Here is a 133,781-nt window from a genome sequence, read left to right as displayed (position 1 = left end):
TAGGCTATATAACATCACGCTACGGTCATTAGGAGCGGAGTAGCAACGAAAAATGTTACAAAAACGGGGAAAATTTTGACCCATTCTCTTAGGTGACGCAAGCGAAGTTGCGCGTGTCAGCTAGTTTAATATAGGTACGAAAGAAAAAGAAATGTGTAATAAAAAACTAAATATATTTTGTACTAAACATAGTTACATAGAAGCTTTTTTTTATAAACTGTGTTAGTATAAATATCAATTTTCATAATTTAAATAATCTTGAAATATCCAATTATAATGTTTGTTACATGGTTCTTCGTCTCGTGGCCTTATTTCTGGAAACAAAACGATTTACAGTGTGGTTATATAAGAGAGCCCCTTAAGATGCGTGAGGGTAGCAAGACGGTTTAAAAATTGTAAGAACAAATTTTGCCTAATACATATGGTAAGGTTACACGGAATATCTGAAGAAATTAATAATTTCCAAGTGGTATTACGTTTTCAACGCCCACTATAGGTATGTGTAATTTCTGTGGAAATCTTTGCTGTTCGTACCCGATGCGACTTATATCTTAATCGAGTGAAAAAAACAGCATTTGCTTGTTATAAATCGATATCTCTTGATAAAGAAATAATCATATACAAAAGTAATCTAGGTATGTAGGTACTGTAATAAAACGAATACCCACTGGTTTAGGTTCAATGATCTCAATGATAGGCCCAGTGTACTGACACGACAGGCACGAGGGAGGGCAGGGAGGCTTGCGCTTGCACCCGGCTGCGCTGAGGACCAGGAACAAGAGCTGCAGCGTCACGACGAGGAGCTCGTACAGCATCACACTCATCACCGCGTCTATAAACATATATCAGAGGTTCTAGAGCGCTCTCAGATTTGTGGTCAAAACTGGCATACGCACTATAAAAAGATTAATTGTTTAGTTAGTTTGAAATTGCCCTTAAAGTTTTTGGTATTACTGCGTCTTTATAGAATTAATTAATTTATAGTAGCTTGTACGGAGACCCGAAGAAATGAGAAACCAGCCTCGACAATAATGTTCGGACAGCAATTCGTCGAAGGACCGTGTTGCAAAAAACATACATACCTTAGGCCTCGGAGAGATAACTTCAATGTAAGGTCCCCTGTAGGTGCAAGGCAGGCAGTAGGTAGGCAGCCGGCGTCGCCTGCACCCCGCAGCACTCACGACCGGCGACAACAGCTGCAGCAGCAGCAGCGCTGCTGTCTCCACCCACATCAACACTTCTTCTTGTAACTTTTGCTGCTATGGTTGGAACATACGATTGATATAATTCTGTCGCGATCATTAGATATCGTGTTTCAGAGGAAGAATTTACTCATACCACCTTCACAGCTTAACAAACACAAGTTATTGAGCTTTAGTTAAATGTCAGAAACTGAAATAAGCGACTGGTTTTATAACTTAAATCATACAATTTATAAGTGGCACAGCAATGAGACTGTTGAACAGGCTAAGCTAAAACAATTTAAGTGTAATGGGTACACGTGTCATGATAGATATCAAAGAAGTGATGTGTAATCAAAACTAGGACAAAAGAGTATCTTACATTTCAATAACAAAGCTTTGTTCGACGCCAATCCGACACCCGCGGCCAGGACATGTGTTACTAGTGTTGGTGACGCTGCAGCAGTCCATCATGGCCACCAGCGCCAGCGTCAGCCAGAACAGCTGCATGAGCAGCAAGAACAACTTCTTCGACATTGTTCCTGTACCTACTGGTCAACAATATAACATTTTATTATATTTTTTAATAATGTTACTTAACTTTAGACGCTTGGTAAAACAGCTAGCTAATTTCTTCGTTCTTTAAAAAGGAACCACAACCATAAACTATAAATTGAAACTAGCTATTTGGGCACATAGATATGTTTAGTTACGTTCTAAACTCCGAAAATTGTTTAATTTTAAATGCAGTTTAGATACACGTAAAAAACACATTACTTTCTTCTTAATTTACAGATGCTCACCTGTTTAGAACAGATAGTTCAAATCATAGGTGTTTTGTGTCGACACGCCAGACGCGGGCTTGTGCCGTGAGACTTGCGCTTGCACGCTGAAGCAGCCAGCACCAGGAGCAACAACTGCAGCAGTACGAGGAGCATGTGATATACCACCACACGCCTCACCTTCTCTACAAATATACGACAACTTTAATGTACGTACTTATTTATAAAAAAATGGTGGTATTCGTAGGTATTCTGAAAAGTACAATTTTGCACTTGTACGAAGACAATTTCGGAGAATTGATTAGTGTTCTGTCTAGTCGTAAAGGATATCTTCAAAAGAACATTATAGCCGGACAAATTATTTATCATCTCCGATTTCTTAGTATACATTGATAAACAGCTGCTTTTGAAAATACCATTATCAGCAAAAATAGAAGCATTTTCATTTTCGGCCTACGAGAAGTGTAAACGAAAAAAAGTTGTTGTTGTGTGTTAAAAGCGTACCCGAGGCTTTGGAGAAATAACTTCAATGTAAGGTCCCCTGTAGGTACAAGGCAGGCAGTATCTAGGCAGCCGGCGTCGCCTGCACCCCGCAGCATTTACGATGAGTGACAATAGCTGCAGCAGCAGCAGCGCTAGTGTCTCCCACCACATGGTCGCTTGTTGATGACTAACAGGGTCTACTGTAATAGTCGAAACATACAAACGCTGTAGTACAGAAAACTACGTGTAATTCTATTAATGTGTAAGTACCTAGTAATGGGTAATATTTGAGTACCCAAACTTATACAGTTTACATTTATTTTGGTCGTAAGCATCAGAAGCTGGCACTAGCTTTGCACAGCATGGCACAAGAAGTGACCAAATACAAAATTGGGCACTTTAGAAACTTTTTACAGTCCACCTAATTATATTAAAAATTGTTTTACAAGAGGGATTTGTTCGCCTCGTAACTTGTTATTTTAAAGGATTTAGTAATTAAACCACATAAAGTCTTATTCGGACTCTGAATATAGTTAACCATAAAACATGTTTCTTACTAATCGATATGAAACTGGTGTTCCACAGTAAACTTCCGCGACTGATGCTTGGGGCCGCCGTTCAGCGGACAGCACTTGTTCAAGCAGCCAACTAATAGCAGCGTCAACCACGCCAGCTGCATGAGCAATGACAACAGTTTCCTCGACATGGTGCGTGTAGGCAAGCGCTGATCAACAACCAAATATTATTTTAGTCATTTAATTTCAAAAAATAGTCTAGGAAATACAGCTGCTTTCAAAACAAATAGAATCGTGTATTTTTATGCAAAAGTATTCTTCCACGTGGATATCACCATCACGTATGATCATGACCGAACAAAACACTCTAGAATTGTTAATTATTGCCACAAATAAAAATATACGTGTAATAATTATTAAAGTGTGATAAAAGCTGTACTTACCTTCGAATAAAAATAATCAGAAATAAGTAATATTTTAAGGGTGTTGTCGCTGGCGCGTCCTGTGCGAGAGTCCGAACAGCCACACGCCCAGTATGAACACGTGCACCAGGATGTAGAACAACACGTCGTCTAGCATTAGCGATACACTGAAACATAATATCTACCTACAGCTTTAATAAGTATTTAACTACTTTTGTTTTGACATGCTGTAGGTTCAGTTTAGATATAGAATGTCGTTAACTTGTTACCACCAAAACAAAACTGTGTGAACACGGGGAAGGTAATAATTACATCAAAATACTTCCTTTGCACAGTAGGAAGCAAGGTCGAACTTAAGAACACAAGGCAATACCCTGGCCAAGCGAAACAGATAGTAGACTTTCTAAACTGTAGACACTAGGTACCCATCGACTACAGGTAGATCTCTTTAAACAAAATATTTTATTTATTGTTTCAATTAATCTGTATGTACCTAGTCATTCAAGGAGGATCGGCTGAAGCTTGTGCGCGCGGGTTCGTAGCAGTCAACGTCTGAGGGGCTCAGCGTCAGGGGCACGTGGAAGTCGCGGCACGAGCCCACCGTGATGCGCACTCCGAACAGCACGGCGTGCAGGATGAACGCGAACAGGATCTGATACCACATGCCTCAATTACCATCGCAGGGAACTGAACAAAGAATATTATAAATAAGTGGTTATTTCGTTATCTCTAAACTTTTCTTCAAGAGACCATAATTTAAGCTATTGGTGAATGAAAGTTCTTCATTTATAAAATTTCATTTAAGAATGTTCAAAGAAACCTCATACAGGAATTTGTCGATACACTGATGTAGCTGAACGAAACTGACACCCTTATTGTTCCTCGCTTTTTACTTAGATAGTATTGTAGATCAACTCTTACCTTTTTGTAAATTAAAATGGACAAGCCTACAAGGGTCCTAGGATTTCATTGAATCGAATAGAAGATGAAGAGAAGGCAGAGTGAATTGAAAGAAGATAAAGAAATTAGAAAGTGAACTATACATAGGTCATACATAAGTCAGTCGTAGTGATGAACGCGACAGAAGTAGGAGGTGCAATCAGGCTTCCTCTTCCGCGAGCAGCCGAGCACTGTTCGTGCGAGAAGAAGAATCTGATCACATTGATCGTGAACTTGGCGAAGTTCACGATCAATGTGATCAGATACTCGTACCACATCGAGCCTCACTGGGACATACAAACATTATAAAATTATGCGATAATAATTGTAGCAACATGGAAAAACATAACTAAGATAGAGTCAATATGTATGACTGATCAAGTAATGTTTGATAAAGCTAGGTTTAAAGATCGCTTTTGATATTAAAAAATTTAAGACATCCAGATTTGAAAAAAAAACATTGTCGTGAGGATCATCAATTAATTTCGATAATAATGTCTCACCGATAGAGTTTAACTGACTTACAAAATTTTGCTAAGTAATAATTTAAAGTAGAAACAATAATAGAATCCACACAAATTAGGTATTAAATAATACATACATAAACTTAATCGCAGTTTTGTCCTCGCGCGCGGCAGTAGTCCGAAGTGCAGGGTTCGTCGTACTCGCGTGTCTGTCGCGCGCCACAACCCAGCACCGACTGTACTCCAAGCAGAGCCACGTGCACTAACAGTACTATCAGGTACCGGTACCACATTGAAGTTCACTGCAGTATTCAGAGGAAAGTTAGCAATACAGGAATATCTTGATAAAAATTGAGGAACAAATAGTTTTTTAATAGATACTTACATAAGAGCAGCGTTGAATAACGCACTTGCGTTGAGAGTCCAGCACTTTGACGGCGAGAAGAACAGTGTGAATTACTGCAACATTCACAATAACATACTTTTTTACAATTTAACGACGGTCTTCTTCTTCTTCTTCGTGTCAATGGTTTACAATGGTACAAACTCGCTCAAGTACTAGGCAAAACACCCAGCTTCTACTTTCATACCAACAACGGTATACTTTATACAAGAGAACACTTGAAAAATGCGAGTTTTAAAGAGAAAATGGTTATTTTTAAACTATCTTGTTACCCGTGTTGCCCGCTGACGTTTCGATCAAATAATGACAAAGACAAACATACTCGGGAATGATGTTTTAAAAGCTGACTTGTCTATTGATATGTTCCCTCACCTTCTTATTCATAAAAACTTTAACTTTGGACACTTCATCCTTGACGATGGGGCAGGTGGGTCTCTCGCACACGTTGCGTCGCTTGCAGGCGTCCGAGAAGTGCAGGATCGAGACTGCGATGTGGAGGAACACCAGCACGAACTCGTTCAGCCACAACATTGTACTGATAGCACACAACACCTATGGAGATTGTAATTCGATTAGGAAATGACATTGGCATTCGTGTTGTATAAAATCGAGTTTTGTTCTTTTTGTAGAGAGTTCTTTTTTGCGAAGAGTTTCTATCTCTTAAAGCACGACTAACTTAATGTTTTTCAAACAGATAGTAGAAATTTTAGGAATGCTTCCTAGTTACAACGTAATAGCATTGCGTAACATGGCTCATTTTCAGTGTCGAAGAATTCAGCAAATCGACTAGTTTTTATTTTATCGTAAACATTTCGTTATTAACCTAAAGTGAATCAGTTCGGGAGCACGTAGTCAGCAGTTACTTGGAAGTCTTTCCCCTGTCAGCACAGGTGTTGGCGTCGACACAGTCGATGTAGCGCGTGCGCGAGCAGCCCAGGCACGTCTCCAGGTACGACAGCAGCAGCGTCACCAGCAGCACCACCACCTCCTGGACGAAGGCCTTGTCCATCGGGGAACTAGCACTAAACAACAACAACAATAGAAACTCAAATGTAGATAAATAAATCTAGAAGATTCTAGATGAGTATTAGTACTAGTTTAGATATAAACCGTTATAGCGTTACATGGTGTGATCAGGCAACTATTTCAGATTTGAACATAAGTTTAAGGCGAGATGAACACCTCCACACTGCAACACAAGTTCAGTTTTGAAAATAAAGGAACGAAGGAGCAATTTCTAAAAAAAATATGGAAGCTATTGCAAAATTGTACTAACGTAGAGAGGTTAACGTCTGCAGGGCGGATCGCCGGGGTTGCAAATGACCTTCTTCTTCCCGCAGCAGGCGACCTCCACGAACCACGTGGCCACGAAGCACAGCGCCAGCAACAGCCGAGCCCAACTCCGGTGCATCATATACTCTGAAATATTACATACATCATACACACGGAAAAACACCATCATTGAAACTGATTAAGGGATGGTTAAACATAGAGCGCTAAAATGTCTCGGAGCTATAAATGAAAAACAAATATTGTGAAATATTCAAGCCTTCAAACTAATGACAGAGATTTATGGGAGGCGAAATGATAAAATTACTATGTAAGACAGTTACTTACTCGAGAAAGCTTCTAATTGACGTGCATCGCCATTTCACTCACATTGCCATCTTCCTTCTGCAAACAGAAAAGAATCGATTTGAGTCGTTCCACCAACAAACAGACAAACTTAACTAAACAACTACTACCAACTAATGTATACAAGTAAATAAAAACTAAAGGTGGAATTTGACCCAAATCAATACTTTATGTTTGCAAGAGGAACATACAATAACATTTAACATAAAATAAACACAATATTCCTAGTTCTGTTTTATTTTAAATAGTAACATGTTGGATTAGAAAAGTATATTATGTCGGAACATTGATGACGTCTGGTAAAGTAGCGATGAATTCGTACGATAAACATTGAAGGTGGAAGACTGGGTCAAAGTGGAACCATTCATCTAATGTCAAGTGCTCACGACATTTTGATGATGTTGGCTCCATAATTCTTCAGTTCTGAACAGTGTTATATCATTCCATCGTCCTGTTTCTCACTCCTTGCTCGGTTACGCTTTGTAAGGTCCTCGCCTACAGGGAGGCGCGCCGGGCGCGGGCCCGCACGGGATCTTGCGTCTGCAGCAGCACACGATGATCGTGAGGAGAGCATACAGGAATGTGTATAGAGTTCGGGAGGTGATCTTTGCCATATCGGGGGAACTGGAACAAAAAGAAGCCAAAGTTTAGCAACAACATAGAGGAAGGAGCCTTTTACGATTCATTTGATTGGTAATCGATTTTGGCGTTGTAAGATGCTCCTCTTATATAAACAAAACCTTTGATTAATCTAGGTCGATCACTGGTCCCAAGAAAAATAGGAAAAATACTGAAAAAATAAACAAACTCCTCTTTTTGAATGTTTTTGTCTGTATGTAAAGCAAAACATGTGTATTAAATCATTGCGGCTAACAAAAACCGCACAGTAACGATTGATCCCGGCGAAGAATGAAGAGCTTGATGTAACGATCGAAGGCGTATAAAAATAACTAGAGCAATAAAGAAGCCCTTTACAATCGCGTCGAGTAGCACGGAGTTACACAGCGCACGCGCACGCGCAAATATCCGCGCGCATCGGCCGCGCTGATGGAGTAAATCATGCGGAGATTGTGGGCTAATCACAATGTGCAATGGCAGAGGTATTTTTAACTCTGCGGTGTAGTGCAGGTGTGTGTTTATATCTTTGTATAAGCCGGGACAAATCGGTGACTAAATTGCCGGGTCGACTGCAGTTGACCACTATATAAACTAGAACTTAAACAATGAGAATTCAGGGTATACCTAAGTGTTTAAGCTACTTCAGATTGCTTCCTCTGCATTATTTTGATCGAAGCAACTTTCGAAAGAGTCAGTGATTGCTATCTGTTTTATCATATAGTTTAGAAAAACACTCTGTATTAATTTATATAAGTATATAGACTAAAATTGAAGGTTATCAACACTGTCGCTATGATAAAAAAAAACCAATGATTATGCGGTGAGCATTGTTATAAATGTAGGGTAGTTCTGCAAAGTAAACTCACCGTGAATCACTTGCTACACGGCGCCGGTTGTCTGCAGGCGACGTAAACCTTCCTAGTGCACGCGTCGACGAGTCCGAGCAGCGACAGTATTCCAGAGAGGGCCAGTACCAACACTCTTTGCAACAAACCCATCTTCTCTAGCGCCTCACCATGGTGCTCCGACCAACGGTACCCTGCGAACGTTACCCTACCTCGATACACAACACCGCCGACAGATGGCGCACATAGTTAACGTAACACAAACATAGATGGCGTTGATTTCAAGTTATTAATTTGAATAATTTATGCCCAATGTTTTTATTATAGTTTGACTGTTGCGTCGACACGTAAATGAAACATTTTAAAAGTTTATAAAAGTTAAATATACAGTGCTATTTACAGCTAAAACTGTGGGTATTTAGAGATATCAGGTGTAAATGATGTTCAAGAAACAAGGTCGTGTCGCGCTCCTGTTTCGCTTGTATCGTATTTCAAGGATAACAACATCCAACTACCATGTAATTATAACGAGGTGTGTAGGGCGCGGGTAGTATACAGCGGGGAACTTTACATATCTTCAACGTTTATTGTTCAGACAACGATCATAAATGCCTTACACGACTTGGTTGTACTTTTTCCCAATAAGAGTATCCAAGAAACCACGTCAATTTCCCTATCTCTACTGATTTGGGTCAAATTCCTATTATTTCTACATAAACTATATCACATCTATATTGTACATACTAATTGGCTTACCTGTAAATTATTGCGTTTTGTTGAAATATAATAACTGTGAATTTTGTATAGTTTTTTTTTGTAAATGTTTGACGTAATGAGTGAAGGATGAGTGATGTGCCAAATGGAACTGCTTTTGAAATGTTGACAGAACTTGCTGGCTAGCTGCTCGGGAAAAAGAGGATTTATTAAATTTACTTTTTTAAGTTTTCAACTATGCCACTATAGCGGATTATGATACAATCGTATATACTATGACGGAACATAAAAAAATGGTAAAATCTAGTGCAGTTTTACTCCTAGATTCGTACCTAAGTTTACAATACGGAATTTTAAAAACTGATTTGTAGTTTTTTATTTTCTTCTATGTCAAAGCAGGGGGTGGTATTTTGTTCTTCGTTTCCCTTTAGGACAATGATTTATCTAAGAATGTGAGATGATGTTTCGTAGGCTAACGAAGATGCGAAACAAAAAATCTTATAAAACTTTACAATTTAAATAACATAACTACGGGATCCTTGTTTGTATTTTGTTGAAGTAAGAAGATAATATAATCCATTATTTAGAGTTCATCTGTCGGCTTGTGCACACTTTACGCGATGGTTTACGAGCGCGGCCGGGGCGTGCGCTTGTTTTATTGTTACAGTTAAACGCAGCAGTTAACTGAAATATCTAAATTTAGCACCTTACTTTGACTTGGCGTGTTCTTACTAATAAGATGGTAGAATTCATTCTGGTGCTTTTGGACGCCTTAAATCATGAGGCTAATTTTGTAATCAGTCTGTTTTCGCAGTGTGACCTTTATGTACTTCTAAAAAACACGGGTTTATATTTAGGTCCGCCTGTAAAGAAGATGAAGGTGCGATAGTAAAATCTACTGTGCTTCGATCAACTGATTGGTAACTTAGTCAGCTGAGTGCCCTTTGCACTGCGGCCACATTCTGCTTACTTTCTACTACAATAATTTGTGTTCAAGTTGTTTGGCGGCACCTATTTCCCCAACAATGTATCATACTGTGAAAGTTCTGTTAAAATAGGGTGAAACGTTAAGACGTACAAGCAAAAAAGAGACAAACACACTTAAAACCTGCCTAATGTCTGGTGCTTGTATAAATAAAAAATCTCAGGCCTTCCGAGGTTTATCCTTACAACTGAATAATTAGCAGTAATTAATTACACAAGGAATGACAGAAGGTTTCGCCTCCATTTACACTGAGCCTAACAAAACAAGGAAAAGATTTGAAATCTCTAACCTTTTGAACAAATTCAAGCGTGATTTTTAAATGCACTGATTTAATGTAATTACCTTTCTGACCTCTTATTCAGGAATTCGACACTTTAATTAGATATTTCTCATGGAAAAATAATTCTCGCCATTATAATAATCGTGTTACCACAAACGATACGATTATTATCGGAACCAAGGCAATAGCAAGAGTAGTATTCAGTGGATCTCATATTTTTTCATTTGTATTTAACATTTAATAGTATTAATTAATGTCCTCCTAGCCGATACGGCTACGGCGGTCAGTTTCATTGAAACTTTTTGGCCCGACCCAGGATTCGAACCCGAGACCTCTCGCACGGCAGCCGCATATACTACCGACCGCGCCACAGAGTATAATATATCTAACGAACTGGACGTCCACAACTTCGAGTTGGATGCAGACCTCCGGAAATTAACTACATTAGAAAGCTGTTGGAAAGACCTTTGCCCAGTAGGACGATATTATATACCATAAGCATAAATTATGATAATAGTTCTTCTTTGTAAAATGATTAATATACATAAATCGCACACCATAATTGAACCTCATCGTCGAAGCTCCGTGAACCAGCATTATTCCACTGAACCACGTTATACACATAACTCATCCAAGACCAACAGTCATCACATAAACTGAACATTTTCACGCTGAACACCAAACAATAAAAATTCCCGCACACATTAACTATAAATTATCGCGAACCATTAATTATTCTCTCTCCTTATGTAAGTGCCACGTTGTGTAGAGATTGCGAAATGTACATATTTTAATTTACGAACACACTCGCATCCGCTAAGATCCGTTTTACATCAAATCTGTTTTTTACCGAAATTAAGGACACTTTTGGAGTAGTTTAAATATTTACTCATGCTGGAAATTAAACCCTTGACTTATTTCTTATGTAATAGATAGTACTTATCACTTAATTGTGCGTTGCTAATTAACTAACGTACTGGCACCGGAAAAACACTTTTCCTGATCATATGATTAAATCTAAGTTTGTGAACGGCAGACGTATGTCTAATTGTCTATTGCAGTGAGTCAATGATTGTAACAGTAAAGTAAGGTTTATATCAATAAATCATATGCTACTATTTGTTATAAAGCAACGTGTGTTTATCGTGAGTTGTACTAATTATGATTAAACGAGTTTTAACTAAACTGCTAGTTAACACAGATTTATATTTTTCAGTAAATTAATTAGTAAGATTAGGTATGTTTGTTTTCATGTCGTGAGATAAGTCAGAGTGTAGGGGAATTTGCGTGTGGTTACATCGATAAGAACTATATAGCTCATTAGTATTACACAGTATAATTATGATTGTTTTTTATTGAAAGAGTGGAAAGGGTTCTTTATTGAAAATAAACTTTGTGTAGTTGTTGGATCAGTTTAAAAAAATACGATTCCTAAAACCTTTTAACATTAGCGGTATCACAATATTCAAATCACTCCGACAAGTTTTACGTCAATGTTTAAAGACTCATTTAAAAATATAGAAAAGGATAATTTTCTATACTTTTACAAAACTAAATGTTTGTAATCTCTTTCCACTGTGACCTAGTAAAAAGTTGTTATCCTTTGCGGTAGGCAAAGTACACAAACGATGCGGGTCTCTACCCAATATTACACACAGTGCGTCCTAAATGTTACATACAAACTCATACATTAATTTATTTTAAAATATCCACAACGATATATCAGAATTAAACCCAAGGACACGAGCTGCTCTCAATCATATAAAGTTAAGCAACCGCGACCTATAGGGAATCGGTAATCGATTAATCATATCGATTCTCCAGCATCGATTCCAGCAACAGCTGAGAGCGTCAGCGGCATCACTACGGAGGTGCGGACACTAGTGCACGCACGCCCGACACGTGCGCTTGCGCCGGCGACGCGCACGCTATTTATAACGAACACTTCCGATACGACCAAACGATACATTTTTATATTATTATAAATAGATACTCTATATTATCATCGCTCAGATTATTATATACAATATATTCATATTTAAACGCCTAGTGCTTCAAATATGTACCGTAGTGTGTGCGGAAAGTGAGTGAAATTGTGACATACCGTGTTGGAATTTGAAAGATGCAATTTTGAGATATTCGTGAGGTGAGTGATAGGTATTTTTGGTCAAATTTCTCTGAAGCCAGATTGACAAAACATTTGAACCGTCAGTCTTGTTAGTGAGTGCTCGTGTGCCATGTGTGTTCAGTAACCAGTGAGACAGAGCAGTGGAACTGTGTCAAACTACCCTCAACTTAAAAATTGTAAGTATTACTTAAAATAAATATTAATAATCGCATATTTAGTAAAGTGCGCGTGTTCCAGCGGCACGTTGTCGGCGCAACGTGTCCGAGACGTGACCGCGCCGGGGATTCCACGCGTCAAATTATTCTCAATATAATGTACCGTTATGTGCCGCGGTAATATTCAACACATATTTTGTATATTTTCAATATCTGCGTCGTGAGGTGACGCCGGAACATGTACACGTTGTGGAGAAAATATTTTATTTAGAATATTATTATGTTGCGTTCCTAATATTTTGCGATGTTTGACTGAATTCTCTACCTCTGGATAAATGTTAGTTAGTTTATAAAGGTAAATATTGACGTAATGGTTCATACATTTACTGTCATTTTGGGTATCACAACACACAAGTGAAATTTTGGCAGGTATCATCAGAATATGTATTGGATAGGTTTTACATGATCTGCCAGGTAGGCTATCTTTATAGATAAATAAAAAGAAAAAAGCCTTTATTAGCAACAGCTTTATCAGCAAAAACACAACATAATTTTTCTCTGAAAATTCTTGCAATAGATAATTTAGAATTTTCCGGCTCGTGAAATAACTGTTAGTTGGTGCGTAATAATTACGTAGAAATGTATGTAATTCAGATCTTCACTCTGCGTCTATTACAATATTTCTGGCAAACCGTACGTGTGAGGTTCACTGGACAAACTAGTCTGAAAGCTCTTGAACTTCCATTGAAACTGTGTGCGTCAAAAATAAATTCATAGCGAATATAGTTTGAACCGTTCAGTAAATTGATAATTTTAATCTTGATTTTGAAAAGTTCACGCTTTTAGACTTTTGCAACGGGTCTTAAACGCGACTGAAAACTAAAGGGGGTGTTACCTCATTTGTTTAACCGACGTAATATTATAATGCAAGTTTATCGAATTGCATATACCGTGATAACGGCCCGCAACTTGTTGGATTATAATATTATGAACTTCACATGTATATTTAATGTAAATAATATATATTTCTTTGTTTTCTTTCGTAATATACGCATCGAAATATTTGTACTCCACCTTCAATGCTACACTCCGGACGTGACATTTTACCATTGAGCACCTTCCACCTTTAAGAAAACCATGTTTTAGTTTCACTTTATAATCCACGTAGAACCACGACGATGAACAGTAGATTTTTCTTGCAAGTATGAGTGTCTCATAGTTCACATACCTAACGTGTGTTGTCAAATATATCAGAGTGTTAGTAAAGAGAAGCGGTAGACTGTACAACGATAATAAATAAATATATTTTTGTACATAATATACACGCGGAAGATGATAATATATATCTTTCGGGAGTTTTAGAATGTTTTTACGTGTTTTGCTACTTTATACGCAATATTTATATTATTCATATCAAAACACAAAAAAATTGCTTAGCGAAGGACTTTCCTTGATGTTCAGAGTTCTACTATACTTGCTATCAAAACACCGGGTTTTATGATATTACCTTGTTTCAACTATCATAACAACATAATCATTTCTATTAATTGCTACAGCACTACAACGTGGTACACGGCCTGAACGACCCTCAGTGATGAAAACTATTCTATAAAGACGTCTGGAAATGTGCAAGTAAAACAAACTCACTACTGTGTGTTGTGATTCTGATATAAATATTTATATAAATAATAAAACTGCGCTGTTTACACCTAAGATATAACAACATCAACGCTCTGTCTGTTCCGTGAGGATTATGATTGAATAGTTGAGAGTGATTACTGGAAATAAGCCTGAATTAACGTACTTATAAAAAGTTATCAATACGCCTATGTTCAGTATAGGTATTGAACTTAAGATATCTAGTTCGAAATCACTACCTCCTACTAGTTTAGCAACAATTTATTTATTTATTATGCTTATACCTGTAGACACGTCATTCTATAATTTATTATCTTTTACAAAATTCTATTTTTTTTATATGTATTTTTCATCTAAGCCGTCCCTTACCTTTATTGCCACCATATATTCTAAAATACCTGTTGCTAATCAGGTCGAGTGTCCAATAAAAATGACGTATTCCATACATTTGGTACATCGTGAGATTTGCGGCCGCCGCGCTTCCTGCCTCAAATATTCTCTGTTAAACAGTTATATGTGGCTCGCCCGTGAATGACTGAAAGAAATACGGCCTTGTATTAACAGATCGTATATAATGCCTGCTAGGGGACTGTTTATTACAGCGACGAGAGCTTATGGGACAACCTAAAATATTACCCAACGAAATATATTTAATTGCAAATGTATGGAGGAGCGAAAAGTTCCGGGTTCCAATTTATTGATGCGTATTGACGTGAATCACCTGTTTATTTTATGTGTTGTTTAAAGTAGCGTTAATAACTGTCAATTATTGTATTTTTTTATAACAGTTTCGATATAAAAACTAGTTTTGTATTTACGTATCTACTAACATCGAGTTACTACTTTAAACTAAACCACATTCCGAAATTTAAAAAAAAAATACATACACAAACATAATATCACGGCTTCTTCGGTATCTACCACTATGGGAAATAGCATGATATCATGTAATTCTTTATAAAAAAAAAATTAAATGCGCTCGTAAGTCCAGCTTGCATTATACCATGTAAAGATGTGAAGAAATCTTAACCAGTGTGCCTCAGATTTATTTTCGTTTAAGTAAAAGAATATGAAACCGGTAACATACGGAACATTTAACGTGTTAATGTTATTATTTTAATGTGAAACTGCAGCTGTGTTCACACTGTCATCTCCTCACTGATGACTCAAACGTCTCAAACTAAAAGACAGTTCTCAGAAACGTATTCGCTCCGCGGTATTGCTCCAATCACTCGCATTAATCATCGAATTATTTATACATTCACTGTCTTACTTATTAACATTGTTTTATAGTTCAAGCTTTATACTATGTTTCGTTTGTCCGAAATTTCATCTCAATTTACATGCTCGGTAGCTACGGTGTTTCAATAGATTTTTGGTTTTGTACCTTCGCAAATTATAGTACGTTTACTAGATTCTATTTACATTTAAACAACACTCGGAAATAAATAAAACCACGGTCAGAATAAACAGAAATTTTGTGCGAAGTTTCGTTTTCGTTTCGATAGTAGGTATGCCCTCTGATTTTGTTTAAATAGTGGTTTTTCTTTTTTACTTAAACATAGTTTTAAAATTGATTGAAAGTGACAAAGCACTAAGCTTACACGGCGCGACGTTTATTAGTAAAAGAGTGAGATTATACAAGCATTTCACTCGTCAACTCGATTCACATCGGAAACGTCACTTTAAGACAAATCACTTCCAAAACATTACAATTAATCACATCGAGAGACATCTTACATTCATTTGTGATCATAAAACTCTTTTACTAATGAAAAAACTACTTTATTATTTGAAAAGACCACTACCACTGAAATTTTAACCTTATTTTCAGTAGCATATAGTTTAAATTGGCTTGATTTTTGAATACGGATGTATAATAATAGAATGTCGTTGAAAACTAACTAATTATTAGTGTGAAATGATTTGACGCCTCGTTGACAGATCAGTTGGCGCATATCGACGCGCTCCCCGACGCGCACGCGCACGCGCCCCGGTGGAAAGTTCCCCTTATCCGTGCGTCGCGCGCGCATTCCGGATAAGCCGCATATTATTAGCGCTAGGTCAAAGACATCTGGAGCTTCACCGTCGTATAATTAGACGGTTATAATTAACTGTTTATTCACTGAAATAGTTTGATTTATGTTAAAACGTATTTATTTGCCTTAGTTCTGGAGAGTTCGGGAAATGTAATGTGTAGCTTTGAACTTTGTTGTTCTATACTAAAGTAAGATGAGTGAACGAGCGCGCGAGCAGTGCGCCTGTTGAATAGTATCGAGCATGAGTTCTCGGATTAGGTTCTCAAGTGTTAATTGAAATGACAAGCCGGCTGTTCGAAGTTTGGTAACATGCCTCGTATTAGGTAGTCAACTCGAAGCCTATTACAGGAATAAACAACATAAACTGTAAATTGCATTTGTTACAAAGAATCTCTCTTTCTCGTAGGCTAATGTAGGTTATTTTATAATAGACAAGTGGACTGGCCGAGCTGCTTCCGCGTAGGGTACAATTTTATCCTGTTGATTCTATTCCCATGGGATTCTTGATCCCACCCATCCCATATACATTTTGTTCCAGCAGTAACAAAAATATTGAAAAAAATAATTATCTAATTTAGTTTAGTTGTTCAAAATTATGGTCGTACATATGTACATCTGCATTATTTAAATTATTTTTATACCTTTATACTTTAGGTCAAGATAGGGTGCATCTTTCAAGAGTTTCTGTACTAAATAGGTCACAGCGCCGAAGGTTGAATAATCAAAACACGCGAACACAATCTGTACTGACGCATGACGCTCTATTTATTTCCACAGATATTTCCCTGCTAGAGACTGAAAGATCACTGTCACGGGGAGTCTTTACATACAAACAAATCAAGCTCACACATGACAGTACAAACATACAATTGTGAAACATAAAGAAATGTACCAGCCGGAAACAGAATCAGTACACGCGGTGAGATATCCGATTGAAACTGTAATTTGTGTCAATCAAATTGCTGAAACTTGCTTAAAATATATACAACTAGCTGACCCGCGCAACCTCGCTTGCGTCCAATAAGAAAAAATGGGTGAAATTTTTCCCCGTTTTTGTAACATTTTTTACTGGTACTCAGCTCCTTTTAGTCGTAGCGTGATGATATAATAGCATATGTCTCGGGTATCACAATATCTCCATACCAAATTTCATGCAAATTAATTCAGTAGTTTAGGCGTGATTGAGTAACAGACAGATAGACAGACAGAGTTACTTTCGCATTTATAATATTAGAATGGATTATAACTAATCAGTATTGTAATGCTATCACTCCACCAGTTTAAGTTATTCCGCTTTATTCTTTTGTCATTTTATATAGCAGATAATTTATCTGGCACTTGTTCCTTAACTGTGATATTAGACGTTAATTTTCATACTATACTATATTAGGCCATAATCTAGGCAATGTATTTTTTAGCTATTCATTTGACATTTCCTAAGTTGCCCTGTTTAAATCCGTATTTTATACAAATGTCAAACCCTCAATTATGCTTGGCTTGACCTTATTAAGTACTTATGATACAGTTGATATATACGAGTATGTAATATAAGTGTGGTAATCCTACTTAGTCTTAATTGGTGGGATTATGAGGCTATGAGCGTGGTGTCGGACGTGAGTCGTGCGTGACGCGTGGAGGCGCGACGTATACTTAGACTTGGACGATGTGGAGGTTCTTTAACATCGTTTATTTATACTAAGTGAATAAAACATATAACCAGTTATGACACATTATATGTGTCGTCCATTAGCTGTCCTAAAAATGCGGTTTTAGGGCGGTTTATTTCATACATATTTATTATTTTAGGTTAGGTTTCAAGGTTGTAGTTTATATAGAGATATGGTTGCAAGTCGAACCACGAGTTTAAACATCCATCCAACCTCACGAGTTATCTTGCACGTTTCATTCGTAGAAACAACTCTCAATTTCAGATTCTTGCCATGTTTGCTTTACTGCGACAAAATTACATAAGTGTAAGTGCAGATAGTGTTCCTACTTGGTCCGGAATTCGTATAAATCGTGGAAATATTTAGAGGTGAAGGCCTAGCTGCAGAGCGTGGAGCACTCGCGCCGGGGCTCGGAGGCTGCACTCACGCTCATAATGTATGAACCACGGCATAGTTTGTACTAACTGCGAGATCTACTGTTTACTTACAGATTATGTATTTTCGAGTGCTGTGTTGTATGTGATAAGATTTGACCTTGAACTATCGAGTTACTGTAGATATTTGTAGTTTAAACTCTGATAGTAGACTTTTGTGAAAGTCGGTAATTCAATACTAGCTAGTATTGAATTAGTTATAGGTAACTAGGAATCTGCGTCTATGCATAAGCGATTCTCGTACTCACCTTTTGTGTATTAACTGCCTTTGTAATTAAAGCTGTAGTTTCAGTGAGTGTGGATTTGAGTCTCGGATCAGGCGAAGGAATAATAAACTTGTGCTAATGTATAACTTCGCGAAGAATGAGAGAAATTATAAAAAAAACAATTTGAGATCACTATACATATATAAACCTACTTTTTGCAAGCATTATCTGTATGGTTGTTAAAAGCTCCAACTGATAAAAATATTGATATAAATAATTAATAGGTTAGCTAATAAATGCGGGGCCATGACTGGAAAGTTCAAAGTTGACGTCATTAGATGAGGTCATGACCCCGCGGTATTAGCTCCGTAGCACCGTAGCTTCGTAGCTCTGTAGCCCGTAGCCCTCTACGACGTGTCTTCACACTGTCAATGTTAATGACCTTATAGTGTGAAGGTAGTTTCAGGGCACAAGGTCTTGTGACACGCGTCCGTCTTTACAAACAGATAGGGATCATGTATGGATAAGCTACTACGAATCTCAAAACTGCATTCTTGTTACGATAAACTATGGACCTACTGATTTTCAATCAAAATCAAAATGAAATCCTTTATTAATTAAGGTCAAATGTTGACACTTATGATAATCGTTGCAATTACTGAATTTACTACTAGCTCGAAAAGGGAATAGAGCCTGAGAAATCTATGTAGATGTTAGTTTCTCGTGGTAGCACAGTAAGACTTGAGCCCGTTGAGTCGGTTCCGTAAAGTCAGTGCAGTTACTAGTTAGTGTAACTACCAGAAAAGCAAACCAGGTGTTTATTATTTGCGAATATTTAAATAGCGAATAAAATTGCCAATTGAAAATAATAAAAAAAATAACAGCATCCGTATAACATCAGATACCGAAGCATTCAATTTCTAAGCATCTTTAGTTTCATATTATTCTGAAAGGAAGCAGGAAACAGATATCAGAATATTGGGAATAATAAGAATAGGCGTCACTCTCTCTACAGGACAATAGCAGTCCTTTAGCGAGTACAGTCATGTACAACAAGCGTACAGTCGTGTACAGCGTGTACAGTGTGTGTTGTATAGAATAGTGTCCGGAAGTGTAGGTACAAAGCGACGTACACTCGCACACAAAACTTGTTCGCTACTGCCGCGTGTTGCGTGACGTTATCTTTGCGGGCATACGTCGGGCCATGAAGTTAGCGGGAATAAATAACATAAGACAAAATTATAGGCTCGTCTATAACCGTGTAAAATGTTTATGAAAGTAGGAATTTCTTCAAGTAATTACACTAATTGTCACATGTAGAGCAGTAGTTAAGTTGGTCGTAGATTAAGACAAGTGTGCGTAAACTGTAACCAGGCATTTGTTGAACAAAATAAATGTGATTCGCAGAAAGTTACGTTCATTGGTAAAAATCCCCTTACCAAAAAAAACGCCGTTTTTAGAAAAAATATAAATATAACAGATTTTAAATTTCATGGCCCGTGTGTATTGTCAGGCAGCTGTCAAGGCGCGCTCATCGTCGCTGAATAATGTAGCAGTTTTGTCGTGGCGTGTGCCCGCGGGACGCTGCTTGTTTAAACGGTACATTGCGCGCGACTGTACCGCGCTAATTACGCGCCACGTGAAAAATGCGCCGCCAACGTTTACGCGTAACATAAATATGTATCTGTATGAATTGTCACTTTATTGCGTTTAACTGTACTACCATTAGCTATTTGCTATTTATTATAACATTTGATGACTTAAAAACGGTATTTTATGATTGTACAGGCTTTTTTCCGAAATAAGCTTCGGTTTTCTTAGGTTTTTTAGGTTTAGTTTTACATTTGTATTACTCTATAATGAACAGCAGGATGTCAATTTTTATTTAAGAATCTCCACATGACGCTGGCCTGTATGCCCTGCAATCAGACCTTGATCTATCCTGAGGTTTTCAATTCAGCACGTAGAATAAGCAGAATTACTACTAAAGGCCACGACTAGTTAAAAATAAGAAGGAAAGATATATATAAGAAAGATAATCTCAAGGCTTTTGATCGCTGAATTAATCACAATCGCATGTGTTCATTTCACAATACAAAGGAAGCCGCGTGTACCCATTTGTATAAAATTGTCAGTCTTTGAACATTCATTCCGCCATCATTATCATATCACTCCATACTTTTAACTGTGACCTTCCGACCAGGCCTATCCGATAGATATGATTCACGCAAGCAGCCCGGCAGTTTCCGAGATGCGTGCCAATAATAAACACAAACGTTTGTATTACTGAATGAATGATATGAAACGTTCTGGTATTTCAAGGCTGGCTTATTAAATAATAGCAAAAGTTTCAGACCGAATTTGATTATCAACAAAATATTCTTGAGACGCTATTGTTACGAAAAGCTAACATGATAGAATAAAACACTTATATGTATGTACTCTACAAACTGTAAGCTGCTATTTTGAATTATGTGCAAGCAAAAATACACAAATTCACGCCGTCGTATCCATATATCTTGACATACAGGACTGCAGTTAAGAATTTTCTAAAAATATCTCCACACGTCAGTGCATTATAGACCTACCATAAAGTGACCAATTAAGTGTCAAATTTTTCTTGCAAACTTTTATAACTCTTTTAATTAACTGGTATGAAACATGCAATCTTGTAAACTGTCAGTCATTTATAAACGTTTGTTCAGACAGATGTTAATAACTGTGTAAGTGTTGAATGTTAAGTAGTACACTCCTGTACTCTGGTGCTCTGGTACAGTTGGCGTGTTTTTGAAGCTATGTTTAATTCATTTGGGTCAAGTAATACTAACAGTCGAAGCTGCCGCGTTTCCGCCGCGACTTATGTACAGCCTACGAAATAAGGAAGTATTTAGTTGGTTTTTAAGCGGTTTCGTAAAGAAGTTCTCAATTAGGACGGCATGTTTTTTTATATAATTAGGTGTAGGTGTACAACGATTGCGTCTCATCGTGTTTCTTTTTTGTTTGATGCAAATTGATATTTAGATTTTGGTTTTTATTATTGCATTGATTGTGGTAATAAAGTTTAGATCAAAGATAGTTCACTATTCTGCAATCTACATTTGAATGTTACATTCTAAAGAATAGTAATGTTACATGGAAACGTAGTACTAAAAGTTTGCAAAATAGCTCGCTACAGGAGCTTATGGTGTAGTTCTGGGTAACGATGGGACAATATTGGTTTTTACAGGAAGTAATAGTTTAACTTTTCAAGAGTTCAAAATGTGGTTTTAAATAATCTAAATCTAGCATTATATATTATTTTTTATTAGATTAGTGTCGTTAGTTAGACATCAACTCATCTATTGTACTTCAATCACTGTATCCAATATCTCAAGTACACCTACCACCTACGATATACGTACACCCACCTGGGAATTGAACCCAGTACCGAGAGGTCAACTACACTAGTACACAGGTCAACTAGACACTTAGGATAAAAGCAAATAGCATTTTTAAAACTTTGAATACCAGTTTTGTAAAGTCAAGTAACTTATTAAAAAGTCACCTTGTTTGTGTTTTTTCCTTTAGAACCTTTGACCAGTAGTGGGATGACGTAGGCTGGGACTTTTATTAAATGCAAATAAAAGAACGTTTCTAAAGTCTATTTTGTAAAGTGTCTAATAAAATATGTCCATAGCTCACTGAATAGAATCTAATCAACCCTTATTTAGAGATATAACTAAGCATCCCCTAACACTTTATCTATGAACCTACAGGTTGCTAGTATATCCACTATCAGCTAGAACACTGATACAGTATCGTGAACGTAGGCTTTACGAGAACGTGATAAGAAATAAAAGGCTCTCTTCCATTTGTACTAAAATGTCATATCGTGCAGTGGCTAAAGTGATTGAAATTCTACTGCCCTGCTATAAGATGATGTAAGAGAGTATATGTTGGTTTGATTTCTGAATTTAATGTTTATTTGAAATGTAGAGTTGATTGACAATACTATATGTAGATATCTTTTAACACCACGCCACGATGCAACTTTACAGAGATGTTTACATAATCGAGGTAACTAATGCAAAAACAAATGCGATGATGCCCGTATCATAGTCATACAAGATGACAGTCTCAAGCCGTGATAGGCAAGAAAAAATATATCGAGACTACGATTTATTGTTATATAGTATTCTCAGCGCCAAATTGTAGCAGGAAATTCACTAAAACCACCCAGTTTGCTGAACCTCGAGTATTTTCACTACAACTTTCTATTTCCGTTACAAGGAGGCGCATTAACGTTCCCTGCAAGCCTTCGCGCAAGAATATGCTAATTTTAAGAATAAATATTTAAATTGTTGCTATGCAGTTGCTCGTTGAAAGTAGTTTGAGTTATAAAATAGGTTAAAAAACAAATCACTATATTACACTACATAGTGTAGAAGACATTATTTTTAATGATTATTACTTGTATTCCGTATAATACAATATTTGCAATCGATTTACTCTAGCTGAGCTTAAAGGCTTTTGTCTAAAGTGGGTTATATCCTTAGTGATATGGAGAGGATTCTATTCTCCTCTTCTGGATGTTTTTGATTACTATTAAAATTTTTATCATAAACCCCGATTCAGAAAATATCTGGAAGGTCACTCACAGTCAAAGTTTTCTTATCAAATCAAAAGCCTAGTGACTATAGACTTTCATATTCATATCTATAATAAGTGTATTTCCTTCTGCTATTTCTAGTTATATTGAATTGATATTTTGCATTCATAGTTGTATGTATGTAAATAGAATGACAGTGCAATGTTAAAGTTACCTTGAATGACTCGCCTCAATGCTGTAGTCGAGTGCGAGTGCATGCCACTCTGCCGTTAACCTTACGACTTATGAAGATATGACGCGCTCCACCTTGTGTCTCTTTGTTTCTTTCAATTGAATACTTTGGCCTACTTTCACTACCTTTCAACATACAACAGCCGTATAAAAAGGTATTGATAAAAAATGAATGCAAAACTACTTCTCACTACATAACAATGACCTAATCACAGTTTCGTTTGACCTCAGCCATTCGTCTTAACTCGTGTAACTTCGCCAATACTCGGCGTGTAATCTTCTTTCCGGCACTATCTCACAAACTTCCACAAAACGAATCTCCCTCAACAATTACTTATTAAACACTCAGCGCTGCTACGCTCTACGGGCGCGCCGTAGAGGCGCTACGACGTAGCAACGTCTACGCGCTACGGGACCCCTGAGAGTGCTTGCTAATATTTTGTTAATATTTCAGTTCGTGTGTGGCGCACTGATTCATAAGCAAAAGTAAATGATAATGTTACCAGTGTATTTCAACGGTCTTGTTTCTATGGAGAAGATCTCCTTCAAATTTTAATGAAAATTATTCCCGAACACAATACTTTACTTTTCTTATTTTTCGAGAAACTTACTTTCAATTATGTAGATGCATGCACGTATTATTAGCGATAATTCATGTCATAACACCCTCTACAACATGCCTACTTTTTGTGACGCTGAAGATATTAAACTCACGTTTTCGAGAGCCTTACAACACCACTTTCCACCTTCAACCCTTCTAATAATCCACACAATACAACTGTAATGTCCCCATGCACTTAATACTCGCTGCTATATTTCAAAATATTTTTATGAACCAGTTTCCATATCGTAATATTGTACATTATGAGGGTGGTATATTGAAGGTCGCGGGCGAAGCCGGGCTCGTTACAATAACGTGCTGCTCCAATATCAGAGGTCTGTGGGAGCTGTTACATACACCTGACTACACCTCATGGATATAATATCTACCACACACAATATATGCATGTATGGCATACTTGTTTGGTTAAAACTTTGGTATCATTCGTATTAATTTTTGTAACTGTATTATAGAAGAAAATATGTACACGTACTGTCATTTTCGTGGGCAATCCACGGTCAACTGAATGTTTAAATTGCCCATAGATATTTCATGTGACTAAGCCTATAGTGTAACAAGTCCCGAACTTGGTCAGCGTGGTGTACTCAAAACCTAACCCCTCCCTCGTGTGGGAGGAGATCCTTGCCCGGCAGAGGGACAGTAATGGGTTGCAACAAAAACCTATAGATTATTGAATAACTGATCAGTGCCCAATTTGTTTTCTACCTCTATAGTGTCTAATATATCAGCACAGTGTTATCAAAAACCAAGTCATGCAAACCGGTTTTAGTGGAACATCCTTTACCAATGATATGGTCCTGATTTCTTAACTCGTTAATTATTTACCGAGCCTGTCTAAGTTAACTCTGTCAGATTTTAAAACTCGTTTTGTCTTGTCAGCTCATTAAGACATACACTAATAGCTGATACATTCTTATTTCTTTTAAAAAGGAACATACATTTTTTACTATTAATATAACACACTACAACTAATACCAATAGATATACGTACTTCCAGCTAATAAAGAATATCGCAAGTCGATAGAACATTAATTAATCTAATATAGATTCATGTGAAGGGAGAGCGGGATCATATCGAATATTGTCAGTTCTGGGAACTATCTGTCGATGTAATGATCAGCATCCGACACCCGCGCCCGGCGTCAGCTCCTGCCCCACTGACCTCTCACACAAACACACATCTCATAAAACAACTACTTCCTCACTACAAACATACTATACTCGTATACAATACATTCGCTTACAGCTCAACAATTAACCTATAATAAAACACATACAATATTAAGAAACAGTTTAATCATCAAACAATAAAAAGGATGCGATTGCAGTGCGTTGCCATTTCGAAAATAATTCATCGCATCTCTGAAACCAGGTCAGACGAGCGCGGTGAAGTGAGCCGCAGTGCGCCGCGCATCCGAGCGAAGTGAGCGGCGACTGCGCGCGCCGCCCTCGCTCACAACCGCCCTAGTCTTCACCTGCTATCAAAACCTTCACGTCTATTAGAAAATAATAATTTAAATACACAATCAAGGCGTGAACTTTCAACAATTGTGTTCTATGAGTAAGATGGCAGGCGCGAGTGCAGTGTGCGTGTGCGGGCGGCCGCTGTGCTAGACACAATATGTTGCGGCTAGTGTGCGGGACCTAGCCAGCGAGTGAGTGCTCCCAGTGTTGTGTGACTGTCTGCACGGTTCTAGCAACCAGCCGAAACCCTCGTAAGTACTAGCTGTAGCCCGTGCCCCGTGCTGCCCCGTGCGGGGTGTAGCTGCCACACCGTGCCGAGTGTCCCTCACGTAGCGGCTCCGTGCCGTGCTCGCGGAGGGCGATACTGTCTAAATATTTGTATTAATCTATCATCAAAGCGATTCCATATTTTATGAGTATTCTCTTACTACGTATCAGGGAAGTAATAACAATACCCTCTCTGTCTGGATGATAAAGAGAGACGGCAATTATTTTATAAGGAAAATTACGATCTTGTAATGAACGTCAATTAATGAAGTATTTGAAACAAAATGGTTTATGATCCGTTCACAACGACGCGTGGAACTGTTCACGTATTCTTGATAGATATACACTACATTCGCGATGCTACTTAACAATCATTTCAATTCGGTACATGATACTTTAAACTCCGTTGATCTGTTTAACGTGGCACGACTCATGTTTATTAGGAACATTAGACATGAATTAATTTTAATAACCATTCTGATTATATTTGTAGAACAATGTTCGTACATATTAAAAAAATGGGGGCCATATATTTCATCCCCGTTACAACTCGTGTCATACTTCAAAAACCAGAATAAATAAAAGAATGCATACCCATTTAATATAAAAAATATATTTCACTTGAAAGCTAAATATAAAAAAAATATGAGTCGCGTGAACTGTCGGTCCATGGTCGGTGACTCCTCCCCGGAGGTCCGCGGACCTCGGCGAGGCCTCGTCGCTCGTCACTCGGCGACAGGGCAAAGACCTCACGTTCATAAATCTTTGTTCTCGTATAAACCTACCTTTTTGTTATACTCGTATGTAAAACTCTTGACAACGTGTTGTTGCATTAAATTGACTACTTGATAAGTCACAGGAAAAGTAAAAGGTGGCTTTATTTAGAGGCAAATCTTACATTTAAAACTAATTGCCTTACTGCAGAGATTTAACAAATATTGAAATAGGTGAAGAGCTATTCAGACTTTAAGTAACTATCTATATGTCTTACAAGTATTTATCTTAACTCACAACATTACGGTGATAGTGAGGCGATATGACACGATAACTCTTGCACTAAAACGTATAATCACTGAGTTATTAAATACTGAAGTCATTAGAAATTTAGATTAGAAAATAAATAGTAAATTACAAATAATATTTTCAATAGTCTACTAGAATGAACACAATGCGTTTAGCATAGCTACACCGACTGCCTATGCAAACTGACCTGTACAAGCACATGTTACTACATTACATTATCTCGTGCCCAATTTAATATCAGTTACCCTTATTTAATTATAGTAGACATCACTTTAACCAATCAATCGCATTATAATAAAACACTAAAGTTATTGAGATTTGCCCCGTATTACATGGGACACACATCGTCAACAGCGAAACACGGGTGTATTTCAAACTACATTGTCTACACCTGCGGGAATAAGAAGCTTGGTATTATGTATGTATGCTTTTATTGAGACTCATTGGTCTATTATTACATGCTAGTTTTGTTTAGTCGGTGCAGTGTGGCGACGGTATAGACGTGCGAGATAAAAGTCGAGTGCGTGATAATTAGCTAACAGGTGGACACTGCGCTACTTGTGTCTGCACTCGTGCAAATGTCGCCCGACCAATATACTGTCTTATATTAAACACTATGCTGTAATATATTGCATAAATGCGTCTTGCTTGCAGTTCTTTTTAAACAAAGAGTGGAAAAAATCCCACCATTTTGTAATTTTCTGAAATCACATTTATGTATAAATTATTTCTCATATCGCCGGACGATTTTTCATATCGAGTGTACATCAATTTGATAGCTATTATGTAGCTTGTAAAAAAGTTACCTAATCACATATATTTTAGTAAAGGATCAATGTAAAGTACCGCAATTCTTTACAAACTACTATCGAATACTGACCACCGTCAAACCGTAGTCAACTGAAATACACAGTAGATCCGATCAACGTGTCACCTTTTTAAAATTACATATTTTATTGCACATATTTCAAAGTTTATTGTTGTTTCTGAATCGTGACGTAAAATATAAATAAACTATTTTCTATTTTAGTCGTTGACAATTGTATGTATTTATTAATAAAAAATAAACTGTGCACGACAACACGCCACTCTCTCATTTAACTGTTTTATTTATTAATATCATTGTAAGTACTGTCGCGATATCATTCCAACTATCATAATAGAAACATACATAACATCACGCCTGGTATACCCGAAGGTGTAAGCAAACACCCATGTTTTGTTATTTACAATGTTATTCCCATGTAATTAAGAGCGAACCTATTGCTATAAACTCAGTACGTTACCAAACGCCTATGAAATATTCTACAATAATCAGAAAAAAACATTAAGACTTTGCCCTACCCAGGAATCAAAACTTGAGATCTCTGCGCGACTGTCGCATACACTACTACTACTAGCAACTGCGCCACAGAGGCAGTCACTTTCATAAAATAATCCATGTCATTTTACAAACCAACCCTTTCTCTAGTTGAAAAGTATTTTTGGCGAGAAAACGTGTGATTGTGATGAACAGTGGCACATCGAGGGAGCTCCAACACCGCGGTACTGTGAAGCCCTGTAAGCCCGACGCGGAGGCGCGGAGGCTCGGAGGGTACGGAGGGCACGGAGGGCGCTCCCCAGGGAACTCTTGTACGTTTTCACTTTGAACATGGCAGATGGCAAGTACCGCGAGCATGTCTACAGCGTAGCGAGAATTTGTTCATAATATGTAGTAAATATAATAATATACATAGTTAAAAAATCGAGTTTGTATCTCGTTAACAAAATGTAAGATGATAAGTTTAAAGTTGCACAAATGTTAGTTTTCGTTTAAAATATATTTTTTATATTGCAGCTACTTATGATCGTGTTGGTTCGCGGTTTAGATAGCTTTCATGTAACGGGACTATGAAGTATTTGATACAGTTCTCCGGTCGGGAACAGATGTACTACTGAGTGCCTAAAACGTGAAAAGTATTATATTAGGCCGGGGAAAAAAGTCTTTTCGCATTATAGTATGTGTGAACTTGTAATAAAATCTTTTATCTACACAAAAAAGCTCGATATTTGGATACCTCACGAGCTCACTGAAAGAAACCTAATAAACCGTGTAGTGTGTACTCATTTGTGATTCTTGAAGCCAAAGAGATTTTATTACAAGTTCATACATACCATAATGCGAAATAACTTTTTCCCCGACCTAATAATATATTATAGCTTAAATATTTTCAGTGCGTACACTATTTATTATTGACTATGTTCCAAAATTAACGTACGGCGTGAACATCCTGAACTGAGTCGTATTATTGGAACACATTGTAATCTTTATTAAACAAGGTCCAATAACTAAAGCAATCAGTATTAGGTGTTTCCATTGACCGGGACACAATGGCTCCACTGGCCCCACTGGCCCCACTGGCCCCACTCCACCTGGCGCGTGAGCCCGCCCATTGTCCAGGGATCGACTCCCGGCCCGATTGATTCCACACAAAGGCCGAGTTATCATTTAGATTAAGGGATGATTGTATCGCCACCGGAAGTCTGGATAAAGCCTTAAAGGTGAAAACTTTGTAATAAGCGAGTGAACCGGAAGGGTGTTTTATTGCTAGATTACGCTCGACGGGGAGAGTTTGTGTCGATGAAAAGTGTACGTAGCTCTATCGTTTTATGTGTATTTTTGGCAGTTACATTATTATTTATTGCTCTTCTCCCTGAATTACTAGATAAAGGAATACGTCTGGGTATAGATAAGGTCTTCCGAAACGTAGAAAGAACTTATGAAATAGTGGACACGAGTAAATCAAACTGAGTATTTTCAGGCTAAAATAGAAAGTATTAAAATATGCATTAACTATGCACGTCGTAGATATCAGTCACGTATGATTTGAAACTGTATGTAGACGTCGTTGTTTATTTCAGTTCACAATTAATCATCCACATACTGGTCACTTGGAAAAAGTAACAAATATACACAAATTATAAAATATACTTAATAACCTACTAGTAGAAGGAACATATAAATAAGTTGACTAGATATTAACGTGATTGCAACTAGTAAGAGCGCGGCGATGTAGCCATTTTGTTTGGCATTACATGTAAACCTGGTGCAGTAGCACTGCTGCTGCCGGCCCCGGATATTCGTTTCCGCAGCTCTATACGTGTAGTATTACATACACTACTACACTACTTCACTACTACACAACACTGAGCACACACGGCGCAGGTACTGGGGCCGCTCGCTGCTTGTTGCGTTTACTTATAACATTGATACTGAGATATAAGATAAATAGTAGATACTAATGTTTTAGACAGAAAAGGCTGCCTATGTATGTGTAACTCTTGCACGGGTAAATCGTTGTACTAATTGTAGTGAAATAGTTAAATAAACGGGGTCCAAAAAAGACTAGGGTTTTAACAAAATATCCACTAAGCAACTTAGAGAATGTACCTTCGTACTGAAGCGGAACTTTATGTTCTAATAATCGACATATTTATACTCTAAGTGAAGCTAGATACAGACATTCCAATCATACATTTACATTCAATATTAAAACTATCAAAGCTATCTTTAAATTAAAGAAAACAATCAGTGATGACCTAATCTATATGCTACTAGCTTCTGTCCGCGACTTCGTCCGAGCGAATACATTTCCCCGAGTACTACTTTGTGCTCCTATGTTATCATCTTATCTAGGTATGTGTACTAAATTACATAAAAAAACTGCTGACTAGTTTTTGCATGAAACATACAAAAATCTTTCCTCTGCATAATATTAAGAATAGATTAATGTTTAAAAAGCCCCCGCCACTTCCCAAACACTGCAGTAATTGAGATTCAAACAGCGACTTTTACGTCGTTCATTGTAACGGCAAACAAACAGTAAAGATAAATATAATATACACGTAATACGCGCCGAGTTGTTCTGCCGCGAGATACAGAGGGAAACGGCGCGAATAAGGCGAATAAAACATGAAGCCAGAGACTACCGACCGATAGATACTGGTTCGATGTGCCCTGCGTGTGCCCTACATGTGCCCCTAGCGTGCCCCTCGTGTGCCCCGTGTACCCACGCGTCGATGTGCCCTTGTGTTGTGTATTAGTCCCCTGGGACTTGTGGCCTTTAGGCCAGGGAACTGTCCTTTACAGGTTAGTGTAACGGTTGATAAATATTGTTACATGCAGTTGGATATTATAGACGTATATTAAAATGTTCAGTGCCTTTTTTCCTGAGTTGTGAGTTAATTATTAAAACTTAAATAAACGGATGCTAAACATTTCTTTATTTATTAGAAAAGTCATTAATTGTATGTATTCGCTACTTTCTTGATGCAATTATGAAACTTCAATATGCTGTTCTAATGAACGAAGAGAATAGAGCGAATATATTCTATAGGTACTAATGGACATAAACATGTTACTACTAATAAAATAAACGTACAATTATCATAATTATGGACTTTTTAAAAGCATTAATAAGGCACTGTTATAAAAATCACGCCATGAACAAAAGTATTTATAAACTGAACGTACTATTAAACTAATAGTTCTACCCACGTCTCACCACATAATACAACTTTATACATTGAAACTTTTGTACAGAAAAACGTGACGTGCACACTGCACCGCAGCGCAATGTAATGCAAACTTAACGTTAAACTCGTCGAGTGTCCACTCCAACTGTCATTAGATAGTACTCGTGTGTGATGACGTTACTATCCCCCCTCTTCCCCCCTTGAGACAGAGGGGGAGGTGTTTGCATAAAAAGTGCAATAAAGCTTCCCATTCAGTCTGCAACCGGGTCAGTGGAAACATACGGGAGAGTAGAGTAGAGAGCAAGGGTTTGTGCAAGTGGCATTAGATGTCATTAATTTGTAAGTTAAGGTAGTGTCAAAGTTAGATTGTCTTTGACTTGGTATCGCAACTGTAATTGGTAGTAAGCGGAACCGTTGCCTGACGGGTTCTTTGAGGCACAGAACTGTTAGTATCAAAGACCACAACGACCATCTTGTTATGAACAACCCACATCAAGCACTGCGAGTAAGAATGCAAGCGATACATCGAGGTTTTGAAATGTCAATCTTTTTGTCGATAAAACATGCGCGATTAGCATGAGGTTGACTATAATACAACATATAGATTATACAAAATTTGCGATGGTCAGTCATTCTAGTTGCCCCAAAACTAAGGGGAAGGACTTTTTGCTAGCGGTTTTATTTAAACCATCGATGTGTCGATACATGATTTTTTATCCTATGTTTGCTTCGTGCATATGCTATCAATACTTAGAAATGTTAATTGACTTCCTGTATCTTTATTTAGAGAAATGCCGATTTTATTCTTCAAGTAAAAGTAGTTTCAAACCCGCACGTAACAGTCGAGGAATTTCAGGAAATTCCCCTTCATAACGTATAATATCTACATTTAAATGTACACTCCCTGGGGACACATATATCGTAACATACAAACACTACACACACATGACAGTACAACTATTTATACTACATTTGTTATAGTACATAAATCATGCTGATGTTTCAGTTGTTTGAATAAAATGTAAAAATAACGTAGGCGAGTAAGAACCATAGGCAGAAAACTACAGTGTACCTAATACAAATGTATTAAAAAATGCATTTGTTCTTCACAGGAAATTTTGTTTAGTAGGTTTAGTTGTCTAACATAATATAAAAAGTAGATTTGGACTGTCTTTTAAAATAGACTATAGTCATAAGCGAACTTTGTAAAAATTATCAAGAAGTGGTAGTTTCAAATCTGTTTTCATTTAAACTTGCGCTGGTTCAACATATCTTTTGATTTTCTTAATAACTACTTTGTAAACACATGTTGTGTTTGTCGTGTACGTGCGGTTGTAGTTCCGTATGTTTCCACGATGTAGTCGCATCAGTCGGCCGTGCTCAACGATGCGATCTCGTGTGCTGATAATCGAATGTACCGCGCTTCATACACATACATACATACATGTATGGAACACGTCACATGTGGGAAATTACATTTATTAAATTCTAATGGAAATATTCGGTGAGAGATGTATTTTAATTTATTAGTAAGAGCTTGTTAGTTACATTTCATTAGGGAGTGGATGTTTGTATGATTGTCGTATAGATGTTTTCAGGAGTCTTGTGAAAAACTGGTAGACTGAAATTATGATTTACGTTTCTCTATTTCCAATGCCTATAAAGGTTTATTGTGGTACGTTTAAGAATCTCTACAAAAGAGTTTTGATTGGATAACTACCAACTGTTAGTAATCCTTATAAACTTAAGTTTGAAAGAATAATTGATTTCATCTTTCTTGTTTACTAACTTACGTAATTCGTTTTGAGATTAAATTTTACAAGAATTTTTTACCATACATTAAGTCCCGCCTTTATTCCATAAAGGTAAGTAGAGACAAAAAGGTTTAAGGATCTTTTATCTAGTCACAGTATTCTAACACAACGCTCACTTAGAAAAATCTGCATACATAAATACATTTCTGCGCATACATTGTTAGCAGACATTCATACATTCCATACATGTATTAGTTAATCCGTGAGTGTTTGTAATTGCAATATTTCGACGTGAGCTGATCCGGTGTAGCGCCGCAGCGAACACTCTCTCCTATAATAACGCAGAGTGCAGGGGATTATGTCTGTCTGTCTGTGTTGTGTGTGTTGTCTGAGCGAGGGGTCTGCTTGGAGGTATATACATACATATATATGTGTTAGATAGGATGCTGCTACCGATGTCGATCGATATTTACACTGCTTTATTTGGATCTTTTTTCAATTATTGCTGTGGTCTTGTGTGATGCTACTTTATCGTATCTGTTTTCTAGTGTCTGTAGGTCGTTATGTAGGCTTAGCGTTTCAGTAGATAAGAAAAAGCAAAATAGAGGTAATTTTCATTAGACGGAAAAGTAGATGAAAAAGATAAAAGATAAAAGAAATGATAATGACCTATAGAAAAAAGGTAAATGCAGTCACTATGAAATGACACACAGACACATGAACAAGGGTGCATAAACACTCTATAGATACTCGCCTTCTAATATCTATCTATTCGCTTTCTACATACGCTCACATGGCTATGTTTGTATGTATGTATGTAGGGTACCTTAACAGCGGCCATCAGTTTCAGTAATCTCCCCACTGTGAGTGTAGCGCGGGACCAAGACGCTTCCATTAGCCACGATAAATCACCTCGATTAATAAACCTTCCACTTTCCTCCACAGATTATCTCGTGTTTGTGTTCCAGGACCCGAGGGTTAAGGTCCCGGACCCACGGGCGCTGTGTACTCAATATTATGCTAATATCGTTAAGGGAAGTGTTTGTTAGAAGTAATTTTTGAGAAATTACATTTTAAGTGTGATAGCGTACACGTAATTATGTTTGTTATGATATTAATTAGGAAACCTTGAAAGGTATTTGTAGTATACCAAGATTTGCCTTGAGGCCGAAAATATGTCCATCTATAGTACTATCCAATGATGGTTTGTGTGTAGTCTCCTCACGTGTCGACCACGGTTTGATTCCCGTTCGGAACAAATATTTATGCAATCCACATATATCTGTTTCGACTCTGGTTATAGGATTTATATGTTTGTAAAAGTCTAGTTCACACCAAAACAAAAAATTGACAGTTGCTTCTTTAAATCAGAATTTTAATTAATCTCAAAGTTCTTACAATCTGCGGGAAGCTCATGAAATACAAGTAGTTTTCCTTCAGATTACTTCATAATAAATCTGTGTGTATCTCGTCAGATTAGAACGACGTCATAGTGTTAGTGTTTACTGCCGCTAGGCGCCACCTCACGGCCGACTCTGTCGGGGTGATGGTGGTCGCGACGTGACGTTCAATACAGTGGAAACTTTATGAATCAATCTCGTACGTTATTATAACTGGCTAGTTTAATAGCCCTCTTACTGTTAAAACGTTTCACTAAGTTTTGTAAAATAAAATGATAGGTATAATATTCTTGGCAGAGTCCAATAGATAGTTAAGTTCTGCGAATGATGTCGATGTGTTATTTTTATCAAGCATCTTTCACTACTGAAGGGGTCATGCGCCATCTGCCATTTCCCTGCTTGCACCCTGCAAGGTCAGACATAATTCAATTCTTGACTCTAGGGTTCTATTGATATTCACACACCATTTAAAATACACACAATATTGGCAACACTGTAGTATAAGTTTAACAAAATCATTTTCAGCAGCATTCCTAAAGTATAGAAAATCTCAGCTAATTTTAGCCAAGGATCAACATCGTTACATATTTTTATCACAAGTATAACAAACAATATTCGCAGTAAAGTCAAAAATCCCTTCATAAGGAAAACATTTCACGAAGAAAAATAGAAATAAATAGAATGTCAAGATCCGTTGTCTATGGACGATTGAAGCGGATGTGACGTAGTTAAACTAAGCCATAGAGATTTGGAGGACGAACAATACGAGATTATTACGAGATGAAAGTTTGCTCGGGTTTTCCTTGAGACTTGAGTGTTAGATGAAATATAAAATTTAAAATGATCATTCATTTTATTAACTCGCCGCCTACACTTTTCTGAAGGACGGGAAAGGAGTCCTTCCCTAATTGGTTCCTTGTGACGGAAATTACAAGTGAAAAGTTTTGAATATTATAATAAATAGTAACTAACTGGATCTTTAAAAAGATAAACTAGTTATCTAAAATACTTTTTCTAAAAGTACATACACTTAAGTCCCAAAACTTTAAATATGTATGTAACAATTAGTTTCGTCATTCGTACCCCTGTTTTATGGGGTTTCCACATGAAAAAAATGTGAATTTATGTACGCTAATAAAGTGTGTATGCTATTATATAAATTATTTACCTATTAGACGGTGGTACCAGTTATAAAAATGGTGATTGATCATTATTATTGATTATGTTTACAACATGATGTTTGATAATAACGGTAACCTTCGCGTAGCTTTATCTCTAGTTCAAATCATTTGCAATGATTGATTGGTGTGTACATAGTACATGCCATGCATTAATATAAATTTAATACTCATAACCTTCATTATGTGTTGCAGTTTTTACATTACATATTTGGTGTGTGATTGTTAGATTGTCATTAGTGATAGTAGAGTCATTACAAAATGTGTTTGATAAAAAAACTTAATTTTTAATAGTTATCTTTCGATTTCTACATCGATTTCTTGCGGGTTCAATATGGCAGGAAATAAAAAATCAAAGGGTTTTTGTCCAGCAGTAGAGTACGTAAAATAAAAAAAAACGAATATAATGGAGTAATTTAAAAAGAACTGAAAATACACCTGTTTCGAAATGTTCCACAAAAACAGTCGTCATGTCGTCGTGTTACTAATAAAAAAAGTAAATAAAACAACTATTTTTACAAGCGTTACTTTAATTATCACGATATTTTCAAAAGTCCGGAAACGTAAAAGTGAAAATAGCTGGTAATAACGGTTTAAAATAGCGTCGCTATAACATAATATAATAACGACTACGGTAACGAGGCACTTTGTGTTTTACACCTCTCCTTGATACTGTTCACACCGGGCACTCAATCATATAACATATTATTATACTCATTAACACGTTTTATAACTATTTCAAAAAATATAGAAATTAATATAGTGTAATGCAGCTGTTCCATCTATACTAATATTATAAAGCTGAAGAGTTTGTTTGTTTGTTTGTTTGAACGCGCTAATCTCAGGAACTACTGGTCCGATTTGAGCCGAGCAGAGCAGCAGCAAAAAATGTTACAAAAACGGGGAAAATTTTTACTCATTCTCTCTTAGGTGACGCAAACGAAGTTGCGCGGGTCAGCTAGTAATATATACTACTAGCTGACCCGCGCAACTTCGTTTGCGTCACCTAAGAAAATGAGTCAAAATTTTCCCCGTTTTTGTAACATTTTTTGCTGCTGCTCTGCTCCTATTGGTTGTAGCGTGATGATATATAGCCTATAACCTTCCTCGGTAAACGGGCTACCTAACACTGAAAGAATTTTTCAAATCGGACCAGTAGTTCCTGAGATTAGCGCGTTCAAACAAACAAACAAACAAACTCTTCAGCTTTATAAGTATAGATTCCAAATCATCATTCTTTGAAAAAATCTTTTAGCTGTACAATAATTTTCATGTCGATTTCCCCGACCATTTTCGGCCATGGCGATCAGTTTGACGTCTAATCTGATTGTGCTCGGATATGGCTCGTATTGCCAATTTTTACAATTTGTCGGTAAAAAATACGATTAACCAAAAGACAGAAAATTAGAGGAAAAAATCACTTAAGTTATTTTTCTATCACACCTTAATTCTACAGATCCTTGATATTTTGGAACAATGGTGATGGCGATGTACCGACAATTTGCTGTTAAGTTGTTTATTGTACAATATAGTAAATAAACAATTAACCTCAAAAAACATAATGTTATTCCCCTTTACAGTAACTATACCAAGTGAAAACTGATATGACTCTCAACTTTTCGAGGATTTTCGACAACCTTTCGACAATGCAATTACGTTCCAACGTTGCGTGTACAAAGCCTATTACTAAAACAATGTAAAAATTAGCCCCGAGACCAAACGATCAATGTAACGTGTACTTAATTTTGTAATTAGTAGAATTGTGTCCACGTTGTAGGGGCAGGTAATGCCGTGATTATCACCATGTATCGCCGTGTTAGTACCGTGTCAGAGCGTGTGACGGCGTGTTAGCGTTAGCAGTGAGTGTGCACTTGAGATAACCAGTAATTAGCGTGTTTATTCATTACTTTTTACATGTATTGTTGATAAGGGACACTGTGTATACTTTTGTAAAGGGGTTGATACACAGATATTGTTGTTCTACTACCAGGCGGAGGCACTAAGGGTGGTAAAGACATTAACAAATCAGACAGACGTACAAAGTTAAATCTATACAAATTGGTGCATTTGTAGAGCAGATCTTGTTTTGTTCTTGTGTCAACAATTAAAAGTATTGTAAATTCTGTTAGCAGTGTTATTCTTTTAATTGCTTCTTACTGTAATTAGGATTTAGTTGCTGTGATTCTGTTTGTGTCCAAATAAAACCCTCTTTGAAGTCATGTGTCTAAATGATTTTTAACGCAAAAGACACGCGTTTCTGCGTTTTTTGTTCCTTTTGCCATCATTATTATCCTCCGTCCGTTTCAATTCACTGCGAAATACTAGTACCTGTGCGGTACTGATCGACCTTCACCGATAACATCTTCGATGATAATGAATCACTAGTCTATGTCATGTTTTCATGCAACAATACTTACTCCTGCATCCAATATGTAAGTGTTATGTATTGCACTATCGAACTATATACATATTGTATAGTGTATATGTATACTGTATACAATAGTCCACGTAGCCGTCTTCACTGAGTCTCCGTAACTCTCGGGAGACTTCACGTCACTTTGTGTTCAATGACTTAGCTCTGCCGGGACTTAGCTTAAACTTGTGGAATTTTAAAACTATCTTAGAACCAAAAGTTTTCTCAAGGCTGAAATTTGTCGAGGTCAGAGATATGCGAAATATTTTTAAAATTTATTATGACATAAAATTGCATCAGATTTTAAAGAACTTTTGCGAAAACTTCTCATACCCACATTTCAAACCAAAACCAACCAACCAGACTTATGAGTTGATTTTTGGAAAAAAGAGATAGATAACCTCTTTCTTTGGTCCCGAGTCGTCAACGGTCTTCATGCCGAAGTTAGGCCCCTTACGCTCTAGCTGATACCCGCGGGAGTGGCTAGTCGCTCAGTCCAGTTTTATAGGCAACCGCATGAAAATTCATGACAGTTATGTGCGTACAAACACAGGCGGTTGCTATAAAACTGTAACCGCGCGACTAGGCGCTCCTGCGGGTATCCGCTAGTGCGTAAAAAGATGAAGTAAAAATTGGTTCAGCGTTTAACCGTGAAGCATATCAAACTGCAAACTTTGACAGACAATCGTCGAAAATTTAATATTTAAAACAGTTCACTAAGTCTTGGTACCGACTGTACCTGTCAATTTCCCTCGCTACAGTCACTAAGTACATTGCATTGTCACGTGAACTCGCTCGTCATCAAACATTCAGCGATCGTCGCAACTTCACGCAACTACCTGGAATCTACGTCACATATTAGCATATACATTATATACAATATACAGACAAGTCTCTCTGTCTTCATTGAAAACAAACAAGCTTTGCTAATTTACAGGGAGACTACACATTAGAGAATATACATATCTGCAACGTTTTGTTTTTTGGTCCAGAATGTGCAGCATAAGAGGAGATGTTCTTATACAGTTTGTTTTGCCGCTTAATTCTGTTTTCAAGGCCATATCTCACTATATCTCAAGTATCTATAACACTGTCAGAAAGATAAAACAATAATATTTTACTACAGGCCTGTTGAAAAATGCAGCTCCATTAATCGAATAATATTTATTTCTTACATAAGTTAAAAATAACTTTATTTCAACAGCTAAAAATACGTTACAGTTTCAGTTGAAAGTTGAGATTTTACAGCTTCATTCTATTTAATGTAGCATTATATAAAGTTCGATGTTCCGTTATTCAATGTTCTTATGTATATTTCCCAAAACATGTCGAAACAAACGTCCGACCCTCCGAGTTTGATACAATGTCAAACATTTGTGGAAGCTTTCTGCATGTATTTCATTTACGACGACAAAAACGTGGCTCTACTGTCTGAAGTTTACAGCGAATGAATGATGAATGATATCAAAGCATTGTTTGATAAATGTTCGTTCGTGAATGAGAGTGAGTGAGTGATGAGCGGAATGCTTTGTGCGCTAATATGCGTTTGGAAACTTTTATTGAAACAGTTTGAATTATGTCGTTATCATTATATTCAGGAATTCGTTTAGAAACATTGTTAGATCTGCAGCAAATGATGATTACGTACAATTTTACCAACTCAAATTATGACTAAGATGGTGCCGATGGACAATGATAGTCATCGTTATCAACAAACAATTTCCGAGGAAAGCGTGGGTCAGTCCTTTGTAGAAGGACAGTTGCCAGAGTTTTACTACAAATTAAAATGTATATTTTTCAACTTTATTTTGCGTTTTTAAAGAAAAGGTTAAGCTTTAACTTATCCCTAAACATAGCAGTTATAAGTATTGTTAAGTGATTACATGACGATTAACATGCAAATCACGGTTATTACCGCGTGGGTACGTAACTGCGGTGACGTCATAGCTGTGACGTCACACTTTAATATCAACTCATTACAAATGTGCGCCGGGTAGCCGGGTATAGTGAGTATATTGGGTATATACCGGGTATAGTGGGCCGGGTATAGTGGGGGTATATGCCGGGTATTGTCTGTCGAAGTCCTTGTCGTTCACTACTCGATATAACTTGAACTGAACTCAAGTGAAGTGAATTCAAGTAGGTATGTAGGTTTCAGATGCAGTGTGTGGGTGTTCAGCTTGTTATAATTTATTGGTAATGCCAGTCATTTTATATGTATTGTTAAGTTTCTTGTAAAAGCTCTACGGTTTCTGTTAAAAAAAGGAAAAGCGTAGCTAACTGTGAGGTACTTTTAATGTAGAGTTCAACTTATTTCACAGTTTACGCTTAATTTGTTTACATTGTCATCTTGTTTTATTGGACAGTTTAAAATATTGGTGACAATGATAAAATCTTTAAAAGATGAATATGTTAATTACTTATCCAGGTTTATTGATAATTAAGTGGCCGACTAGTCGTATTTAGGCTGAGAATGTAATTTATATTAAGAAGTGCACTAGGTCTCCGTATAAATAGATTTGTTTTAACATAAAAACATAGTAAATGGGTATTTAAAGGTGCTTCCAAGTTTATATCAGGTTATTAATACAAGCCTTTTAGTCACACATATAATCAAGCGCGTTAAATGAACATGTGCACTATTTGACTATTAACATGAAAAGAAACAGTAAATAATAGTTAAGGTTATAAATGTTTATTAAATAACAAGAAGTTAATGAAATACAGTCGTTTACTTCAAGGTTCGCTGTCGTGTCGACAAGCTAGAAGCTTTAATAAATGAACAGTCATGTCAGCGCCTACTACCAGTACTGTAGTACGACACTACGACACTAGAACACTAACTTATTAAACTGTTACAACTATATTATGCTTATGACGTCATGAAAGGGTAGGCAGAGGTTTATAAAATTGCAGCACTTTATAGCTTTTTATAGGGGCACATAGTTCTAAGTAAGTATCTATAGTGTATGTCAATTTCGTGTGGTACCAGGTTCGGTTTCTAGGCTTGTGTGTGTGAACTCGAATACATAAATCAGAATTTATGGGAAGTAATTACTCTTAGATTATACGGTTCTTCAGTCTAATGATGAGGTTAAAAAAATCTTGTATCTCATTGCTTACTGCCTGCATTTCTTTCCTTTATAAGTTCTCCTTTCTCCGCTGAATATTATTTATTTATCTAAAAGCTGCCATAGCACGGTGTCGTCTTTCTACACAAAAACGGTGTTCGTCTCAGATATCAGTCCATTGTTTATCATAAACAAAGACATTCCCGACGCGACTACCCTTATACTCACCTCGCAGTGTACACCCCCGAATAATATCGATAACTTATAAAATACGCATTTTCTTTTCATTAGACACCAAATACAACCTTAGTGTATTTTTTATAACGAACAGTACAAAAATATTAGGCATGCTTATCCAATAGAGCCTACTCCAAAGTCAAAAAAGAATAGGAAAAGTTAATGAACAAACCTAAATTTGACGAAATTTGTTTTCACGTACATACACCTCAGACACTGATAGAGTACTCTCAGTGATCGATGCACCTCACATCGGTGTCTCTCGTGTTTCCATGTACCTACATATGTACCTGTGTACCTGTGTACTCTTGCCTCTTGTACTCGTGGCTCGTGGTACATACGAGAGCGCAGTTCGACTGATTGTTATAGAGATTGGGCTGCACCCAGACATCGTACACCCCGAGGGGTGCTAAATACTGTACTGTAACTAAAGCGATACAATACTGAAAATATCAGGTCGGGGAAAAAGTATTTTCGCATATGTAGTATGTATGAACTTGTAATAAACTCTCTTTGGCTTCAAGAATCACAAATGAGAACACGATTCATTAGGTTTCTTTCAGTGAGCTCGTGAGGTACCCAAATATCGAACTTTTTTGTGTAGAGAAAAGATTTTATTACAAGTTCATACATACTATAATGCGAAAAGACTTTTCCCCGACCTAATATTTTCAGTATAGTATACAAATAAAAGCAAAAGTTATACAATTTTAATGTTCGCTTCTGGTTATAAATACGACTAATTTAAAATACGATTTGTAATACGAGCGTGAGTGTTTAGAACCTAATTAACACGTTCACTGTGTACGTAATAGAACAAGTTAATTATATAATTACTGTGTTTGACATGTATTGCACCGAACAAATGACACAATGATTCAGTGTTGTTCAATTATTGTCAAACAGTGTTCGGTATAATGTTGTATTGGACACGCGAGTTTTTAACTGCATGATATATTAGATAAATACCGCCCACATAAAGCAATGCAGCAAAAAGAGATTGGTCCAGTATCACTGGTTCGATAGCCGAATGCGCAAAAATGTATTTCCTGAATTTCTTTGCAATAACTTTAAATGATTTGCCCGCACTAAACAAGTAGCTTTCAACGTTCTGAAAAAACACGGCCCAAAAAGAAATTCCTATTAAAAAAAAAAACTGTCTGCCACACCGCTGATATGCACTAGCTCGTTTATATTGAACTACCAATACTGAGAGACTGTGCGACTGTGAGACTGTGTGCAGGAGGGGTCTCGCTGACGGGTAGTGTGGTAGACGGACTGCGATTTTATTACAGTTTAGAATGTTCGTTTTTAAAATGAAATGAGTCTTGATAACATGTAATAAGGTGAATGTTATTGGTTGCAGAAATTTAGAATTAACGTGATTTTCATTTTACGTTATTGACACAAAAGTGTCATATTATTATTTGATGCGATAGCACACGTAATTAGTATAAATATATGTTATGTTTATGTTTTTGAATGAGGGTGTTCTTGTGAAAGGTTAAACGGTCACTCATATGTAACTACAAAAGTACTAGAGCCTGAAACCGCATCTATTTAACTTTTCAAAATCGCGGTTGTTGTTATTCAAATTTTCCAATAAACGCTTTCAACAAATGCATTTAATAAAACTATAAATATCACAGTAAAAAAATAAAACATAAATCCTTTATTCAAAACGTTTCGGTGCACAACACGGAATCCCGGCGGTAACAAACAGACGACACGTCGTAAGTGAATGAACGAGTGATTGATTGAATGATGGCCGATCGCAACGAGTTTACCTCGCAGCTACCTCGCCACCACCTCACCACCACCTCGCCATCACCCCGCTACCACCCCGTGTAGGCTGGATGCTGCAAATATTATTACGTTGACTAGATATTCCCGATATTATTTTGCTGGTTTTTTTGGCAGACTTTTTAAATTGGTCTGTGGGCGGACTAGTACAGTCGAATATCTTCCATTTGGCAGAATGTCTCTTTTGCAGCATGTATCATTAGCAAAATGTCTTAATCTTGATATGATAAAAAAATATCTCCTCTTTACTGTATTAATAAAAGTAAGCAATATTTTGTATACAATAAAAAAGATCTAAGCTGGAAAGCAATGACGTAGCGCCTTTTCTAATTTGAGTCATTACGTTATTGTCAATTGAACCATCTTCAAAATCAACAAGCTTTGTAAACCACTTAATACACTATTAATATCATTTCATTTCGCAATTTTAAATGAAATTCGGGACGTAAACTCTCAATCTCAGCAAACCGACGCATTTTAAATGATTGTTTAATTCTAAACATAACACACTGATAATAACAAGATATATTCGCATCAGATAGGCATCGCAACAAAAATGATAAACGTTTCAGTTCTCCAGATGTGAATCATTAGTAAACACATCAAACTTTATGTGCAACATCAACTTGTATCTAAATGTATGTACCTTGTACAGTGTAATTAGTATGTAGTACGTAAATCATCGCGAGATACCATGATATAGCTAGCTGCACTCACAGGTCCGTGAGTTAAGCAATCTTTAGCGCGGATATTTCGTGGATGGATAGCCGCTTTATTTGAGCAGAGCATCTCCGTGCTTCAAAGGGCATAGTAAAGGTCGGTCTCGATAGTTGGCAATTAAGATAACAGTCTTTAAGAGATGTCAAAAAGCAGATTGTATTACTTTTTTGGAGACTAGTGTGACTACTAACCATATTTATGGTTATATAATGATTGAGAAGTAGCTTGATGCTGTGATCCAGTGTGCACCGGTAATTGTGAATGAAAACCATTTAATATTGGCAACGGTTAGTAATAGCAACATGTGTTTGATTCAATAACTTCAAACAAACTATGATTCGCAAGGTCGATTGTTTCGTTCAGTCTCAAGCGCTCAGCTAGTTGCCTCTCGTTGCTTCTCGTTGCATGCTCAGATACTGATCACAATCAAATTATTCATTTATTTCGGTCAAGTATTGCACCTTCAATATGATCATTGATTTCACTCACGTTTCAAATAGCACAATGACATTATCAAAGATGGAAAAGCGATAGAGTTGTTTGGTTACCAGGCAAACGGGTGAAGTGGTTATTATACACAATATTAGTTATTTCTATCTATCTCTGCTGTAGCTGTAGATATGTTATTAAAACTGCTTGTAAATGGTTTAAAGCATGACTTCGCACTGCTTCGGTTGAGTTCGGCGCTAAGAATTGCTCCTATGCCGACTCTTACAAACATACAAATAATGGACATAAAATATAACCAGACCCGATACAACTATTTGTGGATCGCGCACAATTGTTCCGTGTGGGAACCGAACCCACGACCTGCCTTCGCTATAGTAGTGGCGAAGTTAACCACTGCGCGACAGAGGCAGTCTAATCGACGATACTTTCACGCTTACTGGTGATCCCTAGAGTGAACCTATGTCTATTCAATCTATATGTATGTAGATGAATACTTCCAATAGTTTTCACCGAGACATTGACATTGGTGTGTAGTGGAGTCATTACGATGACGTCACAAGACAGTAAAGTCGAAGCGTTAACGATCAATAATGTTAATAGTTGTACCAAAGTGCCGAGGTGCCGAGGTGCTGAGGTGCGGACATTAGTCGTACCTTCCTCTAGTACTAGGAGACTGTTAGACACTATACACTTCTGCTCCGGCTATAACCTATTAAGTCCTTCGGCTATTGGGCGAGTCGCAGAAACTCAAATTGGATTCTAATAACAGCCATCTACTTAATTTACGAACAAGGTGGTTTCATATTAATTGTATTTATTGCCCACCCAGTAGCCATGGAAGTTATTATTGCAATGCTGAAATGATACCACCTTATTTTGTAAAAATAGATATCAGTGGATTTAGCTATATGAACTTACAATTACCAAACATAGTTATAAATAGCCTTAAAAAACTATAAAATAACCCCGCGCGTCCAAGCTACTTACCGCACGTCCTCACAATAAATAGCAAATTCAGTTTCATAGGACTCTCTACCTTAAATGACTTGAGGACACCCACCTCATCAAACATCTCTTAAGAATGCATGACTTTTGCCCTCGACCCTCACATAAGAAGGCTCCACTTTATTTGACAACGTGTGAGTCAGTGACGTCACAAGATCCCGAGACACTCGGAGGAGACGGACATGATATAAATAATTAAGATTTAAGTTGCACATCCTCTATGCGTAAACTGTTGCTACAACATCAATTTTAACACCCTATGTACACAGATATGTTTGATTTTTATTGAAGCTCAATATTGTGTGCGTCGCGAACATTAACTAAACGATACAGAATCGATAGCAAGTTGTTCATGAGCCCTCACAATGTCTCACAATGTTCACCGTCGCTCACTGTTGTTCAGTGTTGTTGAGCGTCGCTCGGCCACGCGAACATAACGCTCGTGCCCCTCAGCGCCGCGGTGACTTTGATACGACCTCGATCACATTATATTGACAATAATTTCACTTGTATTAGTACAGAAATGTACTCTATACTTGTTTGAAAGGAAATCTTTGTTTGATTGTTTGTATTGTAATTAGTTTAAGGACCAACCAACCAGCTTTGTTTAAACAGTCCTTATTAAAAAGTTTTCGAAAAAACCCTATTTTGCACCATAGAAAAGGTTTTATTTTTTTTATATGATGGCGATATATCGTAAAAACTACATACTGTAATTTATGTACAGACAGAAAAATCTGCATTGAGAATATGTGATTATACTTAGTATAATGTACAAATCATAATGTTAGATTGTACACTAGCAAATTTTGAAACAAAATGAAACGTGCTTAATATTTCTGTTTCAGTTATGTATTTTCTTTGCATATGATCATTGATGAAATTATACATCGTATTTTTAAGATTCAAGTAATATTAAAATATCGTAGAACGCAAACTAAAGAGGTCATCAGCGTATCGAAACAATCTGATAAATGAAAAAATACACGTTTAAATATGCCTTTAATTGTGTGTTGTATCGTTTTCCAACGTGATATTAAGTTATCATGAAATAAATACACACTAACCACTCATTAGCGTATCTAACTTCAATGTCTTTTATGTAAATCATTTGATTCATTTACTTACTATGTGAAGTTCTTACGGATGCTAGACACTATGGAAAGACTTACTTTTACTTCATAATTACACATTCTCATTTACAAAATAAAATACAGTGCGTTGTGATTTTTGTATAGAATAGATTTATAAATAGCATAGTACCTATTAATTAAAGAAAACCAAAGCGAATATTACACGAACTCAATAATTTTTGTATCACATAATTAGTAATGCAGCACGAAAGTTTGAGACAACTGTCTTTGAGACAACTCCCAACTCGATAAAACTATTAGCAACAATCGTGGAACAAAGTTGTGCCATTCAATATAGAGCAGTTATCAGTGGTGGAGGTCGGTCCATTGTGGTCCGTGATAACGGCCCCCTACCGCCGCGGTACTGTAAGCAAATCATCCCTTAGAGGGCGTCGGCTTCAATTTACAGCACGTTTCAAATGTAAGGGAGCACGTTATTGGCGCGGTTATTAACTGTTATAGCTGTGATGAGCGGTTCCGAGATAGATGATGATGTCGGACGCTTATAAGGTGGCGTTTCAGTTGAATTATTGAAGGAGTGGTATTCAGTAGGCTAGCAAAATGCATAGATTATATTAATTTGGTATGACTTTTCATTGTAGGAAGGGGTTAAAAACATAAGACTTCTTTTTCATTCTTATTATTGTTTGTGACGCAATTAAATGCACTATATCTAATTGATGCTTGGTAGGTTGTCAATTAAATAAAAAAAATATTGGGACAAGTTTTTAGGATGACATGCGGTAAAAGTAAAAAAGTTAGTAGAGTTCTTAGTGAGGGGCGTTCTTTGGTCTCTTTCTATCCCAATGGGAGAAAAATATGATTTTATGTACATATTAAGGCTTGTTGTGATTTAAATATACCCGATTTTGTTAATATGACTGGAGACAGCTATAAAATGAAGCTATAGCTAGAAGGTAGAACAAGCAGCTTTAGTTACCTAGTCAGTTCGTTTGTGTGAAATAGTAGGCAATATGTACCGATGTGAGTGTGTCAGTAATAAAGTCCCTCACGTCCGGCGCACACGGTACACAGGACAGGTGTATGTAATTGTACTCTAAGGTATCCGTGTCACTCTGACTGCCTGGGTATGTCTGGGAGATATTGGAAGACATTGTGATTATAAATGACATTTGATTAGATAAGTAAGCCCTGTTTTCTATTTGTAAAAAAACTGAGTAGAGGATTTGAAGTTTGTAATTGAATTACTAATTTGAGCTTTTCTGTGCTCTGAGCGGTAGTGTATGTGACCGATCATTAGGAGGTTTGATTCATGTGTCGGGCAAAGTGCTTATTTTTTAAAATTTACGACGTTCTCGATAGTAATAGTCCGGAGTTTGATACCATGATTGATGGCAATATGCTCGTCATCTCTGTATGGTTACATTGTAAATATCAAACCGTGTGTTTAATTACATAATTATGAAGGTTACTTTCACGAGTTATATTGTGACGTTACATAAGCAAAAAGTCACCAAAATAGTATACATTTTCATAATATTGTGCACAAAATACACGTAAATGTTCAGTGTAGTGTGTTATTTGTGATGTGGTTGTTATGATTGAGTGTTCTCGCAAGTAATTACCGTTGTACAATGAGCTTTTTATACCTCCTCACAGACTCTAATGTACTAATAATAATGACTTACAAAGGGTTACTTTACTTTGCATCTATTAACGAAAGCTCGAGTCAGGTCTTTCGTACACCTACCAAACCTAATTGACTAGTGAACGTTGTCGGACTACTACAATGTACATACATACATGTCTTTTCAACCAACAATCGAAGAAAAAGCGATCTTTTCTCTTTAAACAAATGGATTATTTCTCTTGCAGTGCCAATATTTACAGCACCTGGTCTAGTGTCATAAAATACATAATTCGTCTGATTTAAAACTTTTGAAAACAATTGAAAGTTAAGTTAGTAAGGCTACCAATTGGATTTTTCTAGACCGTGCCTACTCCCATGGGAAAAAGGCTTGATTTTATGTATGTACGTATATAAACCTCGTTTCACATATATTATGTTTATCGAGAAATCTTCAACATCTAAAGTATTAACCTTTTCATTGGAACTATAAAGAACGCAATATTATCAAACCGATCATAAAACAAAATACGTAGTAAACGTAACTCATAATAATCGTTCATACTGTTGTACTACAATGCGTAGTGAACAGTGAGTATTGACTAGTATTGAGCGGTGATGTATAGAGAATGCGAGTACAATAGTGTGCGACCCAGTTGCGCGACCAGAATAGTGCGCGCGCGCAGACACGCACTGCTGCGACTGTTGCCATACTACGAGAGCTACGTCACGTGGAAGGGCACCGAGCATGCGCTCACTTACTGCTGTACCAATACTATCATACAAGACTTTTAAAAAGATGGAAGATACTACTGCCTTTATGACCTGGGTGGTGATCACGAGGTATAAAAGTAACGTGCCCATTATATGGCAATAGGTCTGCTTCCTATTAAATCGGACTAACATTGTTAGTAGTGAAACGCGGGTGTATTCTATACACCTCTGCCTACACGTTCTGTATGTATAGTCTTTCGTGGTCTTTCACCATCTGTCGGTACGTAACCTTCTGCAATTGCTTTTAGATCTAATCTTCTTAATGAAATACCTACATACATTGCTTCAATTACGGCATATCTAATCAGAGATGAAGTAACATGTAGTTTGTTAAGTTATATCAAATCACACCTCAGATTACAAACGGTTATTATAAAAGCCACAACGTCAAATGCTGTGTGCAGAGCGCGGGTGTAATGTAATACGCTGAGCGCAGTAATGTACCCTGACACCTGTCCGCTCCCCGCGCCCGTCTTCCGACCACTACCACTAAGAACAGCTGAAACTTTTCGTGTATTAACACCTGGTGAAAGAATAACTTTTGTTAACAATCAGGGGTAACAACTGTACATTAAGAGCGCTTATATTTCTTGCAATATCGTCTTCAAATAATGCATGTTGTGGTGGCTTTCATTCCCTACTGAGCTGGATATCGTGAGTTTGATTTCCACATGGATCGTAATTTAGGGTAACCCGTAAATAATCCTATTTTGCTTTTCCTCTTATTGTATGGTGTGAAGTCCCCAAACCCTATATTATTTTTTCATCCAGGGGCTGTTTTTGAAATAGGAGATGAAATAATGAACTTGTATTTAGTGAGTTCAATCGTCGAGTGCTCCCTAGAATAGTCTAGATGGTGTGGCGGCGTGGGGCGGGTTGTTACTGTTGTTAGTGAAATCAGACGGAAGCCATAGTCGTGACCGCACGTTCCGCCTCTCAGCATAGATCTACACGTTACACACACATCCGACCAAACTGTGTGCATACGTTACACGCTAAATAACATCATCATTGAAAGAGATAGGATGCGTGCAGCAGGTGGTAAAAATTTCGTATGCTACAAATTTTTTTAGTGATCAACCTAATAATAAAGATGCTTATTTGCTTAATCTACCGTGCCGTAAGTACAAGTAAGATAACCAAATATACAAAAATAAAAAATGTCCTAGTACCTGTTTTTTTCTGCTGAAACTAATCTAAGATGCTAAAATAATGCATCAACGAATTAATATTTATAGAGTTCCTTATACATACGAGTACCTTTAAAAGATATCAGCCATGACACATTCTCAATATTTATCAAATTTAATCTCGCACAACTTTAAAACAATTTTGATACAACGAACAAAAGTTCAATGAGTTTATAACATCTGGTTCACGTCATGTGAAGTTTGATCGCAAATTGAATGAGCGACGCGACACAAAGAGCCGACGCTGAAGCCTGCGAGCTGTCGATCATGACAACTGACGTGACGGCGAAATGACGTCACTGCTGTTCAATTTTGGGGACTGACGGACAGCTAGCTTTGTGTGAAACCCTCATAGCCAGTTGCGCTCACCGGTCAGTAAACAATATGCGATTTAAGCATCATCATAAATAAAAAATAAAATTTAACCCATTAAAGTCCCCTTCTGGGCAAAAGTCTCCTCCCGTAATGAGGAAGGGGTTATGCCTTGAGTCACACTTAGCCACTCTTGGTGCGGTAATGCTATAGATGGGTGACCGTATGGTAGTATTTGAACTGAGCGACGACACGCAAAAAGTTGTCTATTCATAATAACAATAGTTAATTGACGAAAACAATCGTTAAGTTAAAGGGCTTTCAAGCGGCTTGAACAACTCTGACACTATTGTTAGCATGTGTATCATTGACTTGTGCACATGTACACTTGCGCCCGGTAACCTGCAGTCAGTCAGCGCGAGGTATGTGCGGGGCGTGTGGGGCGTGTGGGGCGTGTGGGGCGCTCTGTTCAATTGTGCTTTGTTGTTAGTTAGTGAGGGCGAGTGCTGCTGACACCTTTGTGTGCTGCGTATTGTGTCACCTTGAATCAAACGATGTATGTTACGCGTCGTTGCTACATTCTCTTACATGAAATGTGACTTTAGTCAACTCCTACAACATAATTTAAACTATTGTTTCAAGTCTAACTATAAAAAGTATTTTAAAAAGTTTGTAAGACAGGATAGAAATTAATTTTTAAAGCTTCCTAAAGAACTGCTAAAAGCTCCAACTTTGAACTGTTTTTTGTGCACTTTAAAAAACGTGCAGAAAACTTTCCCTTTATAACAACTCATAGACACTAATCCCATAACGTTCTGCTAAAGATTTGTTCAGTGATTGAGATTATGAGATAAAGCATCGCAGACGAGGTCAGCCTCCGCCTCCCACACACCTACACAGAACACACTCATGACTCAACAATCTGTCACTAAATACTTAGACGGCACTTACTATATCACCCCCCCCCCTCCGCCCGCGTCTATATCTACCCCTCCTCCTCGCGCCCACGCAGCCATCGCCTCTAAACAAACTACTGACACACACTGTTAAGAAATTGAGGCACATTTCCCAGTTTGCTTACTAGACTCATGATTTCTAAGATTAAAATCCATTCATTTAGCTCTAGTATAGAAACTTATAACAATAATTGTCGTTGCAATAGCTGTTATACCGCCAATTTAAAAGATAGGACTAGTGGAAAAAGCCGACGCTCTAGGTAAGTCACGTTTATTCGCAGTCTTTCTTACAAAAAATATATTATGTTTTGTGTAAATTGACTAAGAAGTGATTTATAAAGACCGTAGACCGTAGATTTGTTATTATCGACACATAAGTGAACTTAAAACTTAGTAAGTCATAAAATAATGTACTTCCTATGTGTCGGTGTGCGCGGGTTGTCTCTGGTGTCGTGACGTCACTGTCTCCGCGATGACGTAGCGCCTGGTCAGCGCGCATCCTGCCTCGCTGACCTCGTTCATAGCGCAACACACACATTATACTGTAACTTTTACTTATACAAGCATAAACGGTATCTAGTGTTAGTTCAGGTTTATTTCGTTCCTAGATTTTCTATTACGATATGCAATGCAAATATTATTGCAGTTATACGTTACAAACATACAAAAAAAAACTCACAGTTACTGTTACATATGATGATGGGACAAGATTTTTTTATGTAATTTGACAACCATGATCTTAAAACGTTCTTTACGAAACATACGTGTCATCTTCTATGTAAGTGTGGCCTTAAAATTTGCTCAACCTACTGATCGTTTACTGGTGAGCAAGCAACTATGCGCGGTGTCGGCATCATGTCCTACCCATTACGCTGTCAAGATGACTTCACGAACAAAATGTACACAGAAAATATTTTATAAAACTTAGACGAAGAATTTATCGTCTGAAATAGATACCGAGTAAAGGCAGTTTAACCGTCGCTTTGTGAAGCTACGTTTAGCTTTAACTACAGTTAACAACATTGGTCAATGGTACACAGTAAATTGAATGTCGCTTGAGCTTGGTTGTTCACTGTTCAATGACGTCGACTCACGGAGATAAGTCATGAATCTTGTTCTTAAAGGGACTTTTTCGCTGACTTGTCGTGGATCGAAATTGTAACGCAATTTTTATAATTAGCGGGGTTTCAGATTATGAGATGAAGAATATTTAAATTAGCATGACACATTAACAAATTTGCAAAATATCGAATTTACTACAGATCAAAAAATACTTCGATGCAGTAGTACACAGTAAGAATTAAAGTACTTATTAGGCCAGGCAAATAAATAGTTCTTATGATGCAGATATTGGTCTTAAAACCTTACATATAATAGCCAAATGACACACGTGAACATGAAAACTATGAAACCATCCCGAAGGGTAGAAGCCGCACAGGTAGCGAGGTGTGGTGGAGAGGGGGGGGGGGGATAGTGGTGTTCAGTCACCCGTGACAATCCAACTTTCACATCGGCAGCTTTCAATACGTGTCTCTAACTACCACTCCGTATGTGTATGTATGTATATCAATATTAGGGCTAGAACATGTAAGATTAGTTTCTCGTTATGTGTCGCCAGTCGCCAATACTAAGCATTGTCTCCTTAGATCAATCAATATCAACGGAATCCTACAGGAATTGTTTTTATGATTTCAGAGATAACCAAACACACACGGTTTATACTGTGTGTGTTTGGTTATCTCTGAAATCAGGGAACGAATAGTCACGAATTAATAGACAAAATATTAGACATTCTGAATGATGTAATTGGCAGTAGCATAGGAGTTTATTCAAGTAGTCGCAGATTGAAATCTTTTATAACAGAAAACAAATTATTTTATAGCAAGAACCACTTAGCGGAACTGTTCGCGGAAACCTCACAAAAAACCACCATTACACTTACACCATTAAACTTTACAAACTGAATATCTTCTACTGACGCTCAACGTTTGAATCTATCAATCTTCTCAGAAACATTTAAAAAAGTTTACTGTTCAAACATTACAATATTTATATGTAACTCAGTATAGATTTATCTAGATTGCGCCAGTACATGACAGTGTACAGTCACTAGCAAAAATGTGTATTCATCGTCAAATTCTTGGCGTACTTTTTTACAATAAATACGCAGTATACTTAATCAAAATATATTTTATTTTTTAGTATACAAACAATATAATGATTGCAACTGTGCCTTGAATATGAGAAACCACAGTAATTGGACTACTTTAATTCATAAAATTATTTTAAGAATGTGTACATCGTTTTGCTTGCGTCTGTACATAATATCACCACATAGACAAAACACACTTAAACACTTCTGCTTGTGTGTGTGGTACTATCTATACACACACGCACAAGCAAACGGTTTTAATTCATTCATTAAATTGAGATATTAGCATAGATCAGATACAGTAGTTAAAAGATCGTAAATATCGTGGAGAATGTTCGCGGGAAATGTGAAATAATTTGGACACTTCAATTATTGCAATAAAATGTTTGTTGAGTAACGATATACACGTGTGAAGTTAGCAGTGCTGTACTATTTATTGGTCTACTTTACCCGCCAAATAGTTTACCAATATGTAGGACATTTTTTTTAAAACCTCTCCTCACTATTCTTTTAGAGGAGTTTAATCATCGTAGAGTTTGTAAAAACTTGGGCTATAATAGAATACAAAGTACAACCAGACCCTTACACAACCTTATTGAGGATCACACAAAAATGTTGTATTCCATTAAGAACTCCAATCCAGAACCTGATGTAGCAACAGTAATCATATGGCAACTTCTTCCTACTACAATACTTTCCACTACTATCATGCAAGAGGCTAAGTCTTATGTCTTTTGTTTCAGGGGACCAACAGTGATCGCGTGCACTCGTAGCCCGTAGCCCGTAGCTCGTAGCACGTAACTCGTAGCTCGTAGCTCGTAGGAGGTGTGATGTGTGTGGTGGGCCAGTAGCGATGCGCGGCTAGCAAGCTCCTCGCATGGAAGCACGGTGTCGCTCGCACGCTCCACGCCTCAACAAACAGAAGAATAGGTAAGTGTTATATTACATAAGTATGAATTATATACTTTGACATTAGCATGACTCCGGAGGTAGCTTTGACAAAAATCTTATGTTTCTTTGAGCCAGTGTACAGTTAAATGTTTAATTGAGAAAATACGATCTGTATCTACTTCTGCAAATACTCATCTTTCGGTCAGAAGTTCAAGAATCGCAATATTTTTATAGCATTTTAACAAAAGCCCCTAGTTAGTTTCAAACTTCAGTTTTTTATATTCCATAAAACGGTGTATTTGATTCCTATAAAACGAACGCCCGCATTAAATTTTCATTGAGAATTGATATTAGTAACATACGAGTATGTTTGGTTTACGACAATCGCATCAAAATGTAGATGGAACGGCGCCAAGAGTAGTGAATCGACGCGAGGCGGAATCAAACCCGCGAATAAAATGTGAATAATGTGTGTAAACAATACAACAACACTACAATAAACAAAGTAGGCACATTCCTGGTATAAATCTAGTTGTAACGAGAGCGCTGAGTGAGGCGAGTGAGGCGAGTGCAGCATTAACACTGCTCATTGTTGCCGTCGTAAATGTTATGTGCGGCTGCGCACGCGCCGTTCAGCTGAGAGTTCATGAGTGATGTACGGTCACGATCATTTCAACAATGACAAAAATATTTGTACAAGGATTTATCTTCAACCATATAGAGTCAAATTGTAAACTACATTTTTACTGTCTGATTTTAAAAACTACAACACTGTTGCTCATGTCTATTGTCTTACCCCTAATATAAATAACCGATAAAGCATGTCTTATATCATGATCTCTTACCAACGATACGACATCATAATTGTCTGTTATAAGTCTCCTTATTAGACAGGCCTCATTTCAAGCTAAATTTTCTTCATAGTATTTTACTTTTGTCACACGCAACGTCAAAACAGGAACTATTATGGGGCAAGATGTGCTTAGATACGAAGGGATGAGATCAATGTGCTTGGAATCAATTAAGAAGTGTTTAATGTTAATGTTACTGACTGTACAGTGGCGTGTACACACGTGCGCTAATGTACACAGTATACTAGTGTGTACTGTGTGTTACATGTACAGTGTGAACACGGTACAAGGGAACTATTCGCGTCATTGTTTAGGGAACTGCTGGGGAATGCGCTTCATTCGCCAGAGTTTCTTCAAACGCGTGTCTTTATTGACGGGAATCATTCAAACAGAATTGTTTTATTATCTGCATTTCGTTCTGACTCACTGAATCGTGATTCACAAGAAAGAAATTTAAGGATTTAATTGTTTCACAAACTTACTATTCAATTCTAGACTAATTTTATAAATTAGTTTTTTAGTACCAATTCACTGCCGATTTAATTTACCAACAACACGACACTTTTAAGGGAAGAACAGGGATTCATAAAAACTCACATTGCGTCAATTTACTATGTTAGTCCCGTGTAATAGGGGGCAAGTCTATTGCCACATACCAGTATCGTTAACAAGGCGGTTTTAGAGAACATTTTGCCAGAAATTATAAACAGCCAGATCGGGAATCAAACTCGAGGTTTCCTTATTAACAGCTCTATCACTAACATACGCATTGTAATTACAGTAATAATATCATTAAGCGATCATGTTCACCATGTATTTGTGCTATCAATGAAATAATCAGCAGCTTCAACAGGTGATATTATGTGAATGGAAAACAACATACTATACACCTATCTACCTAGTTATAGTTACACACACAGAAAGTGTTGCGTTAGTAACAATATGAAGTACAAAGAGACTAACATCTCACTTGTTTGTGCTGAAATCAAACGGATCGTTAGTTTTATTGTCGCTCCTCTGGTTCTCTGATCTATTCGTAAATTAGCTGTTTAAGTACCACCAGTAAATTCCATTGTACAGTCCGACTGAAACATTACAGCAAGCATGGTAGTGCGTCACTATATTTTCAGAACTACTCAGCTGACTATACAGCTCCAAAAGGCGCTGTAAGTTCATATTCATTTTCAAAACTTTATATTCTGGAGCATGTACATGTATTGTTCCATCAACAAAACATTTGACATTGATTAAATGGTTAATTCTTACTAATTACACTTGATTATGTTCAGGTATGTATTAAAAATTTGTCACAAAGAGGTTTTAAAAGTATTAAGTTGATAAGCGAATTCTGTAACTGACTGTGATTCAAATATAATGACGCAATAAAAATTAATACCATTCTTATCTTCTGAACATGAGGCCCTATAAATTCGCATAAATTCGCTTGTAACAGTTTGCACTACTTTGAGAATCTAAACTCGAAACTCGAGTTCTCTCCACGTACTCTCAAACACCTTATTTATTTTAAAATCTTAGGATCAATAAATTTATTAATGTTTACGACAGTTGTCCATGAATCTGACGGTCACCAGTCACTCTGTAGTCACAACATATAATAATTCTCTGTTTAATTATAATGAGAGCATCAATTAGCGAGGTGATCAGCAGTGATCAACGCGCGCCCACTCGTGTGACACACTCGTACAACTGGACAAGCTCGCGACAACTATTACTACTCGTCCAATTACTATATTAATAACTTTACAACTAAATATATTTAGATAAATTAATAAAATTGTTAATAAGGATACATGAAATTAAATGGATGCGCTCAGTCTGTTAAATATGATCGTTATCGATGTTAATGCAATCCGATGCAGGGAGTAAGTCTTTTTGTAATAAGATACGTCATTCCACTTCGTTGTAATTTGATTCTACTAGTAGATCTAGTAGTAGTAGTATATCTATCAGCTTACAAGCACAGCAAAAGTTCTCTTTATAAGGATAGTAAAAGTGTCGTGTTGATCAATAATGTATAAACATTTAAAAACATATAATAATTGTAGACCGTTTATCAATAACGATTCAGAAGGTGAACTTCAAAAATGTCGGTGAGTGGCCCTAACAAGTCAGTGATATACAAAAATACGCGGGCATCAGTGTGAAATGACGCGTCACATCAAAGCACCGAACCTGGGCCCTCGCACTGCGTCGTCGGTTCATTAGCCGGTGTTTGCGCGGCTAATCGCGCTCGAACTCGCTCCGTTACACCTCATTGTTTTATACTCCGCCGCTGAGCGCTGATCGCCACTCATAGACACTGATGGCCACTTATAGCAATTGACGGCTATTATCTTACATTCTCTGTATTATCATAATCTTCATTTCCTCTTTCGTGTTTCGTAGTTCCAGTTACTCTATCTTTGTGCTGGTTCTTCAAGCTGCCTAAACCAGCACCTAATTTTAGCATCACCTGTGACATGAAGACGCTTAAAAGACTAAACGGTTCGTTATCTATCGACCGCCTTCATTATTGGCAGATTGATTACCTTAACATCTAAGCAGACCACGTTTCAGTAATTTCTGGAGATACTACATTCAAAATCAAAATCAAATCAATCACGTCAAGTGTTAACACTTATGATAGTCGTTACAACAGCTCGGAAAGGGGGTAGAGCCTTATGAAAAGAGCTAGCGAGAAACTCACGGCCACAAACTTAAAACAATTACGAAAGAGTTCAGCTTGTCGTCACATTAAAATGTAAGTCACTAAGTTAGTAGACAGCAATTATAAATGATTAATGATTGAGGCAGAGCCGGCCGGCGACAGCTCAAGGCTGCGAGGAATGTCTCGACGAGACGAGCGTCGCTGATGCTGCGGTACAATGCTATCTAACATGTCTCATTAACTCCCAGCCTCTACTAACATGGCTGTTAGCGCCACATGACATTTTTCATCTTACAATTTGTTTAACCTGAATACACACTGTGTGCTTTATAGATGATAAAATATTGCCCTGTATCAAGCTTGTATACAGATAAAAAATTTGCAAGTTAAAAAACGTTGGTTTCACGTAGTCTAACTATTGTTATAATAATGAATTTATGTTTAGGTTTTACTTGTAGGTGCATAACGTTTAAAAATTTAACCCTTTTTTCTACTTGTTCCCACGGCGAGACTGTCCCTCGTTATATCAAAAGAGACGAATACAAATTGAACATTCAGAAGTACGTTTAATTTCAAGTAAATTCTCAATGTGTAAACATCTTTAAGTGGATCACGTGTATCTCCGTCCCGCTCTCGACATGTCTGTCTCTCTCTGTGGACATGACGTCGTAATTACATCGTTACCGTATCATCAATCTGTGTTATCTCGTGTACACCACGCTTAGTCGCTTACTCAGCGGGAAAATACCGACCGAAATCTAAAGGAAAAGTTAATATGAGCTTTTATGAGGTCATACAACCCTACATACATACAACTAAACGACCTTGCCGCGACGGAATTCAATTCATCACTCGGTTTAAATGTTTCACGTTACGATATATTAGGTAGAGTCAGTGCCTTCAAAGATCCTTACAATTAAATTTTACATCACACTTAACTTCAGTTTGTGAAGAAGTAAGGTTGCGTTGATACAATTAGTATCACTCAATGAGGTCTTAATCGAGTATTTTTTTCACACATCAGTACGCTCCAACTGTCCTTAAAAAGGGTTATCTTTCTATTATATTTTAAATCCTCTCGAAATATAAAATTCACCGAAACAAAATAATAAACATTTAGGCAACTGGCGGCAGCGGGTTAACTTACTGAAAGGGATGAAATAACCCGCCGATAATTACCACCGGCAGCCGATAGAGCCGCACCACGCGCCACGCGCCACTCGCCTCGCTCCCGGCGCCCTACTTCATTATCGACCATTAAATTTCAATAAAAGGACCTTTTAAATTAAAAGCTTCGTATAAAGGCATTATTTATAAAAGTGCTTGTATCATTAATTAAGTGTTACGTTGAGCCGCGTGTTTAAAAACCTTCGCTTAATTAGCGCGCGCTCGTTTTACGCCTATAACAATACGAGCATGAGAAATTACAAACGGTTCGCCTACAAATATTATTATAATCATAATGTACGCGTGTTTAGGAAATTTATTGCGTGCTTTCTGAGTTTATTATAATATACTCATTATATTATACACAATAGATAAAATCTTGTATGTTTTATGTTTTACTTCTACATCGTGCGGTGTATCGTAAATTCTTGTGTTCTGAACCAAGAATTCTTCACATACTGCATGTGGAGTGTTATGACTCAATTATGAATCGGAAGAATTAAAAATGTTTAAGAATTTCCTCTGCATTCTGTAAATACTAACTCGGAATTCTGGGAACAGATTTCCCAGTTATTTATAGTGTCTTAATCATAAGTTGAGTTAAAGGAAAACCGCGCTTTTAAGCTCTTACTCAGAAGACAATGACTCGAATCGAGATAGGAAATTACTGAGATTCATGAAATAGTTAGTCACGAGAGATTACTACACATTGTAGAACGTTGTGGTGTCAGTAGAGTAGTTGAATGACAGCACATGAGTCAGTGAGAGCGACGCTCCGTCACTCCACACAAATACACGGACACCTGCTCTCACACCACTCATTATAACACACTAGTTGATTTTAAATACATTTCTAATTACCCGTGAATTGGATCGATGAGTGTTGCACTGTGGGAAGAAATTACCACTAAAAATAAACAGTTTATGTAAAAGCATTTAAGAATGTGAATATTTTTGGACCCATTGCTGTGAGACCACTTTTCTAATACTTAGGACGAGTACTTTTTTACTACTTGTGCTTAGTCTTGTTTAGGTAGTATAAGAGGGAACATGCAGTCGTCTACATTAGTGGGGCAAAGATTAAATTAAAAAATATTTGGTTAAAAATTTTAGATTTGATCAGATTAACCTTTATTTTATTAATTTAGGCTGGCCTCTACAAAGGTGGGCGTTAGTTGACATGGCTACATCGATTGTGAGTTTCTGTGAAAAAATCCAAACTTGATAAAGCTGCACCAATATAAATGTTGTGCAAAAACAAAAAACCTTTCACAAACACAAAGTGTCAGGACACAAAGCGCGCCTATTCCGCCCACCCGCCTCGACCGTACACACTAGTCTATACTAGTCAATAGTCTATATAGTCGGTAGTCGCGTAGTCGTGTAGTATATTAGGTAACATAAATGTTGGCGGCGCGAGCTGAGAGCGCACTGCGCTAAATACCGGTAACTTGAATATGCGCAATTTCATCCCCTGTGCTAGCGGGAACAGGCGGGAACAGGCGGGAACTGGCGGGAATACACATACGAGCGATAGCCTTGCTTGTGCTCCTCGCGGTTACCAGCGAGAGTTCCGCTCACTTGCAATATTTATGTTTAGGTATTCTTCAGCTTTTCCTTAAAAATGTAATAGATCTTAATTGTACGTGGGAAGTACAGGAATACAAGATATATTTATATTGAATGCAATTTCTGAGATATTTGCTGCTCCCTATATTTGTCTTATGTTATTAACCGCATTATTGTACAATTCCTCATTGCATAGATATTTGTTTATAAGTAATTTGGTTACTAAAGTAGTCATGCTGTGCTTAGTTTGGCATCAAATGGCCGTGTGTGAGTTATCCAATGATATTTAATCTTTAGCAAACTTAATTTCAGCTGCGTAAGTTTCTGATCTCATTTGTTTTTACCTTTACACAGAACACACAGAATATCATCACTGTGTGTGAAATTAATATTTGTTATGAGGTGTGAACGTAAACTGATGCTACTGACCACGCTACTGACATTCAGAGAAATTAATAAAGTTTCGTGTTTCATTTCCAGTGAGCTGTAATTTAAAGCTATAGATGATGAACGCTTCGATTATTTTCAATAGAAGATCGTTTTTCCAATAAACCTTACACTATACAATTATACAGGTTGGAAAAAAATTATGAGTCACCTTTTAATTTAATTTAAAATTCTATGATTAAGATAAGTTCAATGTTCAAATTAGTTTCTCTCCATTGCCCATATTCTTTATCACTCCGTATAATTTAAGTCAAAGAGACTATATGTTTGTCTATAGGTAAATGAAACACAAACAAAGGTTAATGAACCTATGACGTAAAGTTGAGGAATATTTGAACTGTTCGTAAATGTTCCAAGCGTTGACGACAGGCCATTATAGACCAGTACCTAGTTGTTAAATCAAACGCCTTACCCTGGCTCAGACGTCTTTGACCAACGTTAACACGACAATCACTATTTACTTGATGACGTAGAGCCAAGCTATTGACTTCCTTAATAAACCTGGCACTTAGATTTCTTTATTAACCTTTTTCCTTTTACACGATAAAATAGTCTTAAACTTTTCAGAAAGTAGCGAAACGTAGGTAAGCAATCACGAACTTAGGTCATGTTTATTAATAAGGCATGCGCCATAAAGTCTCCAGTTGAACTATACTTGATTATATGTACAAAATTACGCCTTTTTCTTTTAGGGATAGCAGAGAACAAGTAACGCTTCTTGGTACGATCTCTACAAACTTCTCTTGCTTCATTCACCATACGTCTTGTAATACAGGACCGTCAGTTACGAGTACTACGCGCCTGACATTTTTACAAAACATCACTGATATGATTTGTGTATGGCTTTTTAGGGCGTCTCCACTTTTAATTATCTCTAACATCAGATATTACGTGTTACTGGTGTGGTACATAATGCAGGAGGTAAAACGGAAGCGAACGCGAACTATAACGCGTTATAACATACAGTTTACAGAAATAAACCCACGTTTTATAAATAACTATGTTTTAATAAGTCTCCGCGTTCACGGCGCCTATTCTGAAAGATGAATTAAAATTATTCTCTGTCTTTTTACAAAAGACTGCACAGTACAAATAGTCACTTCGCTTCAGATAACTAGCAGTATTGAAGTATTTTTAATGAAATGTTTACATGTTCAATTTGTTCAATATTTCAAAATGTATTTTCCACATACAACGGAAACCTTAGAGGAAATTTATGCTCAGAAATAAGACAGTGGAGTTAAATAAAAATTAATTATATTTTGAAAAAATTTAAGTCTACGAATAAATATTAAATTCAATGAATTCTTATAATATAACTATGGTTTACTGAGTTACGCTAATAAAATTATAATATGGCTGCTCTTAAATACCCCGTGTTCCACGAAATTCCGCGGAAACCGGAAATATTCCACTAATAAAACGAAATTTATTTAAAAAAAATATTCTTTATAAAACCATGCGAGCTTGAAATAGTATTTTATCGTGTTTTACAATAGAATAGTCACCGGTACGGTTGCCAAAATAAATATGTGTTGTTCTTTTTTTAGTGTTTGTACATTAACAATAGAACGGCGCGTGGCGTGTGTGTGGTGCGTGTGGAGTGTATTATTGTCATGTTGTGGTGTTGTCGCTACTGCCGCACTTCAGTTCCGGTCATTCCTGACGCCATAGCACCAGGGTAACAACGTGAGCAAGTCGCGTGCCTACTCTGTCACAATGAATATAAACACATTTATTTAGTAGTCTTCTTTTCGTAGTAAAAGCTAGCAAGGAGTTTTAAGTCATATGGTATTTTATTTTTTCTTTCCAAATTCGTTACTATTTTCTAAATTCAGGAAAGTTTTAATGGTCAGCTGTCCTTATAACTTTCCGGAAAAAAGTCACTTATATAATGCGATCACATAAGGCTCATAATAAATGTATCATCATCATCATTTACAAACATAATTCTAAGAATGGTCTTCTTTCGCTACGTTCAAGGTAACAAGCGAATAGTATTCATTTAGTTCACGACAGTAATTCACGAACTTTTTGTAAGTTTAATAAACCTCAACATTGTTAAGAAACATGAATTCTTGAAAGATTTGCTAGTTGTACATAATGTAGTATATAGTAAAGTAGTACGTAGGTAAGTGAGTAGTGCTCATCCAACGTTCAACTGTGACCTTAATGTTATTTCACTGGAGCTTATTTTCATAGCTGCCGTGTTCCTCTCATCTGAAATATGAAGGAAATTAATAACTAACGTACAACTCGTTATTAAAATAAATATAATGTGGCATTAGTTTATGAAATACTTACCATTAAATGTGATTGTAGTTTAATATTATTGCAGTGATGTTTAATATTAATATTTTGAAATATAGATAATAACAAACATTGTTCGTCTGTTGTAATTGTACATGATTATTGTGTGTGTGTGTGTGCGCGCGCGTGTGTGTGTGTGTGTGTGTGTGTGTGTGTCGCCCACTCCCCGCGAGATAATAGCATAACATTCTATTTCAGTTTTAATCGTAAGAGATATTGTGAGAACAGGAAATGCCTGGTGACTGGTGAGTTGCCATCAATGACCGACAATTACCGTCAGTTACCGTCAGTTACCGTCAGTGACCGGCTGATCACTTGCTGTCGTTTCCTTCACTCGTAACCCGCGGTAACGACGCAAATCATCACACATTTTATAATAAAACGTTAGATTCCATTATTTTTACGGGCTTTTATTTAAATTCAGACAAAATGAACACCGGATGTAAGACTGAATGCGAGGTATTAATTTATATTTGAATGACATTTTAATTAGAAGTCTTTATCAGTAGTTAGGCCATCTCTTTTGCAATTCGAGGTATAGGACTGAAAACTGAATAATGGACCTTATAGACTGCCAATCTGCATTTGCATACTCAGTCTATAAATTGACTCACTTGTTTAGAAAATTACTGACCTTTTAGCTTTTTGATTGTTGTCAAAATATAATTATAATATTTAATACACATAAACTTTTAGCTGGACAGACAGATGGACGAACGAAGCAAAGTATGAAAGCACTCGACGATTTATTTCAGTACAATGAAGGACGTTCAACAACCTAATTATACCGTTCTGTTTGATTCGAGCACAACTCGTCACTTCCCGCAACTTCCCGCAACTCCCCGTCATTCCCCGCCGTCCCCGCAGTCGGGGCAGTCTCTAACAATGGCAATGCTCTCTTCCTGCACTAAAACTTCAATAAGAAGACAAATAGTGCAGTGATGCGACCACGGGACACCGGGATACGGGATGTCCCGGAAGACGCAGCGAAGCGAAACCGATTTAAATCATAAATTGAATATATTGAAGCCAATTTCGGTTCTGTTGCTCGCGTTTCCTGTTCTAAATTCAGATTTATAAAAAGCGAAACCCTTTCCCGTCTTCTTGTAATTTAATATGTTTAGGTTTGAAGTCCACATGTGAAAGTACCTGAAAACCCACTACGTAGAACAAAGCGCTTGTCAAGGTAAATGTTACATGGTATTGTCACAAACAAGTCACAACACTTTCACTCCGAATCTATCAACGTGCCGTCAATATCGAGCATTCCACGCAAATATTTATTTTACTTACATTTATATGTGTGTGCTGTAATAAACCAATTAATTTTATGACCATTCATTGATGTTGAATTGAACATTAATCATATTATCTCCAAATAAAATGAAATACAACATTGTAGAGTATTTCATAGTTTTATAATAATTGGAAAACCGATTACAATTCAATCTGTTGGAAAACATTTGAGTGAGATTTATTGTTGGTATAATATATTTATTATTGAACGCAATTATTGATGTCGAAGACAATACAGCGCTCGGTTCACTTCACACACTTCACAGTGAAATAAATCGGATGTAGTTCAATGATTTTACAAAAATACTCGTGATTTTAACTGAATTGTAATATCATTGCGTAATTAATACTGTGATTGCAAATGTTTTAAGCCTTCATGAAACTGCAGTTAAAGCAAGAAGATTACTCATAGTTAATCTTTGTTAGAAAATAACATTTGGACCAATTTCAGACGATAAATGAAACAAAACTGAAGTTTCCCAAAATATAGTCCTAATAGCCGGCGCCTCATAATAGTGATTGTCATATTATGTGTTCGGCGACATAGTTAATGTAAATATTGTATCATACTCGCTGTGTGCTCAGTGTATTGTGTGTGTGTTGTGTGTGTGCGACGTCGACTAACTCCAGCGCGAGTTAGTTCGGCAGTGGTGCGCGACCTCATGAATGATTGATTATAATCTAACAACACGCGGTAACAGTGAACACACACACACTATCTATGGCAATAAATAGTTCTGAAACATTATCGTTTATTTCAGAAAGTACTCCGTAGACCTCCGCAGTGCTCAGTTCTTCATTAACTAAACTACTTAATTAAAGCAGTGATTGAACATATTCCTTGTTCCTTGTAGTTACGGTTAAAACTTAAAGCTTGTTCCTTTACCTTTTCTCGAAAATTCATGAATGTCTTTGGATTGGACCAAAAATTATAGCCGGAAACGTTGACATCTATCGCCTACTCCCTGTGATACACACGAGACAGTGAGCGGTGACTCGATTAAAACTGCTAAATATAATTAAGAATCATGTAATGTAATTATGCAACAGCATGGCTCAATACTAATACCGTCGCTCATTCCGGAAATATGTTCGAAAAAATGTCATCTGAGCGTAAAACATGACATGTTCTAGCAATGACAAATATCGCGAGAATGTGTTTACGACTCGACAACATGTTCAATGATTAACCCGACGACGAGTCTGTCAGCCGCGCACTAACCAATTAATTCTCTCTCTGAAATATTACAAAAATATCTGCTTTCTGCGCTCCACACATATATCATCGGTTGTCACTAGAGATGTCCCACATTTCCCGGAATGCGGGATGTCTCGGGACTCCGGGACCTTGTATCGATGTCGCGTATTAATATGGTTAATGGTTTGTACGCCCTTCGTTATATTTAAAACATATATTTTTATGAAACACGAGTAAAGGGGTTCGGTAATGGTAAAAATGAGGTTAGGAAATGTTTCAATATGGTGTATTTGTTTGTTTTACTGATCGAGGATCACGATAAGCGAGTTATGGCCGATATGTTTACTACGTGTACGCGCTAACTGTTTATTTATACGATGATATGAACATTTTTACACGTTCCACATAGCGCTGTTATAATTTGTAGATATTCGTAAACATTCGCTAAATTATTGCGCCAGTTATGATCCAATTTATGAAGAGGAACATTTTGTAGAGATTTTAAGTGAAAAATATGTTTTATGATTCGTTTGGAAACATCGGCAAATTAAAAGTGGTAAAATTAAAAGGTTTTAGTATAAATCAATCATTATTTTTTATAACCTATTAACAGTAATGGGTTCGAAGCATGAAGCTCTACTCAACGTGAGAGGGGTTAGGTTATAGACCACGACGGTGACCTGCTGAGATAGCATACTGTTTATGTGTTGTATCAGCGCATAATAATAAATGTATGATCATATCGTGAAGAAATGTGTACAAAAGCTCCACTATAACAATATTGTATGTATGTTTATAGTTCATAAGAACAAAGCGGATGAATGAGTGGTGACGTCACCACGATGTAATCTTACACAATGTCACACACCGGATACGAGACATAAACTGAAATACTTCAAACACAACAATATGAATGAAAGCACAAAAAACTTCAATCAAACTCATGAATTATCTATGAAATAGCTTTTGATCGCGGCTTCATCCGGGACTCCGCAATCATCTTCATTCCACACTATGATAGAGCTAGTCCATATTCTGGAAAACACATATTTTTCTCAGTTTAAATATCAGAACATGGATTTCAGGATAGGTCTGTGTTTCCAATCCCTAAATTCATAATTGTGTGACCAAAACAATGTGACAAAACTCTCGCAGTACTCTAGTCTACTCAGTAGAACTACGAATGTGCTCCACTTTTGCATCAAAAGCTTGGTGTTCATTGAAACGTTTAATGTTTAGTTAGTGGTTGTTATTAGAAAACAGTTGCATTATTAGTAGTACGAGGAGCTGCGAGCTGCTGACATGTGCTCCACAAATAGCTCCATTGAGCTTTGTGTTGAATTGTTCGAGCGCGAGTCATTAGCGCGGCAGGGGACTGACTCACCGCTCACACCAGCTCACACGAGCTCACACGAGCTGCTGGAACTACTGCAGCAACTGACCAGATGCCACGCACTTGCGGTCACATTCTTATCTAGAACAGCTACAATTTTATTATTCTAGATGTTTATGTTCCGATAGAAGTGGAAAAATACCACACGAAACGAATCTAGATCATTTGAACTTTATTGATTAACTATCTTCCGACTGCAAATTCGCCCGCGTGAAAAGATTTCTCGCGGTAAAAACTATGTAATTTTTTTTGTCAAAATTCTTTTTTATCCGTTTGGTCAGACTGATTAACATTCATCTTTCTAAACATTCGAACAGCTACGATTATTAGGTAAGCCTAATAATCGTATAAATTATAAGGTCCCTAAACAATTGGGACTTGGTGGGCTGAATCTGATCCACAACTCGTATTAGTCAATATTGAGCATGAATCAGGAACCCCTTTATTGACATCTACTTCAAGCTGCTTAGTACAAACCCGGTCATATCCTTTGGTCCGAAATACCAATGAGTTTGTGCGCCGCAGATCGTGTCGCTGCATTAATGTCTCCTCCACCGCGTCCACCGCGACACGCCTCGACACACCTCGACACGAGCCGACACGCCTCGACGAACATCTGGCACTCGGAACACTCACATATTTCACTAAAATACCAAACATTCCACTAAGTTTCCCAACTACTTTCAGATAAAAGTTTTCATGTTACCGACGCGATTTGATCAATAGGAAAGTTACATTAGTTTTGATCGAAAAGTAATGCACCCGTAGAAAAGGTATATAAATATTCTTTGAAATAGAAATATAGAAGAACAGACATTATTATATGAACCAGTAGCCCGTGTACTGTGTACATGTCGATAGTTTCTGTCCTGCTTACATTTCCAAGAAGATCTATTTGTATTGCTCGTTGAATACAATTATATTTGAATAAGGAGAGCAATGTCGCAGAACAGATGCGTTTCCAGGTAGCCGGCTATGTTTGATGTTACACACAAGTGCACACTGAACGCTGCACACTGCACACTGCACAGTGCACGGTAGTCGTTTTAATGAGAATATTTCGGACAACTGTAGAACATTTTAATGAGGCAGATTTCTGTAATTAACTGTTGCGTCTGTTGCTCTCAGTGACTCTTCTTGCAATGAGTTTTGTACTTTTTTTGCCTTTAAAGCAGTTCTTTCTTCAGGTTGCTTTTCCTTAAACAAAGCTTTATGTAAACTGGTCAACATTACGAACTCTACTGTCATTAATTCTTCCTAAATACTCTACATTTCAGACTGTGTCCTATCAGTTCGTCGCTACAGTTTACAAAGAAAAATTTGTTGGCTTACACAAGCTTAACACAGGCTTCTGAAATACACAAGTGTCCATTGACATGGAGATGTTCACCCTCTTCATCGAGCCACAATAAGTGGGTACTCGCTCACAAAGTACACCGCCGCGGAGGAGGCGCCGGCACGATCTTGTTGACACTCTCGGCTTAAGTCTAACACGGCAATTTAATTTATACACAAACATAAACTCGGTTATTGGCTGTACGTTGTCATTGCCTCGGCGCGTAAACTTCCACGACGCGTCACAAATGTCAGTTTTACGCGCGAAACGACGCCATCTTAGCAATGATAATACGTTCAAATTCACGGGGATTACGAGTTATTATCACAATTAGCAGAATCAGTGTGGTAACACTAAATAAATTAGTATGCAAGTTAACAGAGTCATGAACGTTGTCTTGGTTGAGGAGAAAATTTTGTTCTGTCTCAGATAAGGAGCTTTCTAAATCTCTACATTTTAGGGAGGTACAGTACATTGCAATATTTATGTTCAATGTAAGCGTTACCACTCGTGCAAGTAGTCGCGAGGCTGCAAGTATCAAGAGCAAGTGTCGTATATTTAGGTCGTTACGTTTTATTACTGCTCGGACCAACAACGTTCATTCCGCCGCATTAATTCATACTTTTTAACGATTTCCACTAAGTTTGTATGGAGCTGTCGTTACGAAGCCATCGATAATTTGTTGCCATTATAGCACTTTATACTAGGATTTAAGAAAATGATGAGGTTAGCACTAGTAGTACCAATTCCCTCTAGATGAAAAACTGCGACTGGGGGATAATACTACTCATTTAGACATTGGCCTCCGAGCTGCCTTCTTGGTAGTCGAAATTTAAGGGTGTAAATTGTCATTTGGTCGCCTTCGACTTAGGTTGCTTTTCCAACTAGTTTTAACCCAGTTGGTAAAAACTAGTTCAGTGTATTTTAAGTGTTTAAATTCTTCTTTGTGCTTCCAAATAGTGTCAGATATGGCATCACTTTTCATATCACAAAGCGTGTTAGTGAAGCTATACGTGTGCAGTGCCTGGCAGTGTGCCACACAATCACGCTCGCCATCACAGTCACTGTCAGATTAGCACGTAATGACGCCGATCAGCGTGCTCTCTCATTATGTCGCCGATACAACGAAGCCTTCACTCCCAATACGTGTGATGATATACGTACTTTCACGTCAATGTATAATAAATTGATAATATCTTCAATGGTGACGACGTTCAAATGTAGAGTCCTTGGCTTTGGCGCTATGAGAGCTGTAGTTTGTGCAAGTCACGTGCTGACATATAGTCATTAAACTAATTGAAACCTAGGAGCTATACATATGACCTAGTAACTAAAAGTTTATTGTTCCATCAAATAAAATGTCGACAATTGGTTTACTTATGACAAGTTATTTGATTACAAATTACACTTTACTGGTAATTAAAATGTGATCAAATAACTTGCTTTCAATCTGTTTTAGGGTAAAGGATATAACTGTGCCATTTTCCTACCTTATCACTTAGTGGTGATTTGGCTGAGCGCTTTCATGGTTCGAAATACACATCAAAAATCAAATTGTCGCTAAATGAGATTTCAGTTGTCAAGGCTATACGTTATGCTAGGTGATCACTAACCTATGGCAATAAGAGTGTTGAGGAGGATGTTACCAGGCTTGGTTGTGTTCAGGTCGAGATGAGCGTCGCGGATGGCGGGGGCGAGGAGGTGTCGCTGGCGGCGCCCGCGACCACGCCCACCAGCCCCGCCGCCGCTACGCCGGGCGCTCCGCAAGACGCCGCGCCGCCGCTCGTGCCTGTGCGTATACCATACCACTATACCACTATCTCACGTTACACCTACCACCAAACCATACCATGTTTGTTCCTAACATAGTTTGTGACTTTGAGAAACATTGTCTTTTCCTAAGAAAACTACCACAAATATTACTAAAAATGTAATTTTGTGGCATGGCTCTTAACTAACTCTTAACATATCTTTCTAGCTATTGTAGTCCAGTCATTATAGTAAGTTCACCTCGGAATTCGAGATACCCAGCTGTAAGTCGGTAAATACTTGTATATTGACACCCTAAAAGTTGTCTCAAAACCTACATATGGTAGGGTGTACGCAACTATAAAATTTCAAGGTCCAAAGTCCCAAAAACCGGTTTTTTGAGCTTTTTTTGTAAATATCTCATTTCCTATGGAATTTTTGCATTCGTATTCATTACCAATATTGTACAGTATAAAATTCTCTACAAATTTTGTATGATTTTTTTTTACGGTGAACCGTTTTCGAGATAGAGGGCGGAGAGCGCGCGGTCACAGGATCATTTCAAGTCAACCGCCGCACTGTGGATCGAAAATCGGCTGTAGAAGACATAGGATCTCGATGTCGTGAATGTTATTTTTTTCGCTGGAAATGACTTTTGCTGATCATTACTGTTATAAAAAATGACATATGAAGTAATTGTATGCACAAATGGAAGAGTTATAATTTTTTTAAGAAAAATTTGTATGGAGCTGACATGAAAAATGAGAATATCTCTGGAATCGCAAGGTTGGCCGTTATATCCTCGCACACTGATATAGTACTATTTATTTGTGAATTTTTGACATACTTTATATCGCGGCATCACTTGCGATTTTTTTTCTAAAAATCGGCAAAATTTTCAAAAAAAAATTTTTGTTTATGATACATTTTAATGCTTAAATGCGACTATAATAAGTGTAATTTACAATATTTTTTATGCTTAGACCAAAACATTCTAAGAAATCACACAATCGTATTACTCCTCCTCGAATGGTGCTCTCTGAACCTCGTATAATCTTTGTTTCGGGCCTCTGAAGCTTCTTCCGAAAGACTTCCAAATGGTACAATAATAGCATTTACTCCGTTTATCAACAATTTGTGGACGGTAGATGACATGCAGTACCCATCGTACAGTTCCAACTATTTTTCAGCGGTTGTTATTAAGTCTTCATATAATCCAAATACTGAACTTGTAACGACAAGATAAACAATTAATATTAATATCAAAGTGGGGATTTGACGGTGCATCTAATCAAAGCAGATATTAGCAAAACATAAAGAGTGGTCAAGATGATTCCAGCATATTTATGACCAGTTTGGTTCCATTAAAGTTGATGCTGACGGTGATACCGTATGGGTGAATCCAAAACCCTGCTCACCGCCTCTGTATTGCCTTCCAGTCCAGTTTAGTTTTGCGAAATAATCCAAAGAAGTTGTCATAAATGAAAAAACTGCAGTGGATAACAAAATTGAAGCTCTCGTTCCCTCAATATATCGATGACATGAAATTAGTCCACCAATTGGTGATGACAGTGTCAAAATTTGTACATATCTGTCTGAAGCGAAGTCAAATGCGGCCTGCTACCTGTGTTTGGCTAAGCCCACATAAATGAATGAGTTAGATGACTTAGATGCCATTGCGTCAAAAACCGTTTCTTCTGGCGTGTGCGGATAAACATTTATGTGATGTCCGCATTAATGTGATGAAATGACTTCTACACATAGCGCATCGTCTCGACTTCAAAAAGTGGTCTGCAAGAGGAGAAGGCCATCAAGAGTTATTGCATTCAAGAAAAAAGCTCATCCAAGATTGATTCAAAGATGATCTCAACCTTTGATCGATCTTGGATGAGTTTTTGGTCGACTAATTTCATGTCATCGACAATGTGAGGGAACGAGAGCTTCAATTTTGTTATCCACTGCAGTTTTTTCATTTATGACAACTTCTTTGGATTATTTCGCAAAACTAAACTGGACTGGAAGGCAATACAGAGGCGGTGAGCAGGGTTTTGGATTCACCCATACGGTATCACCGTCAGCTATCAACTTTAATGGAACCAAACTGGTCATAAACGTAATTCGCAGATTTGCTGTGATTCTGAGAACTATCACATCTGGAGAGTTTAAATACGTGCAGAAATTTAAAGAATACGCTAGAACAACCGCTGAAGAATACTTGGAATTGTACGATGGGTACCTACTGCATGTCTTCAACCGTCCACAAATTGTTGATTAATCGAGGGGACATAATTGCAGTTAATGCTATTGTAACAATTGGAAGTCTTTCGGAAGAAGATTCAGAGGCCCGAAACAAAGATTATACGAGGTTCAGAGAGCACCATTCGAGGAGGAGTAATACGATTGTGTGATTTCTTAGAATGTTTTGGTCTAAGCATAAAAAATATTGTAAATTACACTTATTATAGTCATATTTAAGCATTAAAATGTATCATAAACAAAAATTTTTTTTTGAAAATTTTGCCGATTTTTAGAAAAAAAATCGCAAGTGATGCCGCGATATAAAGTATGTCAAAAATTCACAAATAAATAGTACTATATCAGTGTGCGAGGATATAACGGCCAACCTTGCGATTCCAGAGATATTCTCATTTTTCATGTCAGCTCCATACAAATTTTTCTTAAAAAAATTATAACTCTTCCATTTGTGCATACAATTACTTCATATGTCATTTTTTATAACAGTAATGATCAGCAGAAGTTATTTCCAGCGAAAAAAATAACATTCACGACATCGAGATCCTATGTCTTCTACAGCCGATTTTCGATCCACCGTGCGCCGGTGCCTCCGGTCGAAGATGCGCCATATATAGTTGATGAACTATCGATAAATCAATGATTATAATAATAAATAAATTTAACCCATTACTGTCCCACTGCTGAGCAAGGGTCTTCTCCCGTAATGAGGGAGGGGTTAGGCCTTGAGTCCACCACGCTGGCCAAGTGCGGGTTGGGGACTTTGCATGCCCTCAATAAATGTATTTTATTCATGCAAGGTTTCCTCACGATGTTTTCCTTCACCGTTGGAGCATGTGACAATTATTTCTAATACACACATAACTTCGAAAAGTCATTGGTGTCATCATTTTCTTCATAATTATATTAAATCTATATCTTTTCAATAATACTGATTTATTTGTTTTTCTTTTCATCATGTAAGAAGTTATTAATATTAATTAGGTTAAAATTCAAATATAGTGCCTATATTTTCATGAAAAATTCTGCAATTACATGGGCAGGTAAGTGTTGATAAGTTAATTAATACTGAATAAAAAGTGGATAGGTTATGAAAAAAATGATAAAAAATAATGTAATAGTTAATAGAAATTGACAAATATTTATTAATCATTGATTTATCGATAGTTCGTCAACTATATATTATATGGCGCATCTTCGACCGGAGGCACCGGTTGACTTGAAATGATCCTGTGACCGCGCGCTCTCCGCCCTCTATCTCGAAAACGGTTCACCGTAAAAAAAAATCATACAAAATTTGTAGAGAATTTTATACTGTACAATATTGGTAATGAATACGAATGCAAAAATTCCATAGGAAATGAGATATTTACAAAAAAAGCTCAAAAAACCGGTTTTTGGGACTTTGGACCTTGAAATTTTATAGTTGCGTACACCCTACCATATGTAGGTTTTGAGACAACTTTTAGGGTGTCAATATACAAGTATTTACAGACTTACAGCTGGGTATCTCGAATTCCGAGATTCTTACCTAATTTAAGCTTAATTGACTGGACTATTGATCTATTAACTGATTGTGCTTGATAACTATTCAAAGATATGTACCTATGTTGTTGTTATCATTTTTGTATCTTTGTGGATATTGTGCTGTCATAACATGTATAATAAAATATGTGTAATCGTTTTAATGGCCAGCCCCAATAACATACCTCCAGGTGAAGATAGCCCTATCCAGATACAAAAACAGTCTTTACCGTCAACCAATTTGGTGGTCTGAATATTCACATACATTTCCTCAAAATATCGTATTATTTAATAGCACCTTCTCTTGAGGTCTGTCCCTACCTGGACTTATATTATTGGGACCGGCCATTAGTCTTATATAACAACAAAACAAGCATGAAGACCTCCGAAGACTAACTCGTCGAGGCGTGATATTCTTTCGTGTACCGTCTTACTGTTGGGCAAAGGGCTGTTCTCGTGTCTCCTTCGACCAACAGTAAGATTTATACGTTAGACATGTGATCAACGACTCAGTGGACGAGTGGACCACGTAACAAGCACCTCACTAACCGAGCAACATCAGTAACTGGACTTCATACTAACACAAGATACGAGTAGAACCATCGAGAAACTAACTGGTGATCATTTTACTGTGTTTGATATTAACATGTTTGTGTATTAATGTGTATTAAGGTACTAAATATTTCTTGGTTAAGCTGTTCAGTTTTCAAAGTAAAATTACGAAATAACTTGTCTGTATTTTACAAGTGTCCAATTTCAGAAACAGAGCTCCAAATTTAGAGGAGTCTTAAGCTTTAACCTGTACCAATGCAACCCTCACATAATTGCTAAACCAATGGTTCCTATCACACTACTACCTGCTAAATGCCTCATTATTACCATAGTAAAGCTGAACATATGAAACGGAGAACGACCAGGTTAAACGGTTAAACTTGAACTTAGTGATTCTAGCTGAAATTGGACATTTAATTAACTTTAACTTACAAATACGTACAGGTACTACGAATTAAATTCTGAACGAAACTCGTCTATTGAATGTGATAACTAACTGTGTCAACTGCAATCATTCTAGTTTATATTGTGACTTGTTCATAGAAAAAATGATTACTTAAATTAATGTGTTCGTTAAGATAGATTTGATGTTAGTTACAGTAATTCTGGCATTATAATCTAATTTCTCGGAGATCTGGAATATTATGGACGAAATAAAAATAAAAACATAAAAAAGGGTGCAGCGGTTATTGCACTCTTGGCTCAGTTCTTCAGTAAAATGTACTGTCGCGTGCTTTTGCCACGTTTCACATATTATAAAAGTGACATGTAGTTTAAATTGTTCACAATTACACATTATCTTGTAGTTCTCTCAATTATTATACTTAAAGGTGCAAATAAAACATTAATAAAATTCTTATTTGGCATACAGTAGCAGGGAATAATAAATCAAAGGCAGTAAAATGTTGGAAATAAATATTATCTATAAAAAATAAATACTGCTATTTGAATAACCTGCAATTTTGAGGTCACTAGCAGTAAGTTTGAATTAACCAAAGCCTATTAGGAAAAGGAATTTTCTTACTCCCATGATCCCTTAGTTTCATAAAGCCGGCAAGAGTTAAGTTTAGTATTTTCAGCTGTTATATAAACATAGAGCTAATGTGTGTGTGTGTGTGTGTGTGTGTCAGGTGGCGGTGGCGCCCCGCAAGCCGGCGCGGCGCGGGCCCAAGGTGCAGCAGGAGCGGCCGCGGCGCGCGCTCTTCTGCCTCACGCTCAAGAACCCGCTGCGCAAGGTCTGCATCGACATCGTCGAGTGGAAGTATCCTTTATAACTACACACATACAACAAGTACGACACCGGGGTATTGTCATATAGCAGACATCTAGTGCCCTTGATACATCATCATTAACATCATGTCGGACAATCACGTTCACTGCTTAACATAGGGCTCCTTCATAGTATTTTTTTTTAATATTGGGTACTATAAACTGCGCACTACAACTAGTAAAAGTAGTCCATTTTATAATACACTTAAACCTATTATCATATTATTTTTGCAAGTTGCACATCGCGTGTCCCCTATACAGGTAGTTAACCTTAAAGTTATTTGCGTGATTACAATCATTGTCTGCTTCAAACTATGTGCTAGTTGTACAAGCACCTACATTTACTCAATAACTTTAATATTCACCTTCTATTAATAGCGAAGTAATACAACTTGTTCTGGAAATAAATTGAATAAAGCTCTCATAGTGGTAGTACTAGTCGTGCAGTCATTTCAGTTGGTTCTCAGAATTGAACAATGAATGAACCGATCGCAGGACTTGTAATCAAATAACGTTGTATTCATGCGACAAAATGTACACGCCGTAGAATGCAAATACTTACATCACTATACCGAGTAGTGTTCGTAGAAATACCTTGTACTGATCTGTTTGTTCGCTATAACAGTTATATTGGATAAATTCCTTACTGCGAAGTACACTGCCTTTGAGGAACCACTTAACAAAGTGAAAAACAACGTACAGAGAATGAGAAATTTGACGATGTAGAAAAAATATATAAAGTGTTTCCCTTCTCTGTTGAAAACTAAAGTGTATAACAGACTACATAAAAGAATACAAGGTCATAACAAGTAATATACAGCGTGGTTCTCAAAGAGAGCACTCGCGCCTCCTCGCGCCTCCCCGCGCCTGCCGCGTAGCGCGCGAGTGAGCCGGCCCCTCGTAAAACAACACAACTTAATGATAAGTAATTGTGTACGCACAAGGGACCGCACTTTTTAACAAACCAAAACTTTTCCCCTTACCCGCCGCGGATACGTGTTCCTTGCGCCGAAGCCTTGCCGGGCCTTAAGGCCAAACCACACGGAGCGGTACGTCGCCGCCACGAAACAACCGAGCACTAACCACATAGGCGCTGCCTCAAATTAAATAGCAATCCATAACCCTGTGACATACTCTGTTTGACTCTATCAACTCCCTCCCAAGCGTAGTGCGTTCCATTGACACGATGCGCGTAGACTAAACGACAAAATTACAGCGTCGAGTTCACGCAACAAACACGCTATTCCGTGTGGAGTGGCCTCTACTGTACAGTGTTGTACAGTGTTGTACAGTGTCGTAGAGTGTTGGTGAGCGGCCGGCACTAACGTACAACTTTCCTACTTATGTTTTATGCTTCTCGTTGAGTTATTGTGATATCGTCGTAACTGGGAGGCGCGGCCTAAGAGCCGCCGCCGGGAACCAGATGCGGCGCTCTAATACTATTTGTTTAACACGACTTCTGTCTGCTCTTCGGCCATACTACAAGTAAACTCGTTTGAAAGTTGAAAAATTTATTCATCGTACATACATACACAGTTTCGGGTTGCGGCTTCGCTCGCGTTCAGAGCATTATTTAGGAGGATCCATGTCTCTTCCCAAGTTCTCCTTTTGGTTACCTACACTGTCTCATCATTGGGTAAAATTTACCTAGAAGTTCTTCCACCAATCTTTATTCTTGGTCTTTTCCAGATAGATGTCCAATTCATTCCAACACGTGTCTTTATCATATCTTTACCAAACGCATCAGTTACTTAAAACTAAATGCTCAACTCTTCTCAGCAACAAGCTGCAAAAGAAGCCGATATTTTGTACAATATTTCGCGAACATAATTAAACGTAGTGTTGAGAGATAAACCTAACGTAAATCTATCAGAACACAGTTATATGATGATAATATTTGATGATAAACATCATTATTATAACATTGCACCGGCTTTTATACAAAACTAGATTTACGCCTATATTACGAGCGATAAAATACAAAGGTCTTCTTTTCGTGCGGTTCGTGGTTAACAGACTGTTTAAGGTGAGTTCTAAATGCATAACAATCCTAATGTTATCTATGCACTAATCAGATACTAACCCTGCCACGGGTTTCGTACTATGGCTATACGTTACCGTTCTGCGTTTTGATCGATCTATGAGCTAAACTGACTGTAACAAACGTAGCAATGATCATTGGATACTGTACTGCTCGTTAATGACAACGATTTCGAGTTGAGTGTGGTATGCAATAAAGCGATGTTTAATCTGTAGTTACTATGGTGTATTGAACACAGTTATAGTAACGAGTACAGGAACTAGTTCACAATGTTGCAAAATAGCTCGAAGGTCGAACATTACGGCGATGTTTCATAAAAATCCAGTTGGGAAGTTTACCTCTGTGTGTCGGCGTAATATGGAGGTATAAATAATTCACGTCATCAATATATTATTATTACATTTAATATCGATGGTATGGCCGGCGCGGGCGGCGCTCCCCGGTCGCTGTGGCGCTGCGCGGTACAGCGCGGTACTGGCCACTACTGGCCCTGCGCCAGCGCAGCGCGCCGGCTGAACCCTGAATATTTGCACTTTTAACTGATTGATGCCAAAATTGGAAATCGTTTAGATTTGTTAGTCGTTACCATAGCAATAATGTGCAAGTCCAATATATAATGCTCTGCTACTTCCGTTTTTATGATCTCCATCCGCCAGGAAATTACGAAAAGTATCTTGAAAATATAATTCCGGAGAAAAAATTATATTCAGAATTCCACGGTTATTATCCAGTGCTAAACTGAAAAAATAGTTGGTCCTATCAATGGACATAATTCATGAAACATTTTGTAATTCAATATGCAATAGATCACAAAGTGTTGCGACGGACAGTTCAACGTTTAGACAGACGTTGAACACGAGACAGACAGACAGACAGACAGACAGGTGACGTCACACAGACGCGTGCTCCAGTGAAGTGACGCCGCGACTTGACGCAACTTGACGCGACTCTCCACACCATTTCACCACAGAGTGAACTTTCACTAAACAATACACCATTTTGTTTACATGTAAACAACTTACAGCTCTGGACCGAAAGCACTTGATAAACACACTGAAAGATAACCTAGTCAACAAATAAAGATATATTTTAAAAACTCCGTATGAACAGATCTGGATGCATAAATAATGCAATTAAAAGACATGTTAACTAAAACAGTTAGTATCTACCTGATAAAGAAGATAACAGGCTTGGATACAATGTTAGTATTGTAGTTAGTTATAGATCATAGTTACCGCGCGGCCGTGGCGTCGGAGGCACGAAGTGAAATGGATGATGGCGCGCCGCAAATTGGGCGCCTGTCCGCTGCCCCTAATTTACGACCTGGAATAGACAACCTTATACCTTCACGATACCTCTTACTAAACTACTGTTAGCATCGAAATACTACGTGAACTGCGAGTTATTTCTATCAAGATAGTCTTGCAGCATAGTTGACGACTGATAAAGATGAATGGAAGAAGAGAACATGTGGTACCAACCCTAATTGACGTGGGCTAAGAGTAAGACAAATAAGAAGACTTGCATCAGAGAAAAACTTAGCAGTTATCACACTCCGTCCTGGTTTGTCTACACTTTTACTGAGCTTTACTTGGCTGTACGAAGACGATCATAATGGTGGCAACGTCAAACTCTTCAACTGTCACTGGTTTGGGTGATAACCTAATAAGAAACAAGGATGTAGCTAGAGCCGCCTTTATATGAACAATATAATATTAAAAGATGTAATAAACGCGTATTCTTCACCACAATGCCGCTGTCAGTGCGACGATAGGTCCCGCGGGACAGAGCTTGTTTCAGCGCGGCACAAACAAACAACGCGGCAAATTGGAACAGATAACAAATGGCGAGCATTTGCAGCTGTCTCCACGATGTGCCTCACTCATCACTAACATTATACTTCTGCGTTAAACACCACCTTGTTTAGATCAAATTAGATTATTTGAATTAAAACCATACTTCAATACCAAAATAAGACAAATAATATGAAAAGATATTCCATAACGCCACATCAATCTTTACATTTCTAAACGACTATAAAAATTAAAAGCAATTTTACAATTTGTTTTTATTTCCGGAAGAACGAAAATAGATATATGGAAGAATGATGAGATCACGCGACTTGAACGTGTTGTAATCTAAACGGATATTATACGTGTATACGTGTATAGTCTCATCATCGAACATTACAGAGTCGTGACCTCCAGCACTGCAATACATCACCTGCTATCGAACAAGGAACCAGCCCCGTACCATCACTCCACCCGGCCGGCTCCACGACTCCACGCGCCGCTCTAAACATCCATATAATCGCAGTTTATCCTCTCCATTACCAGCAATGGCTTAAAAAATTGGCGCTCGGCCAAACAACGCCAGCTATGTATGAATGGATGACAATAAACTCTAAGAAACGCGTGTTTTAGTTTAAATAGCTCAGCTTTTAGGTTAAGACAGCTTTAGGTCAAGGTAGACAATGTCAAGGGCTTAGGTTCGAATCTCGCGCGAATTATTATCGCTTGTAAAAATACTTGGTTGATATTGGCAACACTTTTATTATGAACGCAGGCCATAAATATAAATGTAGAGTAACAGTATTATACACAATGTACACGTGTTTCACATTACGTCATTATTACATGCGGGTATAGCAACAGCATCACGTCTTATGATAGTAATCATTATTAAACACATTAGACTTTTAAAACCGTTTTATGTAATTTTACGTTGAATGACCTACTTACTAGAACTCTTTCCTACTTCCTCTGAAATGAAGTTGAAGTAGAGTCTGGTTTCAGGACTATCTGAATAAGTACCATTGCTAAAGTTGTGCAAAAGGTGTCTCAAATAACCAATGTTTCGTGTAAAGCGTTTGTCAATCATCGATGTACTGGTAGTGTAGGTCGCGGAACTATTGTTAGAGCATTACTAGTAGTTACTAGCCGCTAGTGGTCGGTGTGAACTAGTGTGAAGTCAGCCGCGTTGCAGGTGATTTACCGTGATGCCTATTATTTGTTGCGGCACTTTACACGCTGCCAACACTGTTGTACTTTTTTATTATACTATTTAAACCAATCACGGCCGGCACTGCTGCTTCTCTATTAAGGAAACTCTTTTGCAAAAAAATATTGCAATCTCTGTTTAATACAATAACTACAGATTCTGATGTACTCTATTACAAATGTTTATACGCCTTATCCCTATTATGCCTGCCAAATTTTACGAATTTTATCAACTATAGTTTTACGTAAGATTTTTTTTTATGAATTGTCTTTCTGTTTCTCCAAGCTAGGTCACCGATATTTGAATTACAACCTTCACTATCTTCACAAACTTCTTGAGCTTCATCACATTTTTGTGAAATTTATTCGTGGTTGCCGTTAAAATTTATCAGATAATCATTTTATGAGTGGAATCGTGAAACATCACGAGTAAGCTACTAGTAGTGTAAATATATGTGTGTTGTGCAGTGGAGGTGCAACAGGTGTCAGTAAACGACGCGCCGCCACAAACGACTGCGTACTCACCACCAGACACCGAATACAAATTCTACTCACACACTGCATACACACGCACTGCAGTCACTCGTGTATGTATCACATATGTACATGACATGTTTAAAACCGTTACGACACTTTTTTCAGATCCATACTAATATTATAAATGTGAAAGTAACTCTGTCTGTCTGTCTGTCTGTCTGTCTGTCTGTCTGCTACTCAATCACGTCTAAACTACTGAACCAATTTGCATGAAATTTGGTATGGAGATATTTTGATACCCCAGAAAGGACATAGGCTACTTTTTACCCCGGGAAAATGACGCATTTCCCGGGAAAATTCAGAAAATTCAACGAAGTCGCGAAAAATCAATATAATAATGGCATTGAATTAACAAAATTCCGTTGCCATGGCAACTGTTTTAATGGCGGATATGCCTTAGCGCGACTTCGTTATACTAAGAGATATAAATAATTTTGAGAATATTTTTCGTGGAAAAAAAAGCATATTTTATATCATCACGCTACGACCAATAAGAGCAGAGTAGGTAACAGTAAAAAGTGTTACAAAAACATGGAAAATTCTGACCCATTCTCTCTTATGTGACGCAAGCGAAGTTGCGCGGGTCAGCTAGTATTTATATAATCGTATGACCAAACAAACTGTTATTAACTTTTAAAAAGGACAGCCACAAATCAATGTATTATACGACTGTCATAAAGTCTCTGCAATCATCCAAACTCGGCTGTAAATAATGCTCATCGCGGTAAGCTGACTTTATGTAAAGTATTACATAAACAGAAATAATTATTTTCAGTCTGCATTTTAAAGAGTATGTATGCATACAAACAGTTTTGCTGCAACCAATATCTACATATCACGCCTTCTAACCGCAATGCGTAGTTTTTGTACCAATGTATGAGTAAACGGCGCTTAATTACATCTCCTACAGTCTTGTGAATAAACAAATGTACAACAATTGTGTTTATAAATTCATCATTCATCCATCATCATACACTTTCTCGCGACATATCATCAGTATAAGTGCTGTATGACTGCACTACGGCGTCATCATCACTATGGTTACATGACACGTGACGTGGTAGTTCCTTGACTCGCGAGCAGACCGTTCGAGTGGATGATCCTGACGACGATCTTCGCCAACTGCATCGCGCTCGCCGTCTACACGCCCTACCCCGCCAGCGACTCTAACTACACCAACTGGGTCCTAGTGAGTACCTACTTACATATCTACGCTAGCACTATCTCCTTTTATTACAATCATTTTGCTCATGGTTAGATACTTCTGTTGCGGTATTTTTAAAAAATGTTCTGTGCCAGCATCGTTTTTTTCAACTGAAGCCCAATTCAGCACTGCAGTTTATAATAGCGACTATTTTAAACTTTATGCATTTCAGGGTGACAGGTTATAGACACGATTTTATTGTGTATTTTCAGGAAAAGATCGAGTACGTGTTCCTGGTGATCTTCACGGGCGAGTGCGTGATGAAGATCATCGCGTACGGGTTCGTGATGCACGCCGGCTCCTACCTGCGCAACGGCTGGAACTTGCTCGACTTCACCATCGTCGTCATAGGGTACGCACACCACACTTCTTACATTCATATCAATATTGTCACTGTTCATGACAGCTTGAGCCTCGAGTATTAAAGAAAAGCTAGAGGCCTTTATAATATATTTGTATTCATATACTTTCAGAATGGTCAGCACGGTGCTATCGAGTATATTTAAAGACGCCTTCGACGTGAAGGCGCTGCGAGCGTTCAGGGTGTTGCGACCGCTGCGACTCGTCTCTGGAGTACCAAGTCAGTCACTCTCACCTTACTACTTTATACAGTTGTATCTTATTCAGACTGTGAAATTGTCGCACAACTCTAGTTTTACTTAAACTTTACCTTTTCCTGACTTGTAAGATATTTAGAAAATTGATATGTACAACTGAAATAATCCTGAATAGTCACTCTTATGCGATAAAAAGCGAAGTGTTTGCAAGAGTGTGTATGTGTGTAATGTGTATTGTGTGTCGCGGCGCAGGTCTGCAGATCGTGCTGAACTCGATCCTGAAGGCGATGGTGCCGCTGCTGCACATCGCGCTGCTCGTCATCTTCGTCATCATCATCTACGCCATCATCGGCCTCGAGCTCTTCTCCGGCAAAATGCACAAAACATGCTATAATAAGTACACAGGTAAGCGCACCTACTAATAACACACGTATATTATTCGACACTATGCATGCAGAGCTCAACTAAATGATTCACAGGAATTCTACACACACTTTTAACAATCAGTGTTAGATAATTAACAATCTTGATACGAGAATATAAACAGCACCTCGTTATAATTGTCAGATGAGATGATGGACGCGCCTCACCCGTGTGACGTAGACAACGGGTTCAACTGCTCCATGATCGGCGAGGACATGGAGTGCCGCGAGGGCTGGATCGGGCCCAACTTCGGCATCACCAACTTCGACAACTTCGGCCTATCCATGCTCACCGTGTTCCAGTGCATCACGCTCGAGGGCTGGACTGATGTCATGTATAATGTGAGTACCATTACATAGCTAATTATAATTAATTATCTTAACAAGAAATACAATTGGGATCTGTATGAGAATGCGTACCTGCCTTTAATTTACTTAATGAGATGCTCTACAGCTTGGTAAGAGTACCTGAATCTTCATTAAAAGAACAATACAGATTAAGTTCGTCGGTTGCCATGGAGACCAAAAGAAAATATTTGTTTGAGTTCACACTTCACAAACTATTTTATTGCTTCTAGCCCAACCTACCTGTTGATTTTTCTTCGAACTTAACGTAACATACTAACAGAAATGGCTCAACTCACCGAAACGTATTTAAGATTAGATTAGAAACTACCCTTTTCTTTGAATGGTTTCCTTGGATAAGATACAATGTCATTGTCAGAAACACTGGTGCAATTTCAGATACAAGACGCGATGGGCAACAGCTGGGAGTGGCTGTACTTCGTGTCGATGGTCATCCTCGGCGCCTTCTTCGTCATGAACCTCATTCTCGGTGTGTTGTCCGGGTGAGTCTACCGCACCTCTTAGAAACGGCGCTCCTTCTCCATTATCATAGTTAAAATGCATGAATACACTTACTAGTTCTTTGTGTAGCAAAGAAATAACAATCTTTTGTTTTCAATTCCAGAGAGTTTTCCAAAGAAAGAGAGAAGGCGAAGAACCGCGGTGACTTTCAGAAGCTGCGGGAGAAGCAGCAGCTGGAGGAGGACCTGAAGGGTTACCTGGACTGGATCACGCAGGCGGAGTACCTCGAGCCGCTCGCAGACCAGCACGAAGTCGTCGATCAGAAGAGGGACTACCTCGGTCAGAGCAATCATTATTATCCTCTAAAACTTTGATGCAGTCTTGAGATTTTGCACCCAGTAGTATTTAATGTAAAGTCATCATACTTATTATTATTCTCTTGGCCAGTCACCACCACACAGCCGAAAGACGCTTTCTTTTACCCATTACTGTCAAACGAGGGGGAGGGGTTAGGCCTTGAGTCCACCACGCTGGCCAAGAGATGGTTGGGGACTTTGCATGCCCTCAACAAATGTATCAAATAAACTTTTAGGCATACAAGGTTTCCTCACGATGTTTTCCTTCAACGTTAGAGCAAGTAATAATTATTTCTAATACACACATAACTTCGAAAAGTCATTAGTGTGTTGCCTCGGATTCGAACCTATGAATGGTGTAGTAAGTTCTAATGAGTATGATTAAGTGCAGAATTGGAAAGAGTACTTCAACAAAGGAATATAATATTTTTTTGAATTGCAGGATCAATACCGAACGAGCACGACTCCACAGATCACCTGCGAGTAGAACCAGTAGAACAGAAACAGAAGGTCACAAAGGCGTGGAGAGATAATTTCGAGACTGTAAGACATTTAGCACAATTACTTATTAATTAGCACAACAGTCAAGTGGTAACCCCATTCATTTTCCAAGCGAGCGATCAAGGGTTCTCTTCCATTCACGGTGAAATTCGTGTCCATTAATATCTATGTTAATGCCATCCATGCACGCCATTTGCTGGTTTGTACAATGTACATTGGTTCAGAGACGGACGGCGGGTGACGAGCTGTGTGTTTGCAGGTGAACCGGCGCATGAAGCGCGACTGTCGGCTGGCGGTGAAGTCGCAGACCTTCTACTGGCTCATCATCGTGCTCGTGTTCCTCAACACCGTGGTGCTCGCCAGCGAACACTACCAGTCAGTATACCTTCTAGTTAGTTGCAATGTTGTCTGTGAACCAATGTCGCTCAATGCTAACAAACTCTTAAACGATTGATCGTGTACCTTGTATGTTGCAGGCAGCCGACGTGGTTAGATATGTTTCAAGAGTACGGGAACGCGTTCTTCGTGGCGCTCTTCACGCTTGAGATGTTAGTCAAAATGTACAGCTTAGGTTTACAAGTAAGTGCGCACAACATGAACACACATGTGTTGATACGTGACACATGTTCTTGTCATTGTTTCTGTGTGTCGCAGGGTTACTTCGTGTCGTTGTTCAACCGGTTCGACTGCTTCGTGGTGGTGGGCTCCATCAGCGAGATGGTGCTCACCAAGACCGAGGTGATGCCGCCGCTCGGCATCTCCGTGCTGCGCTGCGTCAGGCTGCTCAGGGTCTTCAAAGTTACCAAGTGTGCACCTACTTTATAGTAAACTCGAGGCGTTGTATTTCCAAGAGCTGTTAACGAGCCAGCATCCATGATCACATCGGACAACTACCACACTAAAATTAGATTTTCTTTCGCAGTAGGCAGAAATCTGCAAACATTACAAACTGTACAACTTGTTTGACTGTAGATACTGGCGGTCACTGTCGAACCTGGTGGCGTCTCTGCTGAACTCGATCCAGTCGATCGCGTCGCTGCTGCTCCTGCTGTTCCTGTTCATCATGATCTTCGCGCTGCTCGGCATGCAGGTGTTCGGCGGCAAGTTCAACTACGACCCCGTCGAGGAGAAGGACCGACACAACTTCGACTGCTTCTGGCAGGCGCTGCTCACTGTCTTTCAGGTTAACAGCCCAGTTTATTGTAAAATACGGTTCTATTAGTTTCTTAAACGCTTCTCTGAAGGTTGAAGTCTCTCGATAGATAAATATAACATTGATTCTAAAGAAGAAAAAAAGTCGAAATAATATTTATATTGACAATCTTTAATTACTCTTTACAGATACTAACAGGTGAAGATTGGAATGCAGTAATGTATGAAGGCATCAAGGCGTACGGCGGAGCGGGCACAGTCGGGATAATAGCTTGTATCTACTTCATCATCCTCTTCATCTGCGGCAACTGTATCCTTTATAACAATATTGTACCGATCACTGTATTTCTCTATTATATCATATAGTTTTTCAGAATAATTCCTTAGCATCCCGCACACAGATATTCTTCTAAACGTGTTCTTGGCTATCGCCGTGGACAACCTGGCAGACGCCGAGTCGTTAACTAACATCGAGAAGGAAGAAGAGGTCGGTAACATTTCCTCGCTTCTAATATACTGTGTATAAAGTAGTGATTCAAAGTGTCGTGTGCGCTTGTCGTCAGGCTGTCGAGGAGAAGGAGGGCGGCAGCGTGGTGCCCACCGAGGGCGGCCACGCCGACACCGACGACGAGTACATACACGACGACGATGCCTACACCACCGACAAGTGAGTGCGCTTCATACTTGTCGTCTTATGAACGTGACAGTGAACGAGAGTACTTACACTTTGATATATATTGACAGCTCTGAACGAGAATACGAAGAGACAGGTTCAGAAGGCGAGCAAGTGGAGGAGATCGAAGGTGAGATAGACGAGGTGCTGGAGGAGGAGAACGAGAGCGTGGAGCGCGCGCTCGACGAGCGGGACGAGCGCGACGAGCGGCGCGACGAGCAGCGCGACATGATCGACGCGCACCAGCGGAACCACATAGGTACACCTGCATCACTACTAGCGCCCACACCCGGCTCATACGAGCAACCCACACCACTATTAGTGCCTAACTTAAACGAACGTGTCCGAGGTTGAAGGATGCTAACATACTATATTTGATTACGAACCAACTTTAATTTTGACCTTTATGTTATTTGAATGACCGACAGATCTCCGTCATAAATAGTGTATAATGATTGTCTTTGAAGCACTACTGTACTATTACTATTGTAAGGTTGTGTGAGAAGTGTGTGACGGTGCTTCGTAATACATAAGCTAATCAGTACAAACAGTGAACACAGAGTTGGAGGAAGAGCCTCGGCTGAAACGTAAGCCCACCACGTCGTCGGCGCGCCCCCGCCGCCTCTCCGAGGTCGATATTTGCGACACTAAGAAACCCATTCCCGACGCGACCTCCTTCTTCGTATTTACTAAGAGCAACAGGTTAGGGCACTGGGGCAGGCGGCGGCCCGCAACACGCATTACATGTTATTTTCACATAATTTTACGTTTGTTCATTTGTTTTTGATAGCAGGAACCGTTACGATCGCGCCTGCGACGTTCTCTCTACCGGCTTCCATACATGTATGTCGTTCAACAGTCAATCACACGTGCGATTAAATATATCTTAATTAATAAGTATTCATATGTATCTAAGCGTATCGTACCATAACGCCCGCTTGGCATCTTGCAATAAACATTGGAACGTCTCAGGCCCGATATAACACGAGTTTGTCAATAGTCAATAGTCAACATTGAGCTTAGCCGCGCGGTGGCCGCAACGGGCCCGCGAATATTTACTGCATCACTGTGTCACTATCAAAAACAAATAATTTTCTATTTTACGCCTTATGTCTTTCATCTTTCGACTTAATTAATTATTAAAAATAATTATTATTTATGATTTGTACACGTTTTAGCTAATTTCCACACTTGTTTTTGCGTTTAATATAATAATGAGTACATTGTAATTTAGTTAATCTTCTAGGTACAGGGATTTCGGCATGGTCGTACTCGATAGCGATAGTGAGAACATTTGGTAATGTTAGGAGATAATGGACCTAGTGCTAGCCGATAGTGTAGACGTGTCATTTGTCCTCATAAGATGGCGGTCAATCTGAAGAGGAGGGAACACTGGTCACGGCCAGGCCGCGCCGCGTCTCTGAACTGAATATGCCCAATCAGACGCCGCCTATACCCGACGCTAGTAGTTTCTTCGTATTCTCGCCGACGAACAGGTGAATGATGGAGTCATCGCCTGGTGGTACCCATGTCTCATTGTGTCGATTGGCGTTGTGTTGTCCTTGCAGTGATTGCCCCATTGTTACCTCATCGACGCCGCGCCCCTCTCTGTTGGAAACTGTATCTCCCCCCACACTCCGTCACTCTCCTCCACTCTCCTCCACACCCTTCACTCACTCCTCTCTCCCCTCGCATCAGTTCACTGTTCCTGTGTTCGAGCCCCTCTCTGACCGCCAGTACTGTTTCCAACACCATACTCATTCATCGTCCTCGTTGCACGAACGTTGTAACCCATCAGTGTGTGAAATAATCAAAATTAGATGAAATCTGTTCCAGCAATGAGTATAGTGGGTACCGACGACTGTGTTTCCCATTAGAAGTTAGGTTTGTTTGTTTAGATGATAGGTTTCAAAGCATGCCCTGAAATCCCTTAGACTTACTATTGTTTTTAAATATATTTATTACATTGTTTGGCAAGTAGCGTTTACGACCAGTCTGTTGCATGTGTGTCGTGCGTGCCGTGTGCCTGGTGTACCGCGTAAAAGCTATCTGCTGACAAATAAATATGACGTTCTTAATTAAATACATATTTATAACGTACGTATGTATGTCTGTATGCTGCACGACTGCATGTATTGTTTAGTTTTATGTTAATTTTGTCGCATGCGCTTCTGTCATTAGATCTGTTAAGTATTGATGTATATTTATGACCATGTGTACTAGTATATAAATATATTATAATACAATATAATTTATTTAAACAACAATATAATCTTACAATATGCTTCTGTGTCTCTATTGTTGCTTGATCGCCGAATTGCATTCAAGTACCTTTACTATTTTGGAATATTGTCGTCGCTTCCCTAGACAAATGCAATTTGTGCAAGCATATTATTTATATGTCTTGATGTTTACAATTTCACGACAACGAAAATTGTCGAAGTCAATTACAATGTAATTGTATAAATTGTAATGAAAGTGCCAAACAAATAGAACTTTGTATTAAATGTGTGTACTACAGTACGCAGTATGATGACGCGTGTGCGTGTGTGTGTCGGTCAGGTTCCGCGTGTTCTGCTACAAGATGTCGTCGTCGTCCACGTTCGGCAACATCATCCTCGTGTGCATCATGTTCTCGTCCGCCATGCTGGCCGCCGAGGACCCGCTAGACGCCGCGCAGAACGGCTTCAGGAATTGGGTTCGTGTTTGCAAACTCTTCGACTTTGTAATTAATGTTTATACGAGGAGACTGTTATTGACAATGTTTCGTTGGTTTGTAGTTGTTGAGTCAATTCGACGTATTCTTCACGGGCATCTTCACGCTGGAGCTGTTCCTGAAGCTGGTGACGTACGGGCTGGTGCTGCACAAGGGCGCCTTCCTGCGCTCCGCCTTCAACGTGCTCGACATGCTCGTCGTCTGCGTGTCGCTCATCTCCATGAGTTTCAAGTATGTATCACACACCACTTAATACTCGCCTACTAGCTCACCTCCACAATACTTCAACTTAATTGTACTTTAACAAATCGACCATCAGCTTGTGTAAGTAATATAATTATAATCTATATAGAAAGAATGTAAATATCCTCATTAACATTCAAAACTGAAGAATGTCAAAACTTTTGTTGGTCCACACTTTATTCTCGGTGCTCTTGCGTCGCACAGGGTCTCAAAGCACTCTGTCATAAATAGATTAGTTCCAGCAGTTAAATTGTTTATTTCAGGTCTGGAAGTATATCAGTAGTGAAGATATTGCGAGTGTTCAGGGTGCTGAGGCCACTAAGGGCCATCAACAGGGCCAAGGGCCTTAAGGTCAGTAACCCCTACATTTATCCTACCTTTAACTTATCATCATGATGAAATACATTTAAAAATTTCAAAATGCCTAGGTTTTTCTTTCAGTCTACTAGCTTAAGCTAAAAAATAAACTTATAATAATGTATTTTTTATAATAGCTTTGTTCCGATCTCGTTATAGATAACATTTTGATAAGTTTAATTAATATAAATATGATTTGTATACATTGATGACCTGATGATGATATGCTAAACTGTCGACTTACATTGAAGCAGTTATGTTGCGGAACACGTTCTGATACATGATGTTGATGTGATTGTAGCACGTTGTACAATGCGTGATCGTTGCCATCAAAACGATCGGCAACATATTATTGGTAACGTCGTTACTGCAATTCATGTTCGCTGTGATGGGGGTGCAAATGTTCAAGGTAGGGGCTGCGACACTCTCGACACTCCTGTCTGTGCTCTGAGTGATACACTTGTCCGATACGACACCGATACGATACCTGTCCGATACACCTTTGGGTAAACTACTTTATATCACACTCCTGCCTTCTTTTATTTCTCTTACTCATTTCTCATGATTATTTTTATATTTGTTTTCGTTTCGATATCTATGAGAGCATACGGTTGGTACCTCTTCACTGTGTTGTGAAATTGTGATGTGCAAGCCACCAGTCTTGTTTGTATAAAAATATTTTAAGACTGGATATTAGTATTATACAGATGTATTATACTCGTATAAGCTTTAACTAACTCTTGTGCAAATGTGTCCGCTAAGTTTCCAAACAACATACACTTGAGAAACTTCGCAAATCATTATCATTTTTTTAAATATTATGTTACTATATGTTGTCATAAGCTTAAGTATACACAACATTATCAACAAAACGCAACTTTGTTAAGGAAGTACGTTCCACGATGTTGTGTAAACCGTTGATATACGAACGTTATGAGGAAGTGTTGGCATGTTCATATTGTTCATATTGTTCATGATGTTCAAGTGATATAGAGGGAACGTTAGTTGTTAGTGATTATGATTTCGGTGTCGTCGGCTAGTTAGCGCATGACGTCATTAATACAACCCAAAGGTGTAGTACATGTGAGTCCGATCATCTAGCGAGTTTAGTGAGTTAATGAGTTTAGTGAGATTAGAGACTAATGCAGTGAACCTCCATGTTAGAAGTGATAACACCCCCTACCTTGGCGTCACTGGACGTACTGTGCGTACTGTGCGTACTGTGCACGTGAGACAGTCTAACCGTAGCGAGTGATGTGCCCCTCGCCTTGTAAGATACCCCATGTGATTAAAGTTGGTTTGCTTGTCCCCTATGTTCCGTGCTGCGTGTTCCTGGCGATGTGCGTGTGCGTGGACCCCCCCGGTAATGTACGTGTGCCCGTGTGCCCGTGTGCGCGGCGACTGACGCACCATGCGCGCCGCGATAACAGTATGTGGTGAAGTGTGTGATAGTAGCGATTAAGACTATAGGAAATATAATGCTAGTTACGTATTTATTACAATTTATGTTCGCTGTGGTCGGTGTACAGTTGTTTAAGGTGAGCCTCACGCGTGTCATCGTACGCATGTTCATGTGCCTTCTATCTGTCGCTCACTTTTTAAGATCTTCTAACTGCTGTACGTCTACTGTGATCACAAGTTAAATACTAGTGTCCAATGATTCATGAACATGACACAATACCACTGTATCGGTTCTGAGAACTTAAAAAGTGTGAATGTTGCTGATGTCAGTTTGATCTGAATGTTGCATGATATCGATTATTATACAGAGCTTGTTACTATTTATTATTATCAAGTAACGCTGGAACAGTAGCAGTCACCGCGTACTCGTAGTAACTGAGATAGTATGTACAGTTTATTGTGTAAACACATAGCAGCTACTACTTGTCGTAACGATGTTTATATTGTATGCTATACTATTATGATTGTGCTTCTATCATAGGCTCGTATCATGAGAAATGGGTTGATTGAGTACAATCGCACAGATCATGCGATCACCTGCAGCGCTGTACTGTAACTGTAGTCAATAATAATATACTTGCATTATGATAATGCTATCTGTTATATTTGTTCGTAGATGTCGATTGTCGGTGCATGCCGCTAACTAACGTTGTTCCTTTCTACTCGTGGCTCTACTTGTGTGACAAAGATTTAATCGCTGAGCCTTTTGTTTCAGGGTAAATTTTTTAGATGTAATGATATTTCGAAAATGACAAGGGACGAATGTCAGTGAGTATCTTGAATTTGAAATATTTTAAAGTTATGAAGTGATTGATACATGAAATAAAATCTTATAAATACCATCATCATGTATTGCATGAGTTTAAACGGCGTGTTGTGTTCCAGAGGGACGTATTTAGTGTTTGAGAACCGCAATTACGTGGTGAGGGACAGAGAGTGGAAGCGGAACGACTTCCACTTCGACAACGTGATGAAGGGAATGCTCACTCTGTTCACCGTGTCCACGTTCGAGGGCTGGCCAGGGTGCGTGTCCGCGTCACGATCACTCGCGTGTTCACCGCGCCGCGGCACTGTACTGACGGTGACTGTCGTGTTCCAGGTTGTTGTACGTGTCTATAGACTCGAATGCTGAGGATCGTGGTCCCATAACTAACTTCCGTCCAATTGTTGCAGCCTACTATATTATTTATATTATTATAATTGCCTTCTTTATGGTGAGTCGAAACAAGCACAGATTCTCTACTTACTATTACTCGAGTGTAAAAGGTTTACAACAAATTGAAAATGTTTTAGGTAAATATATTCGTCGGTTTCGTCATAGTGACATTCCAAAACGAGGGTGAGCAAGAGTATAAAAACTGTGAGTTAGATAAGAATCAGAGGAACTGCATCGAGTTTGCGCTCAAAGCTAAACCTATCAGAAGGTGAGACCGTCACGCGTCGTGTTGTATTGACACAGTCGATGTATGTTGCTATATATAAGTGACGTATATCATGTGTGTGTATGTGTGTTTGTGTGTTGCAGGTATATACCGAAGCACCGGATACAGTACAAGGTGTGGTGGTTCGTGACGTCGCAGCCGTTCGAGTACGCCATCTTCGTGCTGATCATGATCAACACCATCACGCTGGCCATGAAGTACCACAACCAGCCGCACGAGTACAGCAAGGCGCTGGACATGCTCAACATGCTGTTCACCGCCGTGTTCGCGCTCGAGTTCATATTCAAACTAGCCGCCTTTAGGTTTAAGGTAAACCTTCTCGTTGCGCTTACAACACTATTTAAATGAATGCATTGACTCTATATTTGTTGAAATAGACCCATTTAGTATAAAAACAGTCCACTCTTTGAACTACGCGTGTACAACAGTTGCACAAAGGTCAGGTTGAATGTCCTATTAAGTTGATGATTGTATGTAGAACTACTTCGGGGACGCGTGGAACACGTTCGACTTCATCATCGTGCTGGGCAGCATTATCGACATCGTGGTCTCGCAGGTCAATGAACTCAAGAACCAGGTGAGCTCCCCGCACCCCCTCCCACCCCTCACACACAACTACCACCAATAGAACTACACTCTCACTTGGATCTATCTATGCTGTCTAACTTTGGAATCCGCAATTTTTTATTTACTTACTTGTAAATAATTTAGTGAAGTACTTACTGGCAGTCTTAAATAAAATCTTAAATATGTACTGTATTTTTTAAATATGTATTCTCCTATCATGCATCGACAAAGGCGAATATCAGACAACTGTAAAGACAAATTATCTTGACTTTTGACTCGAACTCTGTTCAATTGATTCATTGATTCAGTTAGAATGCAGTATAAAATGAATGTGGGTGATTCCAAACGATAGACGGCACAGTTACTGTCCCGAGCATGGACGATCTCGATGTTGTAATAACAGCAAACGCTAATGCTCTCACATCTCTATGTATCTATGTATGTATGTATGTATGTATGTATGTATACTGTGTACATTGTGTACATTGTGTAGTGTGAACTGTACGAGGACGCCTCTCAACACTGCTGTTGTTTCAGGGAAGTGGGATGCCAAGAGCGCACGTCGTCAAGGTAACACTCGCTTCCACGCTCCCTGTGTACTCACTCACTCACACACACACACGCACACACATCGTACGCGACATTTATATCCACGCGACACATTCATCTGACTCATGTCACACTTGAACTGTTCTAGATATAAATGACGTTTACAATCATTACAACAATAAGTTAGAACTAAAACACATGTATAAAACACTAACATTAATAAGTATGTAGAATGAGGAGTAACACTGTCGAATGAATACGTTGCACTAAACTTAGATAGTGATGAACAACAAGCTTTAGCTGTCGTCCGTGGAGACTGTGACGCAATAACATCGGTGAGCAGCTAGCTTTACATGTACGTGACGTGGACGTGTGGGACAGTAACACCGCGCCTCCGCGGCGAATATAACTGACGTGAGAGATCACGTCGGCGCTCGACACCGCCTTGTACTACAGCACGTACGTTGATGCACACAGCACTAGTAAACAAACAACAATATCAATTATATATACACTGTTTGATTTGTAGTTGTTTTTACTTAAATAAATAAACTGTTCTGGTCACAAAGTCGATCTACTGATGACTACAGCGGCATAATTCATCTTACCATTTCAAATGCGAAGATGCTCGGATCTCTCGACTCTAAACTCGACTACTTTATTTCATCTCAACATTACCAAAGGTTTCCACTGTTTTGCGTATCTTACTATGACTGTATTGTTTCATTTTATTTGGAGTTTTATGACACGCCGGCACATCTATGTTGATCTGATTCTCACACAATATGTGGAACCTGCAGGAGAGTTCAATTCCATCGATAAACTTCTTCCGGCTGTTCCGTGTGATGAGGCTGGTGAAGCTGCTGTCCCGCGGCGAGGGCATCCGCACGCTGCTGTGGACCTTCATCAAGTCCTTCCAGGCGCTGCCCTACGTGGCGCTCCTCATCCTCATGCTGTTCTTCATCTACGCCGTCGTCGGGATGCAGGTCAGTGCCGCGTGATACAATACCATTGTCATCAATGTGTGTCATCACCCAGACAATTTAGAGTCCAAAACAAGAGAAAAGCAACGATGAGTAGTAAAGAAGTCAGAAGTAAGTCAGAAAATAGACAAAACAAGACAGGTATTTTGAATAGTGAATGAATTTGTTTTGTGCAGGTGTTCGGCAAGATAGCGATAGACGACGACTCGCCGATCACCCGGAACAACCACTTCCAGACGTTCCCGCAGGCGCTGCTCGTGCTGTTCCGCTCCGCCACCGGTCAGTCGCCGCTCACTCACTGGGTTCATCGCTTGAGACAGAGCACACACTAACCTGCCTCGAACTGTACTGCTGCAGGTGAGGCGTGGCAGGACATCATGATGGGCGTGTCGCCGGAGCCGGACGTGCGCTGCGACCGCAACTACCACGAGGAGGGCGACGTGGAGCCCGACGACCCCGACTCCACGTGCGGCTCCGTGCTCGCCTTCCCCTACTTCATATCCTTCTACGTGCTGTGTTCATTCTTGGTAACTAACACCCGTCTCTACTATGAACACCTTAGTATCGTATGCAAGGTTCCGTTCATCGTTCATTCCACTGCTGTATTGTTACAGATTATTAATTTGTTCGTGGCTGTCATTATGGATAACTTCGACTATCTAACTCGAGACTGGTCTATATTGGGACCACACCACTTAGATGAATTTATAAGGTAACCTCGGCACGTTGAAACATTATCGTCGTTGTTGTAGTCTGTGCAGGTACGAGTAAATACACACGTATCATGTTTCAGGTTGTGGAGCGAATACGATCCTGACGCGAAGGGTAGAATTAAACATTTAGATGTAGTTACTTTGTTAAGAAAAATTAGCCCACCCCTAGGTGAGTGTTCGGTTTAATAGTACAACATTTGCTGTAGTGATAATCTTCTAGTACAGTTGCAACTGTCTGGTGCGTGGTTATGTATATTATGTATGTATGTGTGTGTGTGTGTGTGTGTGTAGGTTTCGGCAAGCTGTGTCCGCACCGCGTGGCGTGCAAGCGGCTGGTGTCGATGAACATGCCGCTCAACTCGGACGGCACGGTGCTGTTCAACGCCACGCTGTTCGCCGTCGTGCGCACCTCGCTCAAGATCAAGACCGAGGGTAACTCTCCACACTCGTAGCTTCCGTCACGACGACACCGACCGACCCTTGCTTAACATTGTTCATCACTAACAGTATAAAACTATTAATAGTTGACTTTACAAGCGCAAGAATGATAGCCTCTAAAAACTCATGAGTGATCAATACTCGATCGAACATGTCGTAAGCTGTTTGATTAGTGCTTAATGTCGGCGCTGGACTTATACCTGTCTAATGTGTCTATACTGATACGTGCCAGGGAACATCGACGACTGCAACACGGAGCTGCGCGCCGTCATCAAGAAGATCTGGAAGCGCACGTCGCCCAAGCTGCTGGACCAGGTGGTGCCGCCGCCCGGCGACCCCAATGAGATCACCGTCGGCAAGTTCTACGCCACCTTCCTCATACAGGACTACTTCCGCAGGTCAGACGCTCTCTCCATACGTATATATTACGACAAACACGACATCGCGCTGCTCCCACAGGGACCTGTGCTACCGATTGGCTTTGTAAAAATAATGTATTGTCAATATGTCTTGTGTTACTTCTTATTCTAAATCAACTAAGTATATTGTTACACCTAGTTTTCAACACGTGGTGTTACATACAAATGCCATGTTGTTTGTTAGAGTGGACGAGATCGGCTAATGTCAGATGTTCGATTGTTTTATTTGTATTTATTTCGTGTTTGTTTAATTCATTTCATTTGAGTTCGGTGGACACTGATATACGAATTTTTGTTTCATAGGAATCACGCGTGAGTAACAACACAATATACTTACGTATGTGTACGAGTAGGACAGAATGTTCCCCCTAGTGTTGAACGGCGAGCGCTGCGCCGACGCTGTGTGCCCCCCGCCCCCGCCCGCTACGTGCTCATACATATATACCGCGCGTGTGCTCAGTGTGCCGGGACCGGTTCAGAACAAACCGTTTGACCCTGCATGTCCCTCGACTTTGCCCCCGACAGACGATAATGTTTTGTTTAGCTTGTTCGAGCCAGTTTTGAGTACCCACCCCACGTTTGAATGGTTGATGCAAGAGCATGCCGATGTTGCCGCCGCTCCGCTCCGACTACCACTGTTTATTTATCCGACATGTTCATATTGTTCACCTCCCATTGTTATATGTTGTGTTTTTTGTGATATTTATGTTACATATTATTATTTAGACTTAGTTTGTGAAAGTGACTCGATCGATTTCTTTGAAATTTTTCAACTTCGCATTTAGACTTAGGTACAATAGCTGTCTGAATTTTCTCTTTGGGATTATTTAGATTATGGATAGTTACGACATTCATTGTAGATAACATATTTTTGCAGTTTTTTAGCGAACTATTATTATACAATAGATAGACATTTTCAATATAATATTTAGCGGATCTTTTGGAATACACTCGAACGCTTGGCATAGTTGCACTCCCGCGAGGAACGCGTAAGTATAGTGCGGGAGGTGATCAGCGCGAGTAATGGCGGCTTTCACTCGAAAGGTTCAAAAAGCGGAAAGAGCAAGAGTTGCGGCAGACGGACGAGCAGAGCCACCAGATGACGCTGCAGGCGGGGCTGCGCACGCTGCACGAGGCGGGGCCCGAGCTCAAGCGCGCCATCTCCGGCAACCTCGACGACATCACGGCCGAGTGCGACGTGCCCATGCACCGCGTACGTACTGAGCTACTACTGTACTGAGTACCGCTCCCTACCGCTCACTGTATTCAATATGTATGAACCTTTCGTGTTCCGCAGAGAAATCACTCGCTGTTCGGAGGCGTGTGGTCCAGTATACGAAGACACGGGCCCAACAGAAACTTCCACCGCCATCGGAAACATGGCGAACCACCAGCAGGTAACGGTTCTTACCCGGCGTGCACACCTCCTCTCATCCGAAACAAAGCTCTACACCTCAGTCACACTACCAGTTGTACTGTAATACATCAATACTGACGCGGTTATGTTATGTGCGATGTTTCAGACGGCGTGGGTAATCATTTGAGTTCGATGATGCAGCGGGAGTACGGCGTCGGACCTCTCTCTCTTACACCTAACTTGTAAGTATCCACTGTCGAGTGAATTGCCTTGTATTTTCGGCGTCAATAAATTCTAAACAATACATTTTGTATGATCGCAGAGCTAACGGGCAACCTAAAGAACAAATCCCACTGAGGCCTCTCATATTCAACGGAGAATCAGAGAAAATATATCAAGTGCTCGAGTGAGTAGACTTTCCTTACGCTTGATTACATTTAACATCGATCATCGCTGTCGATGCGTGCGATTAATACCTAATACGGACAGAATCTAAGTGATCAATGCTTATATTATATTACAGAAGAACCACAAACGATCTAAAGAACACTATGTATCAAGGTAGCCAACGGTGTGGTTTTCTAGTTGATTTCGTTCTGAAGTTTCCATTTCCGCATCGCACCCTCGTAACGCTCGCTAACCGTCTAACGCTTCCATCTTGTTTCACCGCTTGCGCGTGGATAACGGTACGTAACTAACAGCAACCAAAAGTCCAACTACCCCGAGATGCTCGGCCAGATCGGGCTGGCGTTCGGCTGCGTCAACTACCTGTCGACGCCGGCCGAGGGCGCGGGCGCGGCCCCCCCGCGGGCCCCCGCCGGCGGCTCGCGCCAGAAGGTGCACCCCGAGGAGTCGGCCGCGCCGCGCGCCGCCGGCGAGGACCAGTCGCCGTCGCCCGGCGCCTTCGAGCTCACCATCCAGCCCAAGATCTCGCCGCTGCTGGCCAGCGAGTGCACGCCCACGACGGAGGCGCGCACCATGACGCTATACGGGTACAACGCGGCCGCCAAGCTGCCGTTCGCGTTCTCGCACGCGGCCGAGCGCCTGGAGCGCCTGGAGCGCCTGGAGCGCGTGGGCAAGTGCGAGCGCCGCAGCCTGCGAGCCGCGCGCGCGCCGCACGTCACAGGTCGGATGGTGCGCAGCGCCTCGTCGGGGGCGGCCGCCACGCATGCGCCGGCCGCTCGGCTTGTAGATCGCCCGCACTCGCCAGGTCCGCACTCACGGGGGCTTCCTTCCGACGCTCACTCGGTCTCGCCTTCTCTTGTGACGTACCTTTACGATCATGTGCTCGGTTGAGTTTCTAGGAGACGTTCACTTCCGAGTGGTTTCGGTTCGAAGGAAGCTTTCTATATTGTAGAATTACGAATGCTCGTCCACGAATCTCGGGGCCTTACGGGATATTATCGCAGGCGAGCGACGATCTGACGGTATCGATTTAAAATCTAACACACTCACACTTCGCTTGAGCAAATTTCATGTTTTTGCAATCTCACACGAATCTACCGACACACATGTCTTGTGCACATATAAGTACGATCGACTGCCGACTGCAAACTGCAGCGACGACGGTCTCACGCAGTCACGCGCAGTCAGGCGCAGTCGGGCGCAGTCACGCGCTATGCGATAACGACGCGACACAGGCGGGTCGCAGGACAAGCGTTCATCATAATAACATCTTGTAACTAGCATGTGACTAACATCGGAGTGCTACATAGTTCTGCATCTTAGAGTGAGGACTTAGAGAAGCTTTTAGAAGAGTTCGACGAGTTTTTGTTTTGTATGATTTGCACGAAATTTGAACAATCATAAATATCCACGAGGACGCTATTGATTTAGATTAATGTATAGAAAATGATTAAGATTCATCGCTTTAACGATCATCATAGGCTAGCTTATGAGCTTTGGAAAATTAGACATTTCATAGTTTAGATATTAGATTCACTAAAACTAAATGAATCGAGGTATGTTCACACAATTTTAACGTGTTCAAGTTCATAATAATTACAATCATAAAGTGGAGGCAGTGGCTACTTGTGAGTCGTGAGAGAGACGTGAAGTACATGAAGTACGTGAAGTACTCGCGCTCTGTGCTCTGTGTATACGGTGTATGTAGAGTGTGCTGGCGCGTGTCGCAGGAGGCGATAGCATCGGGCGCGGCGTGGTGTCGCTGCCCGGCAGTCCGCGCGCCAACAACGCCGGCGCGCCCGTCGTCGTCGGCTCCGCGGAGAGCCTCGTCACCAGGGTCAGTACCGACTCTATGCCGACACTATACACTCGTCCACTGTCGATCTGTACACTAACGAGCTCGCGTGTGTGTGTGCGGCGCAGGTGCTGCAGGAGCAGGGCCTAGGCGAGTACTGCGACCCTGAGTTCGTGCGCAACACCTCGCGCGAGATGCAGGAGGCGCTCGAGATGACGCAGGAGCAGATGGACAGGTCTCCCTCTTTAGTTCTCATGTATTTATTACTGAATAACGAACAGTTACATACGTACGAGTACATAATGATGGGCTGACAGAAGCGAGTAACAACATTGTTACACATTACATTAAGCTATAATTGCCTGCAGTTCGTGAATGGTGCGTTATTCACGTTGCAGGGCCGCGCACCAGCTGATGGTGAACGAGAAGAACATCAAGCAAGCTCAAAGCCAGCAGGCGCAAGTTGTAAGTATCAGAGATCGTCGCACGAAGCTTAATGCTCACTAATCCTTTTCAGCTGCGTCGTTGCTAACCATAACGATAATAACGAATGTATAGTGTAACGTCTGGGTTCTAGGGCGACATCCTTGCCCGCCAATACCACCCGTTCCACCAGCCGGCGAGCTTGCCGCCGCCGCCGCTCAAGCGGTTATAGCACCCGCCCCCGCCGCGTGCGCGCCGCGCCCCGCGCACCCCGCGCCCCCCGCGCACCCCCACCGCCACCACCACCACCACCAACACCGCCAGCAGCGACAGCAGCAACAGGAGCCGCAAGATCAACTACACCAGCAGGAGCAACAGCACCACAGGAAAAAGAGAAAACGCAAGCCGGTGCTGGTGTAGCGCGCTCGCCCTCTACTCCTATATGTTCCACTTTGTACTCGGCTGTATACCTCCAGTACCTTCCACTGCGCTACTCCCCGCTACTCTCCGCCTGTCTGTGCTCAAACCTTCGTGTGCTGTTTAGTTGTGGAGCGGGCGGTTAGATAGCACTGAGTGCATAAGGGCAGGGTGCCGGCACCGAGTGCGTCAGTGCGCGTGTGTCCTGAGCGACGTGCGGCCGCGCGCTCGTGCGCCTGCGCCTGCGCGACGCGCCTCACCTGACGTGTAGTCAAATAGGTGAATAGCGATACTTTAGGCCCACCACAGAAATAATAAACAATATTAGTACCTAGTTTCCAATTGTCGATATTACTGAGTATTGACCGTTTTAAATTCTTATATTAGCAAAATGTAATTTTTGGAATTTTGAGAGAGAAAATACGAATCTCCCTAAAACAATATAAAATATATAACTACAAACATAATGTAACTACAACTACGCTGACATTATAACACCCTGAGTGCTGAGTGTTGAGTGTTGAGTGTGTGTACTTGGACGCCTTACTATCTGCTGCCACTTGACACTTTTGTGTGAGTGTGTGTGTGTGTGTGTGTGTGTGTGTGAATGTGTCGTCTCCGACAGCTCAATATGTGTTGTTTCAATTTCACTTTACACCTAGCGTAATGTGTTTTATGTTTACAAGTTGCACGAGATTATCCGTGTGTTATATTTGTATCTAATATCAATAAAGCTAAATGTTTCCAATCTGTTGAATGCTAATGAAAGCTTCTTTGGTAATATCATCATAATGAAGGAATCCCACGCTTTGTTTGATTGTTACATCCAGTATTAAGTGAGAGTTGTGTGGCAGCAAGCGCATCAAGCGTGTGTAGAGGGACCTTGTGTTTGTAGCGCAGCTGACTGCAGCTGACTGCAGCTGACCGCAGTTGACCGCAGCTGACCGCAAATGACCGCAGATCCGTGACAATACCGTACTTGAAGACTTTGACGAACTGATTGTAATACTAGCCCTCGCCGGAGGGATCTCCAATTTTCAGTAGTTTACCTGGCGCGCTCTCCTCGCTCGTGCCTCCTTCACCTTCCTGCCTCCCTGCGCCTGCTGTGCGGGGAGGGGAAGGTGGGGAGGGGGGCGAGCGGGGCGCGCGTATAGCTTTGACCACTTTTAGACTAGACACTAAACGACTCTAGTGTAATTCGTACTCGTAAAACTATTTAGATGAAAGTCTGATTTTCATCGTTTCAGTAAGTTTACAATATAACGTAAGCACACTTTTGAAGTTTTAATAGATTTTATAGGTGGATCAATTTATATACGATCTCTCCATCCATGTCCTTCTCGGGTTGTTAGTTCTACTCGACATTCTGTTCACTCGTTTACTCGTTTACTCCGACGTATGAGCTTAGTATGGGAACATAGCAAGTCCTTCGCTACCTTAGAGAGCAACCGTGTTGTTCAACTAATACTTAGAGAGCATCGTCGATGTCGCGGACACTTTATCATCACCTCACATTAGCCTTACGGCCACTCGTACCACTCGTACCATTCGTACCACTCATCTAACACATCGGTCAGTGTTCAGTGTCACAGCGCTCGCAGCGACCACCTCGCTAGCAACTTTGTTTTGTTGTTCACCTCTGCCTCTCCCTCTCTCTCCCTCGCTGACAGTGTAACACTGGTACGATGAGAACACGCTACTATATATACGCGTATTGTGTCTGTACACAAGTGTGCGCAGTATATTTACTATTGTACCTCTATAGTTACTTGTGTGGTTTGTAATAACAGACAAACATTCAGATATTGTTCTAATGTGAAAGTGTTCCTCTTGTGCTCTATGTTTGTACGCAGCGTTGCACTGTGCTACAAAATAAAGTTGTTAGACGTCTCATTACCACATAATGAATCTCATAAAAAGACAGTAATGGAGTAACGGTGTACTGTGTGAAGAGGCATTTACTCACGTGGAGTGTCTCTGGTCGCAGTCCGCGCCCGCCGTCTGACTGCTGACGCGAATGATTTAGTTTTTATACCTAGTTAAACGTAGCGAGGCGCGCCACCCCGCCGCACTAGTCGCCGCACTAGTCGCCGCTCTAGTAGCCGCTAGTAGCCGCGGTAGGTGCTAGTGGGTGCTGGCAGGGGCGGTGCGGGCGGAGGGGCGGTGGGGGCGGCGCGGCTCGCGATAGCTGAACAGCTACCCCCTAGTAAGTGCCCTTTTAAAGTTTCGATAAAGCGACGTAGTGTAGATATATCGTCTGCGACAACTTACCGTCACCACGTTCCACATTCCTCTAGAATTAAGAGATCTAATCATCTTTCCGAACATTATTATATTTATATACTGTACACGCTCCGGCCGACGTGCCACCACGCGCCACCACGCGACTCCACGCACTAACACGTGCTAGCTCGTCGGCCGAGAGGACGTCTTCCTTCTCTTTCTATTGTACCACTGTATCAGTTTAGGCTACAACAACAAACATTTTATTGAACGTAACGCACAATAATTGTAAAATATTTGTTAAATATGTAAATGTTATGTATTATTTGTTTTAAACATATTATTATGTATTCAGAGAAAGACTGTGTGGCCGATCACGCGCGTGCAGTCGGTCGCCAACTGCACGCGCGCGCGCGGTGCCACACGCGACACACTTCATTTATAAGTTTGGTTCGACAGTTGACGCGAGTTTAAATTCTAAACTACATATATAGATCTTTGTCGTTAAGTGCTCAACGTCGATCGTCGAAACCAAACTGACTTATATGACGGTTCTAATATAAACACAATCCACACGTGACATTACAAGGTTCAATACAAGTGTGCAATAATACTTAGATAAATATTACCTACCAATAAAGTGTAGCACAGTAATGTAGCACACGTGTCTGTCGTGCAATGTAGTGCCGCGAGTTACGTGAGCACGGGCGAGTACAGGTGCAAAGGTGTAATGTCTAGTGAGGATGCTTTATTAATTATAATACATGTATCCGATCGTATATAGTAATGAGCGCGGCCGCAGCTCGCCTCGACCACGTCTAAGTATCGCTGTACCGGCGGCACGACGAGGGCTGGGGCCGCGCTGCTGATGATGATGATGATGATGATGATGTAGCCTAAATACACGAACGCTTCCTCAACGTTTCAGGTGCCAACTGTGTTTTAGACGATGTTACATTTATTTGTTACGTGTTCTTGTTGAACTTGTCAAATAGCCTTTATATTTTCTGCCATTTTTGTATACTCAATCGTTTGGATTCCACCATATTGTCTGTTCTGTTAGTGATTGTAAGAGTTTATTGATGAAGTTTTAAATGTTTTAATGTGGAGTCCTCCTCGCTCGTATGTGTCCCTGGTCGCGCTCGCCGCTCACCCGCCGCTCACCCGCCTCGGTGCGAGCGGGGCGCGGGGCGCGGGGGGACTGGTCGCGGACCGACTAAAACAAATACTTATCTAAATTTTTAATATCCATTTGTTAGTAGTATTTTCATGTGTAAATAATGTACAAAATGATTAAATGCTGTACTCAAAGAATCGTTCTTGGTTTGTTTGAAGTACGTTTTTATATTGGTAGCGTTGTATCGTTAGCTAGTTGGTTAGTTCGGCTAGCAGTGACTAGCGCTGACTGCAGTGACTGCAGTGACTACAGTGACTGCAGTGACTGCAGTGACTACAGTGACTGCAGTGACTGCAGTGACTACAGTGACTGCAGCGACTACTAGTGACTACTAGCGACTACTACCGGCTAGCAGTGACGAGGGCTCGGTCCGTACGCTGTGTACTGGGCCGACTGTACATACTGTGTAAATACAAAGTGTAAAAGATATATTTATTCCGTCACTCATATTAACATTGAGACATTATAATTACCTATATTTATTGTTTAAAAAAGGAACATTGTAAAATTGTTTTCATATAAATAAAAAACGTGAGAAACGCACTGCCATGTTTTATTTCATATCTACTTAGTTGTGATAAGTAATACTAGCGATCATCCTGACTATTAAGTATAAGGTGGGCAGGTGCTGGTGGTGCTGGCAGTACACAAAATCGCAGCAATCTATTTCCTTAACCAATGTCATTCCCCAACCAAATACATACATACAGATATACCTACCTGCCATTATACAAATTAATGAAATGAGTGAAACGAATGAAACGTGTGAAACGATTGAAATGAATGCAATGTCTGAAATGAATGCAATGAATGAAATGAATGAGCTGAATGGAATAAATGCAATAAATGGAATTAATGAAATAAATGCAATGAATGGAATCTTATATCATCTGCCCTGAAAAGATATCATGACTCCCTGAAATCTAATAATAGCTTCCTGAAATGATATGATGACTCCCTGAAATCTTATAACATCTTCCTGAAATCTTATAATGTCTTCCTGAAATCTTATAATAGCTTCCTGAAATCTTATAACATCTCCCTGAAATGATATTATGACTCCCTGAAATCTTATAATAGCTTCCTGAAATCTTAAAACATCTCCCTGAAATGATATTATGACTCCCTGAAATCTTATAACATCTCCCTAAAAAGATATTATGACTCCCTGAAATCTTATAATAGCTTCCTGAAATCTTAAAACATCACCCTGAAATCTTATAACATCTCCCTGAAAAGATATTATGACTCCCTGAAATCTTAAAACATCTCCCTGAAAAGATATTATGACTCCCTGAAATCTTAAAACATCTCCCTGAAAAGATATTATGACTCCCTGAAATCTAATAACATCTCCCTGAAAAGATATTATGACTCCCTGAAATCTTAAAACATCTCCCTGAAAAGATATTATGACTCCCTGAAATCTTAAAACATCTCCCTGAAAAGATATTATGACTCCCTGAAATCTTAAAACATCTCCCTGAAAAGATATTATGACTCCCTGAAATCTAATAACATCTCCCTGAAAAGATATTATGACTCCCTGAAATCTTAAAACATCTCCCTGAAAAGATATTATGACTCCCTGAAATCTAATAACATCTCCCTGAAAAGATATTATGACTCCCTGAAATCTTATAACATCTCCCTAAAAAGATATTATGACTCCCTGAAATCTTATAATAGCTTCCTGAAATCTTAAAACATCACCCTGAAATCTTATAACATCTCCCTGAAAAGATATTATGACTCCCTGAAATCTTAAAACATCTCCCTGAAAAGATATTATGACTCCCTGAAATCTTAAAACATCTCCCTGAAAAGATATTATGACTCCCTGAAATCTAATAACATCTCCCTGAAAAGATATTATGACTCCCTGAAATCTTATAACATCTCCCTAAAAAGATATTATGACTCCCTGAAATCTTATAATAGCTTCCTGAAATCTTAAAACATCACCCTGAAATCTTATAACATCTCCCTGAAAAGATATTATGACTCCCTGAAATCTTAAAACATCTCCCTGAAAAGATATTATGACTCCCTGAAATCTTAAAACATCTCCCTGAAAAGATATTATGACTCCCTGAAATCTAATAACATCTCCCTGAAAAGATATTATGACTCCCTGAAATCTTATAACATCTCCCTAAAAAGATATTATGACTCCCTGAAATCTTATAATAGCTTCCTGAAATCTTAAAACATCACCCTGAAATCTTATAACATCTCCCTGAAAAGATATTATGACTCCCTGAAATCTTATAACATCTCCCTAAAAAGATATTATGACTCCCTGAAATCTTATAATAGCTTCCTGAAATCTTAAAACATCACCCTGAAATCTTATAACATCTCCCTGAAAAGATATTATGACTCCCTGAAATCTTATAATAGCTTCCTGAAATCTTAAAACATCACCCTGAAATCTTATAACATCTCCCTGAAAAGATATTATGACTCCCTGAAATCTTATAACATCTCCCTAAAAAGATATTATGACTCCCTGAAATCTTATAATAGCTTCCTGAAATCTTAAAACATCACCCTGAAATCTTATAACATCTCCCTGAAAAGATATTATGACTCCCTGAAATGTTATAACATCTCCCTAAAAAGATATTATGACTCCCTGAAATCTTATAACATCTCCCTGAAAAGATATTATGACTCCCTGAAATCTTATAACATCTCCCTAAAAAGATATTATGACTCCCTGAAATCTTATAATAGCTTCCTGAAATCTTAAAACATCACCCTGAAATCTTATAACATCTCCCTGAAAAGATATTATGACTCCCTGAAATCTTATAACATCTCCCTAAAAAGATATTATGACTCCCTGAAATCTTATAACATCTCCCTGAAAAGATATTATGACTCCCTGAAATCTTATAACATCTCCCTAAAAAGATATTATGACTCCCTGAAATCTTATAATAGCTTCCTGAAATCTTAAAACATCACCCTGAAATCTTATAACATCTCCCTGAAAAGATATTATGACTCCCTGAAATCTTAAAACATCTCCCTGAAAAGATATTATGACTCCCTGAAATCTTATAATAGCTTCCTGAAATCTTAAAACATCACCCTGAAATCTTATAACATCTCCCTGAAAAGATATTATGACTCCCTGAAATGTTATAACATCTCCCTAAAAAGATATTATGACTCCCTGAAATCTTATAACATCTCCCTGAAAAGATATTATGACTCCCTGAAATCTTATAACATCTCCCTAAAAAGATATTATGACTCCCTGAAATCTTATAATAGCTTCCTGAAATCTTAAAACATCACCCTGAAATCTTATAACATCTCCCTGAAAAGATATTATGACTCCCTGAAATCTTAAAACATCTCCCTGAAAAGATATTATGACTCCCTGAAATCTTAAAACATCTCCCTGAAAAGATATTATGACTCCCTGAAATCTAATAACATCTCCCTGAAAAGATATTATGACTCCCTGAAATCTTATAACATCTCCCTAAAAAGATATTATGACTCCCTGAAATCTTATAATAGCTTCCTGAAATCTTAAAACATCACCCTGAAATCTTATAACATCTCCCTGAAAAGATATTATGACTCCCTGAAATCTTATAACATCTCCCTAAAAAGATATTATGACTCCCTGAAATCTTATAATAGCTTCCTGAAATCTTAAAACATCACCCTGAAATCTTATAACATCTCCCTGAAAAGATATTATGACTCCCTGAAATGTTATAACATCTCCCTAAAAAGATATTATGACTCCCTGAAATCTTAAAACATCTCCCTAAAAAGATATTATGACTCCCTGAAATCTTATAATAGCTTCCTGAAATCTTAAAACATCACCCTGAAATCTTATAACATCTCCCTGAAAAGATATTATGACTCCCTGAAATCTTATAACATCTCCCTAAAAAGATATTATGACTCCCTGAAATCTTATAATAGCTTCCTGAAATCTTAAAACATCACCCTGAAATCTTATAACATCTCCCTGAAAAGATATTATGACTCCCTGAAATCTTATAACATCTCCCTAAAAAGATATTATGACTCCCTGAAATCTTATAATAGCTTCCTGAAATCTTAAAACATCACCCTGAAATCTTATAACATCTCCCTGAAAAGATATTATGACTCCCTGAAATGTTATAACATCTCCCTAAAAAGATATTATGACTCCCTGAAATCTTAAAACATCTCCCTAAAAAGATATTATGACTCCCTGAAATCTTATAATAGCTTCCTGAAATCTTAAAACATCACCCTGAAATCTTATAACATCTCCCTGAAAAGATATTATGACTCCCTGAAATCTTATAACATCTCCCTAAAAAGATATTATGACTCCCTGAAATCTTATAATAGCTTCCTGAAATCTTAAAACATCACCCTGAAATCTTATAACATCTCCCTGAAAAGATATTATGACTCCCTGAAATCTTATAACATCTCCCTAAAAAGATATTATGACTCCCTGAAATCTTATAATAGCTTCCTGAAATCTTAAAACATCACCCTGAAATCTTATAACATCTCCCTGAAAAGATATTATGACTCCCTGAAATCTTATAACATCTCCCTAAAAAGATATTATGACTCCCTGAAATCTTATAATAGCTTCCTGAAATCTTAAAACATCACCCTGAAATCTTATAACATCTCCCTGAAAAGATATTATGACTCCCTGAAATGTTATAACATCTCCCTAAAAAGATATTATGACTCCCTGAAATCTTAAAACATCTCCCTAAAAAGATATTATGACTCCCTGAAATCTTATAATAGCTTCCTGAAATCTTAAAACATCACCCTGAAATCTTATAACATCTCCCTGAAAAGATATTATGACTCCCTGAAATCTTATAACATCTCCCTAAAAAGATATTATGACTCCCTGAAATCTTATAATAGCTTCCTGAAATCTTAAAACATCACCCTGAAATCTTATAACATCTCCCTGAAAAGATATTATGACTCCCTGAAATCTTATAACATCTCCCTAAAAAGATATTATGACTCCCTGAAATCTTATAATAGCTTCCTGAAATCTTAAAACATCACCCTGAAATCTTATAACATCTCCCTGAAAAGATATTATGACTCCCTGAAATCTTATAACATCTCCCTAAAAAGATATTATGACTCCCTGAAATCTTATAATAGCTTCCTGAAATCTTAAAACATCACCCTGAAATCTTATAACATCTCCCTGAAAAGATATTATGACTCCCTGAAATGTTATAACATCTCCCTAAAAAGATATTATGACTCCCTGAAATCTTAAAACATCTCCCTAAAAAGATATTATGACTCCCTGAAATCTTATAATAGCTTCCTGAAATCTTAAAACATCACCCTGAAATCTTATAACATCTCCCTGAAAAGATATTATGACTCCCTGAAATCTTATAACATCTCCCTAAAAAGATATTATGACTCCCTGAAATCTTATAATAGCTTCCTGAAATCTTAAAACATCACCCTGAAATCTTATAACATCTCCCTGAAAAGATATTATGACTCCCTGAAATCTTATAACATCTCCCTAAAAAGATATTATGACTCCCTGAAATCTTATAATAGCTTCCTGAAATCTTAAAACATCACCCTGAAATCTTATAACATCTCCCTGAAAAGATATTATGACTCCCTGAAATGTTATAACATCTCCCTAAAAAGATATTATGACTCCCTGAAATCTTAAAACATCTCCCTAAAAAGATATTATGACTCCCTGAAATCTTATAATAGCTTCCTGAAATCTTAAAACATCACCCTGAAATCTTATAACATCTCCCTGAAAAGATATTATGACTCCCTGAAATCTTATAACATCTCCCTAAAAAGATATTATGACTCCCTGAAATCTTATAATAGCTTCCTGAAATCTTAAAACATCACCCTGAAATCTTATAACATCTCCCTGAAAAGATATTATGACTCCCTGAAATCTTATAATAGCTTCCTGAAATCTTAAAACATCACCCTGAAATCTTATAACATCTCCCTGAAAAGATATTATGACTCCCTGAAATCTTATAACATCTCCCTAAAAAGATATTATGACTCCCTGAAATCTTATAATAGCTTCCTGAAATCTTAAAACATCACCCTGAAATCTTATAACATCTCCCTGAAAAGATATTATGACTCCCTGAAATCTTATAACATCTCCCTAAAAAGATATTATGACTCCCTGAAATCTTATAATAGCTTCCTGAAATCTTAAAACATCACCCTGAAATCTTATAACATCTCCCTGAAAAGATATTATGACTCCCTGAAATCTTATAATAGCTTCCTGAAATCTTAAAACATCACCCTGAAATCTTATAACATCTCCCTGAAAAGATATTATGACTCCCTGAAATCTTATAACATCTCCCTAAAAAGATATTATGACTCCCTGAAATCTTATAATAGCTTCCTGAAATCTTAAAACATCACCCTGAAATCTTATAACATCTCCCTGAAAAGATATTATGACTCCCTGAAATCTTATAACATCTCCCTAAAAAGATATTATGACTCCCTGAAATCTTATAATAGCTTCCTGAAATCTTAAAACATCACCCTGAAATCTTATAACATCTCCCTGAAAAGATATTATGACTCCCTGAAATCTTATAATAGCTTCCTGAAATCTTAAAACATCACCCTGAAATCTTATAACATCTCCCTGAAAAGATATTATGACTCCCTGAAATCTTATAACATCTCCCTAAAAAGATATTATGACTCCCTGAAATCTTAAAACATCTCCCTAAAAAGATATTATGACTCCCTGAAATCTTATAATAGCTTCCTGAAATCTTAAAACATCACCCTGAAATCTTATAACATCTCCCTGAAAAGATATTATGACTCCCTGAAATCTTATAATAGCTTCCTGAAATCTTAAAACATCACCCTGAAATCTTATAACATCTCCCTGAAAAGATATTATGACTCCCTGAAATCTTATAACATCTCCCTAAAAAGATATTATGACTCCCTGAAATCTTATAACATCTCCCTGAAAAGATATTATGACTCCCTGAAATCTTATAACATCTCCCTAAAAAGATATTATGACTCCCTGAAATCTTATAATAGCTTCCTGAAATCTTAAAACATCACCCTGAAATCTTATAACATCTCCCTGAAAAGATATTATGACTCCCTGAAATCTTATAATAGCTTCCTGAAATCTTAAAACATCTCCCTGAAATGATATTATGACTCCCTGAAATCTTATAATAGCTTCCTGAAATCTTAAAACATCACCCTGAAATCTTATAACATCTCCCTGAAAAGATATTATGACTCCCTGAAATCTTATAACATCTCCCTAAAAAGATATTATGACTCCCTGAAATCTTATAATAGCTTCCTGAAATCTTAAAACATCACCCTGAAATCTTATAACATCTCCCTGAAAAGATATTATGACTCCCTGAAATCTTATAACATCTCCCTAAAAAGATATTATGACTCCCTGAAATCTTATAATAGCTTCCTGAAATCTTAAAACATCACCCTGAAATCTTATAACATCTCCCTGAAAAGATATTATGACTCCCTGAAATCTTATAATAGCTTCCTGAAATCTTAAAACATCACCCTGAAATCTTATAACATCTCCCTGAAAAGATATTATGACTCCCTGAAATCTTATAATAGCTTCCTGAAATCTTAAAACATCTCCCTGAAATGATATTATGACTCCCTGAAATCTTATAATAGCTTCCTGAAATCTTAAAACATCACCCTGAAATCTTATAACATCTCCCTGAAAAGATATTATGACTCCCTGAAATCTTATAACATCTCCCTAAAAAGATATTATGACTCCCTGAAATCTTATAATAGCTTCCTGAAATCTTAAAACATCACCCTGAAATCTTATAACATCTCCCTGAAAAGATATTATGACTCCCTGAAATCTTATAACATCTCCCTAAAAAGATATTATGACTCCCTGAAATCTTATAATAGCTTCCTGAAATCTTAAAACATCACCCTGAAATCTTATAACATCTCCCTGAAAAGATATTATGACTCCCTGAAATCTTATAATAGCTTCCTGAAATCTTAAAACATCACCCTGAAATCTTATAACATCTCCCTGAAAAGATATTATGACTCCCTGAAATCTTATAACATCTCCCTAAAAAGATATTATGACTCCCTGAAATCTTATAATAGCTTCCTGAAATCTTAAAACATCACCCTGAAATCTTATAACATCTCCCTGAAAAGATATTATGACTCCCTGAAATCTTATAACATCTCCCTAAAAAGATATTATGACTCCCTGAAATCTTATAATAGCTTCCTGAAATCTTAAAACATCACCCTGAAATCTTATAACATCTCCCTGAAAAGATATTATGACTCCCTGAAATCTTATAATAGCTTCCTGAAATCTTAAAACATCACCCTGAAATCTTATAACATCTCCCTGAAAAGATATTATGACTCCCTGAAATCTTATAACATCTCCCTAAAAAGATATTATGACTCCCTGAAATCTTAAAACATCTCCCTAAAAAGATATTATGACTCCCTGAAATCTTATAATAGCTTCCTGAAATCTTAAAACATCACCCTGAAATCTTATAACATCTCCCTGAAAAGATATTATGACTCCCTGAAATCTTATAATAGCTTCCTGAAATCTTAAAACATCACCCTGAAATCTTATAACATCTCCCTGAAAAGATATTATGACTCCCTGAAATCATATAACATCTCCCTAAAAAGATATTATGACTCCCTGAAATCTTATAACATCTCCCTGAAAAGATATTATGACTCCCTGAAATCTTATAACATCTCCCTAAAAAGATATTATGACTCCCTGAAATCTTATAATAGCTTCCTGAAATCTTAAAACATCACCCTGAAATCTTATAACATCTCCCTGAAAAGATATTATGACTCCCTGAAATCTTATAATAGCTTCCTGAAATCTTAAAACATCACCCTGAAATCTTATAACATCTCCCTGAAAAGATATTATGACTCCCTGAAATCTTATAATAGCTTCCTGAAATCTTAAAACATCACCCTGAAATCTTATAACATCTCCCTGAAAAGATATTATGACTCCCTGAAATCTTATAACATCTCCCTAAAAAGATATTATGACTCCCTGAAATCTTATAACATCTCCCTGAAAAGATATTATGACTCCCTGAAATCTTATAACATCTCCCTAAAAAGATATTATGACTCCCTGAAATCTTATAATAGCTTCCTGAAATCTTAAAACATCACCCTGAAATCTTATAACATCTCCCTGAAAAGATATTATGACTCCCTGAAATCTTATAACATCTCCCTAAAAAGATATTATGACTCCCTGAAATCTTATAACATCTCCCTAAAAAGATATTATGACTCCCTGAAATCTTATAATAGCTTCCTGAAATCTTAAAACATCACCCTGAAATCTTATAACATCTCCCTGAAAAGATATTATGACTCCCTGAAATCTTATAATAGCTTCCTGAAATCTTAAAACATCACCCTGAAATCTTATAACATCTCCCTGAAAAGATATTATGACTCCCTGAAATCTTATAACATCTCCCTAAAAAGATATTATGACTCCCTGAAATCTTATAATAGCTTCCTGAAATCTTAAAACATCACCCTGAAATCTTATAACATCTCCCTGAAAAGATATTATGACTCCCTGAAATCTTATAACATCTCCCTAAAAAGATATTATGACTCCCTGAAATCTTATAATAGCTTCCTGAAATCTTAAAACATCACCCTGAAATCTTATAACATCTCCCTGAAAAGATATTATGACTCCCTGAAATCTTATAATAGCTTCCTGAAATCTTAAAACATCACCCTGAAATCTTATAACATCTCCCTGAAAAGATATTATGACTCCCTGAAATCTTATAACATCTCCCTAAAAAGATATTATGACTCCCTGAAATCTTATAATAGCTTCCTGAAATCTTAAAACATCACCCTGAAATCTTATAACATCTCCCTGAAAAGATATTATGACTCCCTGAAATCTTATAACATCTCCCTGAAAAGATATTATGACTCCCTGAAATCTTATAATAGCTTCCTGAAATCTTAAAACATCACCCTGAAATCTTATAACATCTCCCTGAAAAGATATTATGACTCCCTGAAATCTTATAACATCTCCCTAAAAAGATATTATGACTCCCTGAAATCTTATAATAGCTTCCTGAAATCTTAAAACATCACCCTGAAATCTTATAACATCTCCCTGAAAAGATATTATGACTCCCTGAAATCTTATAACATCTCCCTGAAAAGATATTATGACTCCCTGAAATCTTATAACATCTCCCTGAAAAGATATTATGACTCCCTGAAATCTTATAACATCTCCCTGAAAAGATATTATGACTCCCTGAAATCTTATAATAGCTTCCTGAAATCTTAAAACATCACCCTGAAATCTTATAACATCTCCCTGAAAAGATATTATGACTCCCTGAAATCTTATAACATCTCCCTGAAAAGATATTATGACTCCCTGAAATCTTAAAACATCTCCCTGAAAAGATATTATGACTCCCTGAAATCTTATAACATCTCCCTAAAAAGATATTATGACTCCCTGAAATCTTATAATAGCTTCCTGAAATCTTAAAACATCACCCTGAAATCTTATAACATCTCCCTGAAAAGATATTATGACTCCCTGAAATCTTATAACATCTCCCTAAAAAGATATTATGACTCCCTGAAATCTTATAATAGCTTCCTGAAATCTTAAAACATCACCCTGAAATCTTATAACATCTCCCTGAAAAGATATTATGACTCCCTGAAATCTTATAACATCTCCCTAAAAAGATATTATGACTCCCTGAAATCTTATAATAGCTTCCTGAAATCTTAAAACATCACCCTGAAATCTTATAACATCTCCCTGAAAAGATATTATGACTCCCTGAAATGTTATAACATCTCCCTAAAAAGATATTATGACTCCCTGAAATCTTAAAACATCTCCCTAAAAAGATATTATGACTCCCTGAAATCTTATAATAGCTTCCTGAAATCTTAAAACATCACCCTGAAATCTTATAACATCTCCCTGAAAAGATATTATGACTCCCTGAAATCTTATAACATCTCCCTAAAAAGATATTATGACTCCCTGAAATCTTATAATAGCTTCCTGAAATCTTAAAACATCACCCTGAAATCTTATAACATCTCCCTGAAAAGATATTATGACTCCCTGAAATCTTATAACATCTCCCTAAAAAGATATTATGACTCCCTGAAATCTTATAATAGCTTCCTGAAATCTTAAAACATCACCCTGAAATCTTATAACATCTCCCTGAAAAGATATTATGACTCCCTGAAATGTTATAACATCTCCCTAAAAAGATATTATGACTCCCTGAAATCTTAAAACATCTCCCTAAAAAGATATTATGACTCCCTGAAATCTTATAATAGCTTCCTGAAATCTTAAAACATCACCCTGAAATCTTATAACATCTCCCTGAAAAGATATTATGACTCCCTGAAATCTTATAACATCTCCCTAAAAAGATATTATGACTCCCTGAAATCTTATAATAGCTTCCTGAAATCTTAAAACATCACCCTGAAATCTTATAACATCTCCCTGAAAAGATATTATGACTCCCTGAAATCTTATAACATCTCCCTAAAAAGATATTATGACTCCCTGAAATCTTATAATAGCTTCCTGAAATCTTAAAACATCACCCTGAAATCTTATAACATCTCCCTGAAAAGATATTATGACTCCCTGAAATCTTATAACATCTCCCTAAAAAGATATTATGACTCCCTGAAATCTTATAATAGCTTCCTGAAATCTTAAAACATCACCCTGAAATCTTATAACATCTCCCTGAAAAGATATTATGACTCCCTGAAATGTTATAACATCTCCCTAAAAAGATATTATGACTCCCTGAAATCTTAAAACATCTCCCTAAAAAGATATTATGACTCCCTGAAATCTTATAATAGCTTCCTGAAATCTTAAAACATCACCCTGAAATCTTATAACATCTCCCTGAAAAGATATTATGACTCCCTGAAATCTTATAATAGCTTCCTGAAATCTTAAAACATCACCCTGAAATCTTATAACATCTCCCTGAAAAGATATTATGACTCCCTGAAATCTTATAACATCTCCCTAAAAAGATATTATGACTCCCTGAAATCTTATAACATCTCCCTAAAAAGATATTATGACTCCCTGAAATCTTATAATAGCTTCCTGAAATCTTAAAACATCACCCTGAAATCTTATAACATCTCCCTGAAAAGATATTATGACTCCCTGAAATCTTATAATAGCTTCCTGAAATCTTAAAACATCACCCTGAAATCTTATAACATCTCCCTGAAAAGATATTATGACTCCCTGAAATCTTATAACATCTCCCTAAAAAGATATTATGACTCCCTGAAATCTTATAATAGCTTCCTGAAATCTTAAAACATCACCCTGAAATCTTATAACATCTCCCTGAAAAGATATTATGACTCCCTGAAATCTTATAACATCTCCCTAAAAAGATATTATGACTCCCTGAAATCTTATAATAGCTTCCTGAAATCTTAAAACATCACCCTGAAATCTTATAACATCTCCCTGAAAAGATATTATGACTCCCTGAAATCTTATAATAGCTTCCTGAAATCTTAAAACATCACCCTGAAATCTTATAACATCTCCCTGAAAAGATATTATGACTCCCTGAAATCTTATAACATCTCCCTAAAAAGATATTATGACTCCCTGAAATCTTATAATAGCTTCCTGAAATCTTAAAACATCACCCTGAAATCTTATAACATCTCCCTGAAAAGATATTATGACTCCCTGAAATCTTATAACATCTCCCTGAAAAGATATTATGACTCCCTGAAATCTTATAATAGCTTCCTGAAATCTTAAAACATCACCCTGAAATCTTATAACATCTCCCTGAAAAGATATTATGACTCCCTGAAATCTTATAACATCTCCCTAAAAAGATATTATGACTCCCTGAAATCTTATAATAGCTTCCTGAAATCTTAAAACATCACCCTGAAATCTTATAACATCTCCCTGAAAAGATATTATGACTCCCTGAAATCTTATAACATCTCCCTGAAAAGATATTATGACTCCCTGAAATCTTATAACATCTCCCTGAAAAGATATTATGACTCCCTGAAATCTTATAACATCTCCCTGAAAAGATATTATGACTCCCTGAAATCTTATAATAGCTTCCTGAAATCTTAAAACATCACCCTGAAATCTTATAACATCTCCCTGAAAAGATATTATGACTCCCTGAAATCTTATAACATCTCCCTGAAAAGATATTATGACTCCCTGAAATCTTAAAACATCTCCCTGAAAAGATATTATGACTCCCTGAAATCTTATAACATCTCCCTAAAAAGATATTATGACTCCCTGAAATCTTATAACATCTCCCTGAAAAGATATTATGACTCCCTGAAATCTTATAACATCTCCCTAAAAAGATATTATGACTCCCTGAAATCTTATAATAGCTTCCTGAAATCTTAAAACATCACCCTGAAATCTTATAACATCTCCCTGAAAAGATATTATGACTCCCTGAAATCTTATAATAGCTTCCTGAAATCTTAAAACATCACCCTGAAATCTTATAACATCTCCCTGAAAAGATATTATGACTCCCTGAAATCTTATAACATCTCCCTAAAAAGATATTATGACTCCCTGAAATCTTATAATAGCTTCCTGAAATCTTAAAACATCACCCTGAAATCTTATAACATCTCCCTGAAAAGATATTATGACTCCCTGAAATCTTATAACATCTCCCTAAAAAGATATTATGACTCCCTGAAATCTTATAATAGCTTCCTGAAATCTTAAAACATCACCCTGAAATCTTATAACATCTCCCTGAAAAGATATTATGACTCCCTGAAATCTTATAACATCTCCCTGAAAAGATATTATGACTCCCTGAAATCTTAAAACATCTCCCTGAAAAGATATTATGACTCCCTGAAATCTTATAACATCTCCCTGAAAAGATATTATGACTCCCTGAAATCTTATAACATCTCCCTGAAAAGATATTATGACTCCCTGAAATCTTATAACATCTCCCTAAAAAGATATTATGACTCCCTGAAATCTTAAAACATCTCCCTGAAAAGATATTATGACTCCCTGAAATCTAATAACATCTCCCTGAAAAGATATTATGACTCCCTGAAATCTTATAACATCTCCCTAAAAAGATATTATGACTCCCTGAAATCTTATAATAGCTTCCTGAAATCTTAAAACATCACCCTGAAATCTTATAACATCTCCCTGAAAAGATATTATGACTCCCTGAAATCTTAAAACATCTCCCTGAAAAGATATTATGACTCCCTGAAATCTTATAATAGCTTCCTGAAATCTTAAAACATCACCCTGAAATCTTATAACATCTCCCTGAAAAGATATTATGACTCCCTGAAATCTTAAAACATCTCCCTGAAAAGATATTATGACTCCCTGAAATCTAAAAACATCTCCCTGAAAAGATATTATGACTCCCTGAAATCTAATAACATCTCCCTGAAAAGATATTATGACTCCCTGAAATCTTAAAACATCTCCCTGAAAAGATATTATGACTCCCTGAAATCTTAAAACATCTCCCTGAAAAGATATTATGACTCCCTGAAATCTAATAACATCTCCCTGAAAAGATATTATGACTCCCTGAAATCTTAAAACATCTCCCTGAAAAGATATTATGACTCCCTGAAATCTTAAAACATCTCCCTGAAAAGATATTATGACTCCCTGAAATCTTATAACATCTCCCTAAAAAGATATTATGACTCCCTGAAATCTTATAATAGCTTCCTGAAATCTTAAAACATCACCCTGAAATCTTATAACATCTCCCTGAAAAGATATTATGACTCCCTGAAATCTTAAAACATCTCCCTGAAAAGATATTATGACTCCCTGAAATCTTAAAACATCTCCCTGAAAAGATATTATGACTCCCTGAAATCTAATAACATCTCCCTGAAAAGATATTATGACTCCCTGAAATCTTATAACATCTCCCTAAAAAGATATTATGACTCCCTGAAATCTTATAATAGCTTCCTGAAATCTTAAAACATCACCCTGAAATCTTATAACATCTCCCTGAAAAGATATTATGACTCCCTGAAATCTTAAAACATCTCCCTGAAAAGATATTATGACTCCCTGAAATCTTAAAACATCTCCCTGAAAAGATATTATGACTCCCTGAAATCTTAAAACATCTCCCTGAAAAGATATTATGACTCCCTGAAATCTAATAACATCTCCCTGAAAAGATATTATGACTCCCTGAAATCTTAAAACATCTCCCTGAAAAGATATTATGACTCCCTGAAATCTAATAACATCTCCCTGAAAAGATATTATGACTCCCTGAAATCTTATAACATCTCCCTAAAAAGATATTATGACTCCCTGAAATCTTATAATAGCTTCCTGAAATCTTAAAACATCACCCTGAAATCTTATAACATCTCCCTGAAAAGATATTATGACTCCCTGAAATCTTAAAACATCTCCCTGAAAAGATATTATGACTCCCTGAAATCTTAAAACATCTCCCTGAAAAGATATTATGACTCCCTGAAATCTAATAACATCTCCCTGAAAAGATATTATGACTCCCTGAAATCTTATAACATCTCCCTAAAAAGATATTATGACTCCCTGAAATCTTATAATAGCTTCCTGAAATCTTAAAACATCACCCTGAAATCTTATAACATCTCCCTGAAAAGATATTATGACTCCCTGAAATCTTAAAACATCTCCCTGAAAAGATATTATGACTCCCTGAAATCTTAAAACATCTCCCTGAAAAGATATTATGACTCCCTGAAATCTAATAACATCTCCCTGAAAAGATATTATGACTCCCTGAAATCTTATAACATCTCCCTAAAAAGATATTATGACTCCCTGAAATCTTATAATAGCTTCCTGAAATCTTAAAACATCACCCTGAAATCTTATAACATCTCCCTGAAAAGATATTATGACTCCCTGAAATCTTATAACATCTCCCTAAAAAGATATTATGACTCCCTGAAATCTTATAATAGCTTCCTGAAATCTTAAAACATCACCCTGAAATCTTATAACATCTCCCTGAAAAGATATTATGACTCCCTGAAATGTTATAACATCTCCCTAAAAAGATATTATGACTCCCTGAAATCTTATAACATCTCCCTGAAAAGATATTATGACTCCCTGAAATCTTATAACATCTCCCTAAAAAGATATTATGACTCCCTGAAATCTTATAATAGCTTCCTGAAATCTTAAAACATCACCCTGAAATCTTATAACATCTCCCTGAAAAGATATTATGACTCCCTGAAATCTTAAAACATCTCCCTGAAAAGATATTATGACTCCCTGAAATCTTATAACATCTCCCTAAAAAGATATTATGACTCCCTGAAATCTTATAATAGCTTCCTGAAATCTTAAAACATCACCCTGAAATCTTATAACATCTCCCTGAAAAGATATTATGACTCCCTGAAATCTTATAATAGCTTCCTGAAATCTTAAAACATCACCCTGAAATCTTATAACATCTCCCTGAAAAGATATTATGACTCCCTGAAATCTTAAAACATCTCCCTGAAAAGATATTATGACTCCCTGAAATCTAAAAACATCTCCCTGAAAAGATATTATGACTCCCTGAAATCTAATAACATCTCCCTGAAAAGATATTATGACTCCCTGAAATCTTATAACATCTCCCTGAAAAGATATTATGACTCCCTGAAATCTTAAAACATCTCCCTGAAAAGATATTATGACTCCCTGAAATCTTAAAACATCTCCCTGAAAAGATATTATGACTCCCTGAAATCTAATAACATCTCCCTGAAAAGATATTATGACTCCCTGAAATCTTAAAACATCTCCCTGAAAAGATATTATGACTCCCTGAAATCTAATAACATCTCCCTGAAAAGATATTATGACTCCCTGAAATCTTATAACATCTCCCTAAAAAGTTATTATGACTCCCTGAAATCTTATAATAGCTTCCTGAAATCTTAAAACATCACCCTGAAATCTTATAACATCTCCCTGAAAAGATATTATGACTCCCTGAAATCTTAAAACATCTCCCTGAAAAGATATTATGACTCCCTGAAATCTTAAAACATCTCCCTGAAAAGATATTATGACTCCCTGAAATCTAATAACATCTCCCTGAAAAGATATTATGACTCCCTGAAATCTTATAACATCTCCCTAAAAAGATATTATGACTCCCTGAAATCTTATAATAGCTTCCTGAAATCTTAAAACATCACCCTGAAATCTTATAACATCTCCCTGAAAAGATATTATGACTCCCTGAAATCTTAAAACATCTCCCTGAAAAGATATTATGACTCCCTGAAATCTTAAAACATCTCCCTGAAAAGATATTATGACTCCCTGAAATCTTAAAACATCTCCCTGAAAAGATATTATGACTCCCTGAAATCTAATAACATCTCCCTGAAAAGATATTATGACTCCCTGAAATCTTAAAACATCTCCCTGAAAAGATATTATGACTCCCTGAAATCTAATAACATCTCCCTGAAAAGATATTATGACTCCCTGAAATCTTATAACATCTCCCTAAAAAGATATTATGACTCCCTGAAATCTTATAATAGCTTCCTGAAATCTTAAAACATCACCCTGAAATCTTATAACATCTCCCTGAAAAGATATTATGACTCCCTGAAATCTTAAAACATCTCCCTGAAAAGATATTATGACTCCCTGAAATCTTAAAACATCTCCCTGAAAAGATATTATGACTCCCTGAAATCTAATAACATCTCCCTGAAAAGATATTATGACTCCCTGAAATCTTATAACATCTCCCTAAAAAGATATTATGACTCCCTGAAATCTTATAATAGCTTCCTGAAATCTTAAAACATCACCCTGAAATCTTATAACATCTCCCTGAAAAGATATTATGACTCCCTGAAATCTTAAAACATCTCCCTGAAAAGATATTATGACTCCCTGAAATCTTAAAACATCTCCCTGAAAAGATATTATGACTCCCTGAAATCTAATAACATCTCCCTGAAAAGATATTATGACTCCCTGAAATCTTATAACATCTCCCTAAAAAGATATTATGACTCCCTGAAATCTTATAATAGCTTCCTGAAATCTTAAAACATCACCCTGAAATCTTATAACATCTCCCTGAAAAGATATTATGACTCCCTGAAATCTTATAACATCTCCCTAAAAAGATATTATGACTCCCTGAAATCTTATAATAGCTTCCTGAAATCTTAAAACATCACCCTGAAATCTTATAACATCTCCCTGAAAAGATATTATGACTCCCTGAAATGTTATAACATCTCCCTAAAAAGATATTATGACTCCCTGAAATCTTATAACATCTCCCTGAAAAGATATTATGACTCCCTGAAATCTTATAACATCTCCCTAAAAAGATATTATGACTCCCTGAAATCTTATAATAGCTTCCTGAAATCTTAAAACATCACCCTGAAATCTTATAACATCTCCCTGAAAAGATATTATGACTCCCTGAAATCTTAAAACATCTCCCTGAAAAGATATTATGACTCCCTGAAATCTTATAACATCTCCCTAAAAAGATATTATGACTCCCTGAAATCTTATAATAGCTTCCTGAAATCTTAAAACATCACCCTGAAATCTTATAACATCTCCCTGAAAAGATATTATGACTCCCTGAAATCTTATAATAGCTTCCTGAAATCTTAAAACATCACCCTGAAATCTTATAACATCTCCCTGAAAAGATATTATGACTCCCTGAAATCTTATAACATCTCCCTAAAAAGATATTATGACTCCCTGAAATCTTATAATAGCTTCCTGAAATCTTAAAACATCACCCTGAAATCTTATAACATCTCCCTGAAAAGATATTATGACTCCCTGAAATCTTATAACATCTCCCTAAAAAGATATTATGACTCCCTGAAATCTTATAATAGCTTCCTGAAATCTTAAAACATCACCCTGAAATCTTATAACATCTCCCTGAAAAGATATTATGACTCCCTGAAATCTTATAATAGCTTCCTGAAATCTTAAAACATCACCCTGAAATCTTATAACATCTCCCTGAAAAGATATTATGACTCCCTGAAATCTTATAACATCTCCCTAAAAAGATATTATGACTCCCTGAAATCTTATAATAGCTTCCTGAAATCTTAAAACATCACCCTGAAATCTTATAACATCTCCCTGAAAAGATATTATGACTCCCTGAAATCTTATAACATCTCCCTAAAAAGATATTATGACTCCCTGAAATCTTATAATAGCTTCCTGAAATCTTAAAACATCACCCTGAAATCTTATAACATCTCCCTGAAAAGATATTATGACTCCCTGAAATCTTATAATAGCTTCCTGAAATCTTAAAACATCACCCTGAAATCTTATAACATCTCCCTGAAAAGATATTATGACTCCCTGAAATCTTATAACATCTCCCTAAAAAGATATTATGACTCCCTGAAATCTTAAAACATCTCCCTAAAAAGATATTATGACTCCCTGAAATCTTATAATAGCTTCCTGAAATCTTAAAACATCACCCTGAAATCTTATAACATCTCCCTGAAAAGATATTATGACTCCCTGAAATCTTAAAACATCTCCCTGAAAAGATATTATGACTCCCTGAAATCTTAAAACATCTCCCTGAAAAGATATTATGACTCCCTGAAATCTAATAACATCTCCCTGAAAAGATATTATGACTCCCTGAAATCTTATAACATCTCCCTAAAAAGATATTATGACTCCCTGAAATCTTATAATAGCTTCCTGAAATCTTAAAACATCACCCTGAAATCTTATAACATCTCCCTGAAAAGATATTATGACTCCCTGAAATCTTAAAACATCTCCCTGAAAAGATATTATGACTCCCTGAAATCTTAAAACATCTCCCTGAAAAGATATTATGACTCCCTGAAATCTTAAAACATCTCCCTGAAAAGATATTATGACTCCCTGAAATCTAATAACATCTCCCTGAAAAGATATTATGACTCCCTGAAATCTTAAAACATCTCCCTGAAAAGATATTATGACTCCCTGAAATCTAATAACATCTCCCTGAAAAGATATTATGACTCCCTGAAATCTTATAACATCTCCCTAAAAAGATATTATGACTCCCTGAAATCTTATAATAGCTTCCTGAAATCTTAAAACATCACCCTGAAATCTTATAACATCTCCCTGAAAAGATATTATGACTCCCTGAAATCTTAAAACATCTCCCTGAAAAGATATTATGACTCCCTGAAATCTTAAAACATCTCCCTGAAAAGATATTATGACTCCCTGAAATCTAATAACATCTCCCTGAAAAGATATTATGACTCCCTGAAATCTTATAACATCTCCCTAAAAAGATATTATGACTCCCTGAAATCTTATAATAGCTTCCTGAAATCTTAAAACATCACCCTGAAATCTTATAACATCTCCCTGAAAAGATATTATGACTCCCTGAAATCTTAAAACATCTCCCTGAAAAGATATTATGACTCCCTGAAATCTTAAAACATCTCCCTGAAAAGATATTATGACTCCCTGAAATCTAATAACATCTCCCTGAAAAGATATTATGACTCCCTGAAATCTTATAACATCTCCCTAAAAAGATATTATGACTCCCTGAAATCTTATAATAGCTTCCTGAAATCTTAAAACATCACCCTGAAATCTTATAACATCTCCCTGAAAAGATATTATGACTCCCTGAAATCTTATAACATCTCCCTAAAAAGATATTATGACTCCCTGAAATCTTATAATAGCTTCCTGAAATCTTAAAACATCACCCTGAAATCTTATAACATCTCCCTGAAAAGATATTATGACTCCCTGAAATGTTATAACATCTCCCTAAAAAGATATTATGACTCCCTGAAATCTTATAACATCTCCCTGAAAAGATATTATGACTCCCTGAAATCTTATAACATCTCCCTAAAAAGATATTATGACTCCCTGAAATCTTATAATAGCTTCCTGAAATCTTAAAACATCACCCTGAAATCTTATAACATCTCCCTGAAAAGATATTATGACTCCCTGAAATCTTAAAACATCTCCCTGAAAAGATATTATGACTCCCTGAAATCTTATAACATCTCCCTAAAAAGATATTATGACTCCCTGAAATCTTATAATAGCTTCCTGAAATCTTAAAACATCACCCTGAAATCTTATAACATCTCCCTGAAAAGATATTATGACTCCCTGAAATCTTATAATAGCTTCCTGAAATCTTAAAACATCACCCTGAAATCTTATAACATCTCCCTGAAAAGATATTATGACTCCCTGAAATCTTAAAACATCTCCCTGAAAAGATATTATGACTCCCTGAAATCTAAAAACATCTCCCTGAAAAGATATTATGACTCCCTGAAATCTAATAACATCTCCCTGAAAAGATATTATGACTCCCTGAAATCTTATAACATCTCCCTGAAAAGATATTATGACTCCCTGAAATCTTAAAACATCTCCCTGAAAAGATATTATGACTCCCTGAAATCTTAAAACATCTCCCTGAAAAGATATTATGACTCCCTGAAATCTAATAACATCTCCCTGAAAAGATATTATGACTCCCTGAAATCTTAAAACATCTCCCTGAAAAGATATTATGACTCCCTGAAATCTAATAACATCTCCCTGAAAAGATATTATGACTCCCTGAAATCTTATAACATCTCCCTAAAAAGTTATTATGACTCCCTGAAATCTTATAATAGCTTCCTGAAATCTTAAAACATCACCCTGAAATCTTATAACATCTCCCTGAAAAGATATTATGACTCCCTGAAATCTTAAAACATCTCCCTGAAAAGATATTATGACTCCCTGAAATCTTAAAACATCTCCCTGAAAAGATATTATGACTCCCTGAAATCTAATAACATCTCCCTGAAAAGATATTATGACTCCCTGAAATCTTATAACATCTCCCTAAAAAGATATTATGACTCCCTGAAATCTTATAATAGCTTCCTGAAATCTTAAAACATCACCCTGAAATCTTATAACATCTCCCTGAAAAGATATTATGACTCCCTGAAATCTTAAAACATCTCCCTGAAAAGATATTATGACTCCCTGAAATCTTAAAACATCTCCCTGAAAAGATATTATGACTCCCTGAAATCTTAAAACATCTCCCTGAAAAGATATTATGACTCCCTGAAATCTAATAACATCTCCCTGAAAAGATATTATGACTCCCTGAAATCTTAAAACATCTCCCTGAAAAGATATTATGACTCCCTGAAATCTAATAACATCTCCCTGAAAAGATATTATGACTCCCTGAAATCTTATAACATCTCCCTAAAAAGATATTATGACTCCCTGAAATCTTATAATAGCTTCCTGAAATCTTAAAACATCACCCTGAAATCTTATAACATCTCCCTGAAAAGATATTATGACTCCCTGAAATCTTAAAACATCTCCCTGAAAAGATATTATGACTCCCTGAAATCTTAAAACATCTCCCTGAAAAGATATTATGACTCCCTGAAATCTAATAACATCTCCCTGAAAAGATATTATGACTCCCTGAAATCTTATAACATCTCCCTAAAAAGATATTATGACTCCCTGAAATCTTATAATAGCTTCCTGAAATCTTAAAACATCACCCTGAAATCTTATAACATCTCCCTGAAAAGATATTATGACTCCCTGAAATCTTAAAACATCTCCCTGAAAAGATATTATGACTCCCTGAAATCTTAAAACATCTCCCTGAAAAGATATTATGACTCCCTGAAATCTAATAACATCTCCCTGAAAAGATATTATGACTCCCTGAAATCTTATAACATCTCCCTAAAAAGATATTATGACTCCCTGAAATCTTATAATAGCTTCCTGAAATCTTAAAACATCACCCTGAAATCTTATAACATCTCCCTGAAAAGATATTATGACTCCCTGAAATCTTATAACATCTCCCTAAAAAGATATTATGACTCCCTGAAATCTTATAATAGCTTCCTGAAATCTTAAAACATCACCCTGAAATCTTATAACATCTCCCTGAAAAGATATTATGACTCCCTGAAATCTTATAACATCTCCCTAAAAAGATATTATGACTCCCTGAAATCTTATAACATCTCCCTGAAAAGATATTATGACTCCCTGAAATCTTATAACATCTCCCTAAAAAGATATTATGACTCCCTGAAATCTTATAATAGCTTCCTGAAATCTTAAAACATCACCCTGAAATCTTATAACATCTCCCTGAAAAGATATTATGACTCCCTGAAATCTTAAAACATCTCCCTGAAAAGATATTATGACTCCCTGAAATCTTATAACATCTCCCTAAAAAGATATTATGACTCCCTGAAATCTTATAATAGCTTCCTGAAATCTTAAAACATCACCCTGAAATCTTATAACATCTCCCTGAAAAGATATTATGACTCCCTGAAATCTTATAATAGCTTCCTGAAATCTTAAAACATCACCCTGAAATCTTATAACATCTCCCTGAAAAGATATTATGACTCCCTGAAATCTTATAACATCTCCCTAAAAAGATATTATGACTCCCTGAAATCTTATAATAGCTTCCTGAAATCTTAAAACATCACCCTGAAATCTTATAACATCTCCCTGAAAAGATATTATGACTCCCTGAAATCTTATAACATCTCCCTAAAAAGATATTATGACTCCCTGAAATCTTATAATAGCTTCCTGAAATCTTAAAACATCACCCTGAAATCTTATAACATCTCCCTGAAAAGATATTATGACTCCCTGAAATCTTATAATAGCTTCCTGAAATCTTAAAACATCACCCTGAAATCTTATAACATCTCCCTGAAAAGATATTATGACTCCCTGAAATCTTATAACATCTCCCTAAAAAGATATTATGACTCCCTGAAATCTTATAATAGCTTCCTGAAATCTTAAAACATCACCCTGAAATCTTATAACATCTCCCTGAAAAGATATTATGACTCCCTGAAATCTTATAACATCTCCCTAAAAAGATATTATGACTCCCTGAAATCTTATAATAGCTTCCTGAAATCTTAAAACATCACCCTGAAATCTTATAACATCTCCCTGAAAAGATATTATGACTCCCTGAAATCTTATAATAGCTTCCTGAAATCTTAAAACATCACCCTGAAATCTTATAACATCTCCCTGAAAAGATATTATGACTCCCTGAAATCTTATAACATCTCCCTAAAAAGATATTATGACTCCCTGAAATCTTATAACATCTCCCTAAAAAGATATTATGACTCCCTGAAATCTTATAATAGCTTCCTGAAATCTTAAAACATCACCCTGAAATCTTATAACATCTCCCTGAAAAGATATTATGACTCCCTGAAATCTTATAATAGCTTCCTGAAATCTTAAAACATCACCCTGAAATCTTATAACATCTCCCTGAAAAGATATTATGACTCCCTGAAATCTTATAATAGCTTCCTGAAATCTTAAAACATCACCCTGAAATCTTATAACATCTCCCTGAAAAGATATTATGACTCCCTGAAATCTTATAACATCTCCCTAAAAAGATATTATGACTCCCTGAAATCTTATAACATCTCCCTGAAAAGATATTATGACTCCCTGAAATCTTATAATAGCTTCCTGAAATCTTAAAACATCACCCTGAAATCTTATAACATCTCCCTGAAAAGATATTATGACTCCCTGAAATCTTATAACATCTCCCTAAAAAGATATTATGACTCCCTGAAATCTTATAACATCTCCCTAAAAAGATATTATGACTCCCTGAAATCTTATAACATCTCCCTAAAAAGATATTATGACTCCCTGAAATCTTATAATAGCTTCCTGAAATCTTAAAACATCACCCTGAAATCTTATAACATCTCCCTGAAAAGATATTATGACTCCCTGAAATCTTATAATAGCTTCCTGAAATCTTAAAACATCACCCTGAAATCTTATAACATCTCCCTGAAAAGATATTATGACTCCCTGAAATCTTATAACATCTCCCTAAAAAGATATTATGACTCCCTGAAATCTTATAACATCTCCCTGAAAAGATATTATGACTCCCTGAAATCTTATAATAGCTTCCTGAAATCTTAAAACATCACCCTGAAATCTTATAACATCTCCCTGAAAAGATATTATGACTCCCTGAAATCTTATAATAGCTTCCTGAAATCTTAAAACATCACCCTGAAATCTTATAACATCTCCCTGAAAAGATATTATGACTCCCTGAAATCTTATAACATCTCCCTAAAAAGATATTATGACTCCCTGAAATCTTATAACATCTCCCTGAAAAGATATTATGACTCCCTGAAATCTTATAATAGCTTCCTGAAATCTTAAAACATCACCCTGAAATCTTATAACATCTCCCTGAAAAGATATTATGACTCCCTGAAATCTTATAACATCTCCCTAAAAAGATATTATGACTCCCTGAAATCTTATAACATCTCCCTAAAAAGATATTATGACTCCCTGAAATCTTATAATAGCTTCCTGAAATCTTAAAACATCACCCTGAAATCTTATAACATCTCCCTGAAAAGATATTATGACTCCCTGAAATCTTATAATAGCTTCCTGAAATCTTAAAACATCACCCTGAAATCTTATAACATCTCCCTGAAAAGATATTATGACTCCCTGAAATCTTATAACATCTCCCTAAAAAGATATTATGACTCCCTGAAATCTTATAATAGCTTCCTGAAATCTTAAAACATCACCCTGAAATCTTATAACATCTCCCTGAAAAGATATTATGACTCCCTGAAATCTTATAACATCTCCCTAAAAAGATATTATGACTCCCTGAAATCTTATAATAGCTTCCTGAAATCTTAAAACATCACCCTGAAATCTTATAACATCTCCCTGAAAAGATATTATGACTCCCTGAAATCTTATAATAGCTTCCTGAAATCTTAAAACATCACCCTGAAATCTTATAACATCTCCCTGAAAAGATATTATGACTCCCTGAAATCTTATAACATCTCCCTAAAAAGATATTATGACTCCCTGAAATCTTATAATAGCTTCCTGAAATCTTAAAACATCACCCTGAAATCTTATAACATCTCCCTGAAAAGATATTATGACTCCCTGAAATCTTATAACATCTCCCTGAAAAGATATTATGACTCCCTGAAATCTTATAATAGCTTCCTGAAATCTTAAAACATCACCCTGAAATCTTATAACATCTCCCTGAAAAGATATTATGACTCCCTGAAATCTTATAACATCTCCCTAAAAAGATATTATGACTCCCTGAAATCTTATAATAGCTTCCTGAAATCTTAAAACATCACCCTGAAATCTTATAACATCTCCCTGAAAAGATATTATGACTCCCTGAAATCTTATAACATCTCCCTGAAAAGATATTATGACTCCCTGAAATCTTATAACATCTCCCTGAAAAGATATTATGACTCCCTGAAATCTTATAACATCTCCCTGAAAAGATATTATGACTCCCTGAAATCTTATAACATCTCCCTAAAAAGATATTATGACTCCCTGAAATCTTATAATAGCTTCCTGAAATCTTAAAACATCACCCTGAAATCTTATAACATCTCCCTGAAAAGATATTATGACTCCCTGAAATCTTATAACATCTCCCTAAAAAGATATTATGACTCCCTGAAATCTTATAATAGCTTCCTGAAATCTTAAAACATCACCCTGAAATCTTATAACATCTCCCTGAAAAGATATTATGACTCCCTGAAATCTTATAACATCTCCCTAAAAAGATATTATGACTCCCTGAAATCTTATAATAGCTTCCTGAAATCTTAAAACATCACCCTGAAATCTTATAACATCTCCCTGAAAAGATATTATGACTCCCTGAAATCTTATAACATCTCCCTGAAAAGATATTATGACTCCCTGAAATCTTATAACATCTCCCTGAAAAGATATTATGACTCCCTGAAATCTTATAACATCTCCCTGAAAAGATATTATGACTCCCTGAAATCTTATAACATCTCCCTAAAAAGATATTATGACTCCCTGAAATCTTATAATAGCTTCCTGAAATCTTAAAACATCACCCTGAAATCTTATAACATCTCCCTGAAAAGATATTATGACTCCCTGAAATCTTATAACATCTCCCTGAAAAGATATTATGACTCCCTGAAATCTTATAACATCTCCCTGAAAAGATATTATGACTCCCTGAAATCTTATAACATCTCCCTGAAAAGATATTATGACTCCCTGAAATCTTATAATAGCTTCCTGAAATCTTAAAACATCACCCTGAAATCTTATAACATCTCCCTGAAAAGATATTATGACTCCCTGAAATCTTATAACATCTCCCTGAAAAGATATTATGACTCCCTGAAATCTTATAATAGCTTCCTGAAATCTTAAAACATCACCCTGAAATCTTATAACATCTCCCTGAAAAGATATTATGACTCCCTGAAATCTTATAACATCTCCCTAAAAAGATATTATGACTCCCTGAAATCTTATAATAGCTTCCTGAAATCTTAAAACATCACCCTGAAATCTTATAACATCTCCCTGAAAAGATATTATGACTCCCTGAAATCTTAAAACATCTCCCTGAAAAGATATTATGACTCCCTGAAATCTAAAAACATCTCCCTGAAAAGATATTATGACTCCCTGAAATCTAATAACATCTCCCTGAAAAGATATTATGACTCCCTGAAATCTTATAACATCTCCCTGAAAAGATATTATGACTCCCTGAAATCTTAAAACATCTCCCTGAAAAGATATTATGACTCCCTGAAATCTTAAAACATCTCCCTGAAAAGATATTATGACTCCCTGAAATCTAATAACATCTCCCTGAAAAGATATTATGACTCCCTGAAATCTTATAACATCTCCCTGAAAAGATATTATGACTCCCTGAAATCTTATAACATCTCCCTAAAAAGATATTATGACTCCCTGAAATCTTATAACATCTCCCTAAAAAGATATTATGACTCCCTGAAATCTTATAATAGCTTCCTGAAATCTTAAAACATCACCCTGAAATCTTATAACATCTCCCTGAAAAGATATTATGACTCCCTGAAATCTTAAAACATCTCCCTGAAAAGATATTATGACTCCCTGAAATCTAAAAACATCTCCCTGAAAAGATATTATGACTCCCTGAAATCTAATAACATCTCCCTGAAAAGATATTATGACTCCCTGAAATCTTATAACATCTCCCTGAAAAGATATTATGACTCCCTGAAATCTTAAAACATCTCCCTGAAAAGATATTATGACTCCCTGAAATCTTAAAACATCTCCCTGAAAAGATATTATGACTCCCTGAAATCTAATAACATCTCCCTGAAAAGATATTATGACTCCCTGAAATCTTATAACATCTCCCTGAAAAGATATTATGACTCCCTGAAATCTTATAACATCTCCCTAAAAAGATATTATGACTCCCTGAAATCTTATAACATCTCCCTGAAAAGATATTATGACTCCCTGAAATCTTATAATAGCTTCCTGAAATCTTAAAACATCACCCTGAAATCTTATAACATCTCCCTGAAAAGATATTATGACTCCCTGAAATCTTATAACATCTCCCTAAAAAGATATTATGACTCCCTGAAATCTTATAACATCTCCCTAAAAAGATATTATGACTCCCTGAAATCTTATAATAGCTTCCTGAAATCTTAAAACATCACCCTGAAATCTTATAACATCTCCCTGAAAAGATATTATGACTCCCTGAAATCTTATAATAGCTTCCT

General features: G+C 37.6%; 1 protein-coding gene across 10 annotated transcripts; it reads left to right on the top strand.

Annotated features, from left to right (window-relative positions):
• The first annotated feature begins 12,158 nt into the window (after positions 1–12,158).
• LOC142983781 (muscle calcium channel subunit alpha-1-like) lies at positions 12,159–105,323 on the top strand. 10 transcript variants are annotated; one of them, XM_076130812.1, is made up of 48 exons: positions 12,159–12,570; positions 54,123–54,309; positions 70,171–70,296; positions 75,714–75,844; positions 82,513–82,618; positions 82,846–82,985; positions 83,107–83,213; positions 83,443–83,595; positions 83,758–83,954; positions 84,357–84,460; positions 84,583–84,758; positions 85,218–85,318; positions 85,536–85,651; positions 85,753–85,855; positions 85,931–86,082; positions 86,249–86,459; positions 86,618–86,738; positions 86,830–86,915; positions 86,992–87,095; positions 87,173–87,360; positions 87,653–87,803; positions 89,664–89,799; positions 89,882–90,048; positions 90,324–90,411; positions 91,848–91,955; positions 92,594–92,646; positions 92,764–92,901; positions 92,978–93,092; positions 93,172–93,302; positions 93,404–93,629; positions 93,799–93,897; positions 94,425–94,457; positions 95,237–95,422; positions 95,596–95,698; positions 95,777–95,946; positions 96,034–96,131; positions 96,213–96,301; positions 96,424–96,564; positions 96,803–96,968; positions 98,034–98,202; positions 98,287–98,386; positions 98,513–98,588; positions 98,669–98,752; positions 99,048–99,556; positions 100,482–100,588; positions 100,675–100,781; positions 100,945–101,011; positions 101,105–105,323. In XM_076130812.1, exons 3-48 carry the CDS (start codon positions 70,177–70,179, stop codon positions 101,387–101,389), a joined length of 6,318 nt encoding a protein of 2,105 aa, XP_075986927.1. In that variant the 5' UTR covers positions 12,159–12,570; positions 54,123–54,309; positions 70,171–70,176; the 3' UTR covers positions 101,390–105,323. The 10 variants fall into 10 exon arrangements, 7 of the variants coding, with proteins under 7 accessions (XP_075986927.1, XP_075986928.1, XP_075986930.1 ...); XM_076130813.1 differs by lacking the exons at positions 12,159–12,570; positions 87,653–87,803 and adding exons at positions 25,435–25,689; positions 88,465–88,597; XM_076130815.1 differs by lacking the exon at positions 12,159–12,570 and adding an exon at positions 25,435–25,689 and having other exon boundaries at positions 99,048–99,472.
• Positions 105,324–133,781: the final 28,458 nt, after the last annotated feature.

This window comes from Anticarsia gemmatalis, chromosome 25 (genome assembly GCF_050436995.1).
Source record: "Anticarsia gemmatalis isolate Benzon Research Colony breed Stoneville strain chromosome 25, ilAntGemm2 primary, whole genome shotgun sequence".
Taxonomy (NCBI): domain Eukaryota; kingdom Metazoa; phylum Arthropoda; class Insecta; order Lepidoptera; family Erebidae; genus Anticarsia; species Anticarsia gemmatalis.
Note: the sequence above shows the minus strand (reverse complement) of the source record. Positions and strands in the feature narration are given on the sequence as shown.

What these genes read in the sequence shown, in the direction of transcription:
- LOC142983781 (XM_076130812.1), top strand. Translation starts at nt 70,177, where the DNA reads ATGAGCGTCGCGGATGGCGGGGGCGAGGAGGTGTCGCTGGCGGCGCCC. An exon ending in TCAGAAGAGGGACTACCTCG is followed by an intron (nt 84,759 to 85,217) that starts GTCAGAGCAATC and finishes TTTGAATTGCAG; the next exon opens with GATCAATACCGAACGAGCAC. An exon ending in AAAATATATCAAGTGCTCGA is followed by an intron (nt 98,753 to 99,047) that starts GTGAGTAGACTT and finishes CGTAACTAACAG; the next exon opens with CAACCAAAAGTCCAACTACC.